The following is a 144,179-nucleotide window of genomic DNA, read 5'->3' as shown; positions in this document are numbered from 1 at the left end:
CTCTGATAATCTTAAGGCTTTCATGTTTTCGTTGGAAACACATTCAAATGGTCCACGTATTGTAGTCCTTTTTTAAAGGACAGCAACTTGTTTAGAAATAAACAGCAACTGAAAAAGTTCACTGGGATATGAACTTGGTTGGTCACGTGATCAAATCCTGTGAAGCCCGAAGGGCTTTTCAGAAGATTTGATCACTTACCAACCAAGTTCATATCCAGGTGAACTTTTTTCATTGCTGTTTTTTACCTATATTTACGTTTGAGAATGTCAAACTGTTCAGAATCATTAATATAACGGTGTTTTTACGTTTACAATATTACAACCATCAAGTGATAAGCGCGTGCTGTTTTCATTGTGACGTCACGAAAACGTTCATACAGAATTGAACGTTTTCGCTTTTCTATATAAGTTCATATAAGGAAGCATATTTACAAATGTCAATATCAATATATAAATGAAGTACAAACAGTTAAAGATAATAATCGCTTAATATAATATTTTGGAAAGAGTTTATTACAAATGTGAAATAAAATGTGTTGAACGTACTTACATAGTAGTAAACTTCTTTAAGAGAGGGATTTGTAGGATTGACTTTTCAATTATTGATACAGGATCTTCAGCTGAAATTTTTTTTTGATATTAGACAATTTTGATACATGTACCAAGATATATTTATGTACCGAAATGTGTTAACTTATTGACCACATATTCCGATTTTACGTTTTAGTAAAAAAATATTTTTTTAAGTCTGGTTCGCTAATCTTAAAAATATTTATAAGTTTCTTTCATGTTTTAAGGTTAAAAATTACATGCACCACCTGAATGTGTTAATATGTGCCTAATGTGCAGGTCATATGGAAGATGACTCAATAGCAAGAAATGTTACCTGATAATGGCGCAGTGTCGTTTCCCTTTGAATTGCTTGTCATAATCTGATTTATGAATGACATAATAATGAGGACAGCAAAAGTAGTCGTCATTTTGGGGAACTTGATATAAAAAAATAAACAATGTAACATTACTTCCTTGCATCTATGTGACGTGACATTTGATTAATGATAAAATGGCCTTGCAGCCTTTGAAAAACCGATTGATAAAATAGTCTAAATATAATTTTATAAAAAGAAAGAGAGAAATATATTATGCAGTTTAAGCCCAAAACATTCTAACTTCTAAATGGTTTTTTTTTTTAAAGAAACATAAAAATTCACATATCTAGCTATGATCAGTTACATGAAAGGTTTTTTTTTATTAACTTAGCAACCATATCTTTAAAAATGTGTCCAGATTTTATTAGCTGAATGCACATTAAGTCGTCTATCTATTATCATTAGGAACAAATGGCTAGTGATAATGACTATCAAAAGAAAAACTTTCATGTTATCTTAACGTTCTTGCTGTAAAAAATGAGACAAGAATTCTTTGAAATAATTAAACATTTAAGACATAAAAAGTTGTTTATAAATACCTCAACGGTTGTTGACATCAATCAACAGAGGCTAAAATGAAAACGAATAAGCTACTGAGCACTGTGTCGTATTACTATACTTCGCCACTTGTATTTACGTAATGTTTATATTATAAATTTTACTCACTTCTGATTTTTTTTCTCCTTTTCTTTCTCTCTTTTTATTTTTCTTGTTGGTTATAAAAATTGTAAATGCTTATTTTAGATCATGACTATTTATTATTTTCATTGTCAGTCAAGAAAAATCCTCTCATTAATCATTTGTTTCAAAGAATGTTTTAATGGGCAAATAATGTTTAAACCCGGAAATGTGGGAGTGGGGGAAAAGGGGCGGTGACAACACTACAAATACAACTAGTCCTAAAAGAAATAAATAAACGCCAGAAATTGTGCAGTTTAGGTTAAGCATATCATAATAATTATATGGATTTCCCATTATTTGTAAAAAAAAAAATCATCGGCTGATGGCTTTACTGAATGAAATCACAGGTTTTTATGATTTATAGCTGGAGGTTATTAACATCTGTGCGCCCTTGCCGAAATTGTCAGCCTATACAAATAAAATGACTTGGTAATTATTCAAATATGGCAATGATACGTTTCAGGTTTTTCTCTTATTTATAAAGTGTGTTTAACGGTTATAGTTTGTTGATGTACTCGTAAGTCATCGTATTACATATTTGTTTTGTCTGAGAAATTAAAAAATAAAATTGCAAAACTGTTTTAAGTTGATCAAACGGGATATGAGATAATGTACGTTGCAGAAAATGCCATAACCCTTATTAACGAATCATGTAAATATTTACAACGATAATCCTATTCTTGTTAAGATGTATTTGAGTATTATCTTTTACATCCTGTTTAAAATATATTCTAATGGTGGCATTGCCATCAAGTGTTGATTTGAATAAATTGTACTGGAAGTTTTTTTTTTATTCTGACTTGCAAGACTTTGTATTATGTTGAGTTGCCAGAATATTATGTTGGCTTGTCAGATGATCATTTTGACTTGCCAGGTGTAATTTTTTTTATCAGGAAATTGATTTTCGTTGTCGTCAGTGGATTTTTCCTTTCATTCTGAATAGATAGCCTCCTCATATCATTAATTAAATTTCATCCCATATGATTCCCAGGAGTATCACTGCGCCTCACCTAATGATTACGTAATCAATGTATCAATTCATTTCCAAACAACCGATGGATTCTACTCTTGTTTTATATTCAGCCGCTCAAGATATTTTTCAAATAAACCATTTAATTCGCACAATACATAAACTAGTATATTACATCATACATAACGATGTCATAAGAATGGTGATTTTGAATTAAAATATTGATGGCACATGAGAAAAATCCTTAAAGTTGCCTGTACCAATACACTACAGTCCGGAAAAAAGAATCAATCTAAAGGATGGGTTTCACGTTGATTTAATGGTAACTTTTCCTTTTTGTGTTCAATCTCCTCTTTTAGCTAGATATTCCTTTATCTTGGGATGATTCTTCACTCTCTCGATCAGCCCTCCCAGTTTTGGTGGGAAAGCCGGAAGTTTTGCTGCAGCGCCGACCTGGTCAGGAATGTCATAAATCATGATGTCCGCTAACGATATCTGGAAGTTAAAGGAATACAATTTCAATATCTACACTTAATAAAAATGTTGTCAATACAGGCTTAACTTGGTGAAAAGTAAAATGTTTGAAAACGAAATAGTTTGCACCAGAATTAGTTTATATTGCCTTAAGGTGGTATGAGACATCTGTCGATTTTAATGTGGATTAAAGTACATTTAAATTAAAATACTTTCACCGGTTAAGAATTTTCTAATTTTACACTATTTAACAAAGAAAATTAGCTTTTGAAATTTTTGGAGGGAAAAAAATGTAAAACCCCAGCGGTATTTTTTTTAATATTACTTCGTGGAGGCTCGGGTTTAAGAAAATTTCACAACTGGTGCGACATATTTACATATCATGAGAGATTCTGAATGTGTGGTATGAAATATGAAATGGTTATAAGTTAAACCAGGCCTCTACCTTTTCACCAACAAAAAAACTATCCCCGCCATTATTTTCCTTTAAAATGTCCTCCAACAGGCTGAAAAACTGAGGAAGCTTGTTTTCTTCCAGATCTTTCTTTAACTCTGCCCTTTTGGTTTCGTCTTTTTCATATCTAAGTGCAAAGGCGTTCTTCAAAAAATCTTCGGCGGTTCCAATGATGACGTCAACACGGGTGTTCTCGTCATTATTGTCCCCGTACAACCCTGGAGTACGAATTGAAATTCCAATTTAATAAGTACTTAGATTTGATATATTTAAGGGGAAAATGGTCCACCCCTCTTACATTTTTATATTCTATAACCAGGATGATCTGACATAAAAACTTTAAAAAACTATTGACAGTTCGAAAAGTATTCAGGATTAAAAAAATAACCTGTCACACAACGCTTTTGCATAGCAGAATATCAAGAAAGTTGGAAAAAAAGTAAAAAATAAGAAAATTTGACACAAATAACGCAGCCTTGAAATTGTTTATGCGGATTTTTTTTTTGGGGGGGGGGGGGGGAGGGGATTGTAGGATGCATTTTCCATAGCGCTCAAAAATAAAAATAAAAATATATACCAAATTCCCTGGCAACATATCTCATGATTGCTCCAGACTGAGGGATAAGGCGACCATCTACCTGAAGACACGGCAACTGCTTTTGTGGTATTGCTGTAAAACAGATATCAAGTTTCTGGGTTGCTTTGTACACCGCATTCTTTTTAGTCATGAAAAGACCTAGCTACCTTAAGGAAAATGTCATCTTTTTGCCTTGAACTCGACTTTAAGAAAAGAATTATTCATCCGAAGAAAATATGTCATCTAATCCACAAGAAGAGCAGCAGTTAAGAATGCATTTATTTACAAGTTCACAGTTTTCTGTGATTTGTCAAATAAACTTTGTTTTGTTTTTGATGTTGTTGCTTATTTATCATTGTTTAAGAATTTTACATGAATTTGATCGGAGTGTTTTGCACCGAACCAGAAGATATTGTATATACTAGCCCAACCATTAAATGACACTAGCGTGCCGCTGTCTCCCAGGCATTTCACCGGGCCTCGCTCAGTTGTTGTTTAAAATCGATAAAAAGCGTATTTAACACGCTCAAGCGATAGCTGAAACTGAACTATATGGACAATACATTCATTTTGAAACAAACAAAAATATTTTCTGATTGCAAGCAACCATCATTATCATTGCAAAACTGTTAATCTACGAAAACAACCACAGCTGAGTTGATTAAAAGTTTCCTGTGGAGCTACAGTTCTGCAGCTTCTCTCCAAGAAGTAGTGTATGCATATAGGGGTAACTCAAAACCAGCATTTAAAAACAAAAGTTGATGTTCGTCACTGTGCAAGTATCTGATAGTTGTATTTGCGATAAGTACCTAAAGTTCAATTTTATCTTAATAAAATTATTGAGATGAACTTGCAAAACTCTGATTTGACGGAATTAATAGATATACATACTCGGTTTCACAGCTTGCCATTCTTCCATTGAAAGTGGAAATCTTTTATCCTCAAATGACTGTCCAGCGGCCGCAAAGGCCAATCGGATGACCTCGGCTCTCCCCTTAGTGTCAAAGTACATCAACTTGTATGCCGGCATCTTGTTACTTGTCTTGGTATCGACTAGTGTAGTCCTGGTCTATTGCAGGTAATATATATAAATATAGATTTGAGCAGACGAATGTCCTTAAAAGTTGGCGAAAGTAACTGCATGTTCTTTGTACCCGTCATCTTCCAATTTCTATTGTAAGGTTAAAAATTACATGCACCACCTGAATGTGGTAATATGTGCCTAATATGTAGGTCATATGAATGACATAATAATGAGGACAGCAAAAGCAGTCGTCAGTTTGGTGAACTTAATATAAAAATAAAATAAACAATGTAACATTACTTCCTTGCATCTAAGTGACGTGACATTTGATTAATGATAAAATGACCTTGCAGCCTTTGAAAAACCGATTGATAGAATACGTCTAAATAAAATTTTATAAAAAGAAAGAGAGAAATATATTATGCAGTTTAAGTCCAAAACATTCTAACTTCTAAATGGGTTTTTTTTTAAAGAAACATAAAAATTCACATGGGTATCTAGCTATGATCAGTTACATGAACGGTTTTTTGTTAACTTAGCAACCATACCTTTAAAAATGTGTCCAGCTTTTTTTTAACTGAATGCTCATTAGGTCGTCTATCTATTATCATTAGGAACAAATGGCGAGTGATAATTGACTATCAAAGAAAAACTTTCATGTAATCTTCACGTTCTTGCTTTAAAAAAATGTGACAAGAATTCCTTGAGATAATTACACATTAAAGACATACAAAGTTGTTTATAAATACCACAACGGTTGTTGACATCAATGAACAGAGGCTAAAATGAAAATGAATAAACTATTGAGCACTGTGTCGTATTAATATATATATATATTAATATACTTCGCCATTTGTATTTACGTAATGTTTATATTATAAATTTTACTCACTTCTGATTTTTTTTTCTCCTTTTTTTCCTTTCTTTATTTTTCTTGGTTATGAAAATTGTAAATGCTTATTTTAGATCATGACTATTTATTATTTTCATTGTAAGGCAAGAAAAATCCTCTCACAAAGCATTTGTTTCAAAGAATGTTTTAATGGGCAAATAATGTTTAAAACCGGAAATGTGAGAGTGGGGGAAAAGGGGCGGTGACAATACTATAAAGACAATGTCATAAAAGAAGTAAATAACGCTAGAAATTGTGCAGTTTAGGTTAAGCATATCGTAATAATTATATGGATTTCCCATTATTTGTATAATAATCATCGGCTGATGGATTTACTGAATGAAATCACAGGTTTTTATGATTTATAGCTGGAGGTTATTAACATCTGCGCGCACTTGCCGAAATTGTCAGCTTATATATATGAATAAAAATGACTTGGCGCTTACTAGTAATTATTCAAATATGGCAATGATATGTTTCAGGTTTTCCTTTTCACACATATGTATTTATAAATTGTGTTTAAAGACCGAACATTTTTACCGGGTGTTAAATCTCAGGTGAGGGCGGGGCTTAATTATTAGAGGTGTGAAAGCCTCCGGGGCTTGCAGTCTACCGTGGTCGTGAACGCTGCTAATCTCTATACACAGGAGGCAAATTAATACACAGGAAATAAAGAATTAGTCAGAATTGGTCTTAGTTTAAATATCTTATTGTTCTAATGACCATACGAAGCGATTTTATACGGAAATGGTATGTGTCGTCCGAATTTTCTCTAAGCACGTGTGTAAAGCACAATTGAAAAAAATGCAGTAAATTGATTATGCTATAAAAGCATAACTCAGTACATTGTGTTTAGCACTTGACATTGTTTAAAAACTTAATTTTAACAATTATAATAGTATAAGAAAACCATACGATGAGTAAGAATGTGGAATATAAAGACAGCCATTATACGTCGACAATTAATGGAGTTCCTTTTCCATGGAAGGACGTTTACATGCACCAACTTCCAACTGAGTGAATTACCAGTAAATATAGCTTTAGTAGCACTAGCACAGTGAACGTTTGTTGTAAAAAGAAATTTTTATATGTTTTGGAGCTGTCCATGCATTTTCGTGGAATTTATTAGGTCACACACATTCAACATAATTTAAATATAAATTGTGCGTATTTTCAATCACTGAATAATTATTTTTCATAATCAATTTTAAATGTGTAAAAATAAATTTACAATTTCCCCCTTTTAATACATGACGGAAGATATCAAAGATAACGTTGTTAATTGCTAGTAAACAGAAATCCGCGGACCTGGCAAGATCGCGCTCGGACGATCACGTCAATCAAACTGGGTGCTATTGTTTCAAACTTGATTGACAAGCGGCATCATTTTGAAGTTTGTACAGGTAAAGAAGGGGGCGTTTGTAAAATGTTCGGCCTTTAACGAGTATAGTCTGTGGATGTACTAGTAGGTCGTAGTAGTATATGTTTGTTATGTCGGAGAAATTTAAAAAAGAGTTGCAAAACTGTGTTAAGTTGATCAAACGGGATATAAGGAAACGTACGGTGAAGAAAATTCCATAACCCTTATGAACGATTCATGTAAATATTAACAACGATAATCCTAATCTTTTTAAGATGTATTTGTGTATTATCTTTTACATTTGGTTTAAAATATATATTTTAATGGTGGCATTGCCATCAATTGTCAATTGAATAGATTAAACTGCTTATAAGGTTGTTTTATTCCGACTTGCCAGACCTTTTTATGTTGAGTTGTCAGAAGATTATGTTGACTTGTCAGATGATTATATGTCTTTTATCTGCAGGAAATTGATTTTCATTAGTATTAATTAATAGTATTAATTAGTGATTTTTTTCTTTAATTATGAATAAATTGCATTCTTAAACACTTGTAGTATCATTATTAAATTTCATGCCATATAATTCCCAGAGGTATCACTGCTTCCCACCTTATGATTAGGTAATCAATATAGAGCCATTTTAACGAGAGCTTGGACTTGGGGTAGTTGTGTCAAACAGCCATGTGACGTACGTAGGCCTGTCTATTTCTTCTGGCTTTTGAGCTAAGACTACGCAATCTGTGTATATTTCACTTGAAACCAGCGTCATTTAAACTTGTTTAGAAATAGATAGTTACGTCCTATCGAAAGTCCAAGGAATTGTTAAAATGGTTCTATCAACTCATTTCTATACGACCGTTGGATTCTGTCCTGGTATATATTCAGTAGATAATATGACTTTTTCAACAATTTATTTTATTAACACAATACATAAGCTAATACATTACAGCTTACATATAGATATTATAAAATAGTGACTTTGAATTAACGTTTGATGAAACATGAGAAATGTCCTCAAAATTACCTGTATTTATACATGTACACGGCAGGCCTTAAAAAAGAAATAGTTTCAAACTAACGGATTTGTTATATGTTTGTTTTATGTTAACTTTTCATTTTGTGTTCACTTTCCTCTTTTAGCTAGATATTCCTTTATCTTGGGATAGTTCTTCACTCTCTCGATCAGCCCTCCCAGTTTTGGTGGGAAAGCCGGAAGTTTTGCAGTAGCGCCGACCTGGTCAGTGATGTCATAAATCAAAATGTCCGCTAACGATATCTGGAAGTTAAATGAACACATAATTTCAAGATCTAATAAAAATGATGTCAGTAGAGGCTCACCTAAATGAGCTATGGAATTTTTGAAAACGAAATAATTTGCACCAGATCTATTTATATTACTTTAAAGCTTGAAACTGTTTTCTATAATGATTTATCATAATGATGTTTGCACCACCATATATGAAACATTTTTATTAATGAACTGTAAAAATTAAATGACTTTTAAATTTTACTGTTGAAATCATGCAAAAAGTTACAGGATATCAAATTTGGCATTATGATCTATGATTTTAATTGTTATATTTCTACATGGAAGCTCGGGTTTAAAAAAAAATTAACAACTCGGTTCAACAAATTTACATATCAAGAGAGATTTTTAATGTTTGGAATGAACTATGAAATAGATATAAGTTAAACCAAGCCTCTACCTTTTTACCAACAAAAAAACCATCCCCGTCATTATTTTCCTTTAAAATGTCTTCCAACAAGCTGAAAAACTGAGGAAGCTTGTTTTCTTCCAGATCTTTCTTTAGTTCTGCCTTTTTGGTTTCGTCTTTTTCATAATGAATTGCAATGGCGCTCTTCAAAAAGTCTTCGGCGGTTCCTATGATGACGTCAACACGAGTGTTTTCGTCATTATTGTCCCCGTACAACCCTAGAGTACGAATTGAAATTCCAATTTAAAAAGTACTTAATATTTGATATATGTAAGGGGAAAATGGCCCACCACTCTTATATCTTTATACCCAGGATGATCTGACATAAAAAATTAAGAAAACTATCGACTGTTCAAAAAGTATTCAGGAATAAAAAAAACTGTCCAACAACGCTTTTCTGCAGAATATCAAGAGAGTTGGAAAAAAGTAAAAATGACAAAAATAAAGCCTTGAAATTTTTTTATGTGGATTTTTAATTTGGATTGTAGGATGCATTTTCAGAAACGTTCTAAAATAAAAAAAAAATCATATACCAAATTCCCTGGCTACATATCTCATGATAGCTCCGGACTGAGGGATAAGACGACCATCTACCTGAAGACACGGCAACTGCTTTTGTGGTATTGCTGTAAATCAGATACCAACTTTCTTGGTTAATTTGTACACCACATTCTCTTTATGCACAACATTTAAAAGACTTGGCTACTTTAAGGTAATGTGAACCTGACAAGAAACTAATTGAATAATTGGAAAAATTATTTAAACAGACTCTAATCGATTCGCTTTTGTCAAAAACGACATTTTAAGCATATGTAAATGAGTTCGTTTCCATGGCAACGACCTTCATACTTACCCATGTTCAAAAAATTAAAACGAGAAAAAAAAACTTAAATGCAAATTAAAAATGTCATAAAAGACATATTTACAATTAACTAGAAAACTCTTCTTACCAAAATATTAAAAAGGTTAATATAATACTTTATTTATCTGAAAATGGATTATTGGAATTCCTTTTATCTAATCCGCTTTTTTAGTTTGAATTTCCTCTGACCACTAAAAAAGTTACATTTTTTGACCTGACCAGAGCTAGAAAAATTGCAAAAAATACTATTTGTTATATTTAGACTCTTAATTTGTAAATGTTATTTGGAAGAAATTATAAAAAGCAACAGATTGATAATAAATATTTGCTATGTTGGTGAATTAGAAAAACAGATAATAACGTCTGAATTTCCTCTGACCTCTATTAAAATAGATGCTACAAACCCTACTCATCTGTTAGAAAAGGCGTATAATTCAGTTTTAAATGGCTTTCAACTAGTTATACTGTGAACCTGCATAAGTTCTTGTAGAAAAAAATTAATGGAGTTGTGTTGCACATACTACTAGTAATTGAATGAAATAGGCTGAAAATCCGAATTTCCTCTGACCTGACTTTTACAAAAATTCACTCTGCACGCTTCATGAAAGTCAACACTGCCATAAATGATTGTATTTCTAAAAACCAAACATATACAGAGAAGATGATTCTTTAATTTGACATTTTTTTCACTTTCAATGTATATTAAAGAGTGTATTTTAATGGTAATTAACAAACTGAGAGCCATAAGTTGTGCATCTGATATAATCAAGAAACTCTGGTCTCTGTACACAAAAGAAAAAAATGCATGAAAACTTTTATACACACAATTTTTATTAAGCCTTTGCTGAATGATTTTAAAATACAATATCAAACCAAATAAATAACAGGTTTCCTAAAAAATCATATATTGACTGTAATTAATTTGAATTTCCTAGCTCTATCAATCTTTAAACGTTTTGTCTGATTTTCAAGGTATTGCATTAAAATGGGTATTGAAAATTAAGAGAATCTTTCAAATGATTACAGGTATAAAATGAAATCTGATAATTAATCATGATAATTCTTTAGATCATATCATCTGATTGGACTGGACAACACTACATTTCTGAGATGATTTATGATTTGTCCTTAGGTATACACATGTATGCAATCCTATAGTTCCTATATATATGCTGAACTTTAAACTTTGAACCCGTCCTTGGTCCCCATAATTGGTCTTGGTGCTATTTATAATGTATGATTTTGACTTTATCAGAATAATACTGCAGGATAATATATTACAATGTTTCAGCCTCAATTTGAACTAAAAAATAGAAAATGTGAAAGGCCACACCAATTAAATTTCTTTTTCATTGGATCCTGCACACTCATGTTTAAATAAAACTTAACAAATCGTATCATTATGTACCACCTACATTTACATTTTTTTCATGTAAAAATGATAATATAGATAAGGTATCTATACCTGTATGTATAACAATTAACATTCTTATTCCCAAAAATCATTTCAAAAAATATTTAAAATAAAAATTTTACTCAACCATTCTTTCGAAAACGTCATTTAAGAAGACTACCATTTTCTGTAAGGCAATTGTGTATATAAGTGTCATAATAATAAAACAGACTTCAGACAGATAAATGGATGGACAGACAGACACTGATATACAGAAATGATGATTTGATATACTATGCAATCATAAAATTAAACATAATTATATATCTTAAAAATCAGTTACTCCACATGACCAGTAAATAGTATATAGCCATTACAAACTTCATTACTGCACTTGGTCAGTATATACAACTTTTGATGTCTATCAATTGTATTTCTTATAGCATATGCATGTATCATGATATATAATCTTTACAATAATAATTCTTAATTGTATGCATTATATGTCCAAGTTATTCATGACTTTTGAAGTTTCAGAAATGGTTTTCAAATCCAATTGCAAGTAATGTAATGAATCATAAATGGTAGGTTATCACTGGTTTGGTCCAGCTTCATATTTCAGGATATGTTGTGTTGCTTATTAAGTGTCTTAATAATGTATCATAAATGTTCAAATTAATATTGTCATCCTTAAATTACCAAATAAATGATCCAGGTCATCAATCGGGAAAGGCTTTATCAGGATGTACATAACAGAGACAATAATCTGATTATCAGCTCTTCTCTTCATCAATCATGGTTTCAGTTCTTTACGTTAGTCTTTAATTTTTCCGCATTGTGTCTTGTATTAGGAATGACCTCGTTAAGGCATACCAGTGATGTTCTCATCTCTTGGAGGTTTGAAAAATCTGTATTAAAAAAACCAAAATGATATTACTGGTACTATTACTTATAACATATAAGAAGGACTCATATGAAAAGATGATTTCAAGAAGCTACATGTAGAAAAATAAAATTAATATGGGCATATTATGAAAGTATATGCAACATAGACAGAACCTTATATAAATGGATTATTCTATATAAAAATTTCATATCAGGTGAAATTTTTCAACATTTTATTCTAATCTTGAACATTTAAATTAATGTTACTTAAGGTGGAATGTCGCTCTGATAAGAGAGATAACTTCTGTAGAAAATAATATCACTTTGTTTCTGTTAACTCACAATTATTAAGGCATGTAACAACAAGGGAGGTGGTGCTGGGTCCTAATTTATGTTGGAAGGCGATAGACTTATTTAAATTAATTCAAATATAGAAAAAAAATTTGACCGGAACGAATTGAACCCCAGGGCTTTTTTGAAGCAGGGGGCAAAAAAGTAAAGAAAACTTTTACAAAATATTACAAGAAATGTATCATAATGATTAAGTATTTATGAGACAATACATGTATCTACATTACTATTCCCCCCCCCTCCCCTCCCTCCCCATCCCGATGGATAATTTTTTTTCTAAATATAATTTTTTTTTATGTACTTGTTCAGTGAGTACATGTACAGTTGATGTTTGATGTTTTAGGCCAGAGAATATTTGGATGGAATGTTTTTATTTCTTTATCTATAGCTCGTTCACAGGGCTGAATGAATTATAATTGGGAAAAATGTGACTTATAACATTTCAAATGTTTAAAATTTAATTAGGCTTTTCTATTCTGAGGGAGCAGATATGGGAAAACAAAATTAAAAACAAGAGGCCCATGGGCCACATCGCTCACCTGAGGAACAATAGGTATGATAAAGTCAGCTTAATGGAGTCATAATACAAACAATCTGGACAATGTACAATAATACATGTAGATCCTGTATAAATAAAATTCATTTTTCCCCCTTGGAACTCGGATAGCCCTGATTGCTGCCAATATTTACAAGAGCAGACTTTAATCACTGCTCCTGCACATATATAGGGACTCAAAGTTACGCAGGCAGGGATGACCGCACACCTACGCAACTCACAGGTGCCAACGTTAACGCAAGCAGAGATAACGCAAGCAGGCCAGAACACCAGAAGGGATGACCATACACTAGTGCTCCGCCGCAACCACCACCAAGACAAGCAGGTACGACCGCACACTTGTATTAGTGCGATACAGGGCAGGAAGGACCGCACACTCTGTATCATAGGTTAGAAAAACACGAAGATTAGATAGAGCAGGGATGTCCACACCCTCAATCTCTCCGTACTTGTTCAAGTTTAACCCCAAACAGTCACTCTTCACTGTCCCTATATATGTGCCGGCCTAAAATAATTCATAGTATCTAAAAATTGGAAATCAAAAATAAACAAACTAATCTGGCCTAACCCAAAACTACTTATGCAGAACAACTTATATACATTGAATATTTATTATTGTATAAAAATAATCATCACAATAATTGGTTAACAGTGGATGCATTAATTAAAATAATCAAGAATCAATAAATCAAGGGCAATAACTCAAAACAGTAATACAAAAAGATTCTAATGAAAAAATAGCTGCCTGCTTCAATTTTATAGTCATATCACATGTTGAGTATTGCAGTTCTCAAAAAGATCCTTTACAATTGTTTATATATGGGATATTTAGCTACATCAAACTCTGAACCTTCTTGTGAGGCCGAAAAATTGTCCTGGAGCCAAAGTCTTAACAATTATAAAGAATCATCTTGCTGATTAGTTTCTGAGAAGAAGACTTTTAAAGATTTACTCTATATATTCCTATGTAAAACTTCGACCTCCCCCCCCCCCCATTGTGCCCCACCCTACCCCCAGGGATCATGATTTTCACAACTTTGAATCTACACTACCTGAGGATGCTTCCACACAAGTTTCAGCTTTCCTGGCTGATTAATTTCTGAGAAGAAGATTTTTAAAGATTTACTCTATATATTCCTATGTAAAATTTTAACATCCCCCCCCCCAATGTGGCCTCACCCTACCCCCAGGGATCCTGATTTTCACAACTATGAATCTACACTACCTGAGGATGCTTCCACACAAGTTTCAGCTTTCCTGGCTGATTAGTTTCTGAGAAGAAGATTTTTAAAGATTTACTCTATATATTCCTATGTAAAACTTCGACCCCCCATTGTGGCCCCACCCTACCCCCAGGGGTCATGATTTTTACAACTTTGAATCTACACTACCTGAGGATGCTTCCACACAAATTTCAGCTTTGCTAGCTGATTAGTTTCTGAGAAGAAGATTTTTAAAGATTTACTCTATATATTCCTATGGTAAACTTCGACCCCCATTGTGGCCCCACCCTACCCCCAGGGGTCATGATTTTCACAACTTTGAATCTACACTACCTGAGGATGCTTCCACACAAATTTCAGCTTTGCTAGCTGATTAGTTTCTGAGAAGAAGATTTTTAAAGATTTACTCTATATATTCCTATGGTAAACTTCGACCCCCATTGTGGCCCCACCCTACCCCCAGGGGTCATGATTTTCACAACTTTGAATCTACACTACCTGAGGATGCTTCCACACAAGTTTCAGCTTTCCTGGCTGTTTAGTTTCTGAGAAGAAGATTTTTAAAGATTTACTCTATATATTCTTATGTAAAACTTCGACCCCCCATTGTGGCCCCACCCTACCCCCGGGGGTCATGAATTTCACAACTTTGAATCTACACTACCTGAGGATGCTTCCACACAAGTTTCAGCTTTCCTGGCTTTCTGGTTCTTGAGAAGAAGATTTTTGAAAATTTCTCGAAATTTTTCATTAATTTCTAATTATCTCCCCTTGAAAATGGGTGTGGCCCTTAATTTTCACAACTTTCAATCCCCTTTGCCTAAGGATGATTTGTGCAAAGTTTGGTTGAAATTGGCCTAGTAGTTCTTGAGAAGATGTTGAAAATGTGAAAAGTTTACGGACAGACGGACGGCAGACGGACGGACAGACGGACGACAGACAAAATGTGATCAGAATAGCTCACTTGAGCTTTCAGCTCAGGTGAGCTAAAAACACCAATATCTCATTTGATTCAATACAATAAATCCCTATATTGATATTATACCAATTCCTGGAAGATTATTCGCTTGATCCACTTGTTGTGTTATGACAAAATTTATGCTCTGGTTTAAATTTTTAGGATTTCTTACAGAATATATGGATCCATTTACTATTATCTTATCCAAATTTGAAAACAGAAAACCTTTTTCTGAAAATTTAGAATCTATGGCAATTTATCATGCAGTGTATGTAAAACATGTATGTAAAACCTTCAAAAGTCTATGATAAAGAAAGATAACTCTTGCTGATTGAAGCAATTTTTGTTGCAAACCTATACAACAAAGTACTATTCTGAACTAAAATGCAGCGCTTCAATATGTTTTGTAATATGAAATGAAAATGTATATAACTATATATTATTTTCATATACATTTTGGATTTTTAATTTTATGCTGCGATAATAAAATTTTGCTTTTTCTAATCACTATGTCTAGATTTCTTCATATTATGATTAGACACATTATCAATTTTTGAAAAATCTAGCAGCGCTTCATCACTTCATTTTTGTTTCATATGAATCGATTGATATTGACTTTGATGAAAATCAATATGAAATTTTTTTAAAAATATATGGCAAAATTAATAGCAGAGGGATATTACACCTTTTAACTTGACAATTTCAAATCTTATATGACTGTTTGTATTTAGAAATCTTATGTTTTCATGATTTGAATATAATGGGGAAAAAATAAGAAATTGTAACAATAATGAACACATCACATGAAATCTAAATATGATGTGAGCAATTCTATCAACCAATAAATCAAAATATACTAATTTTTCTTTCAACTGTACTTTGATTTTTACAGTTCAATAAAGAGGGTGAATATCAGTCAGCTGTTCAAATGGATTCACAGTACAGAGAATCAACATTATATAAATAGTGCCTGTTTGGGAGGGTAACTGTTGAAATTGACACCCCAAGACAACCATTTAAAGAGAAATTTACTGCTTTTATATAGAAATGAAGTGAATTCTAAGGCAAACTGTACACGCATAATTTACGCACGTAACAAAACAAGAGTGTTGCTAACACTGAGGGTAATAGAACGGATTACCAATTGTGCCTAAACCAATCCGATTTCAGTATTTTACATGAAAGTATAATAATATCAGTTACTGATAGTGAATAAAAAATTAATTCTTCATGTTATGAACTATATGTGCCAAAAAATATCATAAATACAAACATATAACATATTTCCTTAAAAATATACTGTTCAAGCTAATGTGCATGAAAGTGTTACACTAAAAATCATTTTGTGAGTAAATGTTGGTAAATAAGCTTGTCATATGCTAGAGTTAACTCAGGGCCCTCTACGCTAACAGCTTGGTATATACGCGCCTGGTTAACTTTACCATTTATCATGGTTAATTTCATTTGAGCAAATTCGAACTAAAATTGTGATTATTTTAATTACAATGACTGAATTAGCAATGAATAATTTTTATGTTTGAACAAATTAATATCATTGTGTAGCTATTCTGCATATAAGCTAGGCGATATTGTTTTCACGTGGATATTATACGAGCATAATACTAGTAATCTGTAACGTTTACATAATACAATTATAGCACATGTTATGATATCACACCTACCATGCTTACTGCTTGCAGATGACAGGTTTAGATCACAGGGAACAGGTGTATGGTCTCGTCCTTTTTTCACTCCATTTTTATGACAACCGACATCGGTTTGTGTTCGCAATATTCGTCATACACTAATCATGATATCCATCAGTTTTTGTCATTCCAACTTGTTGTTTACATCCAGATTTGTGAAATTACCGGAAATCGGCGCAAGTATGTTTACGACATATTCACCCCTGCGAATGTGTTCGGAATGTTTTCTTTATCGTTGCTAAGTATATAATAAATCCAGAGGTGCTCGAACTAAAGTTCACGAGACTTCACCGAGATTAGTTCAGTTCCTGTGGAATTTCGAGCGGAAGTATATGTGTTCGGATAATATTCTCAAAACACGTAAGTTCTGGTCGTTTTTTACCATTATATCCTACTTTGTTTAAGTTAAACATGAAATCTTTTAAGATGTATGGGGTTTTTTTACAATGATGATGTTCAGAACAGAGTTATCGTTCGTGTTCAACCACGTGTAGAGTGATTGAAAATATAAACATTGGGTTGCTTTAAAAAATCATAGCCATATTTGATGCTTGTTGTGTGCAATACCATGTTTTTAAAAAATTAATGGGTGTCTGTTTTGCATAAAAACTTAGTATATCGAGACATTTTCAAGGAACTTTCTGCATAAAAGTAGTATATTCTGTTTCACTATTGATGGTATTACTAGGTCAGGCGAGGATCGAAAACTAGTCCTCAGGGGGATCTCTACAAGCATGTTAATTGTTGCAACAGCAGACAAAAACATTTTTTTGTATTGTCACATTTATTTCTAGAACACATTTTATCCATCAATTAATGAAGATAAAGTTTAAAATCAATAAACCTCTAGATTTTATATTTGACTACAAGTACCTAGATTCTATATGAAATAGGCTATAAACACGAGGCACGATTTTTACTGTGAAACTGATCAAAGTATCAAATAAAAACATGTGGTCTAAAATTTAAATGACAATTACATTTGCAGGGGTGATATTTGCACTAGCGCGCCAATGTCTCCCAGACAATTCACTGAGCTGTTTAAAATCGATAAAGAGCGTATTTGAACAGGATCTTGCGACAGCTGAAAGTTGAGCTTTATGGACAATACATTCTTTTTAAAACAAACAAAAATGTTGTTACTTTACAAGCAACTATCATAACCATTGCAGAATTGTTAATCTACGAAAACAACCACACCTGGCTTAATTTTAACACACGTCTTATTTTACTCACTCATAAAAATCTGAATAATACGCTTAATTTTTCTTTCAGCTAATAAAGATTTTATCGTAATAAAATTATTGAAATGAATTTGCAAAACTCTAATTTGACTGAATTGATAGATATACATACTCGGTTTCACGGTTTGCCATTCTTCCATTGGAAATCTCTTATCCTCAAACGACTGTCCAGCTACCACAAAGGCCAATCGGATGACCTCGGCTCTCCCCTTAGTGTCAAAGTACATCAACTTGTATGCTGGCATCTTGTTACTTGTCTAGGTATCGACTAGCGTAATCCTGGTCTATTACAGGTAATATAAACACCTGAGCAGACGAATGTCCTAAATATTGACTCTCCAAACTACAGGGTGACGCAAAAGTTGGCGAAAGTATCTGCATTTTCTTTATACCCATCATCTTGCAATTTCTATTGTAATAATTCACATTACATGTACAACATTATCGTGTAATATATATGTATGTACTCTCCTAATGGTCTCTAACATATGACACAAAAGTCGTGTAGGATACATATTCATTTGTTGACAACTCAAGAATGAAAGACAGATGAATAGGACAAACATAAAGGTGTGACAAAGTAAAATTTTCGGGTCAATTACTAGAACGCTAGGCTAGTCATTTAACCCAACAACCAAAAAATGGCATCGACGTATAAAATTAAGCTTAAGAAAAAATGCAGACAGTGTATGCATTATTTATCAATTGTTTGAAGAAGACAATATTTTATAGCCTTTCTAATAAAATAACATCTGTCATGGTTCAAACTATTTGTTAAATCATCAATAATTATGTAATTGTAACTTACCAAGAAAATTCCGTACCGATTTGACATCAATGTTTTACAAAACAGTTTTCTTGAGAAAAACAAATCAATCTGAGAAAACTATATGAAAACTACGACACAAGACCATTAGTATCGATATCATTTTTGGGGAATCGGGGCTTGGGGGGGGGGGGGCACCCCGATTCCCCCAAAAATGATACTATATAATCGGAAAATTTTAAAACATAAAATAAATGTTTTCCAATTTTAGGTTGACTTACTTTGATACGAAAAAACAATGTACAGAAATAGTGTCATTTTTATCTAGAACACGTCAAATTGTTGTAAAATATATATTCAATTATTATTTTGAACATATCAAATATTCTTTTAAACTAGTGTATTCTTTTGGGGCAACTTCGACTTTCCCACTTTCGCCTTTAACGCAAAGATGCGAGAGTGCGAGGCCAATATCACACAATTTAATGTAGGTATCGTACGTACTCCCCCAAGAGTTGTCGAATGCTCTCGGATGTTTTGGGTGCAATTTCTGGGGACCATCGTGCTTTATATGAAAAATTATTAATATTTATTCTGACATATCTCATTTAAATTTACCATTGCTGGATAAGCCTCATTATTATGTAGTTCATATAAAATATAATGCCCGCCACGACGTGTATGCACCTCAAGACTTCTGTAACTTTTCACACAGCTTACTGTAAACCAACTTTTATTCGCGTGCGAGAAATTTTCGGTTAGCGAGAGCCTTGTCGTCGCGAATATTTCTCGCTGCGAACCAATCCTTTATCTGTAGTTTTTATTATAGCATTGAATCATGATTTTTTGAAGTATACACTCTCATAACTGCCGCGGTGTGTGCATACAAATTGAGTAACGCGCGTTAGCGCGTTATGAAAATTTGTATGCACACACCGCGGCAGTTATGAGAGTGTATACTTCAAAAAATCATGATTTAATGCTTATATTTACATTTTTTAACTTCTTGCCTTGTCTGCAAATGTGAACTATACCTTAAAATTCCGATCTTATCCTAAGGGTAAGTTAATATTAATGGAAGAGCCACAGTAACAGCCACGAGCGTGCACTTTGATTTTCGCTTGTGACGTTGCAGTTTACAGCGTTCAACGTTTGTGACGTCATAATAAAACTCGTCAATTTGACCTTTGACTACTTGTTGCATTTAGAGGCATTTGAAGATCACAGAATTTAATGGAAAAACACAGTAGAATGTAAATATTAATATGTAAACGGTGTAACCGTGGACCGAGCGCAGTTAAGCATGGTTAAATATTACAAATGAATGATAAATTATTTGATGTACTCACCTATATCGGATGGCTACAGTCATCATGGGTCAAAGGCGATGTACGTGCTCCAAGGGATTAAATTGTATATTGTAAAACATTCAACAGCCAATAAAAATAGAAGATAAAAGTCTAATAGGTATGAGCAAAAATATGTAATCTTAATTTCAACGACAATTATTGACAATGATGTATATCCAGGAAATACATCTGTATACATATTTGTCATAATATTCATGTACCATACCTGTACATAAAAGTAGACTAAGGCTCAGAAAATGTCTTAATTGAAAAAAAAAACCATAATACCTTAATAATATTACACAAGCATCAATTGAGCTGATGAAGAAATTTTACAGATTTGAGGCAATGCATGCATGCAAGTATTAAACTTTCTTGTTAAACGTTTCTAGTGTCAAGCTTCATAGGGGGGTTAGCGACTAGCACGTCACTCACCCCAAAGTGCAGAGATATTAATGAAAAAAACTAATAGGCATTAGTATGTACTTCTTGTACAGTTTTGATAACAAATATACAAGGACAGTCTTTTATATGACCAGAAAAAAATAAAGGTTATAAATGTGTACATATATACATTGTATCTAATAAACCACCACCAAGAAAGATACCTGCAAAAACTGGTCATGTATCCTGAAAAGATACAATAACAAAATGCTGTTATATACAAAATTACAGTGTCACTCTTTTGAAATCCCAAGTCTCTGTTTCATCTTCAGATGAGTCAGTGTCAAACAAGACATCATCAAAATTAAAGTCAGATTGAATTGATTTACAAATGATATCAAACCATTTCATTTTTAGAGAAAATTCTGGGTGTACACCATCATATAAATTATTATAAACAAATTTAGATAATTTTTTTCTATTCTGTCCATTTCTACCCCTGTGTTTTACTGTAATTTTTATTAAATCCTTATCAAGATGGATATTTTTCACATTATTAGCTTCATTCAACAAACAAATTTTAGTATTGATATATCTGATATCTTCTTCTAATTTTTTTTGCTGCTGATATGCATCAAAGTCACATAAAGTACTTCTAAAATTCAATGTCCTATGTTTTTGAAAATGTTGATACTTAAATATAGACACAGGTGGAACAGATGCTATTTTCAGAATTACATTTTTTGATCTTAAACATTTGTTTAAAGAATCTAATGAAGATAAAAATTCCCCTACTCTACAAGTAGAGTACATAATTTCACTCCCAACAGCATGGTTGATTTTTTCCGTTAAATTGCATATCCCAGCATATAATGTTACTATGTTCTTTTTTTCACTATGTAAATTATTGATGATTTCCTTCTGTCACGTCTTGCTTTTTGTCCTTAATAACGTGATCTGAATTCACTATAAATTTGGGGAAATTTAACTTTAATTTGAACACTCGCTTGCTGTGATGAACTAAATTTAACTCGCTGATGTAATTTCTTATTGGTGTCAGCTCTACTGACGTTGTTATATGTTGAACAAAATCTGTCGTGGCTGCAATCCAAATAAGAAAAATGATGATAAAATATGAATACAAGTTTATTGAATGGAGCGTCGCATGGAAGTGACCGAGTTAGGCCAAATTTCCAGCGACGTCCCCACGCGCTTGGATTGCAGGTCATTGACCAATCAAAATTCAGTATTAGATGATCGGAAATATCAAAAGTGTGAAAATTTACCATTTTAAGAAAAAACCTATTAGTGATAAATCACGTGACCCGTACAGTTTATCCGTTTAATTGACATAACTCAGCGCAGCTGTACATAGCCGTGGGTCATTTGCAAATAGAAAAAAGTACAATAAAAATGAAACTTGATTACGTAATTGATTAAGCCTATTTCGGACTAGGCCGGATATCAAAGACTGATAAGTAAACTATTTACACACAATACAATGGATGGTCCATTAAGTGGACATGCTAGGGATTACTCAATTTACACCTTCTTACATTTTGTAAAAAAAAAACTATTTACCAAATAAACAACACAATGTCCAGAGGAATTGCTGTCATGTGTTTGAACATTTGACATTTGAATGAATAAAAGAGAAATTGACAATGAACTGTTAAAATTCAGTAAACAAGTTATCTAATTCTTTAAATATTGCATATTCGTTCATGTAGTGAAAAGTTAAAAATATAAAGATAATGATACAATTTCTAATGAATCTTTTCCGTGAAATCTATCTGTCCTTCCACAAATTCATTTAAAAATTAAATTTGTTGTTATGACTATTTTCATAGTCATAACAACAAATTTAATTTTTAAATGAATTTGTGGAAGGACACTTCTCCAAATCTTGTATTTGACCCCCAGGTTTAACAATTACAGTAAAATCCCACATTGGAAAGTTGGTTGAAATGTAGTGTTCAAGGCCTCTACCTCTCGAATCAGTGGCAATGAAATGATGAAATGGGTTAGCATCTAAATATGCAATTGCAAATTTAAACTGTAGATCGAAATTAAATTATTTATTGAATATTGATATAGATTTTTTGTAAGTAATATTTCAGAATGTACTAAGTATTGCATTTAAATACGTATTGAAACAATATCAATATTAAATACCGGTAATCTACATGTAGCTAAGTGATATACTGGTAATGGTGACTGTTTATATATATATATATATATATATATATATATATATATATATATATATATATATATATATATATATATATATATATATATATATATATATATATATATATATATATAACATTTAATTATTTTATAATATTCAATTAAAAAAACCCACCAGATTTCCAATTTTTCACAAGCTGTCATTTTAACTGGTGCATATAGGTTCAATATTATAATAATTAGGCATTACATATTGCAATGATAAAAGCCACAAGTCAAGGGTTAGCAACTGTCCACCACACTGAAGTGACTGTATATTAAGTTTATATAATAAAAATAAAAGCAGTGAACGTGAAATAAAGAACTCAACTGTATAGCTAATGAAGCCCTCATGTGGTTGAATTTTTAAAAATTACTAAACATGTACAGTGGTATATGTATATAGAAAAGAACTGACAGTGGATTTAAGGTATCTTACTTGCCTTTTTTGGGATGAAATTGCATTTTAGGTGCAAAAAGGTCTAAATATGGATGCACCATAACTCAGAGGGATGAATACTGCCCCCTTTTCTTTGTATATTTTAATATATGTTTTGTCTAGTGTCTACAGATTTCAATAAAATATACTTCTCAAGAAATTCTTGATACAACAACATCTGGGAGTGAGATTTAGAGAGGAAATTAAATAGAAAAAGAAAATGTATGGCAAAGAGAATATACCTGAAAATATATATCATTAATTGATCAACATGAAGAAATACTCAATTTAGAAATTATCTTAACAAAGAGATAATCCTATTAACTGAATGAATATGTGGGCAATAGAGGTTAGGGTAATAATAAAACCATAATAAGTGTTTCAATTCCCCTGAGAAGATTTGAAATCCAAAATACTATAATACTGTTAGGTGAGCAAGAATTTGCCATTAAAAATTTCAACTTGTCAACTGTGAAAAGACTTGTGGCCACAGATTAAGGAGAGCTGTACGTATGTCTCTTAAACATTTCAGATTGGTTTTAATAAAAAAACTGGACTTTACAATGCATATGTACACATGTATATGCATTCTGCAGACTGATCACACAGTGTGAATTGACTGAGTTAGCGATTATCACATCACCCACCACAGACCAAATCACCTGCAAGAAGAGAATGCAATTTACTGTTCAGATGCAACAAATTGCAAGGAATACAAACTCCTCTTTTGTTTTGTTGGCAAGATTTTGCAAACGCAAGATTTCCCGGGTACGAGAATCTGTAGTTTTTGTTTTAACCACATGACAAAGTCTGTCTTGGTTTATGAAAACAGATGGATGCCATGCAAAATCTGGAAGTTTGGCATTACTAGTTCCCGTGGATTTGGCTCTGGAAAGGGCAACAAATAATGCTCCATGATTTCGTGATTCAAATTGCCCAGTTCCAGGATTGATAATTATATGTTGATTAATTTCACCAGATCCTATTGTCATACCTTGGCATTTGTGTATTGTTGTTGCCCATCCAAGTCTAAGAGGAATTTGTGTTCTTTTACATTTATGAAAAAGTCATTCTACCTGTCTAGTAACTGGAAGTATTGGTACAACAGTAACATTATCATGAATGAATGGAGGACCTGAATAATATGGAAAATTAACCATCACAACATCTGGCAAACCATCTGAAGGATTTCTCCCATTTTTGTATACAATGTCCACAACATGACCCAGTGCACCATTAAACAAACCAAACTGAACACAAAGGTTGACACTTAGCATTACTTTTGCATCTTTACAAAGAAAGAGTGAGTTTAATAGACCTCCAGCTTTATCAGAATCAGCTTTACTTGCATGGGGCCCTTGAGCTTTAGCTAGAATTTTCAGAACTGGATGGGACTTATTTTTATCTTGCAATTTTAATTTGTTATGATGCCAGACTTCTTCATGAGTTGGAAAAACAAAAAGAGCATTGTCGTCCATTTGCGTCATTGAATCTAAACTGAATTTTGATTTAAGATCACACCATTGGAATTGTTGCAACCAAGTAGCCTGATCATGTGTTATGCTGTAATTACGTAATGCCATCAAAATATCACGGAAGTATTGTTCTTCTGGACCTTGCCGGACAATGTTGCATAGGTTGACGACAGTTTGAAATTCTTTCCAAACTAAAGCTCCATGCATTGATGCTGGAGATGATGCACTGGGCATGTATACAGGTGAATCAAGCACAGGGGGCAATTGAATATCATCACCAAAGAAAACAACAACTGGTATTCCGCCCCAAGATTGGTCAGAACTCCTCTCCTGATTCATTCCACATCTGCACATAAATTCCATCCAACCAAGTGTATTTGCTCCTATCAAAGACCTTTCATCTACAAGGAGTACTTTTAAATCTTGACAGTTTTTCTGTAGCTGTTCACCTGTGGAACCATCAGGTGGTTTCATTTCTTTCCCCTTTTTTGTTATTGGTATTTTTAGAAAACTATGAAGGGTTACACCAGAGATGATGTTGGCACTATTACCAGTAGGACAAATAACTTGAACATATTTATTTGAATTACACATCAACCGTATTGTTTTGACGAGACATTTGATTAAATATGATTTTCCAGATCCTGCAGTACCAGACACTACCATGCGTAATGGTTTATAATTATCTGTTTTCTCAAAATAATCACCAAGAGTTTTTAAAACAATATTGAATGCAAATTTTTGTTCTGTATTGAGCCTTTGGACATCAACATTTGGAATTTGTAAAACATTACTATTGCCTTGAAGTGATGTTTCCATAATATTTGAAAAGTCTTTCTCATTTTCAGGATACTCATAAGAAGTAGCTGTCCAGTCATGACTAGGGCCTCCATCATCAAATTCAAAATCAGCATTATTTTCAAAATTGGCACATGGTCTAATGATATTCATCCATTCTGGTTCATCAACACTATTACAGGTGCTGTTGATTTCTTCTTCAGCCTCATTATCATCAAACTTTTCAATATCCTTTGCACGTTCAACTTCAGCTTTGAGAAAATTTGGACAGTTTTCAGAATCAAAAAAGCTAATAAATGTTTGGACCCAAGACGCACTTTCATTTTTTATATCAGATATATTTCTCCAGTTAGGAAAATGAAGCAGAAGAGAAGTCTGGCAAAAATTTTCCTCAAGAGGCCATGTAGCTTGTGTATTACACCCAGTTATTACCGGTACTTTACCAGACCTGCACAGAAAAGCATAAAAGGAAGAATTGTCATTTTCATCTCTATGTATATATTTATCAAGAGCAGTATTTCTTGTCAAATTAAATGCCCCCTTTTCAAGAATACGTGATCCTGATAAACTAACAGACTGAAAAGTGTGACTAGAACGATAAAGAGGAATAGAAGAAAGTTCATAACAAGCCTCTACAGATGAAATATCTCTTTTTACAGAATTCATAAGAAGACGTGTACAAATTGACTTGGCTGATGATGAGGTATCAGTTGAACAGTTCACCATATCATTGAATAAATCTGCTACTGCGCCAGTTGGTTGGTTGCCCTTGCATGCATAACCAGTGATATATTTTTCAGTGGCCAATATTTCATTTACAGAGGGATTTTCTGGATCACTTTTAGAAAGAATAAGAGATATGTATCCATTGGCTCTCCATCCTTGAGTATGGTATTTTGAATGTTGTACAAGAACTGGATGGTCTCTTGGCATCTCTAGTCTCAATGAACTATTTTTATCTTTTTACAATTGCAGGATATTGTCTTTCAGGTTTGGGAAACTCCATTCTACATGATTGTAGGTTGTTTTTTGAGTTTTTTAAACAATAGGCTGAACATCGGTGTAAATTGAATTTGTTTGATAAAAGTAAATGATCCTCTAAAAGAGATTCTTGTGTTGCACTAACATCCATTAAAAGTTTAACCAAAGGGTTTAGTTCTTCAGGTGGGTTGGGAAGTACCTTCCGGTGGTGGCCACAAGTCTTTCCTTGGGTTACCCTCAAGGTCACAGCCTGCAGGATGAGAAGCAGTCATACCAAAATGATGTGCTGCCCATTTACCAAGTCTTGATGCACAGTCATCATCTGACAGCCCATTTACTACAGCATCGTGTAATAAATTGTGAGGCTCCCTATCAGACCTCCAACATAAACCATGCCAGTGGACCATGCCTCTCGACTTGGCAAATTCTTGACGATACCAATAGGAGTCAACATTAAATAAAGGGTTCATAATTTGTTTAAAATAAGACTGAGTACGAAGATCAAAATATTTGGCTACTACATGGGGGTATTGTTGAAGTACAGTAAACATTGTGTTTTTATCGGACAGATCAATATTTTCCCCAGTGACTTTTTGTAAATATAGATGGAGAAGTCGTCTAAGTGGTTTAAAGTGAAACTCGGCACAACTACCTGTAGTAAAAAAGGAAGGCAACCCTTGTCCCTCATTAATTTTAAACTGAATTTAAGCGCGTAATTCTCTTGCTCTTTGGGCCCAATATTGACTTGTCCCACGTAAAGAAGCACTAAAATAAAGAATTTTTTTGCATACTGAAATGTCCCCATTTTGCAATTTCTCTTTCAAATCGTCAACTGTTAAATGCTTGTCTCCTAGTTTTTGGTTAAAAACAAAAGTGCTAGATTCTAAAGCTCTTTTTCTCATTATCATGTTGTGAACTACAAATTTAAAAACAGGATGTTTAGCAAACCTGCCATCTTCAAACCATAGTAAATGATCTGCCCATTCTGACATGGAAAGACAAGTAACAGGACGATTGTCAAAGAAATCACCTGAACTGAAAGGAAAAAGTGACGGAAAAGCTAATGTAAAGAAATGTTTTGTTGTGTATTCAGATATTGGAGTTTCCCCTCTTGATGGCCAAGGAAGTATTGGTGTCTTCTTTTTGTCTTTGGATTTTTCATTTGTGAGATCTTGTAAAATAGTTTCTATCTTGTCTGGAATGTTAACTACTGGATCAGGTAAAAGAACACTTGATGCACTTTCTCCATCTATATTTTGTTTAAAAGGAGCATTTTGATCAGAAGCTGGTCCCTTGTAATTTGTATGTTTGGTATTGTCATTATAATGAATTGAAAGGACATTTATCTCTTCATCCAAAGGTAGAGCATCTAACCTATCTTGAGAAATGATGATATTTGAATAAGCAGGGTTATTTTCTTTCAACCACATGAGGGCATTTTGAACTTTATAACGTCTCACCCTGAAATTTGTTGATGTATTATTTTTACCCTGTTTGCATACTTTTAAAATATGAATTTCAGAAGGGAGTCTGGGGAAAATTTGGGCAGGTTCATTGACTTCTTGGGGAAATGTAACACAGTGGCCACTTGACCCTATCCCACCATGTTTGAGCAAATGGACATTTATACATGGTGCAATACGACAAATAAGTTGTTGCTCGACAATAGACAAATCAGACAATTCATTGGGAACTTTACCAGGATTCATGTTATTTTCAGAGGAGAACATTTTTATATGTGATTTGTCTTTGTGGCAACGAAAACATGTGTTTTCATTAAACATTTTCATATCAATTCTAGCCTCATGACATACTGAACAAGAAAGAACAGAGTAAGACATTTGTTCAAGCTCAAATGCCCGTATACAGTCCATTGCTTTGTTAAAATTTCCGTCATTTGTTTCAGGAGGTGGTTCGGGTATATCTTGAAAGCACATTCCAACAGATTTTAATTGTTTTTTAATTTTGTATGTATTTCTAAAACGCCTTTTTTTAGTGTCATAACTGGTCTCGTTATGTAATGGTTTTTCATATTGTAAGCCTAATTTTCTACAAATTTTGTAAGAGGATTCCTCTTCTGGTTCATATGTACTACTTCTAATGATGCAGTTTGATGAAGTTGTGAACTATTCTTTTCAGAAATTTGGTAAGGCTGCAAAATTTCATTTGTTTGACTATCGGAATAAACTCTTCGGACTTTTCTTAATGGTCTTGCAGAATTGGATGTATCAGTATGGGCATTTGAGCTTGGGCTGCTTTGCAATGTTTTATTCGATTTTCGCTTCTTTGAAAGGGAGTTGCTTGTATGTTCTGCAGAAATTAATAAACATTGATCATGATTCAAATAACTATGGGTAGGGCTGTTGTTGGGGTCTTTACCTACACTGTTAGAGGACAAAGCATGGTCATGAAGTTGATTCAGGTTGATTTCATTGGGCAAATTAACAGTAGCATATGAATATATGAATGATCAGGAGTGGGATAATTTCTACAGTCACTGGAAGATACACAGCAATTTACAGTTGCATATGAATGATCAGGAGGGATATTTTGTTGGATTTGACTGAAAGATTTTTCACCTAGAGGGACACATTTTACAGGGTTTGTGATACGATGAGAAGACTTAACCGCTGCTGCATATGATTTTTTCACATTTTGGGAACTTTGTAGATTTTTTGGTTCATGTGCCAAAGCTGTTGCATATGTGTGATCATTATCACGTACATGACTGACCTTTTTTAGTAGCTGAAAGTGGCCATCAGACAGTAGCAGAGTAATTGGAGGGGTCAAATGACAATGTGTTGGGACATACAGAGATTTATTGTACACTAACTTGGTACCAGCTCTACCTGTCAAGAAAACTTTAATTGGCTGATTTAATATTTCTGATACAGCTTTGATTTCACATGCACTTGCCCAGTTGCGCTGGACCAGCATGAAATTTAAGTAAGTTGACTTGGTAAGAGATGAATTATGGCATGCATGCACATCCCCTTCAAAAGAAGCCCAGTTGTTGAAAACATAGTTGCAAATCTTGTTTTTAAGTTGAGCAACACGTCGAAAATCGTCTCGACCGTGTAATTCAAGACTGAGACAATGGAAAAAACAGTCACCATTACCAGGTACATCAAAGCGATAAAAATCTTCGTTTTCAATCTTGATTGTGTCTTCAAATGGCATTTTTACTGTGTTTTAAAGACAATTTGTAAATTCTATACCAAACAGATCAAAGAAATTATATATCTAACCTTTTGTAACTTTTGACAGCTGTGCGGCGAATATTTGTTTACGTCGTCTGCAACGTGAGATCCGAAGAAGATCGGAAACGACCGAACGTGCTTCGTAGATTTTTTGAATTTTATATAGATATATTAAAAAAAAATAATTTGTCTTAAAAAAGAATTTTCATTACTTATTCAATTGCTAAAAAGGCAAATTTCGATGTGTTTTATATTTTAAATTCTAATTTTTGGATGGAACATACGTAAATTTAGTCGTGCTGTAAGATATTTTCGCCACTATCTAATTACTTTATCAATATGAGTGATGGTTGAAACATTTTATTGAATGACGAAAATTTTGTATTGAGTTTTGTCGTAATTTAAAGCGGAAACAACATCGATAAGTAACAGTCAATCAATGATCGAACTATCTTTTTGAAAACAAAATGGCTTCCAATATGGCGGCGCCCAGGGCTGGAAGAAAATGTTTTTGGCCTTAGTACCCCTGATTCAACTTTCATTTTTCACTGATTTTCTTATATATACGTGTTACCATTAATCCTCGCTTCGCGAGGCGGGCTTCGCCCGCCTCTCGCTGCGCTCGGTATATACAACTCTGGATAACTAAAGGCTTGGTCGCGAACATTAGTCGTCACGAACCATTTTATTGGCAGTTAATCGCGAAATAATGTCGCCGCGAATAAAAATTGGTTTACAGTGCCTTAATTTAGTACAATGGTTTAAAACATTTGAATTGGAAAAAGTGTTCAGATTTTTAGTTTATAGATATACTTCTCAAATGTTCGTCTTCTTTGAAGGCGTCATTTTATATAGTGAAAATTATCTTGAAACGATAAAGAGCTGCGCACACATTAAAAGGCGAAGACGAAATTGCTATGGTGTTAAAGGGAGAGTGCGAAGTTGGGAAGGCAAATGAGCGATACAGTAGTATCGTTCCTTCGTCTTTGCATCCTAGGAGTTTTGCCTTGCATCTTCGTACTCTAGCATCTTCGCCCTAGATGCGAAAGTTCGAAGGTCGAATTGGCCTCAACAGAAATTCATTGGGGATTCGATACTGTTCACTTCCAATATTCCGGGCGTGAACAATCTGATAAAGTTTTTAGATTAATAATTCTCAGTTAATTGCTTAAACTAATGGAATGGCTTAACCTTATTTACGGTTATTAAAACAACCAGCAATTTAAAGGAATAGCAATCACTTGTAGAAACGGGAAAACACAAAAGTATAAAAGTATTCAGTTGTCTTTCTGGGTTTAATACTGATGCATATACCGTGATATTTCTTATCCAGAAAAAAAATGTATATATATATATGAAGCCATTTTTTAAAGCAGGACACATTATATTGTATATGGTGCAATGATGCAATACAGAGAGATAGGACAGAAGTCTAGATGGCAGTCTGGTCACAAATAAACAAAACAGTAACTAAACCAAGCTTCTCCACGGAATATTTAGTCTTCAATGACCCAAGCACAAAGAGTACAACTCATCAAAGAATTTTCAAAGTCACTGCTAGACCGTTGAGAACGGGCAGATACTGTTTTGACACAACTCTGCTCTATATTACCATTATTACACTTAGCAGGTCTAACGAAGTAAAATCACTATTATTAAATACCTAAATTTTTTCCAATTACGACCAAAAGTACCTAAATTCATCAGAGCATGATGAAATAAATGAGTACCAGTGTGTTAGTTGTTTTTTTTTAGCATTTTCATGAATTTTATTGATTTTTAATTAGAAAGAAATTCAACATTTCCTTTTTCGAAAACCTACCTCAAACAAAAGAAACAGAATTGAACGAGACAAAAAATATTGATGATTTATTTCATCTAATACATGTACTTTTAATAATAGTAAACTCGTTTTCTCTTATTTACTTACACCAAAAATCTATCCATTTTTCTTTAGCTCTTTTTTCTCTTTGTGCGTGATGATTGTTGTTTAATCTATGTTTTGTTCAGGAAGTTTTTGACATTTTGAATGTCTATAAATCTCTCCATAAATGCCGTCAACTTAGGAGGCATGTTAATCGCATGATCAGAGAAATATTCAGGTATGACATCCAATACATTATATACCTGGATATCTGCAATGGACACCTGTGAATCACCAAAAAAAATTATATATGAAAAATAAACAAGAGGCCCACGGGTCACATCGCTCACCTAAGGAACAAAAGGCGTTATAAAATCAGCTTTATGATTCATAATGCAAACTATCTGGACAATGTAGTATAATACATCTAGATTATGAATAAATAAAAAATCAACCACCCCCCCCCTTCGGATATTCTGATGTTTATAATCAAGTTGCTTTTTTAACAGGATGATATTAAAGTAATTTTACTTGCTGAAAATTGCAGTTCTCAATAAGAACCTAAATTCTGAACTCCCTGTAAAGCCCAAGAATCGCCCAGGAGTTAACATTTTTTAAAGAATCAGCAATATGTCAAAATGATTGCATACATGTATAAGTAAAACCCCTATTTTTACATTTTAGTTTTTGTAAATAATCAAAATGTTTTCCTTTGTAAAATTGTAACCTCCATGTGGCCGCACCCTAATTTACATGAGTTTGATTTGAACGAATTTGAGTCTACATTATCTGAGGTTGCTGTCACTAATGATGCAGCTTTTCTAGGCAGATGGTTTTATAGAAGAAGATTTTTAAAGACATTTCTCTATTTATCCCTATGTAATGCCCCCCCCCCCCCATCCTATCCCCGGGGATCGTGATTCAAACAAACTAAAATCTACCTTACCATTCACACAAGTTTCAGCTTTTGTGGCCAATTGGGTTTTGAGAAGAAGATTTTTAAAGATTATTCTCTATATATATTTGTATGTAAAAAGTTGGCCCCCATTGTGACCCACTTGGTTGAAATTGGCTCAATAGTTCTGGAGAAGATGTTGAAAATGTGAAAAGTTTCAGACAGACAGACGGACGGACAGACAGAAAGACAGACAAAAAGTGATCAGAAAAGCTCAGTTGAGCTTTCAGGTAAGGTTAGCTAATAAATACTGAACAATTCAAAAATTCATTAAAAAATCATAATCAAATCAATGTATCAAATTGATTTAGCTATCTTTTCAATGAATAAAAAAATGGAACAGTAGACCAATCAATAGAATAATTATCATTATTTGTTATGTACATGTCTTTTTTAAATTATCAGCTATATAAGTAACTGCAACTAACGATGAATTGTAATGTCTTAAACAATATCGAGTTCAAAGATATACTATAACAAATATATTACTTAATACCTGGTTTCTATGATGTACGAACCATAGTATACATGTACATTAACGTCAAATGCAAACACATCACATCATATGATACGTTTGCATTTGACGTTATGGGATCTCTATATGATATTACTTATCATGACTGTCATGATAAGTAATATTATATAGAGATCGCATGCTAGAGATTGTATTGTGATATTGTTGCTTTTGATTTTACATTCAATCAATAAGTAATTCAAAAATAAAAGTAATGTTCAGGAAGAAAACTCATTTGCTATGGTTTCTCCACTCTTGATGTGCGTATTGTTTAAGCAATTTATTCCGTGTTTAAATTAAATGATTACAATTTAACTGAAATAAAATTTGGATACTTTGCGAATATTATTTTTCATGCTGTAGGAGCTCAGACATGTACACTAACAGAGCAAATATAGCGACGACTGCTTTCCAAACAAAACTCACTTTAATTATTTATTGAGATCAATAGAATAAAGTAATTTATAAAAAAGAAACTAATCACAATCCTTTATTTTTTTTTCCAACCTTTTTAGCCCGTTGAACTTGTCATTAGGAAAACTTTCACATATACAGTCCATTTTGATACAGTTTTTCATAAAAAATACAGTTAAGCAATAAATATTCTTTGAATTTTTAAATAAGGCTTCAAAATCACTAAACAATTTTGTAAATTTGTAATTCATTAAAATTCGATCGAAATGTGCAAAGAAATTTTAACCTTACCAGGTACATGTAAAAAAAAATGTTGAATTATAGTGCCTACTTGCCTTTGTACGGTGTTTCATAAACTTCAGCGATTCTATCAAAACACATTTTCAAATTGTTAGATTTTATTGTCATTTCACTTTAAATTGTATCAAAACACACCTATCAATAAGAAACCATTGGCAAAACCATGAATCTTAAATACCGATAAATGAATCACATTTCACTTAAATGCCGATAACAGCTCAATATTTTGAAGTGCTACTAATGACGTCATGCAAAAATCAAAAGACCTAGAATGGATTTAAAGGGGCATGGTCACGATTTTTGTCAAAAATTATTTTTCCGATTCTTACATGTATGATTACAATGCTTCTGTATGGCATTCCTAATAGACAATCGAAATTTGAGTGTAATTTGATGATAAATTATAAGCAAGTTACAGAGCTTGAAATTCTTTGCTATGTAAACAAAGCGTTTGTTTACATTCTGAATGTTAAAGTGAAAATTCTAAAAAAAAAAAAAAAAAAGATAGACAAATCAGGTTAAAAACATTTTTACTGGTATATTTAAGCTATGTAAACAAAAACAGGGCAGGTGGCTTGTTTACATTGCAAAGAATTGTCAGTCCTGTATCTTGCTTTTTACTCCACAACTGACTCTCAAATTTCATTTAATCATTAGAAATGCATTTCTAAAGCATTGTAAATAATAATCAAAGTACTGAAGTACTGAAAGCCGGGCTCTTTTGGTGTGTCTTTATGCATATTGTGTAGTAAAGACTGAAAATCTCTCTCTCTCTCTCTCTCTCTCTCTCTCTCTCTCTCTCTCTCTCTCATGCTTTTAATGTCGGCAAAGCATCAGAGAGCGACCAAATTTTGTAAGCGGCTATAAACAAAAAATATGTCTGTCTTGTAGAAGTTAAAAAGTTCAACAGTTGCTGCCTTGAATTTTGCAACAAGCATTATATATTCAATCCCCATTTCTTCATCGCGCAGCAAAGTAGTTCATGGAAATTCATGCGCATTGTATGTGTCCAAAATGCATAGTAATGTTTTAAAAACACGTTATTAATAAAAAAACTAAAAAAGATAGACAATTCATTCGAAATTTAAAAAAAAGAAACAAAATGCCAACTCTTTTGACAAAACGTGGCTCTTTGTGTAACTATTTGGTATAGCGGAAGCTTTACCTTGACGCTGTTTGGTTTTTTGTTTACTTGTGCTATTTATAGTAACACTGGCGATTTGCCTGCCTATAGCCAGGACTCTGCTTTCAGCAGAGCCCGGCTAAAAATAGAAAAAATAGAATTTGACCAAAATCGTGACCGTGCCCCTTTAAATGAAAAGCGTCATAAAGTTATCACATCAAGCTTTTCTCATGAGAACGATTTTCGGCGAAATGCTATAATACGATGCGATATTATATCCAGGCCAGTTCATCCAACATAAAAAATTAATTAATTTAATCTTTGTGTAACACACGATGTCAAATTTGTTCTAATGAGTTAAACACAATGACATACAAGGTGAAATGCATTCTGGTACACATGTTTATTACACTGTTAAATTAGTATGCAGAAAAGTAATGATATTTGACAAATTCAGTTACTCAGTAATCAATGACATGATTGTAGACTTGCCTGATCTCCTACGAAGAATTTATCGCCGTTGTGATTTTCTTTAAGGGTTTCCTCCATTATACCAAGAAATTCTTCAAGGCGCCATGACACCATTTCCTTTTTTAAATTCTCTTTTGCCGCCTCTACTGTTTCATTGTAGAATAAACGTTCCATTAGGAATATTATGTCGTCCACAGCACCGGATATGACGTCAATTCTTGTCTTTTCCACGTTGTTGCTTCCGTAATAACCTGAAGAGAATTCATAACATTTTACCAGACTTGAATAAACATCAAAATATACCATCATATTAAACATATCTGGGGTTTTTTTGTACCAATAATGTCATGTAACAGAGTCTCAATGTATTTAAAATTTACCAAATTCTCTGCCGAGATACCGCAAAATGGCACCACTTTGTGGAATTAGATTTCCATCAACTTCTAGCACGGGAAGTCTCCGGTGGGGCATATCTATTGTTGGAGAGAAAAATGAATATTCATACATACGAATATCGGTCAGGTTAGATAAAACTGGTAAATATATTTATGTACCAGTTGGCCAAGAGAACTACAAATCTTTGCATTAATTTAATGAGCATTTTGAATGATATTTCAGGCATCCTAAATATACAAAGCCAACATTCCATTAAAATCAAATAGACAGTCAATTAAATCAACCTCAATCCTTATGCAAACATCATTAATTGATAATCCTCTACCCAATTTTGGATGTTTTTTTTACGAAACCATTGGCTCTTAAAAACTTCTTAAAAGAGTTGAAATTTCACCTTTCGAAAACATCAACCTCGGTGTTTAGTTTCAGCTTGGGGGTACCAATATTAGAATTTATACTTGAAAGAAATTTAACTCACACCTTTTTTTGTTGAATATTTTACTAGGTCTACGTCACTCTGACAATCATTCCTGGCAGAGTAAAGTTTCAAATAGATATAGACAGTCTGGTAGTCTAACAAACACTCAATGCAACTGCCTTGCGGTTCATTAATTTTATTAAACAGTGATTCGTGTAAATAATAACTATACTAGTATTTCACGTAATCAAAAGTATAAGTAATTTGCAATTTTGCTCTCTTTGACTTTTGAAACAAAAGGAGAACTCTTGCTATTGAACAGGATAGTGGAGTTACAAAGGTACGATGAATATATTATATCAAATAGTCACTTACATAAATGACCTGCATCAAAAACCTGCTTGTAAAGCAATTACTTCTTCCAGAATTAAAAACATGACTCCTACATGTATATATAGAGGATATCTATATTGTGTGATTTTATATTTGCTTTATCCAACGAGTATAAATGGTGTATATATTCGCAAGGCTTGCCAAGCGAATATAACCAGTTTAACGAGCTGGATAAAGCAAAATAAAATACGCAATAATGGATATTCAGTTTATCTTATACGATTTGATTTATATTATGAAACTTTTGAGACAGTCCCTTATATGAACCAATTTGATTTTTTCAAAAGATTAGAAACGATGATGCATCGTTGTGTTATGCGGTCATTGTGATCTTGTGCAATACAATTAGTACGTCATTATGATCGATATAAATCTAAGTGTTTTAATGTAAAGTTTCACTGAAATAAAACTTCAAATATTTAAAATAATCTATTATTTCTCTATTTCTCTAAATAATTTTTCCTAGAGCTTATTCACTTGATTAAATGGAAATACTGACTAGAAGACTTGAATAATTTTATTAACATACACAAAATTATGAATGCTCGTTAGTTTGAATTGACTCGATCGAGAAACAGTTGTTGATGATTTATAAAACAAACACTAGCCTAATGATTCGAAAATATTGAATAAGGATGTTTACTGGTGGTGGAATAAAAGTCTTGAGAAACATTATTTCGGTAAGTTCTTGTATATAAACACGTTCTGCTTTCATTGCGTCGTCAGGATGAACTTCTTGATAGCTAGCGTTATTTGCAGTTTTACCTGATTTAACTACACAGAGTCGTCGAAAGCAAATTCAAAGTGTGAGGTGGAGGCTTAACTTATCCAAACTCCTGACAAGCGGAAAAAAGTCTTTGGTTACGGTTATGTATAACTTTGCCCCGACGCCTATGCTACACAGTTATGTGTTTTCCCTCATAATTGTAATTGAATTCCTCGAAAAGAAAATCCATTTATTTATGTTTTTTGTAGTAGATATAGTTGCGTTGAAAGTACAAGCATATCTTCGAAAATAGGTCACTAAAGCGCTGAAGCGGGGGGCTATATCAAAAATAGTTCGGACAGGAAGCATTTGATAAAGCATCACTCGTTAGATAAAGCAAAGGTTTATCATAGGAGTAGTATACACCACACGTATGAAATAAAACACCATAGCCATTAACATTTGTATGACCACATGAATAGGACTAATGATATGACAATCACCGGGTTTTTGCTCTATTGTTTGAGATACGTGAATTGTATTAGGCAATGAATTTAATAAAAAAAAATAAAAGATTCTCAAATGCAACATATAAGCAAACATCAGAAAAAAACATAACCAGGCGACAACGCCAACAGTTTGGTTAAGCCAAAATGAGCATATGTAAAGGATACCCAAATCAGGATGTAATGTGGAATAATAGAATCTGGTGCACCTTACTTGCTTTGATATCCTTCCATTCTTTGCGAGTAACTTTGACATCATCGAAATCAACTCCAGCAATATGCAGCAATAAACGAATCGGCTGACCGCGGCCTTTACTAGCAAAGTAAAGGAGTTTGAATTTTCCCATCTCGAGCGTCTTCTTCCCTCTAAATAACTGATAATGATTTTTGTTCAACTTTACAGAAGCTTACAAAAATTTATTACATGTGTAACGCAGTTGTTTTACACTTTAAATTATTACTTCATAAATTTATTTTTATATAAAAAAGTGAAGCTTGTATAATGCGACTGAAGCGATCTTTTTTTCACAAACATTGATTTTTTATTTACAAAAAAATTTGCTGATTATTAAATACAAAAATTGACAGCTTTAAATACATACATTTTAAGTACCACCTGTATAGCATTACTTAGAATGACCTTTTATGAAAATTTTACACATCCATCGTCGTAAAATGGCTGACACATAATTTTTCATATCGGTAAAAATTGTCATCATTTTTTCGAATGCGATTGGATTTAAAAAATTTGATATTTATGCTAATTTAATTATAATATCTGACGTTTCTTGAGATGGAAAGGTACATGTAGGTCAAGGTATTTTTTAAATGTGTACTGCAATGACCCGAAAGGACGGGTCTGTTTTATACTTATGTTTTGTACCTGTTCGTTAGTCAAACACATTAATGTTTTTGTTAGGTAAAGTTGTTTAAAGACTATCTATAGATTGTTTGTTTATTAAATTGTTTTTATTATCGTGTTGAGTAAAAGATGACTTTGGCTTACAGATTTAGAGATAGTTTTTAATTATGATATGTGTGCCTAACCTGGGCTATATTTTATGAAAAAAAAATACTAATACCAAACCTCCAAAGTATTTTGTTGACAATTAAGTACTAGATAATTTCACTCTTAAATAAAAAAATTATTGTAACATGCATAAGAATATTTGTTTATTGTCTTTAATAAAAACATGGTTTAATGAAACATCAATGAATCTCTTTGGGATTTCTTTGTGACTAAAACTACGATGCCACTCTATAAAGTTCTTGGTTAGTACATGTATGTCCTTTATCTTTACGTATATTTTATAACGATAGTAATTACGGGTTGCAAAAGGGGTGTAGTATCGACAGGCATCCAATATAAAGATACGCATATAATGACTGCGTGTAGTATTCAAAATAGTGTTTGGTGTCTTAGTTAAGCTTGCCCAAACTAACATTTTGCTCTCCATCATTCCCAAAACGTCTGTTTTATATACTCTATATAAATATGATGTAATAAACAAAATTACCTCCCTAACTTTGGTGACTTTCCCCACACCATAACCGGGAGGTTTATGTTACCAAAATGTACACCATATAAACAGAACTTATTTACAAAAAAAATGTATGGAGCGCCAGCGATAAACAGAATCAGGGTAAATAGTTACCGTTTACAGCTATGACTTGCAATTGTATGACAATGTTATTTATCGACACTATTCTATTCTTCAAAATCACAAACACGTGCACCAAAGATGTCCTATAAGATTCTCCTACTAAAACTATCAGTATGATGAACTTGTATTTAAAGAATACTCAATATATCTTTGGATTATCCATAATGACAGCATGCAACCAAGTAGTGCTTGCTGTTACAACCTGTAAACAAGATAGGAAAGGCATATATAAAAAAAACACATCAAAATGTTGTCTTATTTAATCATTGATCATTATGACTCTGAGCAAGGTAAGCGTACAGCCCAAACAGCGTGATTTGACACGTTAAAAAGTATAAAAATTCACAAAAAACTAGACAAAACATATAATCTTGTTTTCTGGCTCATTCATTACAAAATTAAACTCGGTATATGAAATCAAAACTTCTTTAACATTTTTCTAATTAAATATAAAAACAAGTTAATTTGTGATTAGAATACAAACTAAAAGCTACTATAAGCTGTGATGTGCATATACATACATAACCGGAGACATATACAAATCCACAAAGTTTTATCAACAAAAACCAGTGTTTACAATAAATACTGTTATATATGATGTATCCTTGGGTAAAAATATATATCGAATAGCTTACATATTTACATGCCCATCTAACTTGCTTAGATGACCCATTAATTATTGTGCTCTTGATTTGTTGTGGTGGTAATAAATGAAGTGTGTTATTAAAGCAAACATTAATCATCAACTGAAGCAAAACAAACACGAGCTTTTCTTTTTCAATTGGAGGAACCGGTTTCCTGGTTAATGATAGAAAAACTTGTTCTAGTGAAAATCTGGCGAACAGAATAAACCTCCAATTTTTATTACCCTGAAGAAAGTTAAACTGAGACTCTGAATTTTAAACTCTTAATATCCAAGTTGATACTCAAAAACTTTTGTTCCCGGAAATTCACCTATCAAGAAATTGCGTACGGGACCAAATTTTTTGCGTGTCCATGATTGTCATATGCTAAACGTACAGTTGATGTAAATCCTTGCGAAAACTTATTCTTGAGATGCCATGGACTCCCAAAACAAATGAATTGTCCATTCACCATAATGACAATCTTTGTGCAAAGAGTGTCACATTCTTCCATGCTAAAACTAATTCCAGAAAAGTATATTAAGATTATTTGTTGATTGCCCACCTATTCATTTTGAAGTACATGTACTATTATATTTCAAATTATTCCCCGATCATAGATACTTGATGATAAAAATGTTGTTATTTGATTTCAATTGAAAAGTTTCTACTGTAGAAAATATATCTACAACTTTTGAGAGGTTAAGACCAAATTTATTCCACATGGTCTGGCTTTGGACAAAACATTCCAGATCTGTCTACGAGCAGCAGAGTCAACGCTTGTTGTCGGTTCATCCAGCATCAAAAATGGAGGATCTCCAACTAGTGCAATCGCAGTGCTCAATTTCCTTTTGTTCCTACCACTTTTGAAAAAAATTGTTCTCAGTATTCACCATTAAAAGAAATAACTAAAGGTTTGATGTTAGTGGTTACTATATACAGTAAAACTCGGTTATAGTTAAGTCCTAGGGGTTTTTGGAATAACTTCGTTATATCCTTAATTTGTTATATCTATAGCGAATTCACTATATACACATCGTTTACTTTCACCATACTATAATTTTTGCTAATTGAGGCTTAAGATAGAAAAAACATTAATGTGATGCATTTAAAAACTGGATTGTGAAATGAAAAAATAACATGAAAATGTATTGATTCAAACTTATTTGTTAAATGGTACTGTAAACTTTTTTAAACTGTAAAGAAATCGCTACAAAGGTGTTCAATTTTGTTATTGAACACCTCTAGGCGACTCAAAATCAGTTCGCAAATTCGTTATATCTGAATCCATTATAACCGTATAATTTTGCAAAGATTTTTTAAAGATTCTATAATTACCGGGAACTCAAAAAACCCTTTCCTATATCCGAGAATTCGCTCTAACCGTGTTTTTGCTAAACGAGTTTTACTGTTTATAAACAAGGATAGATGTTCGTCTGAACGTAACATATTCAGTAGTATATGATTCAGAAAATATTCAGCTATATTAAACAAAATTTAACCAATTTAACCAAACCAGGAGATATTTATGCTGTAAAAAGCAAATCAAACGAGAATTTGTAAAGACAAAACATTATTTAAAATGAAGCAACATACCCTAATAGAAATTAAAATCTAACTCGGTTATGTAAGAGGATAGTCTAGGATCTCTCTAGATTCCCTCATTATGTATAGAATCGATGTTACATTGTATTATAAAAAGCACAACTTCAAAAGTAAACAACAAAAAAACAAACAGCGTCAAAGTAAAAGCTTCCGCTATACCAAATAGTTACACAAAGAGACATGTTTTGTCAAAAGTGTTGGCATTTTGTTTCTTTTTTTTAATTACGAGAGAATTGTCCATCTTTATTAGTTTTCTTATTAATAACGTGTTTTAAAAACAAGACTTTCCATCTGGACACATACAATGCATATGAATTTCCATGAACTACTTTGCTGCGCTTTGAAGAAATGGGGATTGAATAAATAACAATTGTTGCAAAATTCAAGGCAGCAACTGTTAATTTTTTTTCTACTAGTTTTCTACTAGAAAGACATATTTTTGTTTATAGCCGCTTACAAAATTTGATCGCTCTCTGACGCTTTGCCGACATTAAAAGCCTGAGACAGAGAGAGAGAGAGAGAGAGAGAGAGAGAGAGAGAGAGAGAGAGAGAGAGAGAGAGAGAGAGAGAGAGTCTTTACAACACAATATGCAAAAAGAGACACCAAAAGAGCCCGGCTTTCAGTACTTCAGTACTTTGATTATTCGTCCCTTTGGTAGACCAATAGAGTACACAACTTGATCTGCAAAGTTTAATATGAGGCTTAAATCTCCATCGTAAGCTCAAGGTTACTTGCAATTATTTCTGTTGACATGTAATTCTGAGCTGATTTTAATATCTGTAGTACAAGTTTTCGTTTCCCTGGTTTATAAGCTCAAGTTAGCGTTTTTAATTGGCTGTCATTCTTTCTGTCCTTTCATTCATTTGGACTTTTCTCTCGGAACGGATAGCAAGCTTGGCCTATAAGTCGTAAAAGGGGGCCTTTATAATTAGTAAACGTTAATAATTATTAAACAATACTTAAAAATACAAACATTTGAAAAATGAGAGAGAGGGAGAAAGTTAAAAACGGAAAAAGTAAACTAGATATCGTTTAAGGCAGTTGTCAGGATTTAAACTCAAAATATTTGTTTATTTGTTCTTTCATATAATTGTGATTATAATTTTACACCGAACTGGCAAACATCTCACCAAATTAACATCTCTTTGTTGCCAAAATTTATTCTTTACAAACCTATATTCAGGGAGAAGAATAAGCACAAGTATATTTGCAAGCAAATCAAGGCATAAAGGTATAAAAAAAATTATTGTCACTCTTTGTATTGACAGTTGCTGCTTTATACAGCGTCGCATTCAGAATGGGTTATATATGTAAAAGCCTCTTAACAACACTAAATACAATATAGGCCTCCGTTATTCAAACGGTAAGTTAATACAGCAGTCTGAGCAATAGACCAGTCAGCAACAAAGTAGACAAAAACGGAAGAAGAGCCCCTCCATGGAAAGGCAAACCTTGAACCAACTACAGGTCTAAACAAGAAAACCTACTTCGAAGAGGACGACCTATAAAAGGCTTTAGTTTCAACGGCATTTTCTGACTGTTTAGAACGGACAAGTAAGGTATTGACAATACTAAATAGGAAGACACTGCTTTATTATTGTCTTATGCGTCTTTCTGCTTGATATCAAGTCAAGTATCTCCTGTAAACTTGGCAGATAAGCATATTACTTACAAAATATTAGACTGAGATCAAGGCCTCGAATTATATAATATAGTCCTACTATCACTATCGCAACTTGTAGCTGGTGCATTTTTATATATAACAAAAAAAAAACCCTTAAAATTATGATTTGTGTAAAACGAAAACTATCCGAAATCACAAAAGGTTGTAACATAGAAAATGAGTATCAAGGTTTATAACGGTGTAAAATAAAACAAAACGTTATAACAAATGTGTATCAGAAAAGTCATTGGTTTTATCATGAATTCAAAAGGGCATGTTCACGATTTTGGACAAACTTTTTTTTTTCGATTTTAATGTTTACGATGCTTCCGTAAGGTATTCTTAATAGGCAACCAAATATTGAGTGTCATTTGTTGAGTTATAAGCGAGTTATAGCGCTTACAATTAACAAAGCTTTTGTATACGTTTTGTATGTTTAAGTAAAAAATCTAGTTTAAGTTGAATGTGTTAAATGCTAAGAAATGTTTATATACATTCAAAATGAATATGAAGATAGACAAACCAGCTTAAAAAGATTTTTTACTAGTGTATATTGGACCTATGTAAACGATAACAGGGCACAAGCCTTGTTTACATGACAAAGAATTGCAAACCCTGTATCTTGCTTATAACTTTACGACTGACCCTTACTTTTTTTAATCATTTGAAATGCATTTTTAAAGCATTGTAAATAATTAAAACAGAAAAAAAGAATTTGACCAAAATCGTGACCATGCCCCTTTTAATAAAGTTCTTCACTTAAAGCCTCCCCCCCCCCAAAAAAAAAAAATATAAAACACCACAAATCAAACAGAAACAATAAATGAAATGTTCGCATTTAGATAAAAAAAAGAGTTATATAGTAATAACTATTGTTTATTGAAGTAAAAAAAAAACTATAATATATTTTAGGTAAAGTACAATTACACAAATAAGACAAGTTGTTAAAACAAGTAAAAAACTTTTTTAAATTTTTAAGTAAAATTATTGATTTGCCAAAGTCTTAAATGTCTTGAATGAAAACAAATCAATTTGGAACTTACAAAGCTTTGCGTGAAAGAAAAAAAAACAATGTAAAAAATAAAAGTAGTTTTTTTTTTTATTCCATAGAATATATCACACAAATGTTAGATACATATTACTTTATCATTTTGATTAAACGCAAAGTAGGTTATTATTTAAAACACCGGTTAAAGGGCTTAACGGTACATAAGATTTACAAAATATATAAAATTACTGTTTTCTGACTTCTTTCGATACCAATATGTCACAAAACAAAAAGAAATCTATAAATTTCTGCAAATGAATACAAATACCGATAACACTGTATATTTTCAAAAAACAAATATAAGCTAGCATGTATATTTAAAACATTCTTGCAAACAAAAAAGGTCACACTGTTCTGATATTCAACGAACCACTGTTAACCAGAAATACCAGTGCAATATTCGTCTTTATCGATATCAAAACCGTTCGGTTCACACATTTGCCGCCCCTCCAACTTGCGTACTGGGTGCAAAGATCATCTGTACCGTATTGTTTACTCCAGTTGTTGGCGTAATGATACGCCCAGCAAAGCCAGGCTTTGAACGACAGCAGAAACAACATGAACACGAGCTTTTCTTCTCTATTGGAGGCACCTGTTTCCTAGTAAAGGACAGAAAAACTTGTTCTAGCGAAGTCTGGTGAACAGAATAGTCCTCCACTCCGAATTCTGATTTTTTTCTTTCCATTTCCCTAAATAATTTTGCGAGGGATAAATTTGGACTTGGAATCTGGAAATCTAGATATCCTTGTTGATCTTCAAAAACTTCTGTTCCTGGAAATTCACCAAACAAGAAGTTGCGTACAGGACCAGAATCCATTGCGTTTCCGTCATTGTCACGTACTAAACGTACACTTAATGTATATCCTTGGGCAAATTTATTTTTGAGATGCTGTGGACTTCCAAAGCAGACAAATTTTCCATTTACCATAATGACAATTTTTGTACAGAGAGCGTCACATTCTTCCATACTGTAAAAAAAATCGAAGATTACTCAAGATGTTAAACTCAAGGCTAAGTTTAATTTAAGTACAATGTATTTTTGATAATTCCAAAATTTAAAGATGAGCGTCAATTGATATATCTTAACCCTTTTTATAAGTTACATGTAATAAGATGTTCCTTTCTTCAAATAACACTGTAAAAGAAGTATAGCTTGTTGATTTTCACGTCGCAATAAATGACCCACCTATGAGAAGTTAAGACTAGTGTTCTTCCACTTGCTCTGATTTTTGACAATACATTCCAGATCTGTCTTCGAGCAGCAGGATCCACGCCTGTTGTCGGTTCATCCAGCATCAGAAATGGAGGATCTCCAACTAGTGCAATCGCAGTGCTCAATTTCCTTTTGTTCCCACCACTTTTGAAAAACAATGTACATGTATCGCAAATGACCATTAAAAGAAATAACAAAAGGTTTGATGTTAGTAGTTACTATATACAGTATAACTCGGTTATAGTTAAGTCCAAGGGACTTTTGGAATTACTTTGTTATATCCGTATAACAATTTCGTTATAAAATCTACAGCAAATTCTCTATATACACGTTTTCTTTCACCAGACTATAATGTTTGCTAATTGACGCTTAAGATAAAAATACATTACATTTAAAAATCGGATTGTGAAATGAAAAAATTATATGAAAATATACTGATTCAAACTATTTTGTAAAATGGTAGTACAAACTTTTTAAACTGTAAAGAAATCGTTATAAAGGTGTTCAAATTTGTTATTATTCACCTCTAGGGGACTAAAAATAAGTTTGGTATATCTGTAAATTCGTTATATCCGAATCCGTTGTAAAGATTTTGCAAAGAATTTTTGAAGAATTTTATCGGGAACTCTAAAAAAAAAATTCCCTATATCCGAGAATTCGCTGTAACCATGTTCGTACCAAACGAGTAATACTGTATATGAACAAGGATAGATATACATGTGAACGTAACATAGTCAATAGTATAATTTGAAATCCCACCTGTAAGTTCCACAGAGTTTGTTAGCATACTCCTTTAGAGTAACTGCGTCAAGTAGATCATTCACCACCCGACGTATTTCTTTCTCCTTCACCCCTCGTAGTCGGGCGTACAAAGTTAAGGTCTCTCTTCCAGTCATATTATCGACTAGTGCGTCAAACTGAGGACAGTATCCAAGACACCGATGAACCTTTAACGTGTAAAATACATAAGAACATATATCTAACCTGTATTAACAATTAGCACAAAAATTGTTTATATTGGGGAAAAAGTTGTTTTGATTGCGCTTTTGAATGATTTTTAAATTTAAAGCAAACACAGAAAGTCACACGAATCTCTCTTAACACGACCAACAATGTATATACAATACATTTAACAAATACACATCAGCTAACAACTGCGTTATTAAATGTTTAAACATCGAAGGACAGTTCAGTACATAAATAGCATATTTACATTATTAAGTCAGACTTAAAATATCTATTTATCTATCATAAAATCAAATAATATTCAATTTTTATTTGATAAACTGAAATCTGATAATAATTGGTGTTATCCCCAATTTAACAACCTAGTAAGTTATTCAGTGTACCTGTCTTAATTGGCTTTTGACACTGGACCCATTGACGTAAGCTTTCCCTGTTGAAACCATGACGTCACCAGTAAGCATTTTAAATGTTGTCGTTTTGCCAGCACCATTTTGTCCTAACAAGCCGAAACACTCTTGTCTGGATATTCCAACGCTTATATCTTTGACAGCCTCAAACTTATTTAAGGTTCCATACGTTTTCCTCAAGTTTTTAATTATTAATTTATCAGTATTCATAAGGTCTCCAATTTGAGTGGAATTCACTCGGTTCGCCTCTTCTATGACGTCAGAGTCTTGAACCATGACGTTGTCAGTGTCGTTAATACTCCCTTTACTACAAAGAGCTCGATAAACAAAACGTTGCAATCCCCCACTATCTATTATAATAACTAGAAACATGTATACGACAAACTGCACGGCCATCATACACAGGTATTTGCCAATTCCTGGGTATTGCCACTCCAAGTAATTGCTGTCTGGACACAATACACTAGTTTCTTAAGAAAATATAATAGAAAACAAACAAATCAGTAAAAAAATTAAAAAAATCAAATTTTGAATACATGATACAAGTAAGTAAATAGAACAACCATCGACAAAATTTAAAAAAGAGCCTGTTAATATAAGATTACCTCCAGCATAAATCATTGCCACTAAATCCTGTTTGTTCGGCTGCTCACAATTTATTCTGTAAGTGTACCGAACATAAATGTTGATAAAAGCCTTTCCGAGGCAGTAATGAGGGAAGAAGAGCGTAAAAACTTTATCCATATCCTCGGCAGCACTTTTCGTTTCTTTAAGGGGGTACAGCAAAGTGACGGTTAAGAGCGTAAAAAGACCTACAAACAAGAGAGTTAAAAAGATATTTGAATATTAAATAAGTATATTTTTTTTCTTCTTAACTTTTAATTTTCACTACATTTTATACCAACTGACAAAAGTGTTTATTCTTGTCCACTTAAACCCTTCTTACCTGCAACTGTATTAATAATAATAATAGCCACTGTTCCACCGGCAGGCGATCGGAAAATGAAATGCATTAGATACATGGACGATATAGATGCTAAGCCAAACATCAAGAAACACAAAAAGACAAGTCCGAGTCTGTCTTCCTCGACGTAAGCTGGAATATCAAAGGCGGCAAAACAAATCAGAATAATGAAAATCGGAACTAAGTAGTGCAGCATGTCCCAAGTTAGATTCGCCATCCAAAACACCCGGGAACTGACTCCACTCACTTTCTGCAAGTGCTTCGCTCCAGACGACTTTTCTCGAATATGAAACACGCTAAATGAAGCCACTAGACACGACAATCCGAATAATAAACACTGAGCAAGACTAAGACCTTTAAACATCACAAGGCCTGTGCTCCTTGAGGAATATCTTAGATTTTCGGGCTTGGGAAGCGGTTCGTTTATAGTCTGAATGTTTTTTGAACCTCCGCAATAAAATTTCAGAAGGAAGTTCATTGTATTTGCCATACTTATTCCAGCAGAATGAATAGTCTCGCCATTAAAGTAGCTAATGATGTCACTGCCATCAACTCCAAATCCAATGACGTAGCGAGACCTAAATGTTCTTTGTCCTAATTCTTCTATCTTATCGAGCCAGAATTTATTCAGTTCAAACGTTTTCGGCCATTTTGGATTGTATTCAATCACATCGAGTCCTCTTTTTCCATACCATTGAGAGAATGCCTGTGTCAAATTTTCTGCATCGTTTCTTGGGTTTGGTCCAGGTGTGATCGTTGTTACACTGTTTGGATATGGTTTCAGATTTAAAGCCAGGGGAGGATCTGTATGGTATGCTAAATTTGAGATGGCCTGGTCGGCAAGAAGACCAAATATTGTTAATAAGACTGGAACAATAAGCTGAATTATGACAGTAATTCGACTTCTCCACGTATGTACAGCTTTCTTTACAAGAAGCCCATAAAATTGTTGCGTCGCAACCATTATTCCTGTATTTTTTCCAAATCCTTCGTTAAAATCTGGAAAACAAGATTTTACAAATTGAAGAAGGCAACGTTGTCAGTTGAAATAATAATATTACAATCTGATTGATAAATGGCATGCTAAACTGCTAAACTATTTCCTGAAAAATAACCTATTAGTAATTCATACCAATGTCTACATTTGCATCTGCCATGTGTGGTGTAAATGTCGAACGATCGTCAATTTCCAGTCTGACCTGATGAACGTCTCTTGCGTCCTTACCATTCTCAACATTGACCTTGGCCCTATCTTCTCCGACTCTGATAAAGAAATCGGTTTTAAGGAATCCGATCTTGTTTAACTTTTTAAGTCATACATTTAATAAAGAAAATATGGAAACCAGTGGAGAACCTTAAAGAAAGTTTAAATGTGCATTACAACTATGTTTTATGCAAATCAAAACTAGTTTTAACCAGTGCCAAAGATTTGGGATTTTTAATATAAGGCATTAACGACCCATCATTATCCTGGAATATTCCACATCACATGAAGTTGAGAAGTGCCTTGGTATTAGCATTAGCTTTCATAATATCGGCTGACGATACTTAAACAAGTTTTTAACACATGTGAATACTTTTCTGGTAAAAAAAAAACTTTTATTCAATCCTTCACAAATGTTAGTCAAGAATGTTCTTTTGTGGAAATGTTATTTACAAAACGTGTATTGACGCGTTAGAATGACAACTCAACAACGCATATCAAATAAAAATTGTGCAAGAAATGTCCAAGTTCAATTACGTACATCATAGAGCAAGTATCAATCTTATTTAAACTTACGCTCAAATCAGATTGTAACAAATAAAGCTTACTTGAGAAACACTTCTTCCATCGTTGTTGCTGATAATCCAAAACTTCCCACACCTAATTTTGGGCCGTTTTGCTCCAACTCTGCAAACAACCCTTCAAACTTCGCAGATTCGTCAGTTGGAAGAAGAACTGAGAGTTCAGCACCAACCTCTAGTTCTACGTCAGCTGATTGGATGTGCGTTTTTATGACTTCCATTAAACTTACAACATCGCAGTTGGGTAGCTTCACAATAACCAAGTGATAACCAGCACCTTAAAAAAGTAAGGCAGAACAAGATACCTCCATTAATTTTCGTTGTTTCTTATACAACGTATCTATATGACCTTACCTTTCAAGCACTCCAAATTTTCAGAAAGTAAATAAGTAGATAAGGAAATTGTGAATTTAGTGTTAAAAGTAACAATATAACAAGTGGAATCATTTAATTTCGTGGGGGGGGGGGCAATTTTCGAGGATCGTGGGTTTTTTTTCTTATTCGTGGGGATGTTTTTGCGTTGATACGTCGGTTATTAGTTCAGTAGGAAAAATAAATCTTTTATAATTAATTTCGTAGATGATGTAAATATCACTGAAGACTCATTCTTGTGCGTGGCCTATTTAGCGTAAGTAAAAGATAAATAAGTTATTGTACCGTAGAGCTTTTTTAGAAACAGAGATGATCCACAACACTTGACTACACCATCAGCCATTATAGCTATACGATCACCAAGTACATCCGCTTCATCCATGAAATGGGTAGATAATACTATAGTTCTGTCCTCCTTGTACTTTTGAAGAATGTCCCACATCTGGCGCCTGGCCCCAGGATCCATGCCAGAGGTTGGTTCGTCAAGAATGATAACCTTTGTGTGTATATTTAGCAGCACTAAGATATTGTTTTTAGTGAGAAATACTGATTTAAAAAACAAAAAATACCAATATTAACCCCGATCCAGTATACATAAACCCGCTTGAAACTTCTTTTTGATTTAAGTATCGTTTCAATATGATAATTCAAATTCTTGCAAACAAGACAGAAAGACTATAGAATTTTTAAGTTACTTCACACATCACACACATCATTTCCAAATTATTTTGTTTTCTTCTAAATTAAATAATTTTTCATTGTATTTTGAATTGATTTTTTTAAACATTAATAGTTTTTATACATTGTACTAGAATATAACGTTTTAAACAAGCACAATAAGTTATTGATGTTGTGATTCTATTGTAATACTATAAAAGTATTCATTATTGCTGCTTCCATATTGAGACTTTTTTCATGTTAAATTATTTCATCATGAAATATACCCATTGAAAAATTCAGATTTTCTGCTAAAAATTTTATCATTAGGATTCTAATGTTGCTAAAATCAAGATTTGGTTTAATTATTGCAGTAATTTTTTCAGGAAAGCTCTATTGCGAGATGTACCTTTGATCCGCCTATGAGTGCTATTGCCACAGACAATTTTCTCTTCTGTCCACCTGACAAAGTGCCTGCTAAATCGTTTTGCTTGCCCACTAGGCTAAACGCTTTCAGGGTCTCTGTTATTTCATGGTCGACTGTGCTTCTGTTGCATCCTTTCAGCTGTTGGTAGTTTGAAATATTTGTCAATTAAGTCATGCATATATGATTGCAATCGAAATCATCATAGTGTACTTGATTATTTAGCAAAAATTCAGTTGCAATTAGGAAACATGCATTCAAATTCTGTCGATATGTTAAACAGGCCGTGTCGTAATCAAATTAATAATCAGATCTACCTTACATGTTTAGGTATGGTTCATATAGCTATGAACTATTATTAAGTAAAGAACATTTCGATTTATATTTATATATTGGATATTTTCTACATCTGAAACAGTTAAGATTGCTTTTTCTTTTCAAGCTAATTAATTTAGTCCAAAATGGCAACACACATCAACGTTGACTTAAATCCCTTCGTACCTTGTAGTAAAATTCCAATTGTTCTTTTACAGTCAAGTTGTCAAATAGAGTGTTGTGCTGTGGACACATGCCCAGACTACCTCTAACACTGCTGATGTCAGTTTCTATGTTGTATCCATTCACTCTTGCAGATCCCGAGGTTGCTGGTATGAATCCTATAAGAAACTTTGAAATTCTAAAGTCTCTACAAAGTTCTCAAGTCATGGTACCTCATAAGAGGATTTGTTGATACAAAAGCTTTCTTTAGTTTTCTTTGATTGTAAAGTGTCATTCTACATATTGTTAAGGTATCATTCATGTAGTTTTCAAACACTAAGAAATTATCTTTATCATAATTTCTTTTCGTTGCACAAATTTAAAAAAATGTTTTTACTACGAAAAAGACATTTAAGAGTTTTAAAGACGTAAATAATACAATATCAATATATTGCTCAACATATCAAGAAGTACTAATTAGACGTTTCAATTGTTTTTGATAAAACACTACTTATTTTTTACAAAGCTTCCGTTTATAATGTTTCATATAAATCTATGAATAAAGTTTAGGTTTGGCGCTCCTCCTAAACGATTCCTTGTTAGAGGCCCCAATGGTAAGAACAGTGCCAACAAATAATGGAAATTAAACTACGATTTCCAGAACAGAAAGCATACAGACAAACTCTTGGCAATAGAAATAGAGAACAAACATATAATACTGCCTGTTTTCAGCAGTGTAGAAATCAAACTTTGGCTTTAGTTTTAATTTTAATTTTGCACATTGATAATCTGATAATCAAACTATACATTTTTTTCTATACTGAGAAAGCTAAAACAAAGTCAATATTTATTGATGTAAAACACTATCTAAATGTTTTTAAATATGATATAAAGATATCAATTTTATCAATTAAAAAAAATCAAATTCAAGAAGCCGAAAAAAATTATAACGTAGGGAAAATTTTGAGGGGTCAATATGAGTATATCAGAAAAATAAATTTTGATATTTTTGGTCTGAATTTTGTTGATAACATACCGGTTAACATGGACATGGTTGTAGTTTTTCCGGCGCCATTGTGTCCGAGAAGGGCGGTAATTTGGCCTTGATAGATATTGAGCGAAGTTCCTTCTACGGCAACTACCTCTTTCATGCCTGATTTGTATACCTATCAATAAAAATGGGTAAAATATGATTGCACAAAAAGAAATTAACCTTTTAATGACATTTTTTTCTTGTAAGGAAAAAATAAGATAAACAAATGAAATAGTTTCTGTGTTCAAAGTTTCTTGTTATTTCCTCCCTGAAAAATAAATTTGTTTTAATCATTATTTCTAATTTCGTTAATTGAACATGTTTATCATGACCTTGTGTGCACAGTGAAATCCTTCTGCTGGGCGGAAATGTGTATTACAAATAAGAAAATCAAACCAAGCTATAGAAAAATTAAGAAGCTAAGCGATACAGCTACAAATTACTATAAACAACTTATAATGAAAGAACAGATACATGTATCAAGTTACAATAAGGTGTTAGTTTTTATCATTTCTTTGACTAATTTATTCTTCCGTCGAATTCGATATGTTTATAACTCATGAATACATGTAATTTATTTAAACGTAAAATTTGTACATAGTGCTTTTTTTTACTCCTTTTTTAAAATACTAAATTGCCAAAATGATTCATATTCTATTTCATACATGGGTACATTTTAAACATAGGATATTATGCAGCTTAAAAGATGCGAAAATATTACAATGGTAACACTGACGTACAAAAACTTGTCAGAAATCGAAAGCACCTGCGTTTCTTCTTTTTTTTTCATTTTCATGAGCATAATGTATTTCAAGCAACATTAAGAAAAACACCCCCTAAAACAAAAACAAAAAAATCCGAAAAACAAAACAAAACAAACTATGGACGACGCTTCAACTATAGCGTGCTAGCACCAAAATAAATGTATTAAGGGTTAGAGCAAAGCCATATTTTTAGGGAAAAAACATTATGGTTGGAAACATGAGTTGCAAGAATTAAACGATTTGTATTTGCAATGAATGTAAAAAGCAATCTACATGTAACTAATGCGTTTGTCTTTAATAACAATACAAATGAACAACTTGTGGTCGATACTTAATTATATGGAAATATAACATCCAGAAAATTAGCAATGAACGCTTGAGAAATACATGTTTGCATTTTGTTAATTTTTGTTGATGAGTAAAGGATATTTCTTTAAAAAAAAATTTGTTAAAAAGGTTAAGTTAAAATTTTTAATTACCCACTAAGTGTGTGGTTCCTTTGGTTAAAACACATTGAATTATAATATTTGCCAAATTAAAATTACAGCATTATAAAATCAGTAGATCTAAACTCTTTATAAATAAACAACATATTTAATAATATAACAATATAATTCAAACTACAAGGTATTACTATTTCAATGTCTACATAGTATCCCACATCTTTTAAATTGCTATCATGGTTTCAGTAAACTGTCTCAAACATCCCCAATCAAAAGGTGGCATTTTTGAACCCGCTTAAGGAAGGAGTCTTCTCGTTATCAAACATACTTCTTATAATAAGAAATTCATGAAATTTTGACAGAGTCAAACGGATCATATTACAAAATGATTCTATCATTTTTATTAAATTTGACCTTTTTGTTTTCGCATAAGAGCAGGTCAAGGTCACTACCTTTTTCCTCAACGTAAAGGATGATGAAAACAAGTGTAGCTCTTTGTAGTTCTGTAAACATTTATTTAAGATATGAAGATTCTATTCTTCAATGAAATGATAGAATATTAGAATGTCTATCAGCTTATACTACTAAATTGGAATAACTATTTATACTAAAACTGATATTGTTTAGCCCGCATTTCCTCTAATTTTCTTAAATTTTGAGGGAATTTTTATTATTTTTTCATGCTTCCAATAATAAAATAATTATGATTTTTATGTATGATAAAGACTTTATAAAAAGATATAAATTGACAGAAAAGCTAATATATTGACCATTTAATAAGAGAGAAAAATTGATTTTAATGATTTTTTCACAAAAATCAGTGTATAGAAGGGCACTTTAAAAAGCCTATAAAAATGTAGTTTGATAGACAAATCATATTTTAAACACATATTCTGAAACCCAAGAATCATATCATTAGTTTACATTAGTGAAAAAATCCAACATTAATGTTATTGTTTTTAAAATGCTAAACCAGACTCATTAATCTGCAGCAATTTTGAATTGCGCAATATGTGATATTTTCCTACGCCAATATTACGCCAAAAATATAGTCCTTGTTAGATTCTAAACTTTGATTACTTTTTCTATGCCAAGTTGTTCGATAATAAAAAAAGAAAGAAAAATACTCTATTATAATTTCCTTTCATCTTGATTTAATAAACAATTAATCAATTTTACGTTTGACAAGTCGAAAACCATAAAAGACTCCTTCCTTAAGATGAGTTTTGGAAAAATTCATGTAAACCAAATGATAGACTATTGTCTAGAGAGTATATAACCACTTTTGTTTTTTATGTGTTTCACCTGATAGGTGAGATATTTACCTCTAAAAATTAATATCCCATCGGAAAATGATAATTCCCATAGGAGAATTGATTCTCCTACAGGAAATATTGACAATCTTATAGGATTTTTTAAAAAGTCCTAAAGGATTCACATTTCCTATCGAAAAATGGTATTTCCTATAGGAATTTGATTCACACATGTAGTGTTCCTATAGGATATTAAGTTTTCCTATCGGATTTGAAATTCCTATAAGAAGTTCTTGTATTCCGGTGGAAATTTCAAATTACCTACAGGTATATTGTTTTCCTATAGAAATTTATTTTTGAAAGGTAATTTTTTCACCTGACAGACGAAAAAACAATGATAACAAATGTGGTTGTTAACGCTTTAAGCAATGGTCTGTCATATGGCATATTTGAATTTTTCGATATATGCAGCTTAAGCGAGTGCACAAATGCCAACTTGGCACTGGCATAATTATCCGGCACAGTGTTGTATACACCTGAAAGCAGACGCTACATGCGTATTTGGAATAAACAATGGGGAAGAAATAACATGCAGACCCTGAAAGTAGTCCTGGTGTTTGGTTTGGTCTGATCAATACTGTACAACTTCGATCATTATGAGATTAAGAGTAAGTTAATGTTTACAGTGTACCTTGCGAAGATTGTTCATGCTGATGCCAACACTGAGTCTCTGTGGGTCACTCTCAAAGAACTTGGGATCATGATTAACTTCTACGCTCGACGTTTCCTGAATCTGTTTTCCTCCACACCAGTATGTTTTCTAAACATATTAAAAATTTGAAAAAAAACGACGCTTATTAAAAATAATATTTAATCTATCTGCCTTTATAGGGAAACACTAAACCTATTAAAACCTGTTTGCAACACCAAAATAGTATTTTGTATACAAACCGTGAAAGGAAAATAAAATGGTTGAGGAACACCATATTCTCCGGGCCTGACACCGTCAATGTACCACGTGAGCAGGAAGTAGATGGCGCTATCAATCCAAAGCATCAAGATGGCGTCACCAAACGTGAAGGTTCCGTCAACGGTTGGAGGTTTGGTAAAAGTGTTCCACTGAACACCTTTTCCTATAATTTATAGAATCAATGTTTAAAGAATACTTATTTTTCTGCTTTGCAAATGTGTTGTGACATCCGGCCGATATGAAGATTCTAATCTGATTGGATTGCCGTTGTTAAGATTCTATTCCAATTTTTGTAATGATAAGCTTAAAACTGATGCATAATTTATACTGCTAAACTATTAGAATTAGCGGCAGTTCAGTTTTTGTTGACATCTTTAATATTGGTACAATAAACTAAAAAAAAGTTATTTCATTCAAAAAAATATACCAAATTTTAGAATGTAAACTTATTAGGCACATCTATATATCATGATTCATTGCTGTAATGAAGTTATCTCATTGTAATAAAAGAAAACTCTGCTAATCAATGAAAATTGGTCACAATGATTAAGTTATATATACTTCTTCACTTCATCAACTTCTGTAGTTTATCAAACTTTTGCTAATCAAGTTGATCAAAATTACCCAAAAAATACATGCATAAAATAGATACAATTTGCTGACAAAGCAAACTTGAGAAAAAAATCCATCTAGATCCCATAAGCCTTTTTGAAATGAATGATTGTAATAAATGTCTTCTAAGCATATTTTTTTTTTATTTATAAAAAATGCAAAATGCAAATGAGATCATGACTGATGTAAGTCAAAATTAATTCAACTGAATTAAATGCTCGGGTGGAATACATTATAATGATTAAGATTACTATTTAACTAAAAAAAAAGGTAAAATTTTTAGCAACCAATTAAGGAAAATTATATAAACCTTTTTGTCACAATAAAAAACCTTAAAGTTTATTCCAGTTCATTTGTCTTTATGGGAACATGTATGTGTATGAAATGTGTATGTTTTTGTTGTTAAAAAAAACCAATAATTGAAATTTGTGCTCTAGATTTCTCTTAAAGTTTATACTTTTGTGGGTTTCAAATATTCTTAGGGATTATTTTCCCAATAATACACAATCTTGTACCAAATACAGTAATGAAACAGTTCTGTTTCGCTTTTTCCTGTACTAGATCGAAAAAAAACAGGGAAGGAACCGATTATATATATATATGTGTGTGTGTGTGCGTGTGTGCGTGTGCAATGGACGTACCTATTGCTTCATATTCAGCGATTGACGTAAATCCAGTAGCCATTGCCAAGTTGTTCAACAAGCATAGAGCCATTCTCTGTGATCTCGTCATGTCAGCATACTTCGAGTCCAACCCGAAATGAGGAATCAGAGTGACGAAATAAAAGAACGCGCAAAAATACGATGCTGTGTTGGCTAAAAAGAAAGATTACTTGTTAAACGGTGTTTTTTACAGTTATGTAAAAATCTTGTAAAAATGTTTATGATATAAAAAAAGAATAACAGAATTTGTCGAAAAGAATTTTTTATATTTACATTTCCCTGTGTCTTTGCCTGTGATAACACTACGTATAGATTTTGTACTATATAACCAATAATACAAATGACGCCAAATTGAGGCGTCAGCGGGGTTTGCTTATCTATATTTAAATATTTAATCATACGATGGCTTAAAATTATATAAATATAAGTAATAAGGAATCATTCTTTGAATATTATGAAATGATAATTTCGGTCGGGGCGGGATCAAATCTATCATAAAGCCTTCGGGCTTTATTGGATTTGATAACGCCCCAACCAAAATTATCACCTCATAATACTCAAAGAATGATTCCTTATTCCTTATATAGAACAATGTTAGAAATGTTGGATTAATATCATATATAGAAGCATATCCATACAAAATCAGTGTATATATCAGTATATATATATATATATATAGGATCCTGAAATCTTGAAAAGGGCTTCAAATTGACAATGCCTTCTTTTTATTACCTTTGTTGAAGAAACTGCTAAAAAGAAAGCAGAAAGCCACAACTGACACGCCATATGACAGGTAAAAGAAGAAAATCAAGGAGGAATCCGAGAAGTCAAAAATTTTGGCAGTTCCTGATTGAATGATGATGACAGTGATTGCGAACGTGACAGTTAAGTAGATAAATCCTTTGAAAAACCAGGAGAACCAGTAAACAAAGGAACTAAGTCCCATCATCCTTAGCGTTTCCTGTTTAGAAATAAATTGTAAGTAGATATATTATAAATGGGTTTAGATATTTTTCTCGATATAGTATTTCTTTAATATTTGCATTAAAACTTGATCTTCCCCCAAAATTCAGGGTGGATTACCTGGCTATTTGTGGAGTTATAATTATATTCAAGTTGCAATTGAACGCAAGCTTATAAATAAAATAATTGGTATATATTTTCAATTGAAACTATATAAACAAAAAGGAAAAATGTTATATAACTTAAAAATATAATTTAGAAATAACGCAGTGGCAATCTTAACATATTGCAGAGATATAATTCTTTTTTTTAAATGGAAAATAGGTCGCGTGTGACCTTAACAGGGGTGTCACTTAAAGTAAAGCTAAATCTTGTAGAAATAAGAATACTATATGTATTGAAAACAAAAGGTCGAAACTTGGTGTAGAGAATGCGTAATTAAAGTGAATCGTTCGATAAAAAGAAAACATACATGTACCGAGAAATGTTTCTGTTTAAAACCGCTTACTTTTAATTTCTTCTCGCGGTCATACACAATTTCTTTGGTCAGCTGCAGTGTGGGTAAGATTAGTCCAAGCACCAGGGTGACAGCAACAAAGTATCTGATAAAGTTGCCCATATAGTAGGTATAATAAGCAGGATATGGCATCTTCATGATCATTATGTCCTTTAAGTCAGCGGATGGATTAAAGTATTTGATAATTGCTGAATCAATGCCATACATGAGCCCCAAAAATCCGCCATTATAATCTGGAAAAGTTGGTCTCTTGTTTGTAAAACGCTACATAGAATAAAATTTATAAAATATGGGGGTTTTTTATTTCTAAAATAGAAACATAGCATATATCCCAAAGAGAGAGAGAGAGAGAGAGAGAGAGAGAGAGAGAGAGAGAGAGAGAGAGAGAGAGGGGGGGGGGAGAGAGAGGGTTTTATAACTTCCTATTGAACAATTATTTAAGGAATACCTACGCTATACGATATAACATAACTTGGGGCAGTTTACGAAGCGGTTTATAAAAAAGTTTAAACTGTTCCAAGTTATGTTATACTCGTATAATATAGGTTGAACTGTTTAGTACTGAAATCAGAAAATAGGGCCCACTTATTAGTTAAAAAATGTTAATGTGTACAAAATTAAAACATAACGTCAAGCGGATTTTAATACGTTTCGCACACGCGTCGTATTGTGACGTAGGCAAGTTATGTTATACGATATATATAAATTTGTTTAGGCAATCAAATGAGGCTATACAATCAGAATTAAATTGCATCACGTTATCTTAACATAAAAAAACCTAGGTTGATCGATCATTAGAAAAACAAATTCTATTTAGCTTTTTTCTTCAAAAATGCATGTAAACGGTTGACATACTTTGCTTCCAGCTTGGACCCGGGTTTAGATCCTTGTTGGGATACTTGGATTCCGTGTCCATTTCTTGGTCTATTCTAACCTTGTATGTTACATCATCGGGTAGGGCTGACTCATAAGTATTCGACGGGTCAAAGACTACTGCTGTTCTGCCATAATACCATTGGTACTCGTTGTCACTTTCGTCCGGTTGGTTCAGATAACTAAGAAGGTCCACTTCCGTTGCAAATCCTTCATTTAAAATATTCAGAAATTCTGATATCTGCTACATATTATTGATGATGATGATGATGATGATTACTGAAACTTTTGAGAAACTTTTTGACTGGAAAATATTACAATTAAGTTACATTATGCATATTTTACAAGTTTAAATAAAGATATACTACGCGAAATAGAGATTAATGGAGGATTGCTGTTTGTTGTTCATTTGCTTTTTTGTTGGTTTGTTTAATTAAATGGGTTTTTGGTGAATATCAATAAATGTAAAGATTACATCTACTTACCTTTCATTGAAGTTGAATACAAAGTATATTTGTCTGAAGAAAACAAAAAACCACTAAAGACGTTATTTATCTATAATGTTTAGCGTCTACATCCGTAACGTATAATTTAAAAATCTATTTATGCAGTACTAGTATGTTGTAAATTCAAACTTGCTTCGTCAAATTACTCCTCAATACACATAAACATTAGAAACAACAAGACAAATCTTTTATCATTATGGATAGAGGTAGTTTTTAACAACAACAAAAACACCAAAAAAACCTTTCAAGATGGAAAAGGTCTGGTTCATAATTCCACTTATCACAGTTGTGTTGGGAGCATACAGAATTTCTTGATTAGAACTGTAATAGTCTATACGCTCTTTTTCATAGGTTGTCGCTTCTTGAAGCTTTGGCTCCAAATTAGCAAGATTTCTTATTATGACCAGCACTATTGGAAAGACCAAAGGTAGCAAAATCTCAAAGACCGTCACACAGATCTTCCGTCTCTGGAGAAGAATATTCTTCCAGGTGAGCAACAAAAACTGTGCAGGTAGTCCGGCAACCATTTTTGTTGGGCTTGTTTTGTTGTTCTATTGTTGTTTTGGTATGTTCATAGATATTATGTAGAGATAAGAAATCCCGCTGCTACGGCATTATTTCTCCATGCTGAAAAAAAGAACTGAAATGGTCAATATGTCTGTCCTATTCAGTTCACTAGGTCAGTGCACTTCACGTGATTGCAACTGCTGTCTAGAAATAGTTACAGGGACGCTGACTCAGCGAGAAAAGAATTTGAAATTGTAGACCTTGTGTTGATTACTGCAGCCAGAAATAGGCATTCTTTAAAGTATAATTTGATAAATAAAACAAATAGCATCAATTCATGGAAAACAAAACATTGTTTTCAATATTTGTCACATGCGACGGTTCAGTGAAAAAAAGTGATAACCCACACTCACGAAACGATGCACCCACAGGGCCAAGCCCGTTTTAACATTAATTTCAATGAAACCATAAATAAAGAAAGGGGTCGAACTCTGACCCAGATAAAAAAACTAACAGCTCGCTTCAAAAGCCTAATAAATCAATTAATTTTTAAAACACTCGTAATATGCATGTATTTTTCATACAAGTAATGTCTGAGATACACTCATGCCGAATTTCAAGTTGATGGGTCAAAAAATAGCGGAGATATACGTCATTATTCTCTCGAAGTCGCCAGTTTATTTTTACTCGGACATTTACCGGTCCATGGCTCACGATTGGATTTTGCCTTTGACAACAGCAGTATTGCAACAAGTCGAGAAACATTCGCACTAATCTTTTAAAATCTTACATCAAACGCAAGCTACTTACATACAAAAACTCCGATAAAATTCCTTAAATACTCTCCAAACTGAACTTTTATTCTGCAACCACATTGACTTCTGACAGGGCCAGCCATTTTGACGTCTTCGAAAAAGACTGATTCTGATTGGACCATCAGGAATATTGACCAATAAAACTGAGTTTAACATTAGCTATCACAATGGCCGGTCTGGTCAGAAGTTGATGTGGTTGCAGAAAAAAAGTTCAGTTTGGAGAGTATTTAAGGAATTTTATCGGAATTTAAGATGTTTGATGTTTGATGTTTGATGTGAGATTTTAAAAGATTAGTGCGAATGTTTCACGACTTGTTGCAACTCTGCTGTTGTCATAGGCAAAATCCAATCGTGAGCCCTGGACCGGTATATGTCCGAGTAAAAATAAACTGGCGACTTCGAGAGAATAATGACGTATATCTCCGCTATTTTAAGACCCATCAACTTTAAATTCGGCATGAGTGTATCTCAGACATCAATTTTATGAAAAAAACATGCATAATGCGAGTGTTTTAAAAATTAATTGATTTATTAGGCTTTTGAAGCGAGCTGGTAGTTTTATATCTGGGTCAGAGTTCGACCCCTTCCTTTATTCATGGTTACATTGAAATTAATGTTAAAACGGGCTTGGCCCCTGTGGATGCACCCACAATTTTCCCGCAAAACTATTCCATTGGTTTACACGCTGCGGATATCGTGCTACAAGAGAAATAACTCTTATAAACTTGATAGCAACATATAAAGCATTTGAAGTCTTAAAATTCTTATATCTTTCTTTGATTATTTTTTCCTCTTTTTTTCTGCTACTAAATGGAAATAAGTTTTCATAGCTTTTCGTGTACTGATGTTTGTATATTGTTCTTTGTAAAAAATTTCATGCTTCAATCTCCTAAGGTAGGAAATAAAGAATGAATGAATGAACGAATACTCTGAAGTTGATCTATAAGCTTTAATTAGGAAATAAGGAATCATTCTTTAAGTATTATGATCTTATAATTTTGGTCGAGGCCTGGTTAATCCAATAAAACCATAAGGGCTTTATGATAGATTTGATCACCCTCCAACCGAAATTATCACCTCATATTAAATATTCATAGGCGTCGGAACCGGGAGGGGGGGCTAGGGGGAGGCTTACCCCCCCCCCCCCCCACACACACTTTTTTTGCAAAGTTAGACCTAACCATTAGGCACAAAGCATCAGAGAGGGTTCAGCCCCCCCACTTTTTTGTCGCATCAAACAGAATTGTTCTTAAATTTACCTCGAAAAGATTGAAATATTGAGAAGTTGGAGTCATAGGTATACTACCCCCCCCCCCTTCCCGGGATTAGGAATTTCATGATTTGGAGAAAAAAAATTTGGTAGGTAAGAATCTTTGTAGGTAATCCCCCCCTCCCCCCTTCCCCACGGATTGGGATTTTCATGATTTTGGGAATTTTTTTTTTTTTTGCTTGTTAAAATTTCTGAGGATTAGTCTAATTAGACTACCCCCCCCCCCCCCCCCCCAACTTTCAATTTGCTTCCGACGCCAGTGATATTCAAAGAACGACATCTCAATTAGTCCCCTACCGGTTTCACCGGAGGGACTATAGCTTTCCCCTGCGTCCGTCAGGTCCGTCTGTCTGTCCGTCCGTCTGTCTGTCCCACTTCAGTTTTCCATGCTTTTATATGCGTTTGAGGAATAACATGAAATTTGCTGAACAGCTTCAAAATGTCAAACTACAGATCAACTTTACATTTTTGTAGCGTCTGGTTGACATATTTTCGAGAAAATTATTTTTTTATATTTATTGTTTCTAACAAACAAATAAGTTCTATAAAATAGTTTCAAGCATTGTGTTGTTAATTTAATCGACAGGGTTTTTTTGTATAATTACAATCGGGTTCGTTATTGGGTTGGTCTGTTGATTCGGGGTACAGAAGACGGTAAGAATGATATTCTGCATAAAAGTGCATTGTTTTCACAAATTTCTACAAACCGGTAGGGGACGTGTATTGCTTATGCAATACTCTCAGAATGCTTGTTATTTTTATTTATATAATTTTATAGCAATTTTACTTTTAAGTATCAAAAATATTGACATATATTCGTGATTTTCATTTGCAAACCCCGCGTGCGCCCTAACAATACTTTATTGGAATTTACTATTATACTATAAAAACAAAATCAACTGGTAGAGTGCTCACAGACAAATGCACTAAAAACTGCAGGGCGTGATCTTACCTTCCATAAAAACCCTTCAGGCTTTATAGTTGGATATCGCGCGACCTAATTTATCGCCGCATTATTTTCAAATGAGTCTTTATATTTATTTATTGAATAAAATTAGGGGGAAAAAAGCTCCATTATTTTGAGAATGAGAATTAATCAAAATCTGTTTGATATACATGTAGGGTTAATTTTGTTTTCTTTTGTTCGTTTTTTCCAAAGAATGTACATGTACATACCTTCGCTATGGTGCTCTGGCGAATTTAGGCATATAAACGAAAAGTACGTAATTATTTGCATACGTTGATAAATGGTAAAAAAATGGAAATCCACATACCAACTTGAAGGTACCCTGGGGGTCCTATAGCGGTGGATGATAAATCGTTTCCCTGATAACTCAATACCTTCTGTGATAAATTTGACCACAAGTATACAAATGTACTCGGACATTGTCATTCATGCGCGTGTGTCTTATTTAACTTTAAAACGTCGAGAAACACAGAGGGATTGGGGGTGTCGGCGATGTTTTCCAAAGCAAGACAATATACAACAAAGCACGTCGGCATTACATTCGTGGTTTACACACAGCCACACACACACACACACACACACACACCTGATTGGCACTGTGTGTCACTACACAAATAGAGGATGTATCATTAGGATATGTATTTAAATATATATAAATACACCGAGCATGTCATCAACAGTAAAAGACTACAAGTGTTGGTATGTTTACATATCATGTACATCGAAAGCAGATAGTACCTTTAAATGGCGGCCGTATGTATGAAGCAAGACGTCTCCGCTGTGGGGATTGGTCAGATCGATGAATGAACACACAATGAATATTATCGGTTAACAGAAAATGCAATAGATATACTGCCACCAATCCCTTAATATTAATCTTTTTTTATTTGTTGTTGTTTTCTTAAAGATCCTCATGTGTACACTCTTGTTTAAAGATCCTCATGTGTACACGCTTCGTTTATCTTGAGTTATACATAAACTATGGTATAGCTGCCTCGCAGCACAGAACTTCATATGCACGGTTCGCCACAGATTATCAAACAGCGATGCGCGGATCTCAATGCTTTATGTGTTATTCCGCTCCCAGATAACGATCTCCGCTCTCACAAAGGCCAAAAATTATATAATAGAGTTCACTACATGTAACAGAGGGTACAGAATGATGTAAACAAAGATGAGATCAGCATATGATGAGGTTTATACATAATATACCGACTATTTTGTTTAAAAGTTCCTTAATGATAAAAAAAGAAAATGTTACTGTTCAGTTTCTACACATTTTATTTTATTTTATAGTTATTGTACTCAATGGAAACTTAATGTCAATGTTAATAAAACAAAAATAATGGTTTTCTCCAAAGGTCCAACATCGAAAAAGCTTTTTTATTATAAAGGAGAAGTTATTGAAAATGTTAAAGAATTCAAATACCTGGGTATCGTTCTGTCAAGAACTGGTTCATTTATTAAAGCAAAAAAGCATTTGTGTGAACAAGCTCAAAAGGCTATGTATGGTGTTATAAGAAAAATTAGAAATTTTAATTTACCAGTAAATTGCCAATTTGATTTGTTTGATAAGGTTGTTTTACCAGTTTTATTGTACGGCTGCGAAATTTGGGGCTTTGAAAATCTAGATATTATTGAACGTGTACATCTGAAATTTTTGAAAACAGTACTTAATTTAAGAAGCACAACACCGAATTTTATGATATATGGAGAAACAGGGCGCTACCCGTTGTATATTAATGTTTATACCAGAATAATTACATATTGGGGGAAAATGCTAATAAGCCCCGAGAACAAAATTGTATATACAGTGTACAGATATTTATTTTCACAACATTTTAATAGCGATTGTAAAAGCCCATGGATTGATTGTATTCAAAGAATTTTGAACATGTGCGGGCTACAATATGTCTGGCAGAACCATAATTTTGTCAATATAGAATGGTTATCTGCTACTGTAAACCAAAGATTAAAAGACCAATTTATGCAAATATGGTCAAATGATATAAATTGTTCTTCCAGAGGTCAAGTGTATAAAATTTTAAAACCATATTTTGGCTTTGAGAAGTATCTTGATATTTTACCTGTAAAACTAAGAAAAAAATTCATTAAATTTCGTACATCAAACCATCGTTTTCCTGTAGAGACAGGCAGATGGTATAACATTCCTTTGAATGAGAGGTTATGTCTTTTGTGTAATAAAGGTCTCATTGGTGATGAATTTCATTATATTTTAGAATGTTCGGCACTAGAAGAAATAAGGAAAAAATACATAAACACAAAATATTGTAAAAGACCAAATTTTTTTAAGTTTTCTGAACTCATGACTAATTGCAATTGTAAATCGCTAAGAAAATTATGTGTATTTATTTCAAAAATTTTTGATGCTGTCTGCTCCTCTTAGTTGTTTTCCTATTATGATCCTTTATACTAAAATCTAACATAAGTAGTGATTCTATAGTCTGTTCTTTTTTATTTATATTTTTTCCTGTATGAAAATGTACCTGTTTGTCTGTACCTCTGACGATTTGTATTTGTATGTATTATATATATGTTCCTCTTGTACCAAATTATTTGGTTTGAGCGAATAAACTGAACTTGAACTTGAATAAAAGCTACCAATATTCTTACCGTTTTCATTTTTATCAATTAATTAATTGCAGACTTATTTTACTGCTAAGAAGCCGCTTTTCATGTGTGAACACAATCATCATCAAATTAATTAAATACTAGATTTTGACCTGTGCGTGCACGGGTTGACATAGCATATGATATCGGACATTTACGAAATAAATACATCGACACACCGTATATTGTTGACATTTGCATAACCAAGGTAAAAGCCAACAATAATGCTATTAATTTCACAACACTCTGCTGAGTTGGAATAATGTAACTGTGTCTGGGGAAAGGCCTTCACCAGAGTTAAAATGCCCCCCCCCCCCCCCCCATATACCCGTAATGTAGCAGACCATGGCAGAATCGCTCCAAACGATTTTGGAGAAATAACAGTCAATTTGTTCATAACAAACCATTTTGAAGCCGTAAATACCATTCTTCGAAAAGTTTAATTGTATAATTGCAGAAATTGATATTTCTTCAACAACGTTTTTTACACACCATGTTGACATTCGAAACTCTCTAAAGTCAATGCTCTGAGTTAGAGTTATCTCCCGTATTTTCTTTGATGAACAGAAATGAAAATCTACTCGTATTTGTTTTATCGTCTTTGAGTTTATCCATGCAAATGTAAGTTGCAAGAACTTGTGTTCGAACCCTTTGTATATTATATATACAATAAAATATGTTCAAACCAAACCATGCAAATGTGATAATGTGGAAACATAAAATAAAGAGCCTCCCGTGATTTAGCGTGAATGTAATGCGCATGCGCAAGATTGTAAAATCCAAAAAATTCAGATGATTTCCGGTTGGTTTTTTAAAGGAATTTTCGTTGATTATAAATTAGCAAAACTTGATTGAGAAAAAATAAAAACAAATTAGTAATCTTCAAGTACCAATGATGTTTAGAATATATAAAACAAAAGACAGTACTCTTCCGATTTATTGGTATTAAAGCCCAAAAATTCGAGTCTTTTATTTTAATATAGTAGCATAGATTAGCGTGATTTGCAATGCAATAGCAAAAACTAATACGAATGTTTATTTATAAAGTTTTTATTAATGCATAAGAAAAGTTTTTATAAGTATTTCATTTCTGGTAACGATTAATCCAGGGTAAGTTTACTCTTGTTGGACATGTCGCGAGAAAATAGGAAATACAATCACTGTTTCAGTGAGATAATCAAATCATGGCAATAAATTTTATTTCAAGCGATATAAGTGAATTTAAATATATACTTTATATTATTAAAACTAAACATAGAATGCCGCATCCCGCTAACGAATTTCCAGTTTTCGTAATGGCGCCGGTTCTGACGTTTTTCTGGCAAGTAAACTAACAAATTCGTAATAAAGAAAGGCCAGGAAAATGTCAGATATCTCGGACTTGCATTCTTCCTTTAAATTAAGAATCAAATCAGAACGATACGTTGAAGAACTTCCAAACGACCGATATATTATGCACCCTTTGTAATCAACAAGCCATTGAAAATGTACTACACTTGAAGTTGTCTGTCTATTGTATAACCGGTGTCACAAAGACACCCCTGCGAATGTGTTCGGAATGTTTTCTTTATCGTTGCTAAGTATGTAATAAATCCAGAGGTGCTCGAATGAAAGTTCACGAGACTTCACCGAGATTTGTTCAGTTCCTGTGAAATTTCGAGCGGAAGTATAAGTGTTCGGATAATATTCTCAAAATACGTAAGTACTTGTCGTTTTTATATCATATCCTACATGGATTCATGTCAAAACGTGAAAACCTTTTAAGATGTATGTCTTATTTCACCATCTAGCGCTTATTTACATTAAACGATAACATTCAGAACAGAGTTATCGTTCGTGTTCAGCCACGTGTAGAGTGGTTGACAATATAAACATTGGGTTGCTTAAAAAATCATAGCCATGTTTGATGCTTATAGTGTGCAATACCATGTTTTTAGAAAAATAATGGGTGTCTGTTTTGCATAAAAACTTAGCATATCGAGCCATTTTCAAGGGGCATTCTGCATAAAATAGTATAGTCTGTTTCACTATTGATGCTACTACTAGATCAGGCGCGGATCGAAAATTAATCCTCAGGGGGGATCTCTACAAGCATGTTAATTGTTGCAACATCAGACAAAAACTATTTTTTGTATTGTCGCATTTATTTGTAGAACACATTTTATCCAACATAATGAAGATAAAGTTTAAAATGAATAAACCTCTAGATTTTATATTTGCTTACAAGTACATGTACCTAGATTCTATAGACTATAAACACGAGGCATGATTTTTATGCGAAACTGAAAGGGTCAAATAAAATCAGGTGGTCTAAAATTTAAATGACAATAACATTCGCAGGGGTGAAAGAGATCCTCGGCGAACTGCTGCGATCACTAGAACTATTGGACAGCTTGAACAAATTTTTACAGCTATATTGAACTTATATAAACATAAACAGGACACGAGCCTTGTTTACATGACAAAGAAGTGTGAGCACTGTATTTTGCTTATAATTCTATAACTGACTCTTAAATTTTATTTGATCATTAGAAATGCATCCCTAAACTGGATACACAATAGAAAGACAAAATAGCTATTTACGATTTTAATTATTTTATTTTTAATATTATAATATTTCACACCAATGCTCATTAAACTAAAAGTTAACGAACCATTTTTCGGCCTTCGTATCCTCGTCGCAAAGAGATCTTCGGCGAACTGCTGCAATTTCTAGAACTTTTGGAAAGCTTGAAAAATCTTTTACTGGTATATTGAACCTATGTAAACATAAACAGGGCACGAGCCTTGTTTAAATGTGAGTGCTGTATTTTGCTTACAATTCTATAACTGACTCTCAAATTTTATTTGATCATTAGAAATGCATTCCTAAACCGGATACAATATAGGAAGGCAAAATAGCTATTTACGATTTTAATTATGATATATTTTATACCAATGCTCATTAATCTAGATTGTAACGAACCATTTTCCGGCCTTTGTATCCTTGACTAAAAACAAATTTCCTGACTGTTGGAAATCTGCTCAAGTATGAAAACCTGTTTTACAGATAAATGACCCGGCAATTTTTGTTTAGTAATTAAAGTCCTAATATTCTTTTATGTCGAATAAACGAAAGTATGGGAGAAATGTTTTTAAAGTGAATTTATGACTATTTTGTTTTAATTTGGATTCCAACCAGAGCATTCCACATGCAATTCTTCACCTTAGCGGGAAGAGTTTACATGCATTGATAAACCATGTTGCAGATCTAGGATTAATCCGCTAATTGAAAAGCGTAACAGTTAGATTCGTGACGTATTACATAGGGCATAAAAAATGGAAATAAAAACTATTTAAAAATATTAAAAGTCGAGTATTTTCTTTTAAACTTCCTTAATTCCTTAATACTTCTGTCTTCACATATAAGGAAATGGTTCTTCCATTGAATAAAGGAATAAGTAAGTTAATACATCCTTGACATACGTACTACAATCGTATTTTATTTTAACCTTTAAAAATAATCATTGATTATGAGGGGAAAAAATATAACAATCATTCTTTTGAAAACTATAGCCCTTACCTGCTTTTTAGCCATTAAATGCAAAATGAAAAATCCTCTTCCGGGATTGAGATTTATTGAACCTCGTAAAATCAGAGTCATTGAAACAAATTTGTTTTATTAGTCAGCCAGTGCGCCGCCCACTTAATTTTTTTAGGATAGGTACATGAATGTGTTTACAAGTGCGCACCTAAAGTAAATCTTTAGTAATTCGTCGAATTTTGGACACTTCAAACTATCAAGTCAGACTCCACCGTCACAAACTTTCCTCAAATCAATACTCAGTCTCAATTCTCAGTTTTTACCTCATATTCATGCACTTTTCTTTAAAGGATTTAAGTTGAGGACTGAGTGAGTGATTTTAAAATCTTGGTAACGATGGGGCCTGGCTAGTTTTGAATTGAGTACTAAAACAATTTATTATCGCTACCCCTCTTAAACCTAAAAACAGAATTTAAACAAACAAGCAAAACTTTGAAGGTGTTTATGGCACAATTTGTAGATATTAGTCTGCACTTTCTATGGAAGTTTCGATACATCCAATATTATGCGAGTTTTGTCACTTTCGAAATAAAAATTTCCTCCTTTTTTTAACATACTCATTAGGTTTTGACGCGATAATTCTGTTCGGGAGTTATGATCCTTTGATCATTACTGTGTGCATTAAATGCTTAACTAGCAGCCATATATTTGGTGGCATAGGTAAATTCAAGCACATGGTTATGAGCTTACTCACTTTTTTTCCTTCATTCGGCAACAAAACACTAGGACAAGAAGGGTACGCTGTTGTAAATGTACACAGTATTACATAAATCTCAAAGTGAATTGTAGGACCTTAAGTTAAACTTTTAATATACTATTTATATCATACGTGTAATATGCAATAAGACATCTTCAAAAATATTGTAATTGATTGTCAGTACATAATGTACATATAATTTCTATACGCATTCATGTACAATGTCTTTCAGTTATACATCTAGGAACGCTCAATATACAATATACTTCCTACATTCCTGCAAAACAGGGATAGACAGACACGGAAGGGACGATATGTTGATTAACTTAATATATAACAGATTAATGTTCAATATTTTAATTGCAATTGGTGTTTTTGCAAAACAACACATAAGAAAACTTATTTATTTCAAATTGTGTCTTTCTGACATGGACAACCTGCATTGTTTGTTAAAATAAGCATAAACAAAATTGCTTTTTTTTAAAAGTATTTTAATAATAATAAATTGTTAAAAAAAAAAAAATACATCCTGAGTATACAAATCAGGACTGTGACATTTATTGATTTTAGTTCACGAAAGCTGTAGAACTTGCAATTGAATGCAGGGATTTAGATGACTGTGTCAATTGCATTCAGTACGCCGCCATTGCCGGCGACCTAATAATCTGCCCAGCAAAGCCAGGCTTTGATCGACAGCAGAAACAACAAGAACATGAGCCTTTCTTCTCTTTTGGTGGCACCTGTTTCCTAGTAAAGGACAGGAAAACTTGTTCTAGCGAAGTCTGATGAACAGAATAGTCTGCTACTCCGAACTCTGATTTTGTTCTTTCCATTTCTCTGAACAGTTTCGCCAGGGATAAATTTTGATTCGGGATCTGGAAATCCAGATATCCTTGTTGATCCTCAAAGACTTCTGTTCCTGGAAACTCGCCAAACAGGAAATTTCGAATAGGACCAGAATTCACTGCGTTTCCGCTTTCGTCACGTGCTAAACGTATAGTAAGTGTATAACCTTGGGCAAACTTATTCTTGAGATGCTGTGGACTCCCAAAGCAGACAAATTTTCCATTTACCATAATGACAATTTTTGTACAGAGAGCGTCACATTCTTCCATACTGAAAAAAAACCCAAAAATGAAAATTGAACCACTGCAAAAATGATGTCATCCAGCTTGAGAACTACAGTCTGAGAAGTGCTTTTTCAACACTGAATCTCATTCAAAATGAAAAAAGAAATATGAGACTTGGAAATACTGTTCTTACCTGTGAGAAGTTAAGACCAGAGTTCTTCCACTCGCTCGGATTTTAGACAGGACAGTCCAAATTTGTCTACGAGCAGCAGGATCCACGCCTGTTGTCGGTTCATCCAGCATCAAAAATGGTGGGTCTCCTACTAGAGCTATCGCAGTGCTCAACTTTCTTTTGTTCCCGCCACTATGCAAAATTATTTTCAAAATCAGTAGTTCTTTATTTTATCAATACAAAAATTAAACCAAATCCAACTTATTATCAACTAAAACTTAAAACCTATAAAATGGAAATGCATTTTTTTTTCAAGTTTAACCCTCAATGACATTTTTATCATCATGGTTTATCTTTCGGTGAAATTTGCCGTTATTTGTACAAAAAAAAACCCAATGAGAACTCCCTGCTGAAAAATGATCAGAAATGTATTGTTGCTTATATTATCAAGACCTGTATGTTCCACAGAGCTTATTGGCATACTGCTTTAATGTGACCGCTTCTAATAAGTCGTCTATCACGCGGGCTATCTCATCCTCTCTCACCCCACGAAGTCGGGCGTAGAGGGTGAGGATCTCTCTCCCTGTCATGCTTTCGATCAGTGCGTCAAATTGAGGACAATACCCCAAACACCGATGAACCTATTGTAGTAAGACACAAAAAAATGTGTCATCTATTTAAAATCAATGACAGTATTTTACACAACAGTAAACCTGATGAAGTAAGATTAAAAAAAATCATATAAAAATATTATCAACTGATTAAAATCAAACTGAGACAGTATTCCAGAAACTGATGAACCTATTATAGTTTGACAATATCTTCAATATACGTAGTATTGTAACATGATGAATCCGAACTTGAAAAAAAGTATATTCGCATAGCCCCCTAACTCCGTCACTTTCGGGAAACTCCTCGCCGTTTGAAATCAAGTGCGATTATAACGTCATTTTTTGCATGTCAAAAATCTTCAATCAAATGTCAACAATTTGCAACGGTTAAATTTAAGAATGTGTCAAAAAATAGCAGAATTAAACCTTGCTCATTTTATGCACTGTTAATTGTGTGAAATCAGCTAAAACTTTTTCACGGGTGCACTAAAATATCGATATTTTTGACATGCGGGCCCATTCGACCATTTACGGTGGTCAGCCATTTTTAGAGAGGTCAAGATGAAACATTCCACATGTAATACATTTTTGATTAAGGTAATTAATACATTTTTTACAGTCCGCAATAGCTTTTATGCACTACTCTTGATTATAACGTCAAACCGCTCATGCCGATACTTTTGCCTTAAACAGGGTAGCCTATAGATATCTCCGGTATATCGCTATTTAGTATATGCTACATTTCTAAACATGTAATAAATAAATAATAATATGTTTTACGGTGTGACCGTTGGGGCGAGCGCAGAAAGAACCAAACATCTCTCATCATTGTTAATTAAATTCAACATTAACCCGTGCCGTGGACTTGCCCCAACCTAAAAACTTTGGCTTTGTCTCGAAAACTTTTATCACCGCAAGAAACCCGAAGTTATATTAAGGCTAGTACACTGAAACAAATTACCACTCAGAATAGGTTAATTGTAAAACAGACTTATTAAAGTATGTTGAATCAAAGCCGTTTGATTTTTTTTTTCATAAAAAGACAATCATGTTTTATCAATCCTTTACGTTTTAGTAATGGCCACTAAAATCAGTAAAGAATAAACTGCTTGTCTGAGTGTGTTATTTTCCATTTTGTTCCTTGTTATTTTCCTCTGTATCATCAATTCGTTTATAATTTTATGAATTTTTGTGTTTTATATATATGCGTTGTAGACATTTTTTAAATAATTTTTTGTCACCTACCTCGCGCATGCATATTACAATTGGATCAATATGACAGTAAATTAAGTATGGAACTTGCATGTTTATTTACTAAGCAAAAAAAAATATGATCAGAACAAAACCAATCAGCCGAAGATTCACCATTAACACTGATACTAAGTACTAACTACACGTTACAGCCAGTACATTTGCTTGATCCACCACTCTAAATTTATTGCTCGTCAGTTCTCGAAAATTGTCGGATAAATTCGGGAAAGGAAATGACGTCATATATCAGCAAAAGTTCAGATAGGTACAGTTTTTTACGTAAGCATATTTGTTGTTTACTTTAGTGTTTTTAAAGGATTTTTGTTGTTATAAATGAAATAGATGTATACGATTAAGAGGTAAGAATTTTCCTTAGAAACGCTTCCTATTCCATGCACCATGTTACTATGCACCGCAAAGGATTATTTGGATATGTACGAGGGTCAATCAAAAAATACAAAGACAATGTGGCTGTCTATCATATATTTTTAAAGAGAGTCATACTTAAAAGATTAATCTGTGCACCAACACTAATGTTATTGATATACGAAGTTTTAGTCCATTTGATGAAACGGTATTTTTGTTACCCCTTTTTAAAAACAACATGTTTTGTCACCACGGCGCACGGTAACGTTCAAAACACGACGTCAAAATTAAACACGCACAGGTTATAGATATACCCCATCTTCATATCACGCTTAGTGCCTTTCTCCTTACATTTAAAATGGCACTGAACCACTTAACATATAACTTGCACACATCTGTTCGAGAATCATAAGTTAGTTCTTCAAAGTTTTCATTTCTAACCGTGTATCTCTTAGTTTACAGCAAGGATAACCCTAGAAGTCGGTTGACGTTACTTTTTTTTTTTTTTTTTTTTACCAAATATTTACAGATATTCTACTCTCTTTCGGACTGTTTTATATTCAAAATACAATTATCACCACCCCCACAAAATTTATTACAGTTAAACACAAACTTGCAAATAATTGTTGACTTATTTTTTGCACCATTTAGCATTTTCACAGCTTGCGTCGGCTTTTTCCTGGGTTAAATCCATTTTGTTTGTACCTCTCGTTGCGCCGTGACGTCCGGCGACGTCGATGATTTTAGTCAATTTTAAAGAGGACTATCTGTCTTTAGTAACTAATATCTGTTCGACAAAACAGTATATCCTGTCATTGTTTGGAACTTTGAATACCAAGACAAAACTTAATTTGAGGTTTCAATATCATTTGTTTTTAAGCCCAATTTATAGAGATATTACTTTCAACATTATATGGATTATTGTTGACATTACACAAATTTTGACCGTGCGCCGTGACCTCATTTTTGCAGGATTAGATTCTAAATAATTCTTAGAAATAAAGGAATTTATTAACTTTTTTTCTTGGAAACTTTGAAACTGTTGCTAAATTATGTCTACCAAATTTAGTAATGATATGACGTTAAGTAACATAGCTATGACAAAAGTCTTCGTATTTTTTTATTGACCCTCGTAGAACTTGTTCTCGTGGCCTCATAAAAATTTCTTTGAACAATGTGCAGATTTCAACTCGAATTTTCTCCGTTTGTACACGTTGTCTATGGAGCTCGCTACGCGAGCGGCGCTTCGCGCCGCCTCGCTGCGCTCGCTATAAGTAATATATTTATCAATGATATGAAATATTTTAAATATGTAAGGACACAAATCAAACAGCATCCATACATTCTGAAAAGGCCATTGTGATTGTTGTTACATGGACCCATTTTTTATTCTGGCGATCATTTCATTTCGATGAAATTAAATACAATTTAAATTGTATGCACCATTTTTACTTGTTATAACTTGCTAGATACAAATGGAGTTTTAACTAAATTGTTAATGTGTCTTCATTCCCTGCCATATCATAGAGCATGTGGGTGACGGAGTTAGGTTCATAAGATATTATAAGCACGTGTGATAAAAGTCGTATTCAGAGAGCTTATTTGAAAAAAAATAAAAATATTTTTGTTAATAATTTTATAAATTATATTGTTTCAGATTATATTTAGTAATTGCGAATGATAAAAACCACAAAAAATAATTTACAGAGAAACGCGGGAGGTTTTCTTCTTATGGTGACGTAGTTTGGGTATTCGGGGATAATGTTATGAATATTAACTCAGGTAATTTATTATATTTAATTTCATTTTAGCAAGAAACCAACTAATTATATAATATTGTTGAAAACTGCTTATTAATTTTTTCCCCCATAATTCCTAAGTTCAAAGCAAATTTTTTTAATGTTTAGAGTAACGTATTACAAAGAAATATATCTATACCTCATTTAGCTGGCTGTCCACGCAATAGCCATTGACGTAAGCCCTCCCAGTTGAAATCATGACGTCACCAGTGAGCATTTTAAATGTCGTCGTTTTGCCCGCGCCATTTTGACCCAACAATCCAAAACACTCTTGTGCGGATATTCCAACGCTGATATCTTTCACGGCTTCAAACCTGTTCAAAGTTCCAAATGTTTTCCTCAAATTCTTGATTATCAATTTATCTGTATTCATAAGGGCGCTAATTTGTGCTGAATTCACTCTGTTTTCTTCTTCAATGACGTCAGAGTCTTGAACCATGACGTTGTCCGGGTCAGTAATACTGAGTTTATTACACAGGGCTCTGTAGACAAGCCTCTGTATTACCCCGCTGTCTATTATAAACACTAGTACCATATATACGACAAACTGGAGGGCCATCATACACAGGTATTTGCCACATCCCGGGTAATCCAACTCCAAGTAATCGCTGTCCGGACATTTTTCATCTGAACCTGTTAATAGATAATCAAAAAAGTTTTAGAAACTTTAACAGAATCAAAATCATAGTATTCATAGAAAAGTATAAAAAAAAAAGTTTTTGTTAATTTTATACATCTTTGATTATCTTATGTAATAAATAATAATTTTTATTGTGCTTTTATCACACCTTTTAACATTTTGTTACAACACGACAAAACAAAAACCCGACAAAATTAGTTTGTCGTACAATGCAAATAAATTGTTACTTAAATGCTTGTAAACGGCAATGTAAGGGCCAAATAAAAGTCTTTCGTAAATTTATACTGAATAAGAAATGTTTCTCTAATAACCACATTTTTTCTTTTAAAAAAAATCGACAAAAAAATGTGGATACCTCCAAAAAATGTGAGTGTAGGATGATCGTGTTTGTTGGGGTGGAGACATTTCAACCGCTTAGCATACCGGACATATATGTTAATTATACTCTTTCCTAGGCAGTAATGAGGAAAGAAAACCATAAATACATTGTCCATCTTTTCGGCAGAGTCACTAGTCTCCTTTACAGGGTAGAGAAAGGTGACAGTAAGTAGTGTGAAAAGACCTACAAAAAATAAGAAATTATTTTTCTTTTTTACATCAGAATGTATTGATGAATTAAACTTAGTAAAGTTTAACATTACCATCATCCTATATTTCAGAACTTTAATTTTAAAATAAAATTCATAAAGAAGAAGAACCACATTTTTCTTTATAGACTTACCAACAACGATATTTATGATGATGATAACCACCGTTCCGCCTGCAGGCGATCGAAAGAGAAACTGCAAAAGGTACATGAATGATATGGACGCAAACCCAAACATGAGAAAACAGAAAAACAGTAAGCCAAGTCTGCCTTCCTCAACGTATGCCGGGATTTTATAGGCTGCAAAACAAACCAAAATGAAGACGATTGGTACCAAGTAATGAAGCATGTCCCAGATTAGGTTTGCCATCCAAAACACTATGGAACTGACTCCACTAACTTTTTGCAAGTGCTTCGCTCCAGACGATCTTTCTCGAATATGAAAGACGCAAAACGAAGCAACGAGACAAGAAAGTCCAAACAACACACACTCAGCGATGCCTAGACCCTTAAACATTTCTAACCCGGCTGTTTCATATTCCACATAGTAACTGTCTGGCATCGGGTGGTTTATGGTTTGTATGTTTTTGCTTTCTCCACAATGGAGCTTTAAAAGAAAATTCATTGTATTTACAAGACTGATCCCAGCAGAATGAATAGCATCGCCATTATAATAGCTCACAACATCACTGCCATTTACTCCAAACCCGATAAGGTAGTGAGATCTGAAAGTTCTTTTCCCCATGTCTTTGGTTTTGTCCAACCAGAACTCACTTATATTAAACTTTAAAGGGGGTTTTGGATTGTATTCGATAACATTAAGTCCCCTTTTTTCAAACCATTGAGAGAATGCTTCAGTAAGATTTTTTGCTGTCTCTGTTGGTCTGCGTCCAGCTGAGATCGTTGTGGTAGTGTCTGGATAGGGATCCAGATTCAGAGTCAATGGCGGTTCAATGTCAAATGTTAACTGAGAAATGGATTGGTCTGCTAAAAGACCACATAGTCCAAGAAGGATCGGTACAATGAGTTGAAATAAAATCATAACCTTGCTTCTCCAGGTATGCAAAGCTTTCTTTACAAGCAAGCCATAAACCTGCTGCAGGATAACCCGTATTCCTGTATTTTTCTCAAATCCCCTATTAAATTCTGAAAAGAAATATAAATGAGCATAAAACATATACTGTATACAGGGAAACATTCACCCCCGTTTTTTTTCTTGGCCCTTTCGCCCTTGTTTTCATCGGGCAAATTTAAAATTGGGTGAATTCCAATGTCTTAAATCATCTTTTCGTAACCTTAAACGTGTCTGGAGAATTCAAGGCGGGGCGAAACTGTTTGCAAGTGTTAAAGGGCGAAAATTACACGGGGCGAAAATAATCCAGTGTACAGTATGTTCTGTAACAATTTTTAAAGTCGTTGTTTTGAAGTACAACAAAGAAACGAAAAACAAAGGGTTGATAAAAATGTGTTCAACAAGGATTTTATAGAGATTTTTGTACAAATGTACCTATATCCACATTTACATCCACTAGATGTTGTACAAAAGGAACATCGTCATCTATATCCAACGGAACATGGGGAGCATCTCTTTCGTCTTGTTCGTGTGTAATTTCCACCCTTTCTCCGATCCTATCATCCTTTACCCTAAAAAATAAACATCTAATTTTTAGTCCATTTCATACATTTTGTTTACAAACATGCATTCTGTCTTGCAATAGTTATAAATTATAAAAGAAACCGTCCTATTTGTTTGATATATCGGTTTAATTTGAGAGCTGTTTGAAAAGAAATTAAACTTACTTGAGAAAAACTTCCTCCATCGTTGTTGCGGACAACCCAAAGCTGCCTACCCCTATTTGGGATCCATTTTCTTCCAATTCGCTGAACAAAGCTTCAAAATTTGCAGTTTCTTCAGTGGGGAGAAGTACTGAGACCTCAGCACCAACCTCCATCTCAACAGATGCTTTTGGGATATGTTTGTGTATTATTCCCATCATGCAGTCAATGTCGCAGTTGCGTGCTTTTACGATTACTAGGTGGTATCCAGCACCTTAGGTAAAATCACAACATAGTACAAAACAAATTGACCATTTCTTTATTACAGTACAGCAAAGTTATTTGATTTTACAAAAATTAAGGATTCATCACTATGTATACTCTTTTATTATGAAAAGTTATAAATCTATAAACATCAATAATGTCATCATATACAAATGTAGCTTTAAAAAGATACAGACAATTCTGCCAACGTACCATAAAGCTTTTTAAGAAATAGCGATGATCCACAACATTTGATTTCGCCGTCAGCCATAATCGCAATTCGATCACCAAGTACATCCGCCTCATCCATGAAATGAGTGGATAAAACAATAGTTCTGCCCTCTTTATACTTTTGTAGTATGTTCCACATTTGGCGCCTAGCCCCAGGATCCATACCAGAGGTTGGTTCGTCGAGAATTATTACCTTGGGTTTTAATGGTCGTATACATTTAGTTAAATGAGCGAGAAAAATCATCATGATAACTAGACTGTGACCCGTGCGTGCACGGGTTGACATTGCATATCGGACATTTACGAAATAGGTACATCGACACTTCCTATTATTGACATTCACATAACAAAGCTATAAGCATACAATTATGCTATTAATTTCACTACACTTTCCTCAGTTTGAATAATCTAACTATGTCTCGGGAAAGGCCCTCACCACAGTTAGAATGCCTCCCATGTACCCGTATTGTAGCAGAAAATTGCAGAATCGCTCCGGAACGACTTTGGAGAAAGTTATGAAGTTGCCTTGAAAATATTTTTGAGACTGCAAATACCTTTCAACTAAAAATGTTTATCCATAGAATGGAAGAATTCAACACCTTTTCACCAACGTACACGTATTTTCTTTGTAAAACTGGGTCCGTAGGACATTATTCATTTTTACGATTAAACATAGTCTATCTTCACTCTCCTAACAAATATAATGTAACTTTTTTGCATGTAATCAAATATTTTTTGTCATCACGAAGACAAATGTAAGTACTTAGTTGAAATGTGTGTATTTGTTATTTTATACTTTCTCTCATAAGAAATCATTAATATATATGAACAGAATATATAGCAAAAGTCCAATGAACATTTACCCGTATTTGTATTATTATTTCTGAGTTTATTCATGCAGATGTGATATTGTGGAAACATAAACTAAAGATCCCGTTAGCGTGTATGTATTGCGCAAGCGCAAGATTGTAAAATTAAAAAAAATCCAGATGATTCCGGGATTTTTTTCAGGAATTTTCGTTGATTATTAATTAGCGAAGCTTAACTGAGAAAAAATAAAAACAAATTGGTAACATTCAAGTACCAATGATGTTTAAAATATATAAAACAAAAGACAGTATTCTTCCGATGTCTCGGTATTAAAGATCATAAATTCGAGTCTATTATTTTAATATACTAGTATAGATAACTTGTATAACGCCCGAGTATCACATGACATCTTTTACTACTCGGAACATTTCAAAAAGAGGGCATTTGTGATGATATTTAAACGTTCTTTTGTTTGTTTTAAATTCATAGGTCTGTAAAAATAATACATTTTTGTCATTGTTGTATTGTACATGTAAATTAAATTTATTGTCAATAAATTATAAATACTAAGTATGTAAATTGATATTTTGGGGGGCAAACATGCAAAAAAGACATTAGAACTTGCAACCTTCATTTCATTTAAAAAGTTATTTCACTGCAGAGAAAAAATTGCAATTGGCTGATGGTTTTATATTTTGTCTCACCTTGGACCCTCCAATCAACGCTATCGCCACAGATAATTTTCGTTTCTGTCCGCCAGACAAAGTACGTGCCAAATCATTTTGCTTTTCCTGGAGTCTAAAGGCTTTCAGGGTTTCCGATATGTCGTTATCTAATGTGTTTCTGCTGCATCCTTTAAGCTATGAAATGTTTTTTTTTAATTAAATTAAATATTTAAAACCAGGTAGAAGTTTGGCAAAAAATGAAAAATTTCATTTTACATTCCATTTCAACATTTCAATCAATTCTTATATAATGTAATTCATTCATTTTTTTTTAGATTTCTTAATTATTCTTACTTAATCTTTTATGATGAATAACCAGTTATGAAATTCAATATTAAACCTTTATGACTTTTCTTCACTAAATGAAAAACCAATGAAATTCTCTACATCTTTCCGTATATCCGGTTTTTTCCGCGTGTCACAAAATTTGCAAAAATGGGGAAAATATGTTGGATTTTTAATTTTCGTCAGTCATTTTTTGCGATTTTAAAAGTGTCTTTTAGAAAATAATAAAGGATATAATTTCTGTGTATTCAATATTTTGCGATTTTAAAGAGATCGAAAAAAATGCGATCATCGCAAAATTTACCGGATATACGGTATTATGATTACTGTTCAGAAGGTTGGGTATTCAACAAACTATCTATCAGATCCATTTTAATTTTTTCAAAAATTGTGTTTTAAGGTTTAGACTTTTATTTTGTAAATAAAAATTACATTTATATTAGATTTAAAATTTTAGAATTTCCCTGTATCTTTATATTGCGCTCTTATTTTTAATGAGATTAATATAGTATAAAAATTGCCACGACCATTGAACCCTCTTAATATACATTTGCTCAAGTACCTTAAAGTAGAACTCTAACTGTTGTTTTACGGTCAAGTTGTCAAACAAAGTATTGTGCTGTGGACAGAGACCTAAACTACCCCTGACACTGCTGATATCAGTGTTGATGTCATACCCGTTTACTCTTGCAGACCCGGATGTTGATGGAATAAACCCTAAATATAGGTGAAAAGTCCAATTTACTAACAATTACAGTGCAGCTATTTGCGAATTAGTCAACTGATTGTTAACCAACACAAATGGAATTGTGACTGAAGGGCTGCATCTGAGTGACTGAATGACAAACATACTAATATACCATTCAGTCACCTTTTGGTCAACGTTCAATCGACTGACACAGAGATTCATCCTGCACTTTATGAAACATATAGTCATCGTTAGTTTAAAATGACAACACACCAGTCAACATGGACATGGTTGTAGTTTTTCCGGCGCCATTGTGTCCGAGAAGGGCGGTGATTTGACCTTGGTATATATCGAGAGTTGTTCCTTTTACGGCAACAACCTCTTTCATGTCTGATTTAAACACCTGTGAAATTAATTACAACGTTGTAAAACGATATTGACATATCAATAATTATTGCTTTAAAATTTATAAATGATTCTTGCAAGGAAGAAATTGATGATTTCATTAAATGCTACAGTTACTTCAATCAATTAAATCCTAATTGTTCCTCGTCATATAAATTAAGCAATGCATAAATCTAATTACGAGTTACAATAACAAAGCATAGAATTTATTAACATTACGCTTATATAACATCAACTCTTTTGATATGTTTTTTTTTTCTCTCCATTAAAAGTCACCAATATGTTTAAATCAATTGTGCGTAAAGTTAATTGCTAAAGCAAAGAAATTCTAATGATCTGTACAAACAGAAAACTAGAATAATCCCCATTTGTCCATTCAACTGGCTGAACATTTATATATCTGTATTCAAAATCTGCATAATTATGTCTTGATAATTACATTGATGCTATTAAACATTGATATAAGTTTCATAGCCATACATGTAGATGTTTAACAAAATTGCTAACTTTCTTCTTTTAAATTTGTTCTGCTTTCATTAACTTGCTATTTTACCCACCTTACTTAGATTGTTCATACTGATTCCGACATTGAGTCCATGTGGATCGCTCTCGAAGAATTTGGGATCCCGTCTGGTTTCCTCACTTGACATTTTTTGAATCTTCTCCCCGCCACACCAGTAAGTTTTCTTTTATGAAAAAAAGAAAAGAAAAAAAAAATTTGTATTGAAGATCATTTCATTATCATTAAATTTTTTAATAAAAAAAGAAATTAAACTAAAAAGATGTAATTGAAATGTTAAAATGATTACAGACCGTGAAAGGGAAATAATACGGTTGAGGAACACCATATTCTCCGGGCCTGACACCGTCAATGTACCACGTGAGCAGGAAGTAGATGGCGCTATCAATCCAAAGCATCAAGATGGCGTCACCAAACGTGAAGGTTCCGTCAACTGTTGGAGGTTTGGTAAAAGTGTTCCACTGAACACCTTTTCCTGTGGATTTTAATATGGATCATGAATAATTAGAAAATCATATTTCGCTTAACTATGATACGTTTTTGGTCATTTTTTTTTGTGTTTGCAATACATAGAAATTACAACTTGGCTATGTTATCTACTAGGAAATAATCCATTAGAGACCATTTTTGATGAACGTTAAATTTTCTCTACATTGCGAAACTTAGTCTTGAATTACCTTAACTATTTCTTTTTGGACCATGAATTCTTTGACAAAATGTGGCAATATAGCAAACTTGTTGAGTGTTCGATTAAACATATCCAGTAGTTATACATCATATAATCTTACTGGATTCCATGGTACTGTTGTAATTTGGAAACGTCTACACTCACAAAAACAACAAACAAAGAAACGATCAATCTTGGTTTGAAAATACCTACCTATTGCTTCGTATTCAGTAATAGATGAAAACCCAGTCGCCATGGCCATATTGTTCAAGAGGCACAAGGCCATTCTTTGGGATCTCGTCAGGTCGGCATACTTCGTTATCAACCCAAAATGAGGAGTCACGGTGATAAAGTAGACGAACGCACAAAAATAGGATGCTGTGTTGGCTAGAATATAAAGGGTTTACTTCTAACAGAGTTTTACATTATAATAGTTTTTCTCAGTATTTAAATATTTCATACAAAAAAATACAATTCTTTGAAAGATGATTTCTAATCTATTTATCTATATCTTCATTTATCTATTTGATTTTATTTGTATAAATTTATTTAATTATTTATTCATTTATTTAAATATATTTATTTGTTATTTATTTATTTATTTATTAATTTGATTATTTTTTTTTAAATTTATTTATTCATTTATATATATTGCAAAGAATTGTATAACCAATACAGAAAATTAATATACCATTCAGATACGTTTACCTTTGTTGAAGAAACTGCTAAACAGAAAGGAAAAAGCCACAACAGACACGCCGTATGACAGGTAGAAGAAGAAGATCAGGGAGGAATCCGAGAAGTCAAACATTTTGGCAGATCCTGCTTGAATGATGATGACAGTGATTGCGAACGTGATGGTTAGGAAGATAAATCCTTTGAAAAACCAGGAGAACCAGTAAACAAAGGAACTAAGTCCCATCATCCTTAGCGTTTCCTGCAAGAAACAAAGCATTAAATTTTTTTTCAAATTTATCGCTCAAATCTTCCCATTGAACAATATTCAGGAAAAAGGGTGTGTGCAGATACATTTACATGAAAGTGAGGTCTGATTGTCCTAAGATTTGATGTTCAGGGCAGAATAAGATAGTACATGACATTTTTTTCTTTTTCTTAATTATATAAAACAAATTACTGTAAACCGTACCGTTATTATACAAATGCCAAAAATAGAGATTTAACATAATTCAAATTAAGGTGCAGTTTTCAGAAAGTGCAAATATTTATAATGTTGCTGCAAGACATTACGACTACCTTTGTTTTTTATTTGCTCGTTTTCCTGTCAATGACAAGCTTCAAATAAAAAGATTATGTAAAGATTACTAAATAATTTTTATAAGGAAAACTTTCTTTGAAAGGATTTTGAATTCCTACCGCACTTGCGGTAATAACGTGCAATTTGAGTTTATTTGAATATATGAAGTACTGGGTAGGTGATTGTGAGATTTTGGGGAGAGGAAGTACAGTAACTACCGCATATCAGGTTTTTTCCGCGTGTATCCAATTCCCGCTTTGTTCGCAGCGTTTTTCAAATCGCGGAAAATAAATGATCTATGGTATGGCTTATATGGATTTCTCAAAAACAGAATATAAGAAGGCTGCGAAATGAAACACTGCCAGTGGCATTTTTAGCTGACACAGTGTTGCAAGTCTGGTGATCGGAAAAGTTTCCAAGTCATTTAACCATTCATGAATTAAAAATACAAGCTGGAATGCAATGATCAAGTGATATGCCTCATTCCTGTAATCCTAGAGCTCTTTTGTACTCCAATTAAGATTTTCTTTACAAAGATTCAAGCAAAGGGAAATTCAAAAGTTCAGAGTGATTGCATTTTCGCCATTTGATCAGTTTTGACCTCTCCTATAAGACACACACAGCAATGGGCCATGGTCACTTTCACAATTAGTAGATTATATATTAAGAGTATTTTTCATATAGGCTCAATAGACCAAACACATCTACCTCAATGAAGGGTGTTTGATACTCTAAAAACTCTTTTTGTTTGGTTCCGATACATGTAAGGTCCGAACTTAACAGTATGGATAATTTAAATGACCAAACGTACACATACAATCATACATACAGTGCATCATAAATTTATATTAATATGATTTCTTACTTTTAATTTCTTCTCTCGGTCGTGAACTATCTCCTTTGTTAGCTGTAGTGTAGGTAAAACCAAGCCTAGAACGAGGGTGACTGCAACAGAGTATTTTATAAAGATACCCAACTGGTAGGTATAATAGGGCGGGTAGGGCATTCTCATGGTCGTTATGTTCATCATGGTTGCAGAGGGGTTGAAGTGTTTGATGATGGCTGTATCGATCCCAAACATTAGAACCAGAAATCCATTATCAAAATACGCTGAAATCATAAACAGTAATGAATATAGACAAAGTTTTGAATAAATAATTTATTAAAGTAGTATATGATATAACAGAGAGAGAGAGAGAGAGAGTGAGAGAGAGAGAGAAAGAGAGAGAGAGGGGGAGAGAGAGAGACAGACAGACAGCTAAAGAGAAAGATATAAAGAGAGAATGTTATCTTGCATTTCAATAAATAGTTACACGTAACATACGCTGTAACCAGCTTGGTCCTTGGAAATAATCATGGTCAAAATACTTGGATGTGGTTGACCATTCCCCGGTCATTCGAATTTTGTAGGTGACGTCATCAGGCAATACGGAGTCGTTGGAATGTGACGGATCAAAAACTACTCCAACTGTACTATAACGGTACCCATCACTTATGTTTTGGTAGTAATTAAGAAGATCAACTTCCGTCGCAAATCCTTAAAGATAATACAGTTAATCTATAATTATTCAACAGAACCAATTAGTCTACTTATCAATTGGACCACTGGACAGATCCAACTGAATTCGCATACTATTGCGCAGGTACAATGTAAATATAGATCAAATGCACTAATTCTGGCGTTGACGTCACATGCATTGGCATAAGTATCATGAATAATTCGTGAAATAAATCACACAAGAAACACATTTGGAGGATTCTCAACTAAAAGAAAGTACACATACATGTAAAAGAAGTGCAATTAAAATCGATCAAATGGAAAATATTCAAGATATTTTCAATGATATATTATCATATTTTACTCGTAAAAGCTCACAAGAACGAAAACAGATTTCTTGCGAGGAATTTATAATTGGAATTGCATGTTGACATCTTTTCTCCATCCGGAATACCTCGCACAATTTTTCAACTTATCATCCGGGTACTTTCATCTAGATTGCAATGCAAAAATCCCGTTGACATTTTTTTAGCCGTGTAATAGACCTGACAAGCTAGAGAACTAGTTTCAAAAGATAAACCTTGGGAATTTTTCATACTATATTAAATGAGTATCGTTTGAACCCCCATGTATTTATAAATATCGAATAATTTAAGGAAATATGCGGCATAAATATCTTGGGACAGGCTATTGTACATGACTTGTACATTGTATACATTAGTGACACTGTCATATTCAGGGAGATAATTTGAATAATTAGTTCTATACTGTCTATTACTGTTTTACCTTTCATGGATGAATTACTTGGGAATCTACTTCGTTCTGAAAAGATTTATAGAAAAAAAAATTTAATGCTTTTAAGTAAATGTTAACGAGCAAAGGAAATCTATATCTTTGCATAACATAATACAAATAGCAACTCATTTAAAAAAGGATGTGAAAAAAAGAAAAGTTCTGTGAATAATTACCTTTCAAAATCTGACGAGTGTTATTCATAACCTTTGTAATCAACGTCGTGTTGGGGGCGTAGAGAACTTCATTATAACTCCAATACTCAAAACCGATAGGGTTTGCTTCATATATCGTAGCATTTTTTAACTGTGGCTTAAAATCGCTGAGATTTCGTATTACAATAAGCACAATAGGAAAAACCAACGGCAACACAATCTCAAAAACCGTCACACAGAGTTTTCGTCTTTGGAGAAGAATATTTTTCCACGTTAGCAGCAGAAACTGTGTAAATAGTCCGGCCACCATTTTATAGTATATTTAAGATCGTTTTTCCCTGTGTTTGATCACTGGCACATGGTCGCTGCAATCGGGTTTTTCCAAAATGTCACTTCCTTGTCCCGAAAAAAAAGTGCTTGATAAAGAGTTGATTGATAATTTGTCTCTTTCTTTTTTATCTTAATTTTCTAAATGCAAAATTCATTTTTTCTTATATTGGTAAATGTTCGCAAGCTATCAATAAAAATAAGAATTGATCATGCATTTTCAATTTCCGCAGCCAACATTTAATACTTTTGCATCAAAATGTTTACTTTAAAATATTCTAATATTCCAATAAACGTTTTTGCTTCTTGAAAATGTAGTTCATAGTACGTACTTGTGTATCAAGAGACACAAATCGTGAAAAGGTTATAAATGGCGTCTTAAATGTAAGTATGATAATTATCAAATAACAAATTATGCGATTTTTTTTCCCCATTTACAATTTGAATCAGTGAAAATTCGACAGAAAGATCATAAATATCCGAGGAATGAAAAAAAGGTATATATCATTAAGTACGTACCTTAATTTTATAAATGAAACACGTCTGGGAAACGAATCCAAAACACTGCAGATTGAAACGCAAACCGGCGGTTAATAAGGCGTAATCGTTTAAATTTCAAATATTAAAGGATATCATCAATTAGGTATTGATGTTTTCCTTGAATAAAAAAAGGGATGAAAGCAAAATATTTCCTTTTTGATTAAAGTGTTGTGCAATGATAACCGAACCAGAGCATGTCGTAAGGATGTCATTAAAAAAATATATTTACAAAAGATACCGATGAACGGCCGGATTAATAGATTATGGTGGTCACGTGTCTTTTACAAATCAACAATTCTTAACTGCATGGGTATGATCTAGCCCATCCATGATCTAAAAGTCATATGCTCAGTAATCATCAAAGGTTATTAATTAGTTAAACTACACGTTGTTTATAATATGAACTTTAGTACTTCCTGTTTATTTTTGAAGTAATCTCCTTTTAACAAAATACTTAACACAATACAAAGTAACTGCATGTGGCATATGAAACACATATATTTGCAAATATGAGATAAACTAAGTACTACATGTACAATTATTCATGAATTTGCCGCACGGCTTATAGGCAAATACGAGATAATCTATCGATAGCAAGGAGATTCGTGCACGTGTATAATGAATTTGACTAAGATTCGAGGGGCACCTCTTAGTGAGTCAGGAGAGATATTTCTAGATATATAATACATGAAGAAACATGCATACATGTGCATGTATTTTAAAGATTACTTTCAAAATTACGTTTGTAATTATATAAAGTATATAAAGCAAATATTCAAACGATTCGCAGTATTGGGTCTTAACACCCGCTACAATTTTGTGACATGGTTTGTAACGCAGACAGTTTAGGGCATGGAATACACCCCCCCCCCACTCCCCGGCTTCATATCTTCAAAATATTAAATGAATCTGAGGCTAAAATACATTCATCCCACAAATAATCATTCTGATTTGCATATAATTTGATTTATATCTCATGTACATGTAATCTATTTGATTCTGTATGTTGAAGAGAAGAATCTAAAGCTTAATATATTTTTAAATATTCGTAGTTTTTACTAACAAAAAAGGAGGATTTACGTAGTTTTTAAACGTCATATGTTCATGGTTTTCTTTGGTACAAAGGAACGAGGAAGTTAAAAACGCACTTTGCACTCTTTTGTTTGTCTTTTTTATTTCATATAAAATTATATATAAATAAATATCTATATTTTTCGGCAAATTCACAATTATGCAACATATCTAACTTACATTTATCGGTGGCACCTTTCAAAAGGTGATTTCAACATATTATACATATTTGATATACGCGGAGAGCAAGCGCGAGATTTAACTGCACAAATAATAATGTTAGCGTTATGGATTCTTTTGCATGTGCAAACTAATAGGAGTCTTTTTGAATTAGTTTTGTCACTATTTTCTACGATTTTTCATGACGGATTGAGTATATATACAAGAGACGTGCGATGGCATAATTATCCTGTCTGATAAGAAGTGGATGATAAAGTCGTGTAATTCAGTACTGAGCAGATTTTATCATATGTCAAGTTTATAGTATGAAAGCTTGAAACAAATTGTTACAAGGAAGTACTAGTCAATTAATGAACATGAAATGCAATTTACATTATTGGGGGTTTTCCCTTGTCATTTTTTCTCAAATTTAAACAAACAGCTATTGTTCTTATAATTACATATACATGTATGAATTTGAAAGCATTGACCCCCCCCCCCCCACCCTCTCCACACACACTTTAATGAAGCATGTTAAATACTATAGAGAAAATAAGAAATTTGGTATTATAATAGTTCAAGGTATAACAACAACAACCCTCCACCACCACCACCACCTTTTTATGGATTAGGCATTTTTCATTGTCTAGATTTCGAGAAAGTGTACCCCGTACACACTTTCAAAAACAATGTTACGCACCTATGAGGTGTTTTAAAAAGAGAAACGCATTCATACCGTACATCCCGGTTAGCATAAAAAATGAACGTATATGCATGTATACTTTTTAAACGAGAAAGGAACATTTTTAAGATTTACTTACTTAAATTCTAAAGAGACTGGTTGTTCAATATCAATGCTTTTTATACTATATCTTAACCTCTTCGAATAGGAATGCTTTGTGATGGAGAAAATCAATTATTTTTTGTTTAAAGATTTTTTTTCTTGTGTGTGAAAAATTTAAGTACTTGAAAATTTCCATCTCGACCAAAATTGTACAAACAACCATTAAGAGTCGTCCTCGACACCCCGTGACTTTTACTTTTATTGCAGTACTTAATAATTCTCAAAGTACTTCATAACATAGCGATTTTAACCCATTGTGAAACTGTTAGTGTCATCAAATCTACGTGTCTCTCTGTAGGGCAATGGGTCTCCTGATCATGAACCACTGGTCCCAAGTTCAAATAAAGAAGGGACTTTTGTCTTAATGAACAGCAATAAAGTTTTAAAAGATGATTTTATAAATTTTAAACAAAAATTGCGTATTTTCAAGCTTACACATCAATCTGGGTTTTGTTTTTAATAGATGATGTTTATTTTAAACAAACAAATGCCTGTATAACTTCCCTGAATACAACAAAAAGAAATGGATTAAGCTTGTTTGTTTTATATTCGATAAACGAGCTTAGCTTTGCAATCGATTAAAATAAAAAAAAAAGTAAATAAGGAAGCGTTATTATAAAAATGAAATAATAAGGTTAGGAAAGAAATGCAATCTTTGTTAATTCTGTCTTTTTTACTACATATAACATGTGCTGTAGTTGAAGGGGATTCAATTTTATTAAATTCACATACAAAAGTACCGCAGTAAAAAAAATGAGAGAGAGAGAAAGCAAATTTACACACACTAAATTTATTTTATTTTCATAAAAAGGTAGTTTACAATGAATATTTGTAATAATATTATATAATATTTGTAATGATAGTATGACAATTTTTAAATCTGAGTTTTATTATTGAATGATTTTTCACTCCTTAGATGTAGCGCATTTGATCCAATCCACCCGGTGAGGAACATGTGAGGGGGCGATGGTCACATTTTCCTGGGGGTCAAAACACTCGGTGTCCCCCAAACTCTGACCTAGCTTTGTGGAAATCCCTCCAACTAGGTATATTTTGTCATCTGTAAATATACAAAGATATATTAAGTCAGTCATATTAAAATGAAAATTAATCATGATTTTGCATGATATACATTTATTGAATTATTTTTTGAATTATTTTTCAAATAATTATTAAGCAATATTTGCAAATTTTTTTTTAAATAACTTCAGGTATAAGTCTAATTTAAATTATCAGATTTTATAGTGTACATGCGTTGAAGGATGAATGACTAACGAATATTTCTTAAGATTCTAATAATGCAACAAGAACTAAGAATAGTGCATGGAACTGCGTAATATTCGTTACTTAATAATTTGCACAATATCCCTGTTTAAACTGAACTACCATATACATCTATCTTACTGTAATTGTAAGCGCTTCTGATAATAAGAATATTATCAGAGGATGGGGATTGTTTCACAAGACTTGTGAATATTTTTTACATTGATTTTAACATAAATGTACATACCAGATTTCACACAACATGCGTCATGCCTCTCCTTCAGCAAACAAGTTTTGAGTACCCATGTATCGGTTGTGACGTCATACTCATCGACGTCAGCCACGCTTGTAAGTTCCGGGTCAGGCGATGACCTATCAATCGAGACGCCCCCGCAAAGGAACAGTGCATGTCCAACAGCCATAAGATTGGCATGGCAACGACCGTACCGAAGATTCCGTTTTGGTGTCCATCTGATAAACAAAACAAAAATATTGTCATTTTTTAATCTTTTAATTTCAAAAAACAGTACTGGCCTCTTCTACCCTAGTAATTTTACGTGTACTGTAGACTTATCAAATTTCTTGATGCATCAATCTTCAAAGATTTCATGGGTACATCTTAAGCACGAATTAACTTCCCCAGCGAATGTTCATTCTTTTTAATTTATATACCGAGCACACATAAGTCATTTCATGAAAAATACAAAAAAAACGAACCCATTGAAAACTCATCTAAATCTTTGATAAAAGAATTATCTATACTTTTAATAGCTTTAAAGGGCCAAAATCAATTGTATATTTACTTATTAGAATGCGGGTTGAAACACTCAAAGCTGTCCAAAATCGTGATATTCAGTTCTAAATCCATCTTTCTGCTTCCGTATCCACCTGCGATGTATATCTGCCCGCCATACTCTGCCGCACATGCGCCCATGCGAGCTTCCCCCATCGACTTGACGAAGTACCAGCAGTTTGAGGATGGATCATAACATTCCACGGTGTTCAGAATGCTTGATAACGAAATGAACATAGAATTACACAAAATGATTAAAACATGCACCAGTTGATTGGCTAAAGAGAGCTGGACGGTCTTGGCCATTAATAAAAAAAATTTGAACTTCAACATTCAATATTCAAAGTTTAAAGCTAAAATATAAGGAATTTTTCTTCTACTAAATAACGGTTTATGCCTAAATCAATAATGTGTAAAATTTTTAGATAGATATAATCATGGCTAATTTATTAACCATGTGGCCTCCTTTAAAAAGATACGCATGTTAGATCATTAATGACTTCGCGTAAAAGAAATATTCTAAATGAAATAACATTTATTGTTAATCAATTGTATGCAAATAAGACTAACCTGTTATCTTCACCAAGTCCTCCAATGGCGTAAATCTGACCCTTGACGACACACAGCGAATGGTACATCCTAGCGGTAAGCAGGGGCGCTAGAGGCTTCCAAGTCCCGCAAATCTTGTCGTAAACCAAGACCTCTTTACGAGGAGTCATCTCCCCCTGCATAGTATGACAGCCACCTTGAACATAAAATGAGAAGATCATATTTAATTTATGATTATTCGATGTTCTCTGTGAATTTTAATGTTAACAATGTCTAACATTAAAAAATGTTAATGGAAATGTTTAAATCGATTATATGTTTATTTCACAAAAATATATCGTTATTTGCATCGTAATATATATTGTGGAATCATTAGATTTTGTGGTGGCTCAATTTTCGTGGAATTCGTGGGTACCTCGCATCCACGACTTATCATTCCCACGAATTAATAAATTAGGGTAATAAAGTCATATATCCTTTGTAGGTTTCAGAGAATACACGAAATTACGTCCCCACGAACCTGTAAAATTTCAGCAATCCACGAAAATTGGCCCCACGAAATTTAATGATTCCACAGTATTGTACCTTACCTATTATGTACATGCGTTTGTTGAGAAAAACAATGGTGTGGTTTCGACTAGGATCCATCTTGTCAGTATGGTCAGAATCTAAAGAAAGAGAACTGTTTTGTTATATCTTATTGTTAATAATTAAATTGAATTAAAAATTTAAAGTTTTGAAATACTTTTTGCTGATTCAAACCTCTGATTAAATCTGCGTTTTCCCACTGAATCTGATTGGCTGGCCTAGCTTCGTCGTCACAGCTGCTCTCTCCATCTACGTCAGCAGCGTTGTTGTTTTGGGTACCCCCACGGGAAGAAGATGGGGATTGCTTCACCCTGGCATTAGCCGGTTCACTATGGTAGGTTTTTGTAGGCGTCCCTTCCCTGGCCACCTCCACTGTGACGTCAGATTTCACTCTACCACAGGTACGCTGTAAGTTGATAACCTTTTTTATACACTGAGAGAAATCTACCAAACAGTAGGAACCACGGATAATAGAATTTGACGAAATTTTTATGTGACAGATAGTTCGCATTATGTTTTATTTTAATTTAAATTTTATTAACGAGCAGAACAGTACCATTGTTTGCATAGTGATGAATTTTTAGATGTCTTTGTCATCATTAAAATTAGCAGCTGATTTTTTCGACTCAAACATTTTAACAATTATAAATCAGTAACGTTAAACTTACCGCGATGTAATCGCTGACGCTAATAAACTGTCAATAAAATCACTGTGGTGACACTGACATTAATGGGATATTGCACTCACCGTGATGTAATCGCTGACACCAATATGGGATTGCACTCACCGTAATGTAATCGCTGACGCTAATGAACTCACCATGATATAATTGCTAACGTTATTGCACTTACGTTGTTGTAATCGCTGACGATAATGTACTCACCGTGATGTAATCACTGACACTAATGGGATGTTGCACTCACCGTAATGTAATTGCGGACGCTAATGCACTCACCGTGATGTAATCGCTGACGCTAATGTACTCACCGCGATGTAATTACTTGCGCTAATGCACTCACCGTGTTGAAATCGCTGAAGCTAATGTACTCACCGTGATGTAATCGCTGACGATAATGTACTCACTGTGATGTAATCACTGACACTAATGGGATGTTGCACTCACCGTAATGTACTAGTAATTGCTGACGCTAATGTACTCACCATGATGTAATCACTGAAGCTAATGTACTCACCGTGATGTAATTACTTACGCTAAAGCACTTACCATGATATAATCGCTGACGCTGGCGCTACAGTTGACGTTGTTTCTGTGTGAGGGGACAGACAAACGGAGTGGATCCTGCTTATTCAGCATTGACATCGTCATCAGCCTGAGTGAATAATTCATAACCTAAGTATGTACAACTCTGCCTCACAGTATGGAATGTTCCGGTGTAATCATTTACTATTGTGTGCAAAATCATTACAATTTTTTTCTTAAATATCGTTATCAAGTAAATATGAAGTATTTCTCTACTAATATATTTAGTAACTTTTATAAATTTCAGCCACTGTAATGAATAATACGCAAAGATATTTGATACCATTGTGCTAAATATTGAATACTAGTATTTATTAGTTTTTGTCGTCAATTATTACATTGATAGGGGATGGCGTGAAGTTTTATAATTAAAAACTTAACATTAGAATATGTTAAAAACTTCCCTTCAAATGAATGTTACATATATAGCTAAAATGAATAAAACATTTTAAAAACCTACTATAGCTTACATTGGTAAAAATTACATACCAGTTAGCTTCGTGGATTTTCTGTATACAGGACGCACTCGATTTCAAGAGACTGCATTTCTCCACGCATTCGTACAACATAGCGTGATTCATGAGTGGAAATCGAACGCAGTCCATCACGCGGTCCAGATACTTGTTGCGTTCCTTGGTATCGCCACTCTGAAGCCAGTTCAGACACGAGTAAAAAATGTCCATCTCACTGCGCAGAATCAGAGCATCGTATGACAAGATTAAACACAAAGTATCGACGTCAAGATGAAGGAACGTCTTGCTCTCTCTCACGCGCATAAATTTCGAGGCAATGTTTTTCATTATGCAATCACAATACTCAACATCGAGTGTATCTTTCATGACAGAAATGAGGGCCACGAGCTCATCATCTGTCATTTCGAACACGTGATCGAAACATTTCTGTCTGACGGCCGAGACATCGAACTTTTCGGCTAGTTTAATGAAATCCGGAATTTGAACCGTATCTATTTGCAATTCCCCTGTGTAAATGTAATTCAGAAGATCTTTGACGGATTGTTCGGAAACCCCTGATATTCGGATATCCTTGGGCTTTTTCTGCTTCAAAGGATTCTCGTGTTCCAGCACAGAGGCAAGGTAAGGACTAAAGCAGGCAAGCACGATTCTATGGGCGGGGATAGTGTCCTTTCCCACGTGGACCCGGATGTCGCAGATGTTACTGTTAACGTAGCTTTCCCTCAAATAAGAGCCCGTCTCGGCGAAATGCATCAGCTTGTTGAGCGGAACATCTTGAAACTTTTCGATGTAGCTCTGCAATTCGCGAGGCATTTCTGGCATCTGGTCGCCGATGGTGTCTCGAAGAATATCCTTAAGTTCATGCTTATGCATCACCGTTCTAATCGTGTTGTCCTCATTTACCATCAAAAGCGGCCGGGCGTGATACATTTCCTGGAAGACCTCCCGACTGGAATGTATAGACTCTCGGGAGGGGATTTTAAGGGAGGAAACAATAGTTTCCGGTTCCTGTATCTCAACGCCTTGAGCGCTTTCGCGGGACATCGCCTCCCTCACGGCCTCGATCGGATGTTCTGTCGTCTGCTGACTAAACCTGACCAAACTTGGCCTGACCAAACTCACGCTGTTATCCACGCCAGTGCTGGCACTGACTCGAGTGCTCGATTGTCTCTCTGGTTGCGCCGCACTCAGCAAGCTGGTCAGGCTAGGCGGCCGTCTTGTCTGCGTCTGACTGTTTCTCGCCAGTATAGGCTTGGTTGGGACTTTCTTCGGCGGTGTATGTTCTTTTGAACTCTGACCTGGTGTCGCGAACTCTTTGGTACTCTGGTTATTCATTATTCGTACGCTTCTGGAGGACACAAAGTTTTCGTCGTATTGTGGAGCACTCCGTTTTTTCAGTGGCGATGCCTTTTCCATTACAGTTACCGATTCATACTCCGGCTCAGTAACAACCTCTTCTTCCTCGTATGCCTCAACCTCGTTTTCTTCCTCAACTGGACCTTTATACGACAAATTCGGAACACTCATCGTGGGGTCGAACTTTTCCTCCACGAAGTCCGTTTCCGGTTTTTTCTGGTGAATTGCGCCGAGGAGGTTTTTCATTGGATCCACATTTCCACCCACAGATGACGCCTTTTTAGGGACTGGAGCTACCTGGCTTATGGAGGGTTCGGGTTCTTCTTTAGGCCCCTCGTACCTAAGATTTCCTACGCTTTTTGTCGGATCAAATTTTTCCTCGGGTTGGGAACTCGCCGTGCGTTTAAGTTGTATTGCGCCGATAAGGTTTTTCATTGGATCAGCATTTCCGCCCGCGGCAGACGCTTGTTTTGGAGGTGCTGCAGGGGGTGGGGCTGCCTGGCTAGTGGAAGGCTCAGGGTCCTCCTTGGGTCCTTCATATCTCAGATTCCCGACGCTTTTTGTTGGATCAAATTTTTCCTCGGGTTTGGAACTTGTCGTGCGTTTGAGCTGAATGGCGCCAAGAAGATTGTTTCTCATTGCACTTCCAGAAAGCGGCCCGCCTCCCCCGGGAAAATGGTTCTGATTTGTGTCATCTTTAAAAATAAAGAACGTAAAAAAGTGAAAGTGCTAAATCAAGTAATTTTACCAACTATATATTTTTTATTCATTTTATTTTTTGAAAAAATTGGAATTTTTAAGTTTCGCCAGAAATATGAGACTTTTTACATATTAATTTAAATCTTAAAAATAAACTTTGCGTTTAACTTGATGTTCTTTAATGTTAAAGATTTACACAACTTAAGTGTTTCTTTTAATCGAAAGAGTAAGACCCAAAAGAACATGTTTTAAAAAGTGGTAAAATGTGATGTTTCCGAAAATACATGTATCTGCACTTTCGTTGACCAATTATCTTCAAGTAGCTACAAGACCATAAACTATAAGTAGACTTTTAAAAATTCCTCTTTCTTTTTTAAAAATATTTTCAAACGTCATAAACTTTAAATAGTTTATACCCCTTTGTTTAACAATAAGGTGGCCTCTTCGTATAAAGGGGATGAAAATCGTGTTTTAAATTAAGGTTGTTCGATAAACCAAAATAATTTTTTATGGATATATCAGTTGCGTAGCTACATTGAAGCAATGTAAGTACGTGCTTACAATTTTTTTCAGAATCTCAATAAAAAAAAAAACAAACCTATTTTTGTTTACTGAAAATTGTGATTTTTCGAACTTTTCCTGAAGCATCCCGAACTATATTTTTTTTTAATAATGCACTTTTCGAAATATTGACTGAGTCGTAAGTTCATAATTTGCTATATATAAATATGGTACAAATTAACAAATATTCATTTCATTGCAATCAACTGATCAGCGCATCGATCCGTATCAAAATGGAAAGAAGCAGTACTGCTTTTTTAAAAGCTCAATTTTGGTTGGCAGTTATCTTCTTATTTCGGACGAAAAAATACGACCTCCAAAAAATGAAGGTTGCTTTAGTACTATGAAATGGTAACAATAAATTACAACTTTTATTCCCCTTATAAGACAAATATACAAGGTTTGAAATTGCCTGAGAAATAGTCATACTGCAACTTGTAATCTAAAATCTAGTAAAAATCCCCAGTCACCGTATTGTCAGTGGTGGTTGCCTGATATTATCAATCACACTTGGATTTATCGATTTTTTTTTTATTTAGATGTCAGAAGATGTGTATTTATTTGATTCTTTTGTATCTGTTGGTGTTTGTTTTGTTTTTCAATTTATTTGTTACAATATAGACAAAAGAAAAGAAGAACAAAATGTAAATCTAATAGAGCTTTTTCTGTAATTACAATAGCAATATCATTGCTGATGTTTTAAATCTAATTCATTGTATTAAATCACTGCCACCGTAATTAGATATTGTGCTCAGCTTCTTGGGGGGCTGCTGTTCCCCTGACTTTTTGCTTACAAATATTTTGTCCCACTGTATATATGTACATAAAATGTGTTCTTTAAGGTGTGATTTCAAATCCAAAATAATGGTATAAGCTTGAATTATATATAAAATTTTATAATGTTTGAATTAAAAATTTTATTATAAAATCTGCATGCAATCTAATTAGAATTAGACGTTCTAAATCCGCTATCGCTTCGGTAGCGGATTCAGAACGCCTAATTTTAATTATAGATTGATCTGCATGGATAAATTATTTCGCTGAAAACTTTTTATCTTAGGGCGTAAGATTTTTTTTTGCCTAAATAAATGCGTAATAAAATTATCTACTATTACATATTAAGAAAAAGACGTAAAAACTTTTTAATTTGTGTTTTTAGTAACAAAAAAATATCAATGAAAATCGTTATATATTGACACTATTTAAATCGAGGAATAATGTATCAGTGTGCATACTCTTTTATAAATAATTAGATAAATCTGAGAATACCTGAATACTGGGACTATAATTATAAGATGTAATATTGAGTTTACGGTTTAAAAACCCTTCCATATGAAAAAGATTGGTTACTGGTATCCGTGTGCGTGAACTAAGGAAGTAATACTGGGTACAATTAAAAACTGTGCAATTTTTTTCTTCCAGACATTGTTTAGTGCACGGAAATTTACTTACCATCGGGACACGGGCCTGCTCTTCTGCGGGGGATCTTTTCTGGCAGACGTTTTAGTTTTTGTATTTCCTCCTCGTAATACATTTGCTTCCATGCGAAAAACTCCTTCATTTCTTCAGGAATTTCGTCCGTATCAAAGTGTACATGCTTGTTTCCGGAGCCAGCTAGATGGGCTTTCTCCAGAAAAGTATACGTTTTCTGAAAACGTCCTTCTGGTGCGGGATTCCGATTTCCATTGGGATTACCCCTGGAATGGACAAGACTTGCAATGCTGTTATGAACGGATTGTGCCGGGCAATCGTCCCAATTGATACCGGCTACTCTTTCACTAGGATGATCCATTTTCCCATCATTAACCTGTTGCCAATTTAAACTCTGTTCCTTGGAACATTCTGCGGAAACTGGTACTCGCCTCCGCAATGACATTTTTAAAGGATCTTCTTACATTATGTTCACACCGTGTTCCTTAGTCTGGAGAATGTGTGACGTCACAATGACACACGACAATTCGTTTATGTATTGTGACGTCACACTACACAGACGAGTTAACGCGTTTTATTGTGACGTCACAGATTCACCCAGAATCTACTATACGTGCTTGGATGACGTCACAATAAATGTATACCGATTGAGAAAATTGTAAGCTATACTCCGATTATCAAACTATTTCATTTTCCAAGCAATTCTCATGGTGTGATTTTAATATGTATCGTTATAAGTACATCTGACCTAATAAAACTCCAGCTGTTTTTTTTAATAAATATTTTGCATTCATGGTTTATCGAAGATTTGTATTTTTTAAATATCTAAATTTTGGGGTTTTTTAAATTTTTAAAATACTTATATTATGGTTATATTTTTGGAAAGAAAATATCAAACTCTTAAAGATTTCTGTTTAACCATAGATTGCTCTACTAATAAAGTATGAAAAACAAGGCTGTCCATGAAAAGGAATGAGGCATGCATGGTAAATTTTACATGTATAGGAATGCCTCAGCCAACCTTTCTGTACATGCCAACATATACTTCTGCCATGAAAATGACATTACAGTTCATATATATATGTGTTTGATACGCTTATAATGTACATGTAATGTATAATAATTAATCGTAAGCAAATCGTGGTGGTGACTCAATCAGGAATTTAAATTGAATATCAATAAAGGAGTGTGATCGAAATTAAAGTCAGGTTTTTTTTTGTATTTTAAAAAATGTATTTATTGATATTTAGATCCACTGAGTATTTCCTATGATCCGATTGTGTTCAAACAAAAACTGACAAAGTTAAACTGATATTTGTCAAAGTACATGTATAAATATGTGCATATTCCTCAAACTTCCTTCAAACCTATTAATACCATTTCTCACTAATACAAATTTTAATGTTTTAAACATTGCTAAATGAAAAGGGTTGGCATTGATAAGTGGATTATTTCGTAATCGATCAAAATTTTAGCTATACCAATCACAACTCCTTTTGCCTTTTCGTCAGATCTTCAAAAACTCGGGAAGCTGCGAATGCTTTAGCAACATACACTGAATGATTTCAGACTTCAAATATTTACATCAACCGAGCATGGTTTCCTCTATTTCTGACGGGAAATTATATTTGATTCGTAGCTCTACAGAATCAGACATGGCTAAAATTTACACGCCCCGTTTAATTTATCGTTTGGTCGAAACCTACAGCGACCTAAGAAAAATTATGGACTGCACGAAATAATCATGATGACGTAAGAGCCCATCTCCTAGTGGGCTATAGCAGACGATTTGGCTGTTTCTTTTAGCTAACATACTAATGTACGTTTAAAGTAATTTAGTGAATTTTACTGGTGATTTATTCGGGATATGAAGGTGGCGATCAATGCAGACAATATTTCATAACCTACTATAACGCGGGTTATGAATTTTTTCTGCAATGTCACTACCTTCATATCCCAAATGAATCACCAAAGAAAGCATTTTATTGTTTAAATGAAAAAAAATGTTTGTTCCTTCTAGGTACATACTGATCGACAATAATACTTTATCTACGTGAGAGAGAGAGAGAGAGAGAGAGAGAGAGAGTATATTAGCAAACACTAAACACATCAATATTCATATTTATATCATCATTTATTTGTAGACCTTTATAAAAAGAGAAAAGCCTCACATTCTTTCTACAAAAATTGACAAAAAAATCTATATCAAATAAAACAGCAAAAAAATAAATACAAAATTTGCAGGTGACAATATAATCAATATACATGTACAATTTGCACTTTGTTCTTCCACACATTTAAAAAATCACAGACATTCATCTCATCAAGACAGTTATACTTTTGTGTAGATCTATATAATTACATGTATATATTTTTATCCCTTGGAGAACTTGGAATGATAAAGCTTTCAATGTTTAGCAAATTCAAGGGAACAGAAAAAAAAATCTTTTCATCCAATCGGATGCATAAAAAGATCATCACATAATATATGTTTTTTTACAATGGGGCAAAAAATTTATCTGATTGACATGTATTGAATATTGCAAATACATACTGGTGACTGCATGAACATGAAAATACAACACTTGCTTTTGAGGGACCTTTCTTTACATATGTGACACCTCAAAATGATTTAGGATGGATAATATATTTTTCGACTGACTTGCAACAGATACGCTTCCCCTCCCCCCTTTTTCAATATCATACATTTGCATACCACCCCCGTCTTTGGAATACTTGTTCACAATGTTAAATACTGGCTAAATTTCTTGGAATTCAGTGATCAGATACACAAGATTAAAAGCCGATACATTTATATCTCAAACAAAATGTTTGTTCTCAAGTTTTTGCATTCCTTAACGATTTTATACAATACACAACCTTATAGAATACTAAAATTAAATACATTTAAAATGCACATAAACATGAATTAGGCAACATATGAAAATATGATTACACATCACATTAAGCACAAATTTGGATCCTACTGGCTAGAATCTCGTTCTATCAACTAGCAAACCAATGAGATCAATAAAAAGAAAACTCAGATCTTAACGCAATCTCAATGCATCTTTTGTAGTATTTGTACCAAAGGTAGAGGGAAAAAAATATACAGACTTCAACCATTCAGAAATTAAAGGCGACAAATATCGGAATATGGTTTGGAAGAGTAATATGTCTGACAATTTGATATTTACAAAATTTCGTATGATCATATATAACATGATGAACAAGTTATGGCACAACCTCTGGATTTGCAATATTCCAATAAATAGCTGCTGTAGAGATAATTCACATGGTTTTACATTCTGGAATTTTAAACTGGAAGATTTCCACTCCTTTCAATTAACTTTCCCAATTTTTTGCGAGCGAACCACAAAGTAAATATATCAAACAAAAAATGGAATAACACAATTACATCCTATTACATTGTACCGTTTTTCAAACAATATTTTCAATTGATCGACCATCAATCAATCATTAACATAGAAACAATATAATATACATGTTCTCAATGCTGCTGATATTAAAGCTATTCATGGCCTGCATAATTGGAATTCTTCTGGAATGTTTCACTGATGAATGATACATCATTTGAAAAAAAGTATAATAGCACACTGACCTGAGACCAAACAAAAGTATGGAAAAAATATGCTCTGAAAGCTAGCATGGAAGTTCTTAAAGAAGGGGGGTGAAAATATAATCTCCCAGTATTTCACTTATAAAACTCTAATATTTGGTAAAAATTGTATTGAAAAATGCTTTAAAAAGTATAAAAAAAGACAAAATTAATAAAGAATGGAATGTTAGTTGGAATGCATTAACAACATAATAGATGTTAAAAAATAAACAATAAAGTCAACTAAGAGTTTGTCAACATGCTTCATCAATATTATGCTTAGGTTATAATCGAGTGAAGTTGATTAGATGATGAGATGATTAATGGATGGAATGAGGAGAGGATCCAAAAGGGGTGTCAGACGGTCGTCTCGTCGCTGCATCTGAAAGACAGAAAAAATAAATCTCTAAACTCATGCAAAACATCATGCAAATTTAAAGAGCGTTCATAAATAACTTCATGCAAACAACAATATACCAGGTTACCAATAACACAAAAGAACGAAACAGAAAAACAACAGAAATATATAGAGTATCTGTTGGTATTGCACTGACTTTTTCTTTTTACTAAATAACATTAAGGTCAAATGGTGTACTCTTCTGTTATTAGCATGTTTATAGACTAAAATGAAGACTAAATTTGACAGAATTTTTTGTTAACTGGGCATTTTGTATTGTTTTTAGGAGTGAACATTGTAATGGTCCTTCAAAGGATCCAAAATTTTGTTGCAAAATTGATGCAAAGAAGAAAAAGGACTTTGGAATTTTTTTTCTTAAAAAAAAACTGTGTGGTGTTCACCCAGCTAAATTAATTAACTTACTCTGTGTCAGAAGAAATACTGCCATTGTGAGTTAACACCTGAACTTTCATCCGCGTTTCAGGTGGGGGAGGGGGTAAAATGTAAGGGCTCCGGGGGGAGGTGGTTGGATCAGCTACGAGGCTGTCCTTGCGCACGGGGGGTATAATGTAATCTCTGTGTCCTACAACATAAAGTACCAGTAAGCACATGCAGCATTCAACAACATCAACCACAAAATCAACAGCTCCCATGCATCCATCATTTAACAACCCTTGCTGGCGGGTAGCTAGTGATTGTCAACAACAAAATGGCACTATAATTTATAAAGCACTAGTCTTGCAGATTTGGGTACGCACTCAACATGGGAACTCTTCAGCAGCATGATTTTTACACAACAACATTGCACATTGCACATAAATCTTACATGTATATTCACAACAAATATTTACAACACACACATAGAATAAATTATCTGAAGTATTCAACAAAATAATAAATAGAACTGTCAGTATATATATGTACAATGAATGTAAAATGAAAGATGATTCACCTATATTCATGAAAATGATGGCTATTACCGATGAAGTTTATTCACTGACAGATAATGATTGTCAAAATAAAATGCCATTTATCTTATCTTTTTTTCCCCAAGAATAACTTAACAACTTATATACATGTACAATATGTACAGAATCATGTTGCAATTTTGCTGCAACATAGTATTTTTCAAACTCTTCATCCAATAAACTTTTCTGAATTCATTCAGGTTTCTCTCTACAATCCCTATCATACACGCATAGACCATAATGGTGCACGTTTATCGAGTTATTCCGTAAGTGCCAAGCAGAATGTTTCTATGGCGACGGATACCTTGCAGTTCCTGCTGAGCAGGAAGTGTGACATCCGGCGGGTTGCTGGACACGGTCTGCTGGTAATCGGACTCGCTCATGTGAAACCCTGACAAATTGGGGTCACCGGGCCAGTGTCCGTAGTTAGGAACCGAGGTGTAAAGTGGAAGACCTGAAACAAAACAAGTCTTAAATAGAAAGGAACTTAAATCTATGTTGCATCATTCAATAGATAATGAAGGCCAAATTAAATATAAAATCCGTCTATAGGTATATCAATATGACCTACATTAGAAGTTTTTGATAGACTCCATGGGGACTTAATTTGACCAAACCCAATATATGTACACATGGATGTGAATAACTTTCATTTGCCTTAATGTGTTTAGGTATTATTCACCCTTACAAGTCTTTTATAGTTAAACGATTTTGCAATTCTGGATCTTCGGTATGAAGTTATTCTACAAATCAACAGTTTGTAGAGTTCCTCAGTTTGTGTATACATGTACCATTGTATTATACAGGTACTATTGAGCAAACTCCTAAGATTGTAAATATTCTTGACCCGAGTCCAAAGTTTGTAGGCCCTCCTGACCAGAGTCCGTATCTATAATTATGTGTGTGAACTCACCAGGGTGGCCGGGCTGCAGGTGTTTGAGATTCTGCTGGTTCTGTATCGCCTCCGAGTCCTGGGGTGGGAGCTGACCTTGCTCCTGTTGTTGTTTCTTCTTCTTCATCTGTTCTTTGGCCTCCTCTGAAACCATGATGGCAAAAAATGTCATGAAAACATTTAAAAGTTTTGCTAAGGTTACAGCTGTATAAAATACATTTCTAGCCAGAGTTTTAAAAAGAGATTACAAGGATATTTTAAAAAGCCCACCAATTTTCTTGTTTTTTGGCAGTTGTTTCTCCCATGATGGCCCGATGTCAAAATCATCCTCTTCATCGGACGAGTGACTGGAAGCCAGCTCTATACTGGCCTGGCCAATGGAGACGTCACTCTCTGAGTCCGAGTCATGGTTCCTGCGTTTACGATGGCTTCTCCTCCCTGGTACATGTACGTCTCCCTCTGTAAATTGTAAAAACCAATGCTGAGATATGGAACCTTCAAGTCTTGTTAATAGACTAGTATGGACTTTATAAAAGTTGAATTTGTTCAAAAGAGGTAAAGGGCTTCATATTATAATTAGGAATTTTTTTTTAAAACAATTTTTTTTTTTCATTTAAAACAATATTTTAATAAAGACAATAATAATGCAATGACAATCTCATAGCATCTATCTCATCATGGAAGATCTGTACCCTCAAAAACAAACAAAACTGAGTTCACAAAAAAAAAAATCAAAACACTGACCCTCCCCAGATTTCTGATGGTATGCATTGTCGTAGGCATAGGAGGGGGCATGGCCGGAGGTGGAGGTGTCAGTACTGCGTAGGTAGTCGTCTCCCTTGTACAGCCCCCCGCTGCTCTTACTGGTGGATCTTGAGGTTGTAGAGGTGGTGGAGATCCCCACATTGGTCCGGTTGATGTAGCCGTCAATGGAGGAGTCCCTTCTATAGGCCAGGGCTGACCGCTGTAGAAATCATAGAGCATGCTTTGAAGACAACATTCAAAGAAATGGAAACAGCAAAATAATGCCATTCTACAGTTTTTCAGGTATTTGTGGCATAAGCCTGAAGGGTAGTGTAGTAATTAACATCACTGACATAATCATTGAATAAAACACTCAAATTTCTAGTTCAACTTCACTACAAAATCAAAAGAAAAGGTAATTCTATCTAATTAGCCATAGTCCAATCCACAATTTGCAAAAGTTGTTCCCCTTTGCGGGGTCAACCCAAAGGTCAAAAGGGAAAAAGCAACTTAAGTTTTCCCTTCTTTAAGCAACCAAATATTTGGGCGTCCTCTGAAGTAATCTCTTGGAGTTTGATTTATTCCTTCAATGTGTGGGTTGCCCCAACTAGGGGCAATTAAAATTCACAGGGAAACGGATTTTTAATGTCAAATGACAAAGTTACAACCCTCTAAACTACAAAGGCTTCTGTGAGAAATATATGGGTTTTTCCCCAAAGATGGCGGCCTAGGGACAGAACTTTTGTAAAGTGTGGATTGGTCAATTGTTAATCATTGTTTTGGTTATTTTCCTGACTTACTGATATGGAGGGTCGGCTCCCGACCATTGAGTCATCGGGGTCCATTTTCTTTCCCTGCATCTTATACCACTGCTTCTTCAGGTTGTATCGCACCTACATTGATATCGTAAATTTTTAGATCAAACATCTCATCGTTAATGTGTATCTCTTTAAAAGGAAATTCTTTTTTTTAAACCAAGATGTAGCTTACTGTAAAGAGGAAACCTGTTTACAGCTTGGGCAATTGATAATTCACAATATGAAAATATTACAGACTGAATTATATGATTTTTCCGCTGCCCAGTAACAACAGCGTTTTCAGAGTTGGTCCTAGACCTACTTTTTTATCTCCAACGATGTAGGCCAGGAAGATAAAGAGTCCTTGAAGGAATGCAAATCCAGCGTAGACATAGTGCAAGGGCTGGAGGTCATAGTTCACAGAAAGTAGTCCCAAAATCCAAGTGATCCCCAGCAGGAGCAGTAATATCACCCCAGAGAAAATCCGAGCCCTAAAAGAAGTGATGACAAAAATTATGCATACACACTTCTGAGACACTTGAACAATTTTACATTAAAATCTAATTAGGTAGTAACTAAGGAATCTTACAATAAATCTGGTGAACTAAATGAAATTTGGTTGTTTACAAAATTTGTTTTCAATAATGACCAACTTAGTAAATAAATCTTGATGGTCATGTACATGTATTTATTAATAAGCAATTTTCCTAATAACAAGTGATTTTCCTATAAATAAGCGATTTTCCTATATATGATTTTCCTGTTTTTGATTGTAAAAAGAAGAGTTTTAATAGTCACTTTCAAAAAAATATTTTTAAAAATTCCATGTTAGTTTACCTGAAGCTTGTTATATCAGACACGTTGACTTTCTCCTGACAGCTAGAGTGTAAGGCTAAAACAAACATCATGATGGTGGCCTGAAACGAAATGACTCATGAAAATCAAAGTACTGACAAGATTTAAGTGGAACTGACCGACATGTATGACTTGGTCTATATAATGTTCAAAGGATGAATATTGTGTTAACAGTATGTTTGTAATCTTTAAAAAAAAATCTTAAGATTTCCATGTAATTTATTTTGTCTAGATATGAAATTTCATTCTTAACTTACGGGAATGACAAAAGCCACAGGTCCAGCAAAACTCCAGATGAACGTCTCCGATATATCCATCCAACAGCTGAAATTTCATGGAATTTTGAAAAACATATGAGACTTTATCATAACACTGGTTTCGTTTGAGAAAAAAACTACAATATCACCATTATCATGTAATAATTGCTAGCATTTAGAAAAGGAGTTCCTTATCAATAAATTAAGGAACTATTCAATATTCATCACTGCTACAGATTTAGTTTTTTATTGGTTTTAGACTTAACAATTCAAAATGTCTTCCTCATAAACATTATTTATTAATATCTATATATTTTTCACATCATGAATAAATCTTGTTTTAAATTTTTCTAAATTGATATGTTCATGTTTAAAGGGATATTATCAATAACACTTACAATGAGCTGTTTCCATAGCCGTCAGTGTACAGACCCACAGACAAACCCACAATGATTCCTGGGATCACTGCAACAGATAGAAGACAAGGTTATATGCCAGCTAGGAGTACCTTACTCCCAATAAATCAACAGTATTATACCTCCTACATTGTGTTACTTATGAATCATTAGAACTCATGTACCCGGTACGTTAAATTCTTGAAGTGCAATTAAAATTTTCTTTATACCTCCAAAGGGAGATTGTTTTATTGTTTCCATCTGAAAACTCTTTGATAAAATGTAAATCAAATTTTCTTTGGAAAAAATTGACAAAACTTAAGCTTTCCAGAATTCTTAATTATTTAATTTTTCAATATGTTGAAATCTCTCAAATTGAATTGCCAATCCAAACGATGGCCCTGGGAAGGCAATAATGAAAAAATTAAAATGGTGGCAGAATTAATTCAGTATTATTTGTCTTTTACAACGAAAAAAAAACACACAATCATTCCCACTTTTGTAGAAAAAACAGAGAACAAAGATGGCCGACAACTGACCGTATCCAAGGAGATAGTAGAACTTCATGGTGCCGTGATTGATATCGCGGATCTCAATCAGACGTCGGTACAGGTGTAACATCTCCACAAACAGCCAGCTGAAGGCGGCCAGGTAGAAGTAGTGGAGACATATCGCCACCAGTCGACACATCAGCTATAATTAACAAAAAAACAAACATCTCTATTCATCTTCTGTAATGATGATTTTTTTTTTCAATAAAAGTAATGGCAAAATTACACAGAAAACTGGAAATCTCAGGTTTGAGACTTATAGCAAGATCGGGAACAAAATGTTCAAATTAAATCTGTTGCGATTGTTTTCAGAGTACTGCAACTCTGATGCTGTCTTTATAATTTTGGCTATCTAGCAGTGTAAAAAATTAATCTCAAAAGTATTGTAAACAGTAGGTTATATATACATGTAGTTTTGAGGGTATAATCAAAGTACTGATAGTTTGAAATTCTCAGAAAAAAGAATTTCATATACTGCAGCCCTTCTTGTAAAATTATTTTTTTTAATCTTGTGCCACAAGTTCTGACGAAAAAATTACAGTATTAAAAACTCCAGAGTGACTTTGACCAGCTACTTATCTCAGATATATTTTTCCGTGCTCTAATTACATTTCCCCTCACCTTACTGGACACCCTATACACTCCTGTGATGAAGGCCAGCTCGGCCACAAACATTGTAAAGACCAGGTTCACCAGGATGCTGTTGGCGTTACACTGGAGGCGCTTGAAGGAACAGAAGATGACGAAAGACACAAACAGACAGACCAGCGAGATCCCGATCCCCACAAAGCTGAAGATGACCAGGGAGATCACCGCCTTTGATACGTACTGGATTAAAAAGAAAAAAAGTCAATTAAAAATTAAAGTTAGTTTGAGCTTATCTTCATTAAAAATTCTAACATTTTTAAAAAGAGAATCATTAATATTCAAAACTCTTTGTATTTCACTAACAAATATATTAATTTTACATTAAAAAAAAACCCCATTTATCTAAAATTTAATTTTCACTGTATAAGGCCAAGAAATATAAGTTTAATATTACACAATTCAAGAGATCAACTTTTACATACTTAGTGTAACAGTGGCTGGGACTTGTAACTCACTTCAAATTATCAAAAGTATATAAAATACGAGACATTCAAGTTTATCTCCTAATTCTAACTGAAAAATTAAACAATTCAAATACTACATGTATTACTTACTTCTGAGTCAGCCACTTCCATGAGAACAGAGAAAGAGGTCATGTGACTACAGGAACACACCACGTACATGTCCTTCTTGACCTCCGACCCTTGACCTGAGATTTCGACCTCGTACCTCTTGTCCACGGTGCAACCCTCACTCGACCATTGCCCTTGATAACTGAGTAAACAAAAATAAATCAGCTGAATTGATATTCTAAAAAATTAAAACTGTTTTGAATTTTTTTTTTACTTCACCTTTCCTGAAATTAATTTATAAAGAGTTACATATAAATTTCAATCCGTAACATGTATATACTTCAAGCAAGTCATTTCATCCTTTCATACTGGTTAAAATAATTATCTCTACTCTAATTAGGAACCAAATTGACAGATTTCTGAAATCGGCATATTGAGCCTGAATTTTCCTCATCAAGACAAGAAACAAACCTGTGGTCAGTGCCCGAGTCTGTGTGGTTACAGACGTTGTGGGTGCTGGTTTTCCAGTAAACACACTGCGGACTGGTGCGGTTGTCCTTGACTTTCTGTTTGAAGTGGAACTTGAGAGGTTCGGAGAATCCGGTCTTGATGGCACACCCCCTGTCCCTGATCAGTAGGGTGAACACTGGAGCATTCACCGCCAGCTCTCGCCCAGGGTTCTGACTGAAATACAAAAATTTTATTTTTTTACATGATTCGTCTTTCCTTGTATGATAATATAGATGTACAATGCTACAGAGTGCTTTATTTTATAATTGAAGAAAAAATTGTTTATCCATTGGTGTTTAATTTCAAAATTTTCAGGCATGAGAAATGTTCATACAGTGTACGATATGGCAGAGAGAAACCAAATCTTCATTCAAATTTACATGCACATGTGGAATATAAATCTCAACATATACAGCACAATTCAACTATTTTGATAAAGAAGATCTTGTTTGTTATAAAAGAGAAAATTAAAGTCATATGTAACAAATACAATACATATACTTTTGATTACTTATCTGTATACATGGAGCTAATAGTGAGTGAGGGATGAAGAAAATAGATGACTTCCTTACATAGTCCTAGATTTCCTTAAATAAGCGTGACATAATGATCATAAACATTCTACTGTAAATGCACTGTCTTTAAAATTTGGCATAACCTATCAGCCACCATAGATGAACAAAAGCCTAATCAGAACACTCCATACAATAAACACTGTTACAATAGTTAAACTCACACAACACTGGAGTGTAGGCTCCCGGCCCCGCGGGGCAGTAATTCACCGAGGGTGTCGAACATGATGTAGGAGACATAGAACTTGTCTGACCCCGGGGCCATGACCTGCTGGATGTACTCAGCCACAGAGGGGCTGATGGAGGGAGGCAGCAGAACGTGGGTCAGGTCATCAAACGTTGGGGGAGAGGCGACGATGTTGTCAAACTTTGGAATCTTCAGTCCGCTGGTGTTGCTGGAGGTCAAGGTGTCCACACTCAGAACTAAACAGCACAAGAAGATAATTATTGCAATTACCGACATTTTGTAAATGTTGAATTCAATTATTAAGTTATTACTGGCTTAGGATCAATTCTTGTCCAAGTACCACAAGTTCTTGTTCTTAAAATTGATCTTCACAATTTAACACACAAATAAAGTCAGTTGTGCGAGAACATCTAGTTGGCAAAAATGGTATTGGACAAGTAATGATAAGCACAGAGATGATATATTACATTAAAAGAATATCTAAATACAGTGTATAAAAAATAGTTTAAGAAATATGGTTGAAACCAGTTTATTCCTTAAATGTCAATAAACTGATAACAATTACTTATTTCATACTAGAATATTGAAAATGTGAATCGAAAAGATTTTAATTAAAAATTTTTTTACAATTACTGCTGATATTTACCAATATGTTTGGACACGACGCGGTATGGATTTTTCTGCATACTGTCCAGGTTCCTGGTCAGCAGATCCAGGTAATTCTCCAAACGGTAGAAGATTTCCGCTATCCCGCCGGACTCCTGATTAATTCTACTCCACTCGTAGGCATGCTGGGGGTCCAAAGCCCTGCTTAGGGCATCCAACAGGTTCTGAAAATGTAACAAAAAATTGTCAGATTTCCCTAAATTATCAAGTTGATAATAGAAATGAAATAGAGTAATTAGTGCACCAGCCAACAGCAGTCCTATTGTCATGGGACCTGCATGAGACCAGGTGTATATACTCTGGAGCACCTGTGAAATATTTCAGGGGAAGATTTTGACCATCACACAGAGTGAAATGGTGAAAAGAGATAACATTTCAAATTTTCTTCCAAAGATGAAGTCTCCCAAAGATGAAGTCACTATAAAACTGCTTCTGATGAGCAAAATATTAACTCTTACACTAACCATCTAAACTTTTTCTCATGAATGTTCTTTTTTCAAAAAGCAATCTAACTTAATTCTACAAAGTGTTTTCAGTTAGCTCACAATGTTGATCAAACATTTAGCCTGTATTTTACCTGTAGATAGTTGCTGTCCTGTTCCACAGTCAGACTAAGTCCGTACTGCTTGTTCTCGTACTTCAGCAGTTGGTTGACCACCCTGTACGTGATGTTGATGTCATTGCCAAACAGTACCTTGACATTGGATGTAGCACTAGCCAGCTTAGAGGCCAGAGTCTTGGCAACCAGGGTGGTGATATTGAGTACTTTACGTTCTATTTGGTCAATCTGCAAGTATCAACAAAGAGGGCAATTAAAAAACAATTAAAAGATGGAAAATGAAAATACAAAAGTTTTACCCAAACTTTTCGTTAACATTGATCATATTAGAAGACTTATCTTTCCATGATATGCTGTTACAGTAATAGATAACTTTTCTCTAATACATGTATTAAATTCACACTCTAAACTACTGTTTACTTCTTGAATCCTAAAAGATTGGATCAAAGAGTATGTAGCAACAATTTTAAACGTTTCAACCAATTTGAAATTAGTAGAAATTTAAAAAAAATATCTATGACTTTCCTAAAACTAACAAAAGTCTGTGATATTCCTTCAAATATTCATTTAATATTTTCTCAATCTCATACCTGAGATTCCAAAGACACAAAGTCCTTGTTGGTACAATTAAACAGATCGGGCTCGGACCACAGCTCAGTTTTGGAGCAGTTTCTCTTGGCATCACCTAAAAGTAACATCATCCATTTGAAAATCATCAGCAACAAGAACAGACTGCCTGAAAGCCATGCTGGCAAAAGGAATGGGAGTCAAATGAACAAGTATCAATTATAATGAAGACTTGATGGGTTGGAGTTCTTACCCACAGCCCCATACGGACAGTCTTGGACCGCTGTCACATGGCCACTCTCAGTGAACGTGATGGCCTCCCACCACATGATCTTGTGAAATTGACGGGGACACATACTGTTGGTGACTGGAAGAGGAAACAATATCAATATGAATGGATATGTATACTATGACATTTGCTATCTGCTCTCATCCTAACCTTTACTCCCATTTCTATTGTCTTTACTAGTGACATGCATATTAAGTAAACTAAACTTAACTAAACTAAACTTTTTTGCAAATACCCTTGCCTAACTAAGTAAATAAATACTTGCTTGCCAATATTACAAAATGCACCTGTCAGCTCTATAGAATAAAAATCAGCGAAACGTGTGTTATTTTTTCTATTTAATACCTAAACATCCTATGTCATCATTGGGGTTCCACGAGATGTGTGCGTATTTATTCTCGCACTGGTCACACTTCCTTCCAACCACATTCTTCTTGCACGGACACTGCCCAGTGACCTTGTCACAGTAAATGGACGTCGACCCATACTTGTAGCAGTCACATGGGTAGCAGCGGTCGCTTCCGATTGGTCGATAGTAGTTCTCCTGGCAGTAGCACGTCCCATCAGTCTTGTTGCATTTGGTGTCAAACCCGAGCTTGTAGGAACAGTTACAAGGGCCACAGACAGGGAAACCATACCAGCCGTCCTGACAGGGTTGAGTGGACACCTCCTCACAGTACCTCCCTCCCTGGAGCTGACCACACTGACAGGTGTAGCCTGAGGGTGAGGTTGGCTTGTAGGTTGGGCCGTGACAGATGGCGGCATTCTGACAGGGGTTGTAGTTCCTGCAAATGTCCTTACATTCTGGGCCAAGGGTCCCTGTAATTTTATCGAATAATGTACAGTCAATGCTATTTCAATCAAATCTGTAATGTTATACTTTAATAAAAATATCACCCCCCCCCCAAAAAAAAGGAAGATTGTCATTATTAATCTTCTTAAAAATGTGATCTTTCAACGGCTATTACAATTAAGATGTGAACCTTTCTTTTAACCAAAAAATAAAACAAAACAGTGTGACTTGACCAAGTCGACAACAAAAATATTACACAGTATCAAGTACCTTATGTACACTTGGTTTTGCCTACAAACATTTTGATGTACTGATATGATAACACCTTGACTGACCTTTAGGACAGACACACTCGTGCTTGCCCCAGTGGTCCACACAGGAGGCTCCCTGGGTACACGGTTTGTCCTTACAGGCGCTGGGAATGGTGCACCCTGGGAAGCTGTTGCTGTTGGAGGGGCGTGACAGCAGCGCGGTGTTCGTGTTCCCCACGATCATGTTCTGTAAGGATACAAAGATTTAATGGCAGTCTCTTTACTTTGATTGACTCTTACTTGTTCGATGTGACAAGACATTAAAGCTAGATTGACAAAGTCCAGTGAATAAGTTGCATCATAATCTGTAAGGATCCAGAGAGTCAGTGACTGAATCTAATTACTAACTTACAAATTTGCGAGAAAAAAACACTTTAAGTACAGCGAAACATAACTATCTTACATTAATGATAATAGTAGTTTAGCAACAGAAGAATTTACTTATATTTCTTTTTAATCTATTATTTTGCAAATCACCATTCTTTCAAATGTTTCATCAAAGAATAAAGGAAATTAACAATTTTGTTTAATATACAAAACAAGATAAAAAAAATTCTGATTTTTAAAATTATGTTAAATCATTATGACAGCTACACATATATTCAAAATTTGAACATCTAAAACTAGAAACATCCTGACTCTCAGAGAATCAACATGGCAGCATTGTTCATTCCCACTGAAGATCCCTCACTTCTATCTTGAGCCCCTTACCTCCAGACAGCCTACGAATCCTTTTGTTATTGGTCCATCGTTCTCCCTCTCTGCTCCCACATATACTCTCTCAATCAGCTTATTGTTAAGGCTAAGAGATATGGCCTCCTTTTTCTAATAAATCAAAAAAAAAATAAATAGAAATTTATTATTGAATTATATGTTCTGTCAAATTTACTTTAGCTGCCAAGAAATTTCAACAAATTATACAGCAAGCATTTAATATATTTATTGCAAGACTTGTAAAGGGGAATAACTCTTATCAGTTTTAACTGTTAAACTTCAATACGTTAAACCTATAAGCAATGGCAATAAAATTAAATAAATCTATGCAGCATCACTTCAAGAAAATTAGTTAGAAAAACTAATCATTACTTCCTTCTTTTATTTTTAGCATTATTTGAAAATTGTTGTAAGTGACCTCTGGAGCCAGTAAACGTACCTGCCAGTGCCCATAGTCCATCACAAGGATGATCTCCCCTAACCTGGGCCACCTGACTTCCAGATAGTGCCACTTGCCATCGTTGACAGGAAGGTAATCAAACTTGAATGTGTTGTTGACCCCTCCAACTCTGTAGTGGGCGTAGCCATCTATCAGCTGCAAGAAAAGGGGCACAACTCTAAATGTCTTCTTGTACCAACTTTTAAATTTCCAAACAGTCTTATTTCTAATTTGTATTTTAAAGAGCAATGTATTCAGCATCTTCTTTCAAAAACTATAATAGCCAAGAGTAACTTGTTATGCTAAAAGTGTATTTCATTCTTTAGAACAAGACCCAGCATTTCCCCAACCTTTCCAATCTAACCTTTTTTAAATAGCAAACTGACCTCTAGAGTGACGGAGTGTCCCTCGCTGATGATAACGTACATCAGTACCCCCGCCGTGGCCCGGGTTCTGAAGGAGATGCCGTTGTACCAGGTGTACAGGATCATCTTACTGGTCAGTGAGTTTTCTGTGTACAACAGGAACCCGTTACCCTCCAGACGCGTGGGCTGGTCAATCACCTGGCTGCAGTCCTTACCCCCTGCCCGGTCAGGGCACTCGCAGAAGTACGTACCCCATCGGTCATGGCAGGTGCCTGTTGGGATTATTTTAACAGAGTTGAGACATTGATGAAACGTTGGGCTGTATTATTTGTCTTAGATAAGAAGGCTTTTTGCAACACTTTTATCACTCAAATTTCCCAAAATAGGGTCTTGAAATGACAATAAACTACTGAAACACAATTGTAATCATGTCATTTAAACACAGTCCATGATGCCTTTGAAATTAAAGAGTAAATTTAGGGCATCAACTCCAAAATGGATTACCCCCCCTCCCCCAACACATAGAGTTTACTACATGTAAAAGCAAGCTTACAGTAGAAACCTCTGCAGATTTTGCAGCAATTGCTTTATTGACAGCACACTAAGAAACAACTGTCTCCTACCTCCGTGTTTACAGGGAGCAGATATACACTGATCCGTCTTCTCAGCACATCCAGCCACCGTCCCGTTGTTGAAGACAAACTTGTTGAGGTCCAGGAGCTGGTGGTCGACGTAGAAGTCCTTGATGCAGCCCTTGTAGTTCCGGTTGACGATCTGGAACTGGGACTGGAAGTTGGGGAGGCCCCCAATCTGCATCGGACCATTTAGGTCCAGGAACTTTGGGCACTGAACCTTCGGGACTGCACTGGTGTAGCATCTACAGAATGAATAAAAAGAATTTAGGAAAACAATCAAAATTCAGCACACATTATTGCTTTTTATGAATGCATTTTTTCACTTGCTGAATTTCTATGGTTGCATAATAAACATGTCAAATCAAAAGATTATAAATTTTCCCTTCACAAATGACGTTGGATAACCTGTTTTTAATAAGCATGTCAATTTTTTTTCTAATTAACAGTGACTGTTGTGCAACATAAAATATATTTAACAAAAGTAGACTATATATTTAAACTAAAAGTACATGTAAAACCTTTCAATGTAAATAATGATTGATCTAGCCAATACACAACACACTAATTGGACCACTTTTACATTTATTATGTGGTTAATTCTAGCTTTAATTCTCAAAGACTGTCAGCCGGTGTGGGGCATTTAATTCTGTATTACAGCATCAATACAATACTCTCCATGCAATCCATGCATGCATATTTTTACAAATGAAGTCAATATTTACTTGCACCAATTAGTTGTTTCCATTTCCAAAAAAATCTTTTACTACATTTCTCCACATGAGAACGTCTTAATTATTAATGCACAGTTTTCAATGATTTCAAACCAATTGTGCAGTAGTGTTCAATACTATAGTCAAAGGCTTCATGTTGTCAGAAGAAACCCATGGATCACTATAATTACATTTAGGTTAAGCAATATACAAACTCAGGTAACTCTATGGTACATTTGTATTACATTGTACCTGTTTGTTTGATTGCAGCTTGATTGGAATTTTTAGTTAATCATTAAAGATCAAAGAATTAAAATTACTGATGTGCACTTAATCTATGCTTATTGTTTATAATCCATACTCTTCAAACAATGGTTAAATTTGTAGGTTGTTGATATTTTCTTCTAACCATCTCTTGAATGAGTTAGCAAAAAATAATTTTCCCTGATTGATAAATGATGTTGGATTTGTACTTCTACTATTTCAGTTAACATTTTCTGAAATGTACTGGTAGATGGAAAAGTGGCTGAAAGGCATACTGCAGTCTTACCATTTGGTCAATTTTTGGTGACCATTTAGTAACTTTTCAGTCAACATTCAGTATCTTAATTCAGCCAACATAATTTAACCTTTTGGTCATTAACTTTTTAATCAACATTCAGTAACTTTTCAGTCAACATTCAGTAATTTTTAGCCAACATTTGGTAACTTTTCAGTAAACATTCAGTAATTTTTCAGTCAACATTCGGTAATTTTTCAGTCAACATTTAGTAATTTTTAGTCAACATTCGATAACTTTTCAGTAAAATTCAGCAGTAACTATTCAGTCAATATTTGGTAACTTTTCAGTAAAATTCAGTTAACATTCAGTCACTCAACTAATGTGTTTAAAATTGGTTTTAGATCTAGGTTGACTTACAACGTTAACATTTAGTCACTATTCAGTTAAAAAAATGCAGTCATACTTCAGTAATAATTCAGTCACCTTTTTCTGTTTGAGCCTTAATTGAGTAATATCTGCTTTTATAACCACCTTTGGAGCTAGCTAGCCCCTGACTTAGCCCCTGACTTACATGTCTGGAATTTGGAAGGTGGTCTGTACAGCACAAGGGTGGTCAGTGATCAGGTGCCCATACTTGACAGCAATCTGTGTATCACACTCCTCCCCCACCGATAGGGTGGCAGTCTGTCAAAAAAAAATTGTGGAAATTCAATATACCATAAAATATAAACAGGGAACAGTCTTAATCAGAGAGGAGCCATGAAATACATGTAGTGAACAGTCTGTAAAATGCAGAGGAAATTCAGACTAAATCTTATCATTTTATACATAGTGTGACAGTTTGTAAAAATTGAGAAATTCCCTCTGTAGAATCATATAACATACAAAGCCGAGAATATGTTATTAAAATGAGAAAGTAATTTTCCCACCTGACATACCAATATAAACTACAGACTAGGTGACAGGGAGACAGTGTAGGAGAGAAAATGTTTCCTGAATGGGTGTCATTCAGTCATAACACAGTCTACAAACAAAAACACACGTCTGTCCTAAACAAACACCTGTCTGTCGATATACGGACTCACTGATGTATTTAATATATAGTTTCATCAAAAGCAGTCATATAAAGTGTGGAGTTTGTAGTCATGAAAAAACATTTAAGTGTTTGCTTACTGTGTGTTTCAACAATTTATATCTATACAGATATGGTGCATGTATTTTATTTGTCAACTTCAGATAATCAATAATGCATGACTGTATTAAAAACCACTTTAGGCAAAAAAGATGAAAAAATGCAAGCATCAAAAATAAATCAGCGCAGTCTGAACAAAATATATCTAGACAATATTTTTTCCAGCAAATATTGAGTAACTGGTGCACAACAAACTTATAGTGTCTAAACTTAAATGCCACCTTTTTTGTGAACAGGTATTTCACACATTTGTTGTATATGAAAAGACCTAAAAGTAATCAATTATATAACCATGATAACACGGACACCTGCGTACCTACACTACAACCCCAAACTAGATTTATAGCCCTAACAGTCAGGGGTCTCTCAGAAACCAATACCTTTATGACCGGGCCCCCCCCCCCCCTTTCCCCTTTTCCAAATGCAGGTAGATCTACTTTCTGATTCCATAATAGAATACTGCTTCACAAAGATACACAGTTATGCAACATTTACGGCTAGATAAATCACTGCAGTCAGTTTGGATCGTGAAATATTGGCCGTCGGATTCCGGTCACACAACAGACAGCGATCATGTTTCTTATTCATCAGTAATACAATATTGGAACCAGATTTGTCTGTCTTGATGAAACAACATAACTCAAAATGATTTTAATGGAAATTTTAAAATTTGTTTTATAACTATTTAGAAATGAAATTACTTAAAATATGAAATTAAAAGATTCTTTAAATACATGTAAATCTATGTATTACATATATTACGATGCACATCTGTTTTTTTGTGATCATGAAGCAGTAAAATAGCAATTAAATTATACGCATGCAGGCCTAGTTCAGAATGACTTCATAGTGTTATACATATAAATCAAAATTATTTTCTTTACATACGAAGTTAGTAAAAATATCTAAAACTTTAATATTTCTACATGTCAATGGCTTAAAATTGTACCCCACAGACCCACTGCATATTATATGATTTTGAAAGATGTACATGTATTTATAAATTCAAGTTCATAAATCATTTTCCTTTAGGGTAATTCTTACCTCCAATGAAAGAAGACCTGAATTAATTTACACCTAAAAGTTTCTGTGTGTATATAACAATGTATTTTCCCCTCTAATTTATTTCAAAATAAGAAATTGGTAAAGAATTGCATACACCATGCTACGCTACAATAGATGGCCTCAAATGACAGAATTTTCTTTTTGTGCAAAACGACACTAGCTCGACTCTTTTTACAAGCCGCCATAGGACAAACTTCCATTCATCACTTCGACAGAAAAAAAAATCCTGTTAACTAATGCACCCAGCAATTCATTTTTAGATTTTTCAGATTACGGAATGTGCAGGAAAAAATTTGTCGCAAAAATCAATAAAATACCTCGCCTTTGCCAGCAACTGTATCATTACTGTTTTGTTATTATTAATTACTTTACAAATCGTTAGGATGTAATCGATTGTCCCTATAGCTAGATGACAGATGACGATTAGAGGTATAGCTTTATTATTGTGACTATGTAATGGAATCCCCTGAGGCATAATGATTTATCTCCTTCCAGCCCAAAAACCAAATATTTATCTTTCAATAAATTAACAATAATCTTTTCACACTGAATCACCTGGAAATGCACAATACAAACCCTAATTAACACATTATATACTAATAAACATACTTTACTATATTAATATACATAATTGACGATTAATATATCCCCCTATAACTTGGAAAAGGTATCTCTTAATTAAATGAACTCGTTACAATATGGTGACATTTATCAGTTTTTGGATCAAATAACTTGGGGTCCTGTATGCACACTATGACACAGTGTATGACTTTAATGCCCCTGTGACAATTTTAACATCATATCTCTGTTCATCTACGAGCCCTCTCCATTTTCACATTGATTTCCCCAATCCTGCATACATGCACAGACAGTCACTGCCTGAAGTCCTCAGAAAATGAACACAGACCCTATACACTGTCAATTCAACTTCTAGTTGCTTTGATCACACAATAGAACAAATTAATGAAAAACCATTTCTATCGTGGAACAATAACTTCACACATTGAATACCAATTCAACAATATATCCGACTGTCCACAATGTTTATCTACCCTTTCTTTTTTTCTTTCTTTCTTTTGGAGCAGATGATGTTTACTTTAACATTTTTTTTTATCGTTCTCTAAACATATTTAAAGTAGGCCAGAATCTTCCTTCAATTTCTGGGGGGATGACATAAAGATGTTTTTTTTTAATTGAATTAAAATTAAATTTACCACACCTTTGTGTCAGTTTTTGATGTGAATTAGTAAATAAATACGCAAATACCATGAATACTGAAGCCCATTTAAATGGTAAATGTGTATTTCAAAAACACAGATAAAGAATCCTCTGTATTAAACTGGACTGTGTATTCCTATATTGATTTGAAGACATTTTGCATTGCATTACCTTATATTCCTCATTAAACATGGGGAATTATGGATGATAGCTAGCCAGAAGCTTTCCTTGCTCCAACTCAAAAATCTAGCTTTTTTCAATTGCAAATCTGTAGATTCCTTATCAAACATGGGGAATTAACGATAATAGCTGGAAGTTCCCTTTCCGCAGTCCAAAAAATTTAACTATAATATTCATTTTTATTATTAAAAAGTGTATAAAAAAAAAAATAGAATTATAAAAATTCAGTGCATGAGTTTTATGACCCCTGCAGCAGTTTGATACAAAATGATGGAATTGTAAAATTAAGTTCTACAGCTCGCTTGAAATAAGAAATTTAGATCTGCACAGAGTGAGTACAATAATTCCATATACATTTGAACTTTCCAATTCCATTACAGCGTCTTACCCTGTTGATATAGTCCACTTGAGCAAACTGCCATTCTCCGTTGGCCACGCCTCCCTTGACCTTCGACCTGACTGATGTCTTATTGGTCCCGGTGCTGAAGGAGAACTGAAGCTGTCCATCCACAATCTCCAGGGCCATGAAATCGTTTCTATCATTGAATCGGCCATTGTAGAAAAGAAGACCATTTTTCATCTGAGTTGCAAACCTTAAAAAAAAAATTCAATTAAAAATAAAGATGGTGTTTAATATTCATTGTAAGCATTTTATATATCATATTTTTTTGCATTTGTAGAACTTTTCAATACACCTTTTATTTATCATTAAGCAGTGAAGAGTGTTACAGACTGATTCTTACACTGTTATATAGGCAGATACTTATAATTAATTCTTTATAACTGGCACTGTCAATGATTATATAAGGTACCTATTCAAATTGAAAACAAAGAATAGCCATCTGCTACAATGTTTGGAAGGGTTGTGTTTACAATAGTACAGTCATGCAGACTTATATATAACCTGCTAACACAAAAGCTAGTACAATCAAGTATGTTCAATTTATAAATAATTTCTAGAAATGCATGCAAAATCATGATAGTGAACTCCCTCAATAACAGGCTCCATGTTTAATTTTATACCTCAAAGTATTGATTCGTAAAGTTTATATCCGATTGTTTTCTTTCAAAATAAACAAGATTAAAGTTTTCAAAAACATCTACCGGTATATCAAAATAAGCTAAAGCTAGAGGACATGACTTTATCACAAACCACATCAAATAATAACGTCGAATTGGAGACTTTTTCGTAAGCCTTTTCTACCTAATACAACTAACTATTTTTCAAATTCCCTTAACTAGAAATCATTGGAATGACATATATAGAGCTAATTCGACATTACCGGGTTTTGCTCCATCAAAGTATACAATGATTTTTAATCAACTGTGCTTGATGTTTTCATAAACCCACTCGCCTTCCGTAAGATATTTATTCACCTACCCTAAGATATACGTGAAATCAGTGGTAACATTTGGATTACAGAGTAAAGGGAAAATTCAAGGCTTTTGAGCGGACTGAATGATATCATAGTTTGGCTATCTAATCAGGGATTATCAAATTAATCCCTTAGAATAATCCTGTTAGTAAACTTTTCCTTACAAAGTCAATTTGTTAATTCTTGCCATGATTTAAAAGTCTGTCTTTAAATACAAAGGAATTTCAAGCCTCTATGTGAAATTGTACTCTAAAAATCTACCTAACTTTATGATAGTAAACATTTTTATCATCAATTTGTTAAAATGTTTAACTTTTATCATGTATACCGTTGTAGCCAACAATTATCTAACATGCTATAAGAGCTATTGACAGTGTACCATATGTATTAAATATTACATTTCAATATCTAACAAGTCATTTTATTTGCCTGGAGCAACTGTAAAATGAATAGATGTAAATGTTGTTTCATTACCCTTTTTTTCAATTTGACTTTTTATTGAATTTTTATTTTTGGAGAGGGGAGGAGGGAAGGGGTGTGTGTTTGTGAAATAAAAAAAAAACTCACTTAAGCTGAATGTTGAATCTGAATCTTCTCTTGAATGCTGGGAAGGTGAGATAGGAACCAATAGAAAACTTCCTGGAGGTCAGCTGACAGTACTTGTTGTAATGAGGCTCAGCAGGGCAGCCTTTACACCGGAATCCCCCTGAGTTCTTGTTGGGCTCGCACTCAGATGGAGGCTCACACAAGTTCTGGGGACAGGTCAAAAGGTCAAACTGTTGATTGTTGTTTATCTCACAAGTCTCTCCTACAACAAAAAATTAAAAAAGATTAATATATCGGCAAAAGTGTGTTTACAATCTAATTTAATATTTTACATCATTTTTCAATATTGTCATGTACATAAATGTACCTTTCCTCATTCAACTTTAATGCAAGATGACTTCATTAGTTCAATTATTGATAATAAATTGTTCCCTAATAATAATTTATATTTTTAATCTTTTGAATCTGCAGACTCTATTCCATTGTAATCTCTCTCTCTCTCTCTCTCTCTCTCTCTCTCTCTCTCTCTCTCTCTCTCTCTCTCTCTCTCATTTTATTTTTCCTCTCTTTTGTGTTGCTGTTATTCCCTTAACACTCATGAATTCAATAAACCCATGTTCTATAGATATGGTAAGTGCTTGGCTCAAGAAATACATATTCCTTAGATCAATACAAGTTCTCATAAATCCTGCCATTACAAGATGGCCTTTCCATCGCAAACACAACTTAACATTTATTTTTTAAACCCATAAATGACAGTTTAATTGCGCACTTCTACCAAATGTGGGCCCATCAGTTAAGGCTTCATGTAAAGCAATTTTCCTACATGTCTACTTCATGGCATTTAAACATGAAAAAGTCTTTAATAAAAGAATTCGGTAAAAGCTAGTGACTTTTAAACGGTCATAATTACACTAAATTCCCTTACACCGTAAATATTGATATCGCAGATCTGGATCAGATTTTCCCTTAACAAAGCGTAGAAGTTTCACCGTCTGTTCGTTCGGAGGCACTAATGGGGCTCGAGCGAGTCCAAGAGCTATCAGGTTTAAAGTGATATCCATGTCCTTTCACCCCTTGTACAAGTTACGCAGTCTGCTTGAACTTTTTTCTGCCTGGCTGGGCGGATCGTTGTGGTGTATCAGATAACAGACAGTCAATCGATGCTACTATGATCTTTCGGTCTCGATAAACTCGTGGAATAACACCACATAATCGCCCGTTATTATTGGCGAGGATTGTGTGAAAACATTTATAGAAAACTTTATGCTTAGCTGAATATCTTTTTTGTCCGAGTGTAAATGATTCATGCAGGAAAGACAAAGGAGTCTCTTCTTGCCTTCATTGTTAGATTTCAATTTACCTGAGCCAAAGCTATAGCATTAAACATTTAAGAATGACTCAAAGACACTCACAGACTTCACAGCCAACCCCTTTTCTCTATTTGTTTCGATTTAAATGAAAAAATTTACCCGTTTAAGGTCAGACGAGACGTTCCTCGAGAATCCTTTTTGTATCTCCTCGTTATAAAGAGTTCCAATAAAAAATATTAATTTTATAATTACTTGACTTGGTTATATGTCTAGATGGTTGAGTGGTTAGAACCGTGGCCGCTCACTGCCAGAAGCATATAGGTTCTAGAGGTCGTGAGTTCAAAGCCCCACCCCGGCAGAGATATAGTGAATTTCGCTGTGCTGTAGATGCATTTATTTTTATATCAGCAATTCAAGTGTATTTTCAAGAAGATTATATAGGAAATTGCATACTCTAGTATTTTGCAGAAATGCCTGGTAAGGTACCCTGATTGTTTGCAAGAAAGCTTGTCAAAGTAGTAGTAAACCATTAACAAATTCCTGGAAAAAGTTATCTAAAATTGAGGAACGTGTCGTCTGACCTTAATAATTACCGGTAATTTTTTAAGGGGATTCATAAAACCTCTTGCAATAATACAGAACCATCTGACAACTGGATTTCACATTGTGCCTATCACGATTGATAACAAAGGGTTTGTTTGTTTGTATACAGAGTCTGTATCAGTTACAGCCATTACTCACTTCACAAGATATAATTACAATTAGCATCTCAAACGGCTACAAGGACCATCTCCATAGCTGTGAATCTCGATCCGCCTCTATTGTAATTCTGTGACAAATAACACTTACTATCACGAGACTTGATCTTAACATTCATTAAGTCAAAGAAAGGCTTCTAACACTTAGATGGGCTCAGGTGTACCAGTATAGTATAAACTGATATTCTAAGAGGTCCAATGTCATCAAATGAAATCCGTAGCCAGACTTACAAGTATAGCATGAGAGCATGCACAAAATGAACATCGGATACTAAATTTCTTGAAAGAGCATCTAATGTTTAAAAATTGAATTTAAAACTTGGACCATTACAGTTGAAAAAATCTTCATTTTACCTGCAAAATTGGGGGCACAGAGACAGGTGAATCCACCCTCCTTGCGTTTGCATGCTCCTCCATTCTTACATGGACTACTGTAGCAGGCGTCTATCTCCTTATTGCAGTAATTTCCAGAGGTCACTGAAAAATCATCACCATCATCATCATTTATTAACAATGGTCATCTTTTAAACCGCAATTCATCATCAGATTCAAACATCATCACATGCATAGTCATAAAATTTAATATTCCATCAAGATCATACAATTCTGTTTGAATATATCTATGGTAGAGATGAACGTTACTGGTATTTACAGTGAGATATTTGGTTTGCATTAATTTAGACAAAACATTTACAGCTTACAGACAAAAATTTACAGTCTGTAGACTCCTGACAAATTTACAGCAAATTCCTTTGTGACTTAAATTTACAGCAAGACACCTTAGCAACTTAAATTTACAGCAAGACACCTTAGCAACTTAAATTTACAGTAAGACACTTTAGTTACTTAAATTTTTAGTACTTAAGATCCTTAGTGACCTCAATTTACAGCAATCAAGACACTTAAATTTACAGCAGGTTATCTTATTGAATTATATTTACAGCATGACTCATTTGTGACTTAAATTTACAGCAACTAAAATTTACGACTGTGACTCCTGTTGAGTAACATGAAGAATAAAAGACTTACATGCATAACCGGCAGGACATTCACATCGAAAGCTGTTGACGGGATGAATAGGTCGGAACAGCATGGTGGAAGAAGTGATGAAGGGCTGAGGACGACCAAACTTGACGTAGAAGATGCAGTGCTCAAAGTTGTCACAGAATTCACGGATACAGATGTTATCCTCGAACGGCAGCACCTAAAAACATGGAAAGAATCAGGTTGTAATACATGTATAACATTTACAAATAGTATTTATCTGTTCATTTATCAATATCTTATGTTCTTATCAACTGAATATACTTTTTGATATTAATAACATTTTCTATCATCTACAATATATGCAAGCAGCAAAGTGTTCAAATGATAAGGTCTATGTTCATATTAAGAATATAATTAAACAGAAATCCTACACAAAAAGGAGGGTTTTCATTCTAGTACAATTAACATTTAATATTAATTACTAAATTTTAAATGTTTTCTTTAAATGTTTTTTCATTTATTGGGTAAATGCACTTTACTTAATTAAGTAATTAAAAAGAATACTTAATCATCATGTTCATTTGAAATATCACAGTGTTGGGAAGATGTGCAGCTAGTGTGGTTGACACTTACCGTAAATGTTCATAGACTTATCCGAAAGTTTTATATTTTGTTTTAAATTTGAGGCTGTTCCTCTTTTTTCTATTATTTTAATATCATTGGAGGAAGAAGCATTTTAACTTTTTTTTTGCACTACTATCTGATCTGAAGAACATTAATAACTATTTTGCAAATTTTTGATAACAACCTTGCTACACAGATTACCTGCATTTGTTTCGAAATGGCTTACTCATAACCAGCGAAACACTTTGACCTGAATGTTGAATATTTCAATTCTTATCAGTGTAAAAGTGTATGAAATAAAACTTATATTTAGGTTCACATTTCGAATGATGGCTTTTAAATTTCATATGAATTATCCATTTTCCTGTCTAATGCCGTACCTCATGTGTGCTCACGTTTTCACCTCTGATTTTTATCAAATTTATTGAAAGCATTGAATCGCCTGCTAACTTGCACACGTATAGGGTTTTAAATCCCATAAAACATTAAATATCGGGTCATTAAATTCAACAACTTTCCGCCTTTACATGGCAAATAAAGGTTGACTGCAAAAACGGAGTTAGCATATTAGAAATTTTAACCCGAAGTTGGAGTGTTCAGAGTGCATGGCATTCAATAAATATTACTTATTGAAAGTCTACTGATTTAATTAACTCTTTTTCAAAAATATTCAGGTTGTTTTTTCCAAAACATCTTGTTTTCATTTTCATGGTAAAAAAAAAGTCAGTTCTTGATATCTAAATATGAAGGTTAATGGTTCAAATCCTAATGTAAGCTTTTCACTTCATTCTCTGATTGATATTATATGTTTAATACTACGGATACTGTATACAGGAAAATACTTGCCCCATTTTATTTTTGCCCCTTTCAGAACAATTTTTTAATAATTGTTTTCATTAGACTCCTTCTAATGAAAACAATTTCTAACAGGTGCAATTCGAATTCATACAAGAATGAAACCATTAACATGGGGCAAAAATAACTTTGCATACAATATATATATTTCTTTGTAACATAATATTGGTTCACTGTGTAATTTACTAAGGATAAACCTATACTTTCTAATTCTAGATGAAACCCATAAATTCCATATGAAACCTTTATGTTCCACAGTGCAATTTCTTATAACTACATGAAAAGTGATCACCAGCTAGTCAGAAGTGTATTACACTTCAGGAGAGAGAACCAGTAAAATGCTTAAACACCAACCTGTAGCGTGGACAGATCAGCCAATCGGATTCTCTGTAAGTAAATCTGCTCCTGAAGGACCTCCGCCTCAATGAACGATCCATCTGACTTCCGCACGGCGACGCTGACATTCAAAACAGTAGTCGACACGTCGGTGTCTTTTTCCACATTGATGACATATATATTCTTCTCCTCGGTGTTCAGAACAGAGGCCAGGGCATCGACGAAGAACTTGTAAACGGGGGAAAGGAAAGTGTCCTGAGTGATGTTATTGAGGCGAATCGTGACGCTCTTCTCCAACATCTCCTTGGTAACCAGTCGGACGTACAGGCGACAGGAAGCAGTCTTCAGATGCAGTCCATCTAAGGAGCAAAAAAATTGTAGCAATCATTTTTATTATCCAACCTTAGAAGCAAATATTAAGGTTCGAGTACCGGTAATTATTTTTTCCTTAAAATTACAGTCATAATTGATTATGCAGAAATCATGTACTATTATATAGTACACGTCATCGTTGTGATTTGTTTCGTCATGCAATTGCTGTTCTAAAAACTGTTTTGACCACGAACTTGTGGTTATCAGAATTATTTTGATGGTGAAATTGTTGTCTTCTTTATTATACTGCTGTCAGTAAGATTTTTAACCATAGCAAAAATCTTTTTACATGTACTAGTAAATTTCCATCACCTAGATTTTTGAATTAACAATGTCATTACTTTTCAGTTTTCAGACTTGTAAATGGTGTACCGGTACATATACATATATTACCGGTAATTGATTACACAAAAATTCAGATAAAGATATCCCAACAGCTTCAGTATTTTGAAATTTTAACTATGAACAACCTTCCACATACTCAAAGTTTACACAGTGATTTTTTCTATTTACTTACTGACTGCATCATTCAATTTTAATTTAGTTAACAATATCTAAGGCCAATCAGTGGCACCCAATCAGTGTGTTCTAGCTATTCTAAAGCCTTAATTGTTTGTGTATTGAATAACACAATCTATTGTTTCATTCTTTCACTGTTGAGTGCTATATAATGTTTCTAAATGTAACCAATGTATGTATTCAATAGATTTAAAAACTTTCAACAGAAAACTTCATTAAGCGTACTAATTGTAGACATATATACATAACCATGGGAAAAAATCATTACATGTACCCTTGTATATAATATACACACTTTCTGACAAATGAAAGGTTAACAAAGATTCTCAAAGACAAAGAAAACAAACATTAGAATATTTTACCTTTCATAATTGATTTAACCAAATAATTACACAGAGCGGTATTTACATTGACTTAATTGTTAAAAAGAAAAATTGATTTTTTAAGCCTGAAACGCTGCATGGAAACAATTTGTATCAGAACTGCATGAAGAGTCCTAGCTCTCTGGATTTGAGTAAACCCTAAGGCAATGACAGAATTTTTATATGTATATGTATCACAAAAATACATATATCATAAACATCTTTACAGCGCATCTCATATTCAACTACATTTACTGAATCATACATGCCAATTTTAGAATTTATCAATGGCGGATTATTTGCGAACGACATTTTGAAGCCTACAAGTTCATGAGTGAATACACAGATATATGTGCAAGAAGACTGCAGACAACAATTTTGTTTATCTTTTTATTCGTCACTGAACTAATTTGCAATAAGGCCATGTTTATAAGACTCTAAGCTACCTGCATGATTGGTGCAATTAAAATTTCAGGTACTGTATCGGAGATTGTTGTGCAGTGAATACATGGGCAAAACCAGATCAAAAAAAATATTTGTCTTTCTTAAGGAAACTTGAACAAAGATCTGGCCAAAGCAAATTTATTCAGTCTATTGGTGAATAGGTTCATAATGTGTACACACGGTCACACAGTATATAGCATCATTGAAATCTATCAATCACTGACTGTGCTATCTCAGAAAAAGAAACTCAGTATTCTGAACAATTATGATCAAGGTTATAAATACAATCAGTATTGAATGTAGCAATTTACAGATCAATAAGGTTTAGACTTTTAAATAATTTCAAAGCCTAAAGGAGCTGGTCTAGCAGATATTTTTTTGGTCTTCTGACAATTAATTTACAGAATTAGATGTACAGATTTCTGTAAACTACGAACCGCATAGATGCATGTAAATTGTACATCACCACAATGTATAAATTTCTAGTTTGTACAGTAATCAACCTTCTACTCAGCACCACGTCTCTGCGTCTGCAACCCAATCAGTTACAAAGTAAAAATTTTAGAGCTCGAATTACCTAGTGCATTTGAAAGAACTGCAACTAGCTGTTTCATCGGGATGATCAATAATTGTGCCTAGTAAAAACTTAATTAAATAATGCTTGAAATTGTTCAACCACAATATGCAATAGTACAGTGAATGGAAAGCCTGTAACACACTATATAACTAATACAAAAGATGAAAACAGAGAGTCCTTGCCTCCTCAGGACTTGTTAAAACATGCACCAAACTTTTGAACGACAGTGCTTCGAGTGCTATATCTGTTACTAACAGTCAGACTCTCTCTCACACAGTGTCTAAACAACCAGTCCAATGTGGACGAGTTTGACACCTCTGACTGGATTGTTTGACATACAGAGACATTGTGTACACAAGATAGGTTAGGAGACCCAGGCTAATATCATTCATTGACCGATACCTACACTGGGTATTTAAAATCAGAAATCCGACATTTACCGGTATATTTCAGCAGACAATGCCAATTCTCCTATAGTGTAGTGCTCGCAGCTACTGGCTTTATGATTTGTTGTGCTTAGCGTTTTAGCTATACTGCTGTGCTATCCTTAAGTTTTCGTTGTGCTAGCTAGCTTTTGTTGAAAGCTAAATTTGTATGATTCATATTTTTCCCTAGTGTGCTTACATGAAGCCATAATTTGTTCTTGCTTTTTTACATCATGGTTTTCAATTCTGGCTCAATCTTTTAGCTGCCATTTAAGCTTGCCATCTTAAGTAATTATTTTTTGGTAAAACAACTCGTTTTTGGGGTTTATGTGTTCCGGATTACACTTTTAAAGCTTTTGGTCCAATTATGAATGCAATTTTATTTATTTATCATGCTTATAGGAGATCTACAATGCAGCATACAATTCATTTGATAGATATTTGCTTTGTCATTTATCATTTGTTTATATATAATTTAACTAATGCCTTCTTTCATATTAGGTTTTCTGATCCCACCGGGTACCAACAACAGATTACAAGTACCTTAAGTTACATATTGTAATAAAGATTTAAGGTCTCAAAAGTGACCAAAATGTAATCTTTTTTCTGGACCCTCATATGATATATGACAATCGCCACAGAGTCTCCATTCCACTCCTCACTCAGACACTCACTGTTAGAGTTCTACCCTACTTTGTATTCATACCGACTACTAGAATGTGACATCCAGGCAGCAATAAAACTACATAGATCAAATTAAAACAGAGGATTATAAATCAAGCAGTGCATAAGTGAAACAATGGAATCAATACCTACAGAGAAAGAGAGATAAGAAACCTTTAGAACTCTGGGCAGCCTTCAATATTATATGTGCCCTACCCCAGGCTAGATATACTAGCTGTTTCCCCAGACTGATAGCAAGGGGTCCGGAAACCTTTGAACATGGGCCGGCTTTACCTACACCTCATAAATCAAACGTTGGTGTTGATCTTGGAATTGACTCACCCTGGTCTCTGTTGGGATTAGGGACTTAAATTCATCGTAAGTCTCTAGGAGAATCGGTATACCACATACTGGGAGGGTTCTGTGGTATTTTAATGGAGACATTTTGGGGGGAGGTCATAGCGGGGGACATTAATGCCTGGGATATATGGTATTAGGTAGAGTGATAACAAAAAAAACCCTGGGGGTAAAGAGAGGATTATGGGTAGTCACAGGGCAAACGCAAAAGGATATAACGGGATTGAGGGACCAATTTACAAAATAGTATAGCTATAGCCAACCACCTCCATCCCTTTCACACTTTTCTATCTAGTTTAATACATGTGCCAAAAGAATATGTTTTACCTCCTTGGATGGTATAGAACTATTTGAATTTCAAAAGAGTTATTCATCGCATTTAGATCATAATATTTAAATGGTTTGCAAACCGTTGATTTATTTGCATAATTATATGAGTAAAGAAATACATGTACCTATGTGCACTATAGTGAAAGCAAGGTCAATGTAACCCTTTTAATAATATTCAATAACACCATAACTTTTATTTACCCCCCTCCATGAATTAATAATCCATATGCAAGATAATTTCTTTTTCAACCTGTGAATTAAATGCTAATTTGAGAAAGAAGAACCCATATGTTTTTGCAAGAGAGCTGGTTTATGCACTTTTACCATTATATCTCCAAAATACATTGGAATGTGTCAACAAACAACACCCCACTCCATTGTCCAGTCAATACCTATCCAAATTCACAGCAGGATCGACCTTCTTTATTGGTATAATCCTATATTTAATTTATGACAGATATATATGTATATATTGAGACACTAAACCCTCTCCCCCCCCCCCCCCCCCCTTCCCCCAAATCTTTAAAATTTGGAAAACAATTAAAGTCGGGATTTGGGTCTGTTGCATAAATACTGCACATTAAAGGGATTCTGAGTGCTAATAGGGACTTTTCCTCTTTTTCAAAATCTTAATCCCCGAGCACCTGTTGCTTGCAATACATGTCCTAAGCCAGAAGTAATACTGGTCAGTGTTAAAAGAATAACAAACAGGGACTTGAGTCGTGGATTATCCCTGCTATTAGAAGGGTTCCTATCCCCAAATCACACCTAATCCTACCATTCAAGGGCCATAAAGTGTTATATTGTTACATGAATCTATTACTTGACACATTGCAACTAATCCGATGTTATCTCTTGAAAAGATTTTTTTTCTACTTAATAAACTGAAATTGTCATCATGAACCATTGTTTGTATTAAACAGGGATTTTTCTGAAAAGAAAGTATTCAATAAATGATAACAGTCTTTCAGATTAAGCCCTCAACCGTAAGTCATGGAGTCTTATTTACCACTTGATCAATCTCAGAGCATTATTTTACCAAAGTACCTAGCTGTGAACTTAGACACACCATTCAAACTGTATTAAAAACACCTAAACTTTTATGACATTCAATAAAATGCATTCGGAAGTTGGAACACCTTTCTGACAAAAATGCTTTAACAAAAACGATTAAACCTGTCTTATAATAAAATAACTGCCTTTTCACGTCCGCTGAGGAATAAAGGGCAGACTAAACGCCCTAAAGTCATACACTAGGGAGTACGTTCTATAATAATACAAAACGGGAGGAAATTCACCAAATTCATTCTCCGAGGTTTTTTTTTTTATGTTAAATCACCACCGTTTACAACTTAAATAATTGCTGCAAATTGATTGACAATTCCATTTAAAAAAAAAAAATCTCTTACAAAATTTAAGGAGCCTCAAAAAGAAGAGTAATTTGATCCGGTACAGAAGATATTCCGATTAGATGACTAGCCGTTAATAGGCACAGGTATTCAGAAGCACATAAATGGCTAAATTGCTAATCAAAAAGCGGTGACTGATCTCCAAACATATAACGGATGTTTGAAAATTATGCACATACATGAACATTAAAATTTGAGAATGTGTCGGTTAGATCTAAATCGATACAGATCGAAACACAATCAATGTATTTGATGAAAAGTCTCGTTATTTTAATCAGATGTGTTTCAGATAACCTAAATATCCAAAAAATCTACATGTCAATGCATGGGGCTTTTGGCAGACGAGTGGTAAGGTTTTTAAAACATCTATATCATTAAGGAAGGATATAATGTTGATCTGCAAAGTTACAATATGTACACTCATGTACAAATCTAAACGAGGTAAATTACAACTGGCAACAAATTGTAAATACGATCTACTGCTGCAACATCTGTGCAACAACCATAAAGCAACCTAGCTATGAACAGGATGAAAATAATTGGCAAGTTTTGAGATAGAAGTTCCACAACAAATTGAGAATTAGTAAATTTTCCGTGACAGTCATTGAGAATTGAACCAAGAACCATATAGCTGTATTTTTGCCTGGCATTCTACCGACTGAGCTACTTTAGCTGGATGGTCAATATTTTCTCCAACTGACCATTCTTCCACACAGTATTGCACAAATTGGCTATAATATATCAACCATCACTCAGTAGGAGACTCTTATTGATCACTTGATCTGACCCTGATAATTAAGGATGATAACGAGTTTAAGATGAGCCTTGCACCTTGCCATCCACCACTTATGCAACAGTATACTAATCAATATTCAATAAGTTACACTGACCACTGTGGCTTTTAATGAAAAATCAATTAATCAGAGACATCAAATACCAATCTAGCTACTCTGAGTAAACCTCCATGAATAGATGTGTATCAGTAATGTCCAATATTGCTATAAATTATTCAATACTGCTGTCTGATTCAAATCAAGGAAAAGAGAAAATATTGGGGGGGGGGGGGGGGTTATATAGAAAAACCATATACTTTCAGAGAGAGAGCATAAAAACAGAAATTTTATGTACTTGTAGTTGCTTCAATCCATCATATAAAGTTTGTAAAATATCTAACTTGATCTATAAATATATGAACCATAAGGTGAACAGATGTTTTAAGATATGCATAAAAAATTCTGACAGGTGAACTGTTGGTTTGACAATTATGCTGCTAATACATTTAGGCAATGAACTCCAGTTTATCATTTAGTTGTCATCAAAATTAATTGTCCTTTTATTTGCACTTTAATTCTTAATGAAGCTCTTGGTAATTAATTCTGACATTTTGAATTTGGTTGCTTTTGTAAGATATATAATTATACTAAAAAAGGCCACTTAATGATAAATTGTTTAATTAGCAGTCAACAAAGAAAACACAAAAATCATCTTTAAAATTCTCTCTTTGGACAGATGGAAAGTACTACCTAAGGGCAAACAAACGCCTTCAAAATGTAATTAAGTTTAATTTGTTCTCTAAACTTTTCCTTTTGTATCCTTCTGCTTACAGAAAAATCTTTGTGTGGGAATGAAATATTAGCGGAGAAAAAGAAGAGAGAAAAGTAATGGGGTTACTCTATGCACAAATATTTACCGATCATTCCAATACATAGCCTTACACATTCTATTGATTTTATTTCACGGCCTTTAAAAAAGAGCTTGGGTTGTGCAGGATATTCTTGTCTGAGTGTGTGTGTACACATTGATCTGAGTGAATCATATGTTTGAAGTACGCAAAGCCCACTATTTTTTCCCCGCGTGAAGAATGTTGTTTTTACATCAGACCCTACTGGGTTGTTCATACATTATAAATATAGTAAACAATTGAATTTATACACATATGGTGGGAGAATCCTTATTAATTGACCATTTTCTTCTTTAAAAGGTAATTATATAAATATTATATACTATATTACAGAGCTCTAGAAGTCCATTAAAAAAAATATCACAGTATATAAAATCTCTTCAAATTTAAACACTGTTATTTTCAATTTGTACTTCATGAAACAATTATAACGTTTATACACACTTCAAGATCAAGAATTCACCACAAGTCGGAAATTTTAGTCTTAAAATTTTTCTTTTAAACATGTTAAACATATGGGTTTTTTTCCACCTATTATGTGTTTTCACAGCTCCTAATATTGAAGGGAATTTTCTATTACATGCTAAAATAAGATGGTCGCGGATGTCTGAATTAACGGGATTTTATGAGCAGGCGAACATGATACACAAAAGATTACCCAACACCAAGAATGTGAATTTTCTAGACTGAAATTAAATTCCCTCTTCTCCGCTTTCTAATACCCCACACTAAAGACTTCTTAACATGATTCAGCACCTACTCAAATGTCATATGCAAATTGGAAAAAAATATTTTAAACTGTATTCACAGAAATTGCACTTGTAATCTTTTTTTAAGTTTGTCGGTTAATATTTAATAGGGTATATACCATGTATACATGTACCACACAAGTGAAAATTTCATACTACATTGTACTTCTATAAGCAACACAATTGTACTTTATAAGTATAAGATGATTTTTGTACCAATATTTGCCTATCTAATTAATATATATGGTGGATGCACACAGTCTAAAATGAGGCCATTTACAGCTCCTTCACATATAAATATGAAACTAGTACAATGATTTATTCAAAATAATGATCAAGACACTGATTTTATCCCAACTGTGGGGTCCCTCCCCTCATCTTTCACAACAAAATTTTTGCTTAAAGATTAAAGAATTATTACCTGTCACTTGCACTTGAATCGTTCCATTCCGCGGGACATCTGTATTGAGGCGATAGTCCAGGGTCAGTTCTCCAGTCGAGGCATCAAGGTCCAGAAAATGCGCCTCATTGCCACCTAGAATCTTGTACCTCAGCTTGTTCCGATCAATTTCGTCTTTGTCAAATGCAGGGATTCGACCGATGGGACCGGTTATAAAATTCTCCTCAAAATTATTGAAAATGATCGAAAAGTCCTCAAGCTCTGGTGGATTGTCGTTGACATCTTGAATGGAGATGATCAAAGTGGCATCTTCAAAGAGAGGCCTTGATTTGGCGGAAATTTTGACATGAAATATTCGTTGTCCTTCCTCATAATCGAAGTCGACCCGATTCTTAAGAATTGCCGGTTCACCAGTCGTGTAACTGAGATCAAACTTGTCCGAATCCAGACCATCAATTTTTTCATACTCCACTTCAGCATTTACCCCTTCATCTGGATCAGAAGCCGAAATCTTCATTAAAACAGAACCAACTGGCGTCTTCTCAGGCACCCTAATTTCAATTTCTTTCGAAGGAAACTTTGGTGGGTTATCGTTTATATCTCCAATAGTTATCCTGACTCCAACTGTAGATGATTTTGCAGGTATACCTCCATCAGTGGCAACGGCTTTCAAGTTGTACATGGCCACAGTCTCCCGATCAAGCTTCTTGGCAACCCTGATCACACCCGACACAGGATCAACAGAGAAATCATCACTTGGTGGGTTTGCAGAGAAGAGAAGGCTGTAGGAAATCTTGGCATTGTTGCCTTTGTCTTCGTCAATTGCAAAGATTTGCATCACACTTTTCCCAACATTAGCATCCTCCATTACAAAGCCAGTAAAGGTGTCATTGGTAAAGTGAGGGACATTGTCATTTTCATCCTTTATAATAACCTGAAAAAAAACCCAGATAAACTCATTTATCTAAACTTTCAATGAATTAATAAATCAATAAAAGTGCATTTATTACAAAATATTTTTTCTGTGAGAATCTGTTTCTGACAGTGAAATGATTGATTATGCATAGCCATCAATGTTTTTACTTATCAACATATTTTAAAAGGTCAAAATTTAACAGACTTCTTTTATACTTACAGACACCATTACAACAGTGGACTGTGGGGGTTGGCCGTGGTCGTGTGCCTCCACTGCAAAGGACATGCTCTCTGTTGTCTCTCTGTCCAACTTCACACGAGTCTTAATGTCGCCTGAATTCTCATCGATTTCAAAGTTGCTGGTTCCCTGTCCAAGCCTGTAACTAACCCTTCCATTCTCGCCTACATCTTGGTCTATGGCCAGAACCTGGAATATTGACGACCCGACCGCCACATTTTCGCTGACCTCAATCTTATATGGGGTGTGCTGGAACTGGGGTCTGTATTTGTTGGTGTCAAGGACATAAATGCGAACTTGGGCGGAGTCGTAGAGACCACCGAGGTCGGTGGCCCTGACCTCAAGCTGATACTGGGAATGCTCTTTGAAGTTGAGTTGTCTCTGAAGGGAGATCATACCTTCCCCATTAATGGTGCTGATCTGGAATGCATTGTTTGCATTACCACTTGCGATAGTGTACGTGATGTACGCATTGTCATTGTTGTCTGCATCTGTGGCAGATACGCTGAGAATTCGAGTGGTGACTGCTGTTGATTCGGAAACAGACTTGTTGTATATCTTCTGGGCGAACACAGGTGCATTGTCGTTGACATCTCTGATAGTCAGAAACACACTAGCAGTGTCTGATAGTACAGGGGTGCCCTGGTCTTTTGCCTTCACCACAAAACTATAACTATCCTGCTTTTCTCTGTCCAGCTCAGATTTCACCTTAATATCTCCAGTTGTGGAATCAATCCAGAATGGCAAAGTATTATCAGGGTTCACAATGGAGTACACAAGCTTAGAATTCAAGCCACCATCTCTGTCCTGCGCCTGCACAGTAACGACCGTATTATTTATTGGCTCGTTTTCGGGAACCGTGTCTCTGTACGGTGCTGCGTGGAACACCGGCGGATTGTCGTTGACATCGTCAACCACGACTATGACATCAGTGCTGTTGGTTCTGGGCGGGGCACCTTGATCCTGCGCCTGAATGGACAGCCTGTACTCTTTGATACTTTCGTAGTCCAGCTGTTTCTGAATGGATATCTCACCAGTGGCAGCCTCAATCCTGAACGTATCGTACGTGTTGCCTCCGAATATGTTGTATGTGATCTGTCCGTTTTTGCCCAGGTCTTTATCAGTTGCAGTCACCTTGGCAATAACCGCCTGCCCTGTGTTGAAGTTCAAGTCTTCAGATACATTCACCCGATAGGTTCTCTGAGAGAACTGCGGGTAGTTGTCATTTTCGTCTAACACTGCAATATTAACAGTGGCAGTTGCCGATCGTCTGGTTTCCACATCCCCTTGGTCCGTGGCCTGGACGATTATTTGATACGAGGCCACTGTTTCACGATCCAACTCTACTCTAGTCGTGATCGTCCCTGTTATCGGCTCAATCATAAACGTAGAGGACTGTTGATTTTCAATGATGCGATATCTTATTTCAGCATTTTTTCCATCGTCCGAATCAGTTGCTTTGATTGTCATGACAGTGGAGGAAATTGGCAGGTCCTCAGAAATTTCTTGATAGTAGACAGTTCTCTCAAACTTTGGGTCATTATCGTTGACATCCAGTACGTCTATCGTGAGCATACATACACCAGAAAGCTGGGGGTAGCCATTGTCTTTAGCATATATAGCAAACTTGTGGCTTTGAATCTGTTCTCTATCCAGCATCTTTGTGGTATTTATCAATCCAGTCGCAGGATTGATGGCGAACATATCCTGACTTCTCTGGTCGCTTTGAGCCGTCATACTATACGTTAACACCCCGTTTTCACCACTGTCGGTATCTATGGCCGACATCGTGATCACATGGTATCCAGGATTCTTCTTTTCTTGCACCGATGCCGTATAACTTATTTGCGGAAATGTTGGGGAATTGTTGATTGCTTGCCTTCTGACCCTGACATGGTTTTGATTAGGGGAAATTGAAACGGGATAAGCTTGAAAATTAAACATATTTCTGAATGTTATTTTCACAGGGATTTCTAGATGTCGAGGAGAATCATGGCACTTTCTTAAAAATAAACGACCGTTTATTGCAAACTTTGAGGATGATGTACAGAAGTTCTGAAGTGCATGAAATGACCTGGATTTCTTGCTAAAACCAATGAGCGAGGAATTATCTTTAACATGAAAATCGACTTTTCTGCATTTGTCAAGGGTAACTGGAAATAATGCCCCGAAATTGAGCACAGTATCTTGTTTTTGAAAGCACCGATTGGAATGGTGATCCTTGCTTTTGACACTTATTTGAAATTTTTCATTCCTCACCCTCCTTCTATGAGCTTTCCTGTGTTTGGGAACGAGACAGTTTTTCCCCTGAATGTTGATTTTTAATGGCAACAAAGCCACGACTATCGTTTCCTTATTATTTGTTGTTGACAAAACCCCAATTTCAAATGGGTTTTCTATTTGGTCACACGGAACACTTGATTTGAGATAAACAGCACCATTTCTAATTTCTACCGAAGAATTTCCACTTCTACGGTTATGTGCGAATTTCAATGCTTTGTAATTCCAGTCTCCTTCATTTACACTCACGTTATAAATTTCCTTCCCTGAAGAAATATCACTCCAATCCACATGAACACTTATACTTGTCACCTCCATGAATTGCACCAAAATCACAGTAACACCCCACAACCATAGACCGCTATATCGGGTCGGCGACGCATGCACACCCATTTTTTTCTTTCTCTTGAATTCTATTCAAGAAACGCGACACAGGTGAATCCAAATATTCTAAGACATTTTCGAGACATTACAACTTATAAATTTACAAAAATGATGCCCTTTACCGCATTTTGACGTTTCAGTTAGGTCACCATTTTCTTACACATGTTGAAAATAGATAATCCGATGTCTCAATGCTAGCTTATCCTTCGACAGAATGTGGCTTTGCAATGAGGGTGACATGCGCTTCCCCGTTACTCCCTCGGAACAAATACAACGACGAATCGCATGCTTGTTTTCATCATTTTCTAACCTATTGCTATCAAAATCAAATAAATACGGTATTTTCGGAAAACGAAGTCTTACTTTTTAATCTAAAATATAGCAAAAAGTGAATATACAATCATTTTTGTAAATTTGGTAGGAGGAAAACGTAACAGCCGTCGCAAATCGATAGATATTTTGAATCTTGTGTAATGTGCTACCTGCATGTGAACAGGTAAAAAACGGGTACAGGACATATACACTGGTCTGCTTTAGAAAAAAATTAATATAATGTTTACAAAGACAAAATGAAATTATTATAGTTTATCTTGATACAAAGAATAATAAACAAAGACGATTTGTTGATCGCATCTAGTCTGTGGAAAGGGGGGCAACTCTCTCTCTCTCTCTCTCTCTCTCTCCAGCATATTTGCCACAGTAGAGTGAAAACAAAATGCCAGATGTTTAAGTCTATACACTAAGAACGCTACGAATTCTTGATCATATATTCAAATTATTTTAGAAAGATATGAGCTGATATTTGTTATGGATTCCATAATGGGATCATACAATTACGTTAGCTAAAAAAAAAAACTATTTTAGTAAAAAAGAAGTGTACCGACTCTCAGTCATTTTACCAAAAGTCTTCTGCTGAAAGTGATGAAATGATTCCTAAATATTTTTTTATTAAACTTTATGCAAGTTTAATTCACACGAAGTGAAGCTAAGGTAAAAATTTACGAGTTACAAGTATACAGTATAGTTACTAAATCGCATGGAGGATAAAGATTTCAACTGCGAGAAATATGGTTTGATGGGTGTATTAATTGTTTCCTTTAGATGAACTTTCTAATATATTTGTAACGAAAATTTCTGGGACATTGGAAGAGAAATTATATGCATTTTTGATAAGTACATGTATTGAGTGTTCGTAATGGCTCCGAGATATGAGGTTATTTCACACACACCCCTCCCTTCTCCCCCCCCCCCCCCCCATAAAAAAATCGATAGAAGTAAGAGTTTTTAAAAATTGTCCGTCAAAGTACATGGGTATACTCCGAGCATATAAAATGTGTGTATCAAAAATACTTACAGAAGTAAATCGGTAATATGAATGTAGAAAATAGTGATACAGAGGCGAGCGTATTTTTTTTATATACATTTTTATGAAGTGTCATAATTTGTGTTTCACAAATTATGAGACTTCATAAAAATGTTTATTTGTACAAATACATGTACTTCCAAGTTCTAGTCACATATTTTTCCAGTTTTACTTTTGGAAACATATTCCTGATGGCCGTGTGGGTTTTCTATTAAAGCGATTGTCACTCCACAAATGGTTTTGCAACAATACTGACAGACGTTGAGTTATAAATATTGAGATGAATTCAATTGTGGATTTTGTTACATCGGAAAAGCTGAAGACGAGTATCACTTTATCCTTTTATATACACACAAGCTAACTATGCAAATAAAATGAAAATTAATACAATACAAAAAATAAAAATAAAACGCACAAGCAAAGTTTCAGAGAAATATTTTTCCATTAAACAAATTTACTTCAAAGAATTATTCTTTATAGTCCATGCGCATACATGTATATTGGTCGTGTGACACAAATAGCGCGGATAATTGATGTGTTTTAGCCTCCCTTCAATGTTAAGATCGGCCACTCACATTATTAGGTGAATGTATTAATGCATAAATTTATATACACACCACTGCAATACAATGTAATGCCGAATGCAGCTGTCATGGTGTAAATTTTAAATTTATTGGATGGGTGTGAATATAGAATTTACAACATGACACAGCATGCAATGATTGCTTTGCTGGTGAAAAATGTACACATAAATGGCATGTAAATTGTGTCTACATAACCAAATTTCATTTCTTACTAAACTATTTTTTTTATTTAGATCGTGTAATGTTCAGATTTCCACTATTCACCTCGTCTTGACTTTCAGCAATTTTTAACATAAATAACTTTAAAAAAAAAAAAAATCACACATTAGCTATTTTCTAGTATTTTTTTTAAATTGAAACGTTTGCAGTAAAAAAAATGTTTTCCTCTTAAAATGGAATAAGGACGTGGTAGCGAGCAAGCGAACGGCTTTAACATCTAATTGTTTGAAAACACTTAAGCAAAATTTTTGCTTGCTACCGAAACATCAATTATAAAAAGCATTAAAAAGTTGTTTTGCATTCACGATACAAAATTACCGAAAATATGCATCAGACAAACTGAGGCAAACTGAGGCAAACTCAAATAACTGTCGGACCCCCTACCTCCTTTGAATTTTTTTTTCTGGATCCGCGCATGCAACAATCAAGAGGTTAAATGATAAAAAGGTACGGGGAGTAACTCTAATTACTTTTGCATTAGAGAATGTTCGGCCATGTTTTAGACACACGTTTTCCCAAGACGGTTAAACTTAAAGATATTAAATATAAACAAGGTAAGATTTTTTTTTTTTGAAAATGAATTTTGCAAAGAAAACTTATGCCTTAAATAATGTAAATTTAAATTAAATAGATAATATAAGGTAAACTATACATGTATATAAATGTTTATTAGGGCTTATGCACAGGTGCTCGCTACGCGCTTAGCGCTTAGGGTTATCAGTATGTGCAGCTCTTTCAGCATGTCCAGGTCCAGCACAATCTCCTGATTTAGCTATATAACTTGATTAATAAAAGTATTTAGATTAGCTTGATAAAGCTATTCATATGCGGTTTTTCAGAAAAATGTTATTTATCAGAAATATTTTTAAGAATCGCAAGTCAATTACCGCTCAGATGTTTATACCATGAACCATTTAAAAAGCATCCCTAAATTAAAATCCTAAATTAAAATTAGTTTCAATACTGCTGCTTTTGAACAATTTTAAGCAAAAAATATATTACCATTGTTTGGGTAACTGTCCACCACCTTGTGTGCACTGAGGCATGGATGATGTATGACAAAATAGCTAAATCAAGCAATTAAGAATAGCTTTATTAAGCTATATAGGTTTTTCAAACTATATAACTAAATCAGGAGATTGTGCTGGACCTGTCTTTATTATTTGTTTACGAAGACAAAAATTAGTAATCTTTTAATTCTATGTATTGCTAGAAAACATTCACTAAAATCCCCTGTCTCAATTATGTTAAAAAGTATATACCATGTACATTAAAAAATTTTGATTACCAATTTTAATCATTTTTGTTCCCAGAAACAAATAATGAAGAGCTGCACTATCAACAACTGAGCCCTACAGGGGGCAGTTTAAGGTGGCTCACTACACCTTGAAATATTTTCTCAAATCAGCAGAAAATTAGTTCGTTATTATCAATATCATAATGGATATTTAAGTCAAATAGGCAAAAAATTTGTAATTTTGGATGAAAAATTATATTTTCAAAATTTTAATCCAGTAAACATGAGCAAAAGCTCCAGGCGGATTTGAACTCATGATCTGCGGTTCAGAACCCCAATACTTTAACCACTGAGCTACGACGCTATACAACCCAATCGAATGATATAAACATTTTAACAAAACATTTAAAC

General features: G+C 33.8%; 8 protein-coding genes across 9 annotated transcripts in view; 1 reads left to right on the top strand and 7 right to left on the bottom strand.

Moving 5' to 3' along the window:
- Positions 1 to 2,703: 2,703 nt before the first annotated feature.
- LOC117680535 (S-crystallin SL11) lies at positions 2,704 to 5,195 on the bottom strand. Its single transcript, XM_034449212.2, has 4 exons — positions 4,977 to 5,195; positions 4,086 to 4,178; positions 3,500 to 3,726; positions 2,704 to 3,075 (listed from the first exon to the last, which is right to left on the bottom strand). The coding sequence occupies exons 1-4, from the start codon at positions 5,113 to 5,115 to the stop codon at positions 2,923 to 2,925; spliced, it is 612 nt and encodes a 203-aa protein (XP_034305103.2). The 5' UTR covers positions 5,116 to 5,195; the 3' UTR covers positions 2,704 to 2,922.
- Positions 5,196 to 8,256: 3,061 nt separating this feature from the next.
- LOC105320553 (S-crystallin SL11) lies at positions 8,257 to 18,575 on the bottom strand. Its single transcript, XM_066081917.1, has 4 exons — positions 18,368 to 18,575; positions 9,611 to 9,703; positions 9,069 to 9,295; positions 8,257 to 8,638 (listed from the first exon to the last, which is right to left on the bottom strand). Exons 1-4 carry the CDS (start codon positions 18,498 to 18,500, stop codon positions 8,486 to 8,488), a joined length of 606 nt encoding a protein of 201 aa, XP_065937989.1. The 5' UTR covers positions 18,501 to 18,575; the 3' UTR covers positions 8,257 to 8,485.
- A 16,917-nt stretch (positions 18,576 to 35,492) lies between these two features.
- On the bottom strand, positions 35,493 to 38,331 carry LOC105318889 (S-crystallin SL11). Its single transcript, XM_034449216.2, has 3 exons — positions 38,154 to 38,331; positions 35,901 to 35,993; positions 35,493 to 35,771 (listed from the first exon to the last, which is right to left on the bottom strand). Exons 1-3 carry the CDS (start codon positions 38,284 to 38,286, stop codon positions 35,518 to 35,520), a joined length of 480 nt encoding a protein of 159 aa, XP_034305107.2. The 5' UTR covers positions 38,287 to 38,331; the 3' UTR covers positions 35,493 to 35,517.
- Positions 38,332 to 44,536: 6,205 nt separating this feature from the next.
- On the bottom strand, positions 44,537 to 64,903 carry LOC105318880 (phospholipid-transporting ATPase ABCA3). The gene is made up of 21 exons (XM_066081897.1): positions 64,702 to 64,903; positions 60,646 to 61,031; positions 60,384 to 60,416; positions 59,881 to 60,108; positions 59,017 to 59,258; positions 58,278 to 58,506; positions 57,525 to 57,698; positions 56,253 to 56,434; positions 55,993 to 56,121; positions 52,845 to 52,974; positions 51,833 to 51,987; positions 51,317 to 51,472; positions 50,536 to 50,746; positions 49,906 to 50,155; positions 49,226 to 49,356; positions 48,076 to 49,092; positions 47,735 to 47,941; positions 47,106 to 47,599; positions 46,516 to 46,703; positions 45,730 to 45,900; positions 44,537 to 45,511 (listed from the first exon to the last, which is right to left on the bottom strand). Exons 2-21 carry the CDS (start codon positions 60,929 to 60,931, stop codon positions 44,974 to 44,976), a joined length of 5,151 nt encoding a protein of 1,716 aa, XP_065937969.1. The 5' UTR covers positions 60,932 to 61,031; positions 64,702 to 64,903; the 3' UTR covers positions 44,537 to 44,973.
- Positions 64,904 to 70,972: 6,069 nt separating this feature from the next.
- Positions 70,973 to 88,638, bottom strand: LOC105324475 (phospholipid-transporting ATPase ABCA3). Its single transcript, XM_034449218.2, has 21 exons — positions 88,287 to 88,638; positions 87,462 to 87,836; positions 87,280 to 87,315; positions 86,320 to 86,532; positions 85,861 to 86,105; positions 84,449 to 84,677; positions 83,954 to 84,127; positions 83,367 to 83,548; positions 83,111 to 83,239; positions 82,422 to 82,551; positions 82,023 to 82,177; positions 81,155 to 81,310; positions 79,623 to 79,833; positions 79,170 to 79,419; positions 78,877 to 79,013; positions 77,505 to 78,515; positions 77,139 to 77,345; positions 76,283 to 76,776; positions 72,570 to 72,757; positions 72,138 to 72,308; positions 70,973 to 71,990 (listed from the first exon to the last, which is right to left on the bottom strand). The coding sequence occupies exons 2-21, from the start codon at positions 87,748 to 87,750 to the stop codon at positions 71,507 to 71,509; spliced, it is 5,091 nt and encodes a 1,696-aa protein (XP_034305109.2). The 5' UTR covers positions 87,751 to 87,836; positions 88,287 to 88,638; the 3' UTR covers positions 70,973 to 71,506.
- Positions 88,639 to 91,152: 2,514 nt separating this feature from the next.
- LOC105325919 (uncharacterized) lies at positions 91,153 to 99,838 on the bottom strand. Its single transcript, XM_011425710.4, has 9 exons — positions 99,378 to 99,838; positions 95,326 to 97,360; positions 94,801 to 94,906; positions 93,749 to 93,980; positions 93,577 to 93,654; positions 93,008 to 93,182; positions 92,448 to 92,654; positions 91,892 to 92,115; positions 91,153 to 91,441 (listed from the first exon to the last, which is right to left on the bottom strand). Exons 1-9 carry the CDS (start codon positions 99,799 to 99,801, stop codon positions 91,287 to 91,289), a joined length of 3,636 nt encoding a protein of 1,211 aa, XP_011424012.4. The 5' UTR covers positions 99,802 to 99,838; the 3' UTR covers positions 91,153 to 91,286.
- A 1,633-nt stretch (positions 99,839 to 101,471) lies between these two features.
- Positions 101,472 to 140,626, bottom strand: LOC105325917 (cadherin EGF LAG seven-pass G-type receptor 1). Of its 2 annotated transcripts, XM_011425706.4 has the most exons (34): positions 137,684 to 140,626; positions 136,570 to 137,482; positions 128,279 to 128,619; positions 126,488 to 126,662; positions 125,813 to 125,935; positions 123,409 to 123,649; positions 121,854 to 122,058; positions 118,382 to 118,494; positions 116,587 to 116,840; positions 115,985 to 116,235; positions 115,599 to 115,754; positions 115,157 to 115,270; positions 114,470 to 114,632; positions 113,687 to 114,160; positions 113,306 to 113,419; positions 113,076 to 113,170; positions 112,504 to 112,713; positions 111,907 to 112,090; positions 111,238 to 111,496; positions 110,463 to 110,675; positions 110,034 to 110,193; positions 109,453 to 109,659; positions 108,820 to 108,973; positions 108,284 to 108,350; positions 107,886 to 107,952; positions 107,611 to 107,690; positions 107,096 to 107,264; positions 106,777 to 106,869; positions 105,977 to 106,196; positions 105,503 to 105,691; positions 105,254 to 105,376; positions 104,645 to 104,794; positions 103,796 to 103,955; positions 101,472 to 103,357 (listed from the first exon to the last, which is right to left on the bottom strand). In XM_011425706.4, the coding sequence occupies exons 1-34, from the start codon at positions 140,372 to 140,374 to the stop codon at positions 103,333 to 103,335; spliced, it is 9,153 nt and encodes a 3,050-aa protein (XP_011424008.3). In that variant the 5' UTR covers positions 140,375 to 140,626; the 3' UTR covers positions 101,472 to 103,332. The 2 variants fall into 2 exon arrangements, with proteins under 2 accessions (XP_011424008.3, XP_019921752.3); XM_020066193.3 differs by lacking the exon at positions 103,796 to 103,955.
- Positions 140,627 to 143,011: 2,385 nt separating this feature from the next.
- Positions 143,012 to 144,179, top strand: part of LOC117682169 (uncharacterized) — a 3,324-nt gene continuing 2,156 nt past the window's right edge. Inside the window, exon 1 of the mRNA XM_034449220.2 lies at positions 143,012 to 143,085. The gene's annotated coding sequence lies outside the window, so the exon portion shown is untranslated. The remainder of the gene's footprint in view (positions 143,086 to 144,179) is intronic.

The sequence above is a fragment of the Magallana gigas genome, chromosome 4 (genome assembly GCF_963853765.1).
Source record: "Magallana gigas chromosome 4, xbMagGiga1.1, whole genome shotgun sequence".
Lineage (NCBI taxonomy): Eukaryota > Metazoa > Mollusca > Bivalvia > Ostreida > Ostreidae > Magallana > Magallana gigas.
Note: the sequence above shows the minus strand (reverse complement) of the source record. Positions and strands in the feature narration are given on the sequence as shown.

Excerpts from the sequence above, each read along its gene's own strand:
- LOC105318880 (XM_066081897.1), bottom strand. The coding sequence starts at position 60,931 with ATGGTTGCCGGACTACCTGCACAGTTTTTGTTGCTCACCTGGAAGAAT. Across the intron at positions 50,156-50,535 it reads GTTTCTAAAAAAGCTCTACG|GTGCTGGTTATCACTTGGTT; the intron begins GTACAATAACTT and ends TACTTTTTTAAG. Across the intron at positions 49,357-49,905 it reads ATGGAAGAAGTGTTTCTCAA|AGTCGGAGAAGATAGGGCCA; the intron begins GTAAGCTTTATT and ends TTTCTTTATCAG.
- LOC105324475 (XM_034449218.2), bottom strand. The coding sequence starts at position 87,750 with ATGGTGGCCGGACTATTTACACAGTTTCTGCTGCTAACGTGGAAAAAT. Across the intron at positions 83,549-83,953 it reads TACTGAATACGAAGCAATAG|GAAAAGGTGTTCAGTGGAAC; the intron begins GTAGGTATTTTC and ends TAAAATCCACAG. Across the intron at positions 71,991-72,137 it reads CTGGTCTTAACTTCTCACAG|TATGGAAGAATGTGACGCTC; the intron begins GTAAGAACAGTA and ends GTTTTTTTTCAG.
- LOC105325917 (XM_011425706.4), bottom strand. The coding sequence starts at position 140,374 with ATGGGTGTGCATGCGTCGCCGACCCGATATAGCGGTCTATGGTTGTGG. Across the intron at positions 105,377-105,502 it reads GCCAAAAAACAAGAAAATTG|AGGAGGCCAAAGAACAGATG; the intron begins GTGGGCTTTTTA and ends TCATGGTTTCAG. Across the intron at positions 103,358-103,795 it reads AGTATTTCTTCTGACACAGA|ATGCAGCGACGAGACGACCG; the intron begins GTAAGTTAATTA and ends TCTGTCTTTCAG.
- LOC117680535 (XM_034449212.2), bottom strand. The coding sequence starts at position 5,115 with ATGCCGGCATACAAGTTGATGTACTTTGACACTAAGGGGAGAGCCGAG. Across the intron at positions 4,179-4,976 it reads ATGGCAAGCTGTGAAACCGA|CAATACCACAAAAGCAGTTG; the intron begins GTATGTATATCT and ends TCTGTTTTACAG. Across the intron at positions 3,727-4,085 it reads ATATGTTGCCAGGGAATTTG|GGTTGTACGGGGACAATAAT; the intron begins GTATATATTTTT and ends TTCGTACTCCAG.
- LOC105320553 (XM_066081917.1), bottom strand. The coding sequence starts at position 18,500 with ATGCCAGCATACAAGTTGATGTACTTTGACACTAAGGGGAGAGCCGAG. Across the intron at positions 9,704-18,367 it reads ATGGCAAACCGTGAAACCGA|CAATACCACAAAAGCAGTTG; the intron begins GTATGTATATCT and ends TCTGATTTACAG. Across the intron at positions 9,296-9,610 it reads ATATGTAGCCAGGGAATTTG|GGTTGTACGGGGACAATAAT; the intron begins GTATATGATTTT and ends TTCGTACTCTAG.
- LOC105325919 (XM_011425710.4), bottom strand. The coding sequence starts at position 99,801 with ATGTCATTGCGGAGGCGAGTACCAGTTTCCGCAGAATGTTCCAAGGAA. Across the intron at positions 93,981-94,800 it reads GCGTCAGCGATTATATCATG|CGTACCTGTGGTAGAGTGAA; the intron begins GTAAGTGCTTTA and ends ATCAACTTACAG. Across the intron at positions 91,442-91,891 it reads CGCATGTTGTGTGAAATCTG|ATGACAAAATATACCTAGTT; the intron begins GTATGTACATTT and ends GTATATTTACAG.
- LOC105318889 (XM_034449216.2), bottom strand. The coding sequence starts at position 38,286 with ATGGGAAAATTCAAACTCCTTTACTTTGCTAGTAAAGGCCGCGGTCAG. Across the intron at positions 35,994-38,153 it reads ATGGAAGGATATCAAAGCAA|ATATGCCCCACCGGAGACTT; the intron begins GTAAGGTGCACC and ends CTCCAACAATAG. Across the intron at positions 35,772-35,900 it reads GTATCTCGGCAGAGAATTTG|GTTATTACGGAAGCAACAAC; the intron begins GTAAATTTTAAA and ends AATTCTCTTCAG.